General features: G+C 44.4%; 2 protein-coding genes across 6 annotated transcripts; both read right to left on the reverse strand.

Annotated features, from left to right (window-relative positions):
* Positions 1–1468: 1468 nt before the first annotated feature.
* On the reverse strand, positions 1469–84231 carry mdc1 (mediator of DNA damage checkpoint 1). 2 transcript variants are annotated; one of them, XM_072259284.1, is made up of 17 exons: positions 83973–84229; positions 75699–76223; positions 69995–70073; positions 65828–66411; positions 63168–63269; positions 58699–58773; positions 50806–50898; positions 46872–46970; positions 30194–30244; positions 19512–20416; positions 18245–18421; positions 15535–15711; positions 11642–11818; positions 9121–9303; positions 7038–7163; positions 2250–2360; positions 1469–1868 (listed from the first exon to the last, which is right to left on the reverse strand). In XM_072259284.1, exons 1-17 carry the CDS (start codon positions 84091–84093, stop codon positions 1572–1574), a joined length of 3882 nt encoding a protein of 1293 aa, XP_072115385.1. In that variant the 5' UTR covers positions 84094–84229; the 3' UTR covers positions 1469–1571. The 2 variants fall into 2 exon arrangements, with proteins under 2 accessions (XP_072115385.1, XP_072115386.1); XM_072259285.1 differs by lacking the exon at positions 46872–46970 and having other exon boundaries at positions 83973–84231.
* A 3338-nt stretch (positions 84232–87569) lies between these two features.
* LOC140198240 (serine protease FAM111A-like) lies at positions 87570–120858 on the reverse strand. Of its 4 annotated transcripts, XM_072259289.1 has the most exons (6): positions 120789–120807; positions 111738–111801; positions 109090–109261; positions 108124–108253; positions 96455–96504; positions 87570–90971 (listed from the first exon to the last, which is right to left on the reverse strand). In XM_072259289.1, exon 6 carries the CDS (start codon positions 90948–90950, stop codon positions 89094–89096), a length of 1857 nt encoding a protein of 618 aa, XP_072115390.1. In that variant the 5' UTR covers positions 90951–90971; positions 96455–96504; positions 108124–108253; positions 109090–109261; positions 111738–111801; positions 120789–120807; the 3' UTR covers positions 87570–89093. The 4 variants fall into 4 exon arrangements, with proteins under 4 accessions (XP_072115390.1, XP_072115387.1, XP_072115388.1 ...); XM_072259286.1 differs by lacking the exons at positions 108124–108253; positions 109090–109261 and adding an exon at positions 116316–116398 and having other exon boundaries at positions 120789–120858; XM_072259287.1 differs by lacking the exon at positions 108124–108253.
* Between the last annotated feature and the right edge of the window lie 23321 nt (positions 120859–144179).

Below are 144179 nucleotides of genomic sequence, written 5' to 3' on the forward strand. Positions count from 1 at the left end.
CCTTCAGATCGCTAGTCCAACGCCCTAACCACTTGGCCACACACCACACTATTTTTTTTCATAACTATTATTTTGAGTATTTTGTACAGTTTTGGTCACCTACCTACAGGAAAGATGTAAATAAGGTTGAAAGAGTGCAGAGAAAATTTACAGAGAAAATGTTGCTGGGTCTGTTGGACCTGAATTATATGGAAGGATTGAATAGGTTAGGAATTTATTGCTTGGAACGTGGAAGACTGAGAGGAGATTTGATAGAGGTAAACAAAATTATGAGGGGTATAGAAGGGTAAATGCAAACAGGTTTTTTCCACTGAAGTTGGGTGAGACTACAACTAGAGGTTATGGTTTAAGGGCAAAAGGTGAAATGTTTAAGGGGAACATGAGGGGAAACTTCTTCACTTGGGGTTGAGAGAATGTGGAATGAGTTACCAGCACAAGTGGTGCATGCTAGCACAATTTCAACAATGGATGGTAGGGAGTACAGAGGTCGATGGGAGTAAGCAGTTTAAATGATTTTGGCACAGACTAGATGGGTCAAAGGGCCTGTTTCTGTTCTGTGCTTTTCTATGGCTCTATGACTCTAAATTCTTTACTCTTCCTGCAAACGCTTGCAAGAAAATGAATCCCAAGGTATTCTGATAATAAATGTACTTTTTAATTTTTGAAATGAACACTGGTCCACCTTCAAGAGACCCAGAAAGCAGCTTTTCCTTGCTGTGGATTCTGCATAAAGAGAGTGTCATTTGACTTAAGATATTTTGTACAGACAATTGAAAATAAGAACACCTTATTTACATTTATCTATGCCTGCTCATGCATTTTCTATGCTTGATGCGAGAACCTACACACTGGATAGCAGCTTCCTTCACTGTGCTGTCAGAATTTGGAACAGCCTTCTAGATGCTGTAGTTGGAAACATCTGCGATGATGACGTCCAAGCCTTCAAGAGTCGAGTGCACAAACACCTATCATCTCTGGGGGGGAGGGGAGGGGAGTGCTTCTTCATAAGCTATCATGAAGAGGACCAGGATGGCAATGCTTGGTTGTTGGTAGGTAGGGTTAATACCTGACTTTCAAGAGCACTTGTGAGTTATGTTCCAGCTGGACTTAGTCCTTAAACTGCTGGAGAACAGTGCGGAAAGAACAGGTGCTGTTTTCTCCCAGTAGGGAGTAGTTTTTAGTTCCAAGTGCCCCCGCCACGTTTTGTAACCTGCAACCTTATCCTTCAATCTCTTTGAATTATAAATGTGTATAAATATCTCTCCCCAGCAGACTTCATCATGACTCCAGTATTTCTATTGTTTAATTGTACCTATGATTTCTTTGTGTTCTATCGCTGAGCAGCAGTGAACCATCTGATTGGCCTATCAGAGTTCTCTTTGGGAACTAGTTGACTCGATCAGCATTTCTGATCTGGCTATTGTTCACGATGGCACTTAATAATAATTAAAAAAACACTACGTTGCATTTCATTAATTTTTATTGGAAAAGTACATCAAATTTTGTCTTTTTTTAAATAATATCATGGATTTACAGTGTTATTGAAAGTCCGATACCTGGTTTTAAAACAGTCACCGCTTCTTTCTCTTCTTAGCTGAGGCTGGTTGTGTTGCTGCTGCCGTGGGAGAACCCGGTTTGCTCCCTCTCCCCTCCGGCTTGCTTTCGATGGGAGAACTCCGTTTCCTGCCTCTGCCCTCCGGCTTGCTGTCGAAGGCATCTTCCACATCTAGACGATACTTCGCCACGTCCACTGTCTGCTGGAGAATCCCCGTCAAGATGAACTCTGCATTGACCACGGGGATCCCAGCATCCCGGGCAGCTTTGCACTTGGCGAGGTCCGCGGGGCACGAGATCACCAGCATTTTCTCCTGTTCCGATTGTTGATGCAAGGAACAAATACAGGGGTTAGAATCTCAGCTTTATTGTCCTTGAGAAACCCCAGGAACACTCACTCCCTAAGGGACAGGTCACTGCAAAGTGCAGGACATTGGAGAATCGGGCACAGGTAAGGTGGACAGCCACAGTCATTTTCCCCAGGGTAAGGAAGTCTAAAACCATCTTATGTTTTATTTTGAGATGCTGCACAGTAACAGGTCCTTCTGGCCTAATGAGGTCACACCACCCAATTACACCTGTGACCACTACCCCGCAGGTCTTCGGAATATGGGATGAAACAGGAGCAAACCCACACAGTCCCAGGGAGGACTTGCACTGCAGAGGCTTCCCTCGCGGTGACCACCCAGGCTCACCTTATACGCTCTCGGCATCTTGGGCAGCACGGTCGCCCCGCTGCACTGCAGAATGGCCGCCATCTGGCTGGGATTGGGCTGCACCCCCGCTGTCACGTGGATCTGGTATTCCTAATGGGATCAGGAGAGAGACAACATCAGCTTAACCCTCAGCAGCTTCCCGTCTCGGTGTCCAGTGGCAGTGCCGACACAACCACCATTGTCTTCTCATTACTACCATCGGCGAGGAGGTACATAGACCACAGAACAGTACAGGTCCTTTGGCCTATGATGTTGTGCTGACCCTTTAACCTAGTCCAAGGTCAATCTGACCCTTCCATCCCACATAAGCCTCCATTTCTCCTTCACCCTGTGTACTTATCAGAGATACAACACGGAACATGGCCTTCTGCCCAGCAACTCACCTCTTGAACCCCTCGTTTAATCACAGGACAATTTACAATGACCAGTTAACATACAAACTCGTATGACTTTGGAATGTGGAAGTAATCAAAGCTCACGGAAAGGACGTACAAACTTCTTACAGACTGTGTTGAAATTGAACTCTGAACTCCGACGTCCCGAGCTGTAATAGTGTCACACTAACCGCCACGCTAAAATTCTTTACATATCTGCCCCTACCACCACTGGCACAGCACGTCCCACATGCACACACCACCCTCCGTGTAAAAACCCATCTCTGGCACCCCCCTTACCCCTGCTTTCCTATAAACACCTTAAAGTTATGCTCCATTACATGACATTTCCACCCTGAGAAGTCGTCGTTGGCTGTCCATTCAATCTATGCCTCTTATCATCTTGCACACCCCTGTCAGGTCACCTCTCATCCTCCTTCACCCCAAAGAGAAAAGGCTTTGTTTTTTATTCCCACACAGAGAATGGTGAGTGCATGGAACGTGCTACCAGAAACAGATTATTAGAGAGATTTAAGGGACTCTCAAACAGGCAGATGGATGAGGGAAAGATGGAGGGCGGTGCAGGAGGGAAGCGATAAATTGATTTTGAAGAGTATTAAACATAGAAACATAGAAAATAGGTGGAGTAGGCCATTCGGCCCTTCGAGCCTGCACCGCCATTTATTATGATCATGGCTGATCATCCAACTCAGAACCCTGCACCAGCCTTCCCTCCATACCCTCTGATCCCCCTAGCCACAAGGGCCATATCTAACTCCCTCTTAAATATAGCCAATGAACTGGCCTCAACTGTTTCCTGTGGCAGAGAATTCCACAGATTCACCACTCTCTGTGTGAAGAAGTTTTTCCTAATCTCAGTCCTAAAAGGCTTCCCCTCTATCCTCAAACTGTGACCCCTCGTTCTGGACTTCCCCAACATCGGGAACAATCTTCCTGCATCTAGCCTGTCCAATCCCTTTAGGATCTTATACGTTTCAATCAGATCCCCCCTCAATCTTCTAAATTCCAACGAGTACAAGCCTAGTTCATCCAGTCTTTCTTCATATGAAAATCCTGCCATCCCAGGAATCAATCTGGCGAACCTTCTTTGTACTTCCTCTATGGCAAGGATGTCTTTCCTCAGATTAGGGGACCAAAACTGCACACAATACTCCAGGTGTGGTCTCACCAAGGCCTTGTACAACTGCAGTAGTACCTCCCTGCTCCTGTACTCGAATCCTCTCGCTATAAATGCCAGCATACCATTCGCCTTTTTCACCGTCTGCTGTACCTGCATGCCCACTTTCAATGACTGGTGTATAATGACACCCAGGTCTCGTTGCACCTCCCCTTTTCCTAATCGGCCACCATTCAGATAATAATCTGTTTTCCTATTTTTGCCACCAAAGTGGATAACTTCACATTTATCCACATTAAATTGCATCTGCCATGAATTTGCCCACTCACCCAACCTATCCAAGTCACTCTGCATCCTCTTAGCATCCTCCTCACAGTTAACACTGCCGCCCAGCTTCGTGTCATCCGCAAACTTGGAGATGCTGCATTTAATTCCTCCATCTCACTGGACCCTCTGTCCCCTACTATTTCTGGAAGATTATTTATGTCTTCCTTAGTGAAGGCAGAACCAAAGTAATTATTAAATTGGTCTGCCATGTCCTTGCTCCCCATAATCAATTCACCTGTTTCTGTCTGTAGGGGACCTACATTTGTCTTTACCAGTCTTTTCCTTTTTACATATCTATAAAAGCTTTTACAGTCAGTATTGAAGAGATGGAACAACATTGTGGGCTGAAGAACCTCTACTGTTTTATGTTTTTTTGGCACTGGTAAGGCCGTAGTTGCAAACGGTTCTGTCTGCTACAAGGATGTCATCGAATGGGAAAGAGTGCAAAAACAATTTATGAAGATGTTACCAAGACTGGCAGGCTTGAGTGATAAGGTCAGGCTCTGTAGGGGAGGACTCTTTTCCCCGGTGCAAAGGAGGGTAAGCAGTATCTTTACTGAGGTTCATAAATCATGAGGGACAGAGATAAGGTGAATAGCCACAGTCCTTTCCCCAGGGTAAGGAGTTCAAAACCAGAAAGCATGGGTTTAAAGTGAGAGAGGAAAGATTTAAAAGGGACATGAAGGGCAAATACCTCACACAGAAGGTGGTGGGTGTATGGAAGTGGTAGAGGTGGATACAAATAAGACAAACATTTAGTCAAGGTGATTCTGGGAATGAAGGGGTTAACATATGAGGAGCGTTTGTCAGCTTCGTGCCTGTACACACTAGAATTTAGAAAAATGCGGGTGGGGTGGGGGAAATCACATTGAAACCTACCGAATGTTGAAAGGACGAGATAAGTGGATGTGGAGAGGATGTTTCCTATGGTGGGAATATCCAGGACTAGAGGGCAGAGCCTCAAAATTGAGGGTCGGCCTTTTAGAGCAGAGGTAAGGAGGATATTTTTTAGCCAGAGAGTAGTGAATCTGTGGAGTGCTCTGCCACAGACTGTGGTGGAGGCCAAGTCCGCGCATGTACTTAAGGCGGAAGTCGATCGTTTCCTGATCGGTCAGGGCAAGGGGACCGGTTGTATGGGGTTTAGTGGGATCCGGGATCAACCATGATGGAATGAGTGGCCTAATTCTGCTTCTATGTCTTATGGTCTTACATGGGTAGCAAGGGTTTTGAGCGATACGGGTAGTCACGAGGGACTAACTCATGAGGTAACTTGGTCAGCATGAGTTGGGGTGAAGGATATTGTTCCAGCTTCGGGCCACTCTATGACTGTGTAATGTTAATGCACAGTCCAGTTCCTCACTTTGGATCCAATTCACTTTATTTTCCGTGAAGAACTTCCTTTGTGCAGTGGCAAGGACAACATCACAGAGCTTCAGATACAGAACACCACACTACATACAGTTAAACACAATACAAAATACTCACAATAGATAACAAATACCAAAAAATAATGCATGCAATTTAAAATACACATAATAAATCTGAGTGTTTTTACTGTCCACGGTGCTATGCATACTATATATTCAAAACTGGGTGTTGAGGAGGTGAATGGAGGAAGGCACAAATCTGGATAAGGCTCTTCTGGTGCTGATGGGCAGGGAGCTGTAGCAGCGTCCAGATGGCATGACAGTGCCAAGTATGAAGTGTATGTGTAATGCCCTCTACCATTTGTTCAGCTTCTTTATTGTCCGTCTGTTATGGATGCTGCTGAGTGATTCTTGTACCTGGCCAATGGTTTTACTACTTATTCTGACAATTCTGGATTTAATTCTTCTGCTGTCTGTACGGAGTTTGTATGTTCTCCCTGTGACCATGTCAGTTTCCTCCGGGAGCTCTAGGGGACCATGCACAATTCTGATTTGATGGAGGCAGACGTGAGAGTACGGAGGAACATCTGGAGAAACTTCTGAAACGCCCGCTTCACTGTCGCTGTTACTGTGTGGTCCGGAATCTGCAGAGGAGAAGGCCCCGATTCCTTGGCTTTTTGCTTGTTTCAGCGGCCGGGGCGAGACTGAAGGCGCTCGGCAGAGGATGGCACTCAGGAGGCTGTATCGGAGGGGCTGGTCGGAGGCTCAAAGTTTTCGGACGGACGGACTAAGTGTCGGCTGTGGTTGGCTGCTTCCAATGCATCAACAGTTGTCGGTGCCTGGAGGTTTATGACAGGGAGTTTCTCCCTTTTGCCGCCTGCTATAGGGGACTCGGGAGTCGATCGACTCAGGACTTTGAGACTTTTTTTTTAACCGTGCCCATGGTCTGTTCTTCATCAAATTATGGTACTGTTTTGCACTGCTATAACTATATGTTATAATTATGTGGTTCTGTCAGTGTTAGTCTTTGGTTTGTCCTGTTTTTCTGTGATATCACTCTGGAGGAACATTGTATCATTTCTTAATGCATGCATGCATTTTTAAATGTCAATAAACGAGGACTGAGTGTTCTCATAATCTAATCTAAAAAGTTTCCTACCCACATTCCAAAAATGTAACGGTTGGTAGGTTAATGTCACCTGGGGACAATTGGGTGGCACTGGCTTGTTTGTGACCAGAAGGCTCTGATTTTACGTAGTGCGCACGCGCCGGTCATGCATGAAGCCTGTTACAGTTGCTCCGTCTAGTTTCTTACTTTTTAAACTTTTTTAACTTAGCTTATTTGTTGTTTTCCTCACGGTAACATGTTGAAGCTGCACCCTCTCTAACATGCTGGTGGAGAGAGTTTTATTTGGTTTTTTAGCGCTGGATATTTTAATCAATTTTCCCTGGGATCAATAAAGTATGACTATGACTACGACTGTTTCCCTGCTGTATCTCTAAATAAGCAAATGAAAACTCCAGTCCTGCTCTCGAACCACCAGGGGGCGCTGTCGCTCACCTGCAGCAGCGGCTGCTTCTTGGCTTTCTGAAGGGCGTCCTTGAGCTTGAAGTTGAAGTTCTGCTCCTGGTCACGGTCATCCAGCAGGAAGCTGCGATGCGACAGGAAGTAGCTGTTCACCCCACTCTGCTCCAAGATCACGGGCCGGCGGGTCAGTTTGGGAGAGAGCGGGCACCCAGCGGAAAATGAGAATACAGAATTTAATTTTAAAAACTCACAAGCCAAGCAAAACGAGGTAATCAAAGATTCAAAGAAAATTTATTATCAAAGTACATACTGTCATGTGTTTTGGAGTAACTGCCACCATCCTGTCAATGTGAACCAGTCTGACCACTCTCCTCTGATCTCTCTCATTAACAAGGCGGTTTTGCCCACAGAACACTGCTGCTCACTGAAATAAAGCTATTCCTATAACCGTTAATCTTCAAGGCCTCTTTACAACTGGTTTTCTCAGTTTTACTTACATTTGTACAGTTTGCATCCTGGTAAATCTCCTGCACCCTCTCTAAAGCTTCCACACCCTTCCTGAACTGAACACAAAACTCCTAAGTGTGGTCTAACCAGTTTTACAGAGCTGCACCATCACCTCACAGTTCTTGAACTGAATCCCCCAACTAATGATGCCAACACAAAATATGCCTTAACAACCAAATCAACTTGCGTGGCAACTTTGAGGGATCTATGCATGTGGATGCCCAGGATCCCTCAGTTCCTCCAAACTGCAAAGAATTCTGCCACTAATCATGTACTCTGCCTTCAAATCCAACCTTTCAAGGTGAATCATTTCACACTTCTCTGTGTTGAACTCCATCTGCCACTTCTTTGCATCCAGTCAATGTCTCGCTGTAACCTACGATAACCTTCTACACTACCCACAACTTCACTAACCTTTGTGTCATCTGCAAACTTACTAACCCACTCTTCCACTTCCACATCTGTCATTTATAAAAATCACAAAGAGCAGGCGTCCCAGAACAGATCCCTGCAGAATATCACTGGTCACTGATCTCCAGGCAAAATACAATCCATCTGCTACCACTGGAGTTCGAATCCAGTCGGGCCGGTCCCGGACATGCTTTCTGTCCGTGCTGGGTTGAGTGTCGAGCTCGCACTCGGCCTCGTAAAAAAAAAAACACACTGGGCTGAGAAGGACGTGGCGGACCACTCACAGAATCTTTCCTCCAAGACAACCACTTGAAAAAATAAGTGGTCGCTGAGGCTCTGGCAGAGTATGGCACACACAAAAAAAACAAACTACCACCCTAACTTCTGTGGGGCAAGCCAATTGCAAATAGGATACAAACCAGAGGCAACACATCTTGGGAAGGAATAAGGTCCAATTGGTGACTGACTTAGAACTAGTCTAAACCCTAGAAGTTAACTTACACGTTGAGTTGGTAATGAGGAAGACGAGTACAATGTTAGCAATCATTTCGAGAGGACTAGAATATAAAAGCAAGGATGTGATGCTGAGGGTCAGACCACACCTGGAGCATTGTGAACAGCTTTAGGTCCCTTATCTGAGAAAGGATGCGCTGACATTGGTGAGGGTCGAGGGTATGCTCACAAGAACGATCCCGGGAATGAAAGGGTTAAAGTACGAGGAGTGTTCCCGCTGGAGTTTAAAGAATTAGGGGAGAAATCTCATTGAAGCCTATTATATACTGAAAGCCCCACACTGAGTGGAGAGAGAGAGGATGATTCCTTTCGTGGGGAATGTCTCGAACTGGAGGGCAAAGAGTCAGAACAGAAGCAGGTCCCATTAGAACGGAGATGAGAAAGAATTTCTTCAGCCCGAGCGTGGCGAGTCTGTGGAATTCATTGCTACAAATGGCTGTGGAGGCCAAGTCATTGGGAATATTAAAAGTTCTTGATCGGCAAGGACATCATTGGTTACGGGGGAAAGGCAGGAGAATGGGGTTGAGATAGATAATAAAGCAGCCATGATCTAAAGGTAGAGCATACTGGATGGGCTGAATGGCCTAACCTTGCGGGGTCAGCTCGTTAAACAAGACAAAATGGTAGCGAAAGCAGCGCGAGTATGACATCACCGGCAGCCGCAATAGCGAAGGGAACCACTCACCTTCTTCAGCCAATCCGGCGTGACCACAGGGATGCCCCTGGCAACGGCACACATGAACTTGACCGTGCGGCGGATCCGGTCTGTGACCAGGTGAGTGCTACTGTGGACGCACTCCACAACCTTGCCCCCGAGCCGTGTGATCACCTTCATCCCATCCTCATCCACCAGTCCGGTGAACATGACCTGGCCAAGGAGAGATGAGAAGTCAGCAGGAGCGGGGCAGGGGGAACCAGTGGGAGAAGAGCGTTGAAAAGAAGGTTCAAACTAGAAAATGTACAGTGGGCTAACGGATGGGGGTTGGCTGGTCCAGGAGCCATTGCTCCTGGGCTTAATTCAGTTCCTACCACCACCAACAGTATCCCCACCCCCCCAGCTCCTCCCACCTCTCGGAACTGCACGGGTCGGTAGGTTAACTGGCTGATGGAGATTGTCCTCGTGACTGGTCGAATCTGTTGGGCGGAGGTGCAGGGAGGGTGGCGGAAATGCAGTGGAGAGAATAAGATGCGATTGGAGTGAATGGGTGCTTGCTGGACTCGAGTACGGATAACCAGCTACGTCACTTTACAAACAGTGGGAAGATGTTGATGGTGACCTACAACCTAGCAATATACAAAGCAGCAAGAATCAACCTGCGGGAAGTCTTCAGTGACACACACACACACAATGCTGGAGGAACTCAGGAGGTCAGGTAGCATCTATGGAGGGGAATAAACAGTTGAGGTATTGGGCTGAGAACTTCCATCAGGACTTAATCAGAAGGTATCGTGCATTGTTATTGGGTTTTTTTGTACTATCTCGATGGTATGTGTGTGTGGAATGCTCTGTTTGGATTGCACACAAACCTTTTCACTGTATTCGGTACATGTGACCTAAGATAAGGGAGCAGAATTAGGCCATTTGGCCCATCGAGTCTGCTCGGCCATTTTATCATGGCAGATCCAATTTTCCCCTCAGCCCCAGGCTTCTGCCTTCTCCCCGTATCTCTCCATGTCCTGACCAATCAAAAATTTAGCAACCTCTGCCTTAAATATACATAAAGACTTGGCCTCTGCAGCTGCCTGTGGCAACAAATTCTACAGATTTACCACTCTCTGGCGAATGAAATTCCTCCTCATCTCTATTCTAAAAGGATGCCTTTCTATTCTGAGCCTGTATCCTTTGGTCCTAGACTCAGCCACCATAGGAAACATCCTCTCCATGTCCACTCTATCAAGGCCTTTCACCATTCAATAGGTTTCAATTAGATCAATCCTCATTCTTCTGAAACCTCATGAATACAGGTCCAGAGCCATCAAACACTCTTCATATGACAAGCCGTTCAATCCTGGAATCATTTTTGTGAACCTCCTTTGAATCCTCTCCAGTGTCAGTACATCCTTTCTACTGCTCACAATACTCCAAAGAGGCCTCACCAGTGCCTTATAAAGCCTCAACATTACATCCTCGCTTTTATATTCTAGTCCTCTTGAAATGAATACTAACACGGCATTTGCCTTCCTCGCCACCGACTCAAACTGCAAATTAACCTTTAGGGAATCCTACGCAAGGCCTTCAAGGTCCCTTTGCTTCTCAGATTTCCGAATTTTATCTCCATTTAGAAAATAGTCTACCCTTTAATAACAAACCAATTATTCCCAATAGTTCTGTATCCACCATGCTCTGGGACTCCATTCCCAGAAATAGGACAGAATCTCCTGACTAGAGGGGAGAGTCCTGTTAAAGGGTCTCAGCCCAAACTGTCGAACTTTTACTCCCCTCCATACATGCTGCCTGAGTTCCTCCAGCATTGTGTGTGCGTTGTTCTGGATTTCCAGCATATGCAGAATGTCTTCTGTTCATTTTGCTGGTCAAGCAGAAAGTGTAGGAAGAAAGGAACCAGGAAAACAATCAAGATGTGTTTTCCTCCCGATCCCAGCTTCTTGCGTCTCGCGAGGTACAGAGGAGAATGCCGGGTCAACAACTGATGATAACTAACAATAACTGACTGTCCAACAACATAACGATTACTCCCCCATTCTGAAGCTCACTTCCCCTGACCAGGCTGTGACACTGTTCTGTACTTACAGTTCCATCACACACGTACCAAACCTGCTATATCTACTGTTTAGGAAGAGGCGCCACTGCACAGGATTGAAAAAAGCTGCAGAGCTTGTACACTCAGCCAGTCCCACCATGGGCACTACCTCCCCACCATCGAGGCCTCGGTAAGGCAGAACCCATCATTAGGGTCCTCTTCACATTACTACCATCGCAAAGGAGGTACAGGAGCCTGAAAACACACAGCTTCCTCCCCTCACCAATCAGATTTCTGAACAGACCATGAACACCTCATCATTACTTTGCACTATTTACTTACCTTTTATATTTATTATTGTAACTCAGGGTGCTGCTCCAAACTACAAATTTCATGACATATGTCAGTGACAATAAACCTGATCTGAGGCTTGGAGGTTTTCTCAGGGATTTTGACCACACTAATTTTAATGCCTGCAAGGGGCCACATCCCCCAGCTGATACTTACCTTAGGCAGAGCGACATTCTCCGCGACGGGGGCCAAGGATGATGAAGGGGAGGGCTGAGATTTCTGCCGGCGGGTTTTGATCTGCGGCGGTGTGTCAGCTTCTTTCTCACTGTTGACTTGACTCGCCGCCCTCGAGCGCCGTGAACGGCCTGAAGGCAACTCTGTCTGCTGTGTACTCTGCCAAAACACAAAGGACGCAACTGCTTTTATGGGTCTGTATGCTGGTGTGCTGCTGCAGTTGAGATAGCTTGTCTCAGCACCAGGGAGGCATCCTCTATCTTGTACGTTTTACGTTTGATTTGTTTATTCTGATGTCAAGATAGATGACAAAGATTCAGGCATCGAGGCCGAGGGTGGAGGACGAACCAGTGTTCTGCAATCAGTGAGGATTCCCCCCCCCCACCCCCCGAGCCCTTCCCATCTGTCTGCGCCCGGCTCGTCTCCCTCTCTGCTCGTTACTACCATCGGGTGTGAGGTGCAGGAGTCCTGACCAGCTGCGCTTGCCTTGGCTCCGTGCTGCCTCCGTGGCTGTGGTTTCACTTTCAGGGACACTGCCCTCGGGCTCTGTGCACGATTTGTTCACTTTTTTTGTTGTTTGCAGTGATCTCATGTTCTCGTTATTTATTGCTATTTATTTATATTTGCATTTGTGCACTTTGTCTTCTGCACTCTGTCTGATCTTTCGTCTATCTATATACTACTAAAACTCTCATGCTCTGTCTGCCTGTGACCTCCAATTAGCGCCAACGGTGCATTACAGCCGCACTTTTTTTGGCTAAATCGAATTAAAATGCACTAACTTACAGAATGCAGGCAAAATTCAGGGTTATGTATTCGAATAAAATTGCTCATTCGCAAAAATCAACAGGCTCCCTTTTAACCCAAGAGCCGATCCGCTATCATGGAAATCCAGACGCGACAGCCCGACACAAGCGCATGGCCAGCCTCAGCAGCAACACCTACCGGAGCAAAAGGGCAGGGCAGCTCTATTTCAAGCAGTCACATTCTGCTAATCACCATCAGCATGTGCAGGATTGGGACAAATCTAACTGAGACCCATCAATAAGAGATAATTAAATCTTATTGTAATGACGTACTTTGAGACACCCGTAAAACCCTTTGCTGCAGTCAAAGGAGAGCGGTGACTATATCACTTCCACTTGGAGAGCGCCAACCACATCATCAAGAATAATCCGCATCCTTTGGTGTTACTGCTTTGTATCTTCTATCCAGCATTAGGGTAAAAAAAAAGGTCAGCCTAATTATGCCGTGTGGAAAGGGGAGGGGGACATTATGATCAAGGGATGACGCCGAACATCATCCGGAAGCGGCAAGGAGAGGGAGAGAACAAGAATCGGATGAGGCCAGGGCAGCACAACTCCAGGATCAAAGAGTCAGGACAAAAAAGATGAGAGAAGAAGAGACAGGGGATGAAAGGGCTGCACGTCTCCAGAATGACAAAAACAGGCACAGGAGGAGAGAGGAAGAGACAAAAGAGCTGAGAAATGCACGTCTCCAGGATCAGAGACAAAGAACAGACAGCAGAAGAGATGAAGAGACAAGGGATGAATGAACTGCATGTCTCCAGAATGAGAACGAGAGGCACGAGGGTGGCAGGTAAACCAGAAATGATGCCATCAAAAGTGTCCTTTGTTAAATGAGGAAGAGCTATATTTGCTTTGCTACGCGTGTTCTTCTTTAATAAACTGAGGTTTCCACTTCAGTTTCCAAAGCAAAGCGACACCAATAGCATTCAGGAAAATTTAATGTTCATTCTGGTCACATCAGACTGCACTACCCTTCTCTCAAAGGGTGCCCCAACCGGTCACCCCATTGTCTAGTTGATCCTGTTATAGTTACTAGATTCTGGTTTAATTACTAGATTTGTTGAGTATGCCATTAGCAAAATTAATCTCAAGCGACTTATTCGGGCTGGAGGTCTGTAATCAGTGGAGTTCTGCGGCGATCTGTGCTGGGATTTCTGCTGTTTGTGGTTTATATCAGTGCCCTGGATGAAAACGTAGATGGGTGGGTTAGTAAATTTGTGGATGATACCTAGACTGGTGGAGCTGTGGACAGTGTAGAAGACTGGCAAAGAATACAGCACGATATAGATCAGTTGCAGAAATGGACTGAGGAAAGACATGGAGTTTAACCCAGATAACTGTGAGGTATTGCAAAACCTCCGTAGGGCAAATGCAAGGAGACAGAATACTGTTGAGTTCAAGATCCTTAACAATGTTGATGAGCAGAGAGATCTTGGGATCCAAGTTCACAGTTCCTTGGAAGTGGCCGCACAGGTCGATAAGGTGGTTAAGGAGGTTTATGAAATGCTTGCTTTTATTAATTGAGGCATTGAGTTCAAAAATCAGGAGGTTATTTTGCAACTTTATGAAAGTCTGGCTAGGCCACATCTGAAGTACTGCATACAGTTCAGGTTGCTCCACAACAGAAGGATGTTGAGGCTTTGGAGAGGCTGCAGAAGAGGTTTACCAGGATGCTGCCTGGTTTAGAGGGCATGTGCTATCACGAGAGGTTGGCTAAGCTTGGGGTGTATTCTCTGGTGCATCGGAGGCTGAGGGGAGATCTGATAGAGGTTTAAAAGATTAGGAGAGGCACAGATAGAGTGGACAGAGAGTATCTGTTTCCCAGGGTAGAAATGTCTAATACCAGAGGGCATGAATTGAAGATGATAGGGGGTAGGTTCAAGAGGGATTTGAGGGGTAAGTATTTTACTCAGGGGGTCATGGATGCCTGGAATGCACAGCCTGGTATGGTGGTAGAGGCAAATACATGAGAGGCTTTAAAGAAACGTTTGAATAGGCACATGATGTAAGGAAGATGGAGGGATATAGGCGGGATTAGTGTGTGGGTGTTTTTGACTTGCATTTTAGCTGGCCTGTTTCTAGGCTGCTGATGGACCCGAGCGGGCTTGTTGGACACAAGCATGTGATAACTAGCTACATCACTTTACAAAAGGTGGGAACAATAACACAGACACAAAATGTTCTCAGTAACACACAAAATGCTGGAGGAAATCAGCAGGTCAGGTAGCATCTCTGGAAGTGAATAAACAGTCGACATATTGGGCCCAGACCCTTCATCAGGATTAATTCAGAAGGTACTCTGCATTGTTATTTGTACCACCTCGATGTATTATGTGTGCAATGATCCGTTTGGATTGCAGGCAAACAAATGTTTTTCACTGTATTCGGTACATGTGACAATAACAAACCAGTTATTCCCAATAGTTCTGTATCCACCATGCTCCGGGAGTCCATTTCCAGAAATAGGATAGAACCTGCGGACTAGAGGGGAGAGTCCTGTTAAAGGGTCTCAGCTCAAACTGTTGGAACTTTTACTCCCCTCCATACATGCTGCCTGACCGGCTGAGTTCCTCCAGCATTGTGTGTGTGTGTGTATTGTTCTGGATTTCCAGCATCTGCAGAATGTCTTTTGTTCATTGTGCTGGTCAAGCAAGAAGTGTAGGAAGAAAGGAACCAGGAAAACAATCAGGACGTGTTCCTCTCGATTCCAGCTTCTTGCGTCTCACAAGGTACAAAGGAGAATGCTGGATCAACAACCGATGATAACTAACAATAACCAACTGTCCACGAAAACACACATTCAGTGTATTAGGAACAGCTTCCTCCCCTCACCAATCAGATTTCTGAACAGACCATGAACACCTCATCATTATTTTGCATTATTTACTTACCTTTTATATTTATTATTGTAACTCGCAGTACATTTGGGGTGCTGTTCCAAACACAAATTTCATGACATATGTCAGTGACAATAAACCTGATCTGAGGCTTGGAGGTTTTCTCAGGGATTTTGACCACACTAATTTTAATGCCTGCAAGGGGCCACATCCCCCAGCTGATACTTACCTTAGGCAGAGCGACATTCTCCGCGATGGGGACCAAGGACGATGACGGGGAGGGCTGAGATGTCTGCCGGCGGGCTTTGGTCTGCGGCGGTGTGTCAGCTTCTTTCTCACTGTCGACTTGACCTGCCGCTTTCGAGCGCCGCGAACGGCCTGAGGGCAACTCTGTCTGCTGCGTACTCTGCCAAAACACAAAGGACGCAACTGTAAGCTATAAGGGTCTGTAAGCTGCGTACTGCTGAAGCTGAGGTAGCTTGTCTTTGAGATATCTCCCCCTTTCCCCGATGGTGTTAACACACTTCACTCTCAGCACCAGGGAGGCATCAACTATCTTGTACGTTTTATATTTAATTTGTTTAATCTGATGTCAGGCCTGATTACAAAGATTCAGGCATCGAGGCCGAGGGTGGAGGATGAACCAGTGTTCTGCACACTACTCAGTGTCAGTGAGGGTTCCCCCAGCTGATCCAATTCTTCCAGTCATCCCCACTCTCCTGCCTTCTCCCCATACCCTTTGATGTCCTGGCTAAACAAGACCGTACCCATCTAAACAAGACCGTTAAATACACCCAATAACTTGGCCTCCAGAGCCACTCGTGGCAACAAATTCCACAGATTTACCACCCTCTGACTAAAGTAATTTCCCTGCACCTCTGTTCTAACTGGACGTCCTTCTTTCCTGAAGTCGTGCCCTCTTGTCCTGGACTCCCCTACCATGGGAAATAACTTTGCCATATCTAATCAGTTCAGGCTTTTTAACATCCGGAATATTTCTATGAGATCCCCCCTCATTCTCCTGAACTCCACGGAATACAACCCAAGAGCTGCCAGATGTTCCTCATACAGTAACCCTTTCAGTCCTGGAATAACCCTTTCAGTTCTCGTGAATCTTCTCTGAACCCTGTCCAATGTCACTATATCCTTTCTAAAATAAGGAGCCCAAAACTGCACATAATAGTCCAAGTGTGGTCTCACGAGTGCCTACTCCCTACGCTTATAATCTATACCTCTAGAAATGAATGCCAACATTGCATTTGCCTTCTTCACCACCGACTCAGCCTGGAGGTTAACCTTTAGGGTATCCTGCACAAGGGCTCCCAAGTCCCTTTGCGTCTCTGCGCTTAGAATTCTCTCTCCATCTAAATAATTATCTGCCCATTTATTTCTTCAACCAAAGTGCATGACCATACACTGTATTTCATTTGCCACCTCTTTGCCCATTTCCCTAAACTATTAAGTCTCTCTCTCTGCAGGCTCTCTGTTTCCTCAACACTACCCGCTCCACCACCTATCTTTGTATCATTGACAAATTTAGCCACAAATCCATTAATTCCATAGTCCAAATCATTGACATGTATCGTAAAAAGCAGTGGTCCCAACACCGACCCCTGGGGAACTCCACTGGTAACCAGCAGCCAGTCAGAAAAGGATAATTTCTATTAGATCACTCCTCATTCTTGTGAATACAGGTCCTGAGTCATGAAATGTTCTTCATATGACAAGCCGTTCAACCCTGGAATCATTTCTGTGAACCCCCTTCGAATCCTCTCCAAGATAAGGGACACAAAACTGGTCACAACACTAAAATGAGGCCTCACCAGTGCCTCAACATTACATCCTTGCTTTTATATTTTAGTCCACTTGAAATGAATACTAACATCACATTTGCCTTCCTCAGCACCGACACAACCTGCAAATTAACCTTTAGGGAATCCTGCACAAGGACTCCAAAGTCCCTTTGCTTCTCAGATTTCCGAATTTTATCTTCATTTAGAAAATAGTCTACCCTTTAATAACAAACCAATTACTCCCAATAGTTCAGTATCCACCATGCTCTGGGACTCCATTCCCAGAAATAGGATAGAATCTCCTGACTAGAGGGGAGAGTCCTGTTAAAGGGTCTCAGCCCAAACTGTCGAACTTTTACTCCCCTCCATACATGCTGCCTGACTGCCTGAGTTCCTCCAGCATTGTGTGTGCGTTGTTCTGGATTTCCAGCATCTGCAGAATGTCTTCTGTTCACTTTGCTGGTCAAGCAGAAAGTGTAGGAAGAAAGGAACCAGGAAAACAATCAGGACGTGTTCCTCCCGATCCCAGCTTCTTGCGTCTCGCGAGGTACAGAGGAGAATGCCGGGTCAACAACTGATGATAACTAATAATAACTGACTGTCCAACAACATAACGATTACTCCCCCATTCTGAAGCTCACTTCCCCTGACCAGGCTGTGACACTGTTCTGTACTTACAGTTCCATCACACACGTACCAAACCTGCTATATCTACTGTTTAGGAAGAGGCGCCACTGCACAGGATTGAAAAAAGCTGCAGAGCTTGTACACTCAGCCAGTCCCACCATGGGCACTACCTCCCCACCATCGAGGCCTCGGTAAGGCAGAACCCATCATTAGGGTCCTCTTCACATTACTACCATCGCAAAGGAGGTACAGGAGCCTGAAAACACACAGCTTCCTCCCCTCACCAATCAGATTTCTGAACAGACCATGAACACCTCATCATTACTTTGCACTATTTACTTACCTTTTATATTTATTATTATAACTTACAGTACATTTGGGGTGCTGCTCCAAACTACAAATTTCATGACATATGTCAGTGACAATAAACCTGATCTGAGGCTTGGAGGTTTTCTCAGGGATTTTGACCACACTAATTTTAACGCCTGCAAGGGGCCACATCCCCCAGCTGATACTTACCTTAGGCAGAGCGACATTCTCCGCGACGGGGGCCAAGGATGATGAAGGGGAGGGCTGAGATGTCTGCCGGCGGGCTTTGGTCTGCGGTGGTGTGTCAGCTTCTTTCTCACTGTCGACTTGACTCGCCGCCTTCGAGCGCCGCGAACGGCCTGAGGGCAACTCTGTCTGCTGCGTACTCTGCCAAAACACAAAGGATGCAACTGTAAGCTATAAGGGTCTGTAAGCTGGTGTACTGCTGAAGCTGAGGTAGCTTGTCTTTGAGATACCTCCCCCTTTCCCCAATGGTGTTAACACACTTCACTCTCAGCACCGGGGAGGCACCAACCATCTTGTACGTTTTATGTTTAATTTATTTAATCTGATGTCAGGCCTGATTACAAAGATTCAGGCGTCGAGGCCGAGGGTGGAGGATGAACCAGTGTTCTGCAATTAGCGTGGACTCCCCGCCCCCCGCACCCCCAAACCCTTCCCATCTGTCTGTGTCTGGCTCCTGGCTCGTCTCCCTCTCTTCTCATTACTACCATCGGGTAGGTGTGAGTGCAGCAGCACTTGCCTTGGCGCTGAACTGCCTCCATGGCTGCAGCTTCCCCTTCGGGGATGCTGCCCTCGGGTTCTGTGCATGATATTTTCACTTTTTTGTTGTTTGCAGTGATCTCTCTTGAAGGACACTATCTCATTAGTGATTGCTATCTATTTATATTTGCATTTGCACAGTTTGTCCCCTGCACTCTGGTTGATCTTTCACTGATCCTGTTATAGTTACTAGTCTCTAGATTTGCTGAGTATGCCCGTGTTTACTTGGACTTGTGCAGGTGACAATAACAAGAACCATAAGATATAAGAGCAGAATAGGGCCATTTGGCCCATCAAATCTACTCACGCTTTGATCATGGCTGATTTATTTTTCCTTAAACCCCATTTTCTGCCTTTTAATTGAGTACCTACCAACCTCCACTTTAAATATACCTGATGACTTGGAGTCCTCAGCTGTCTGTGGTAATGAATTCCACAGATTCACCACCCTTTGGATATAGAAATTCTTCCTCATCTCCATTCTATAGGGAAGTCCTTCTGTTCTGAAGGGATGTCCTTGTTTTCTGAGGCTGTGCCCTGTAGTTTATCCCACTACAGGAAACATCCTCTGCATGTCTACCTAGCCCTTTCAGTATTCAATGGAATACAATTGTCTTTGATGGCACGTAAGCTGAAAGCTTCCCACTGTGTTCCAGGGCATGGGATAACAATAAAGCAGATGGAAGCCACTCACCCGTGTCCTCTTGCCTCTGGTGGTGTGCCGTGGCTCTGGTGGGCTCTCAGCTGGCTGGGTGACTTCCCGCGGGGCAGCCACTGACCGCCGCCTGCCCTTACGCTGAGGGGGACTGCAGGAGCTCTCATCCGGGGGGCAAGGTTGCTCATCGGTGGCGGATTGAGAGGTGGTCTTCTGCCTGCCCCTGCCTCTCCTCGGCCTGGCTGGCGTCCCTTTGGCTAGTGGCGTTCCAGCCGCCTCCTCAGTGCTCGGTTGTGGGCCGTTCTCGATGGCTCCCTGACTTGTTTCCTTGTCGTTCTCCGAGCTCTGTTCACCGGGGATGGGCTGCTCCTTCCGACGCTTGCCACCGGCCTTGCGGTCTGCAGTTCTCGGCTTCGCCCTGCTGCGTCTCCCGCCGACCTGGCCCGCCGCTGGTGTGGCCTGGGTGCTTTCCTCAGGTTTGGCATTGGCTGCTTCCCCCTGGCCCCCGTGCTCTGGTGAGATCTGAGTCTCCTCTTCCTCTTGCCTGCCGTGCTCTGCCTCCCCACTACCCGCAAGCTCTGCTGCCGGTGGCTCTATGCTGCCCCCTGCCCCGGTTCCCGGTGGGCTGTCTGCTGGCCTGAGGGTTGGGCGATCCCCGGCACACAAGGCGGGAGGTCGCTCCTGCGGAGGTGTGAGGGTTTCTTCTGGCTCCTCCACTTGCTCCTTCTCCTCCTCCTCCTCCACAGCTCTCTCGTGGGTGAAAAACCGCTGGGTCTCCTCAATGGCCCAGCACTCCTCATCCTCGGGTCCCCTTCGCTCTTGCTCCTGGGGTCCCGCTGGACACTCCTGCGATGATGCACCAGTGTCAGCAGCCTCGGTCACCAGCAGCACCGTGTCACTCTCCTCCTGCACTTGCTGACTATCACTCGCTGCCCCTCGGCCACCTGAGACAGAAGACACAAGGGAGTGCAGACACTGGAAACCCAGAGCAACAAAACTTCCACCGGTGCACGGTAGCAAGTACCCCAGCTGGCTGCATTGTGGCCCAGTACTGCAATTCCGACAACTTGCAGGAATGCAATAGACTGCACAACCCCCTGCACCACTGACACCATTTGCCAGCGGACACCGGGTTGTCAAAGATCCCCACCATCTGGGTCAAGCCTGTTCCTGCTGCCACCACCTCACTAGAGGTGCAGAAGCTTGAAGTTCCACACCGCCAGGGTCAGCTTCTTCCTGCATCCCTCCCTCTCCCACCCACCCAGCTTCCCCTCATCTGGTTTCACCTGTCGCCTGCCAGCTTGTAATCTTTTCCTCCCCCACCTTCCTACTCCGGCTTCTGCTCCCTTCCTTCTCAGTTTGGCTTGAAACGTTGACCGTTTATTCCCTGCCACAGACAATGCCCGAGTTCCTACGGCATTTTGTGTGTGCTACTTTCCTGCAGGCATCAGGGTTCCTGCTGACCTGCACGAGCCTCACCCCACTTCAGCAATGCACAACCTCTGGCACTACCGCAGGCTTGTTGTCGCTGATTGTGTTTTGCAGTCACAGTCAGGGAACAGAAACAAGCCTTTTGACTCATCTAGTCCGTGCCGAGCCATCAGTCTGCCTACTCCCATCGACCTGCACCCGGACTACACCCTGCCCATCCATGTACCTATCCAAATTTACCGTAAACATTGAAATCGACCCTGCATCCAACATTTGCACTGGCAGCTCGTTCTACACTCCCACCATCTTGAGTGCAGACGGTCCCTATCATATTCCCCTTAAACATTTCATCTTTAACCCATGATCTCTAGTTCCAGTGGAAAAAGCCTTCATGCATTTAACCTATATAGACCTCTCATAATTTTGTATACTTCTATCAAATCTCCCATCAATACTCTACATTCTAGTGAATAAAATTCTAACCTATCCAACCTTTCCCTATAAATTAGGTCCTCAAGTCCCGGAAATATCCTCGTAAATTTTCTCTGCACACTTTCAATCTTATTTACGCATTTCCTGTAGTTAGGTGACAAAAACTGTACACAATATTCTAAATTAGGTCTCACCAACACCTCATAAAATTTCAACATAACATCCCATCTCCCGTACTTAGTACATTGATTTAAGGCGGTCAATGTGCCAAAAGCTTTTTTACAAGCCTTTCTACCTCTGACACGACTTTCAAGGAATTATGGATCTGTATTCCCAGATGTCTCTGTTCTATCACACTCCTCAGCACCCTATCACTCACCGTGTAAGACCAACCCTGGTTTGTCCTTCAAAAGTGCATTACTTCACATTGGTCTACCATTTTCCAGACCATTTCACCAGTTTGTCGCGCAGCAAGCTTTAATACTATTCCTCACTATCCACTACCCCCAATCCCAACCTCCCAATCTTGGTGTCATCCCCAAATTTGTTGCTCCAGTTAAGCACATTATCACCCAGATCATTGATAAGATGATGAACATGAAGGGACGCCGCACTGATCCCTGTGGCACTCCATTATTCACAGGCCTCCAATCAGACAGTTAACCATCTACTACCATTCTCTGGCTTCTCCGGCAAAGCCAGTATCTAATCCAATTGACTACCTCATGTTGAATGCAGAGCAACTGAACCTTCTTGACCAATCTTGTCAAATGCCTTGCTAAAGTCGATGTAGACAACATCCACTGCCTTGCCTTCATCAACGTCCTGGTAACTTCCCCAAAAAAATCTATAAAATTGGTTAGACACAACTTACCATGCACAAAGTCATGTTGACTATACCTAATCAGTCCCTGTCTGTCCAAATAATTATATATCTGGTCCCTTAGAACATATTCCAATAACTTTCCCACCAGTGACGTCAGGCTCACCAGCCTATAATTTCCTGGCTTTTTCTTACAGCCTTTCTTAAACAGTGGAACAACATTAGCTATCCTCCAATCCTCCAGCACCTCACCCATGGCCCAGAACAATTTAAATATCTCTGCTGTGGCCCCTGCAGTTTCTGTGATAGCCTCCCACAGGGTGTGAGGGAACCATCCGCCCTAATTTGCCTCAAGACCGCCAACACCTCCTCCTCTGTAATCTGTCCAGGGTCCATGACTTGCTGCTACATTGCCTCACATCTACAGACTCTGTTCCTATCTCCTGAATAAAATACAGATGCAAAAAAATCCATTTACGATTCCTCCACCACCCCGCCATCTCTTTTGGCTCCACGCGTAGATTACCATTCTGATCTTCCAGAGGACGAATTGCTATCCTTTGGCTCTTATTACATCTGTAGAAGCCCTTATGATTCTCCTTCACTTTATCTGCTAGGGCAACCTCATGTCTCCCTTCAGCCATCCTGATTTCCTTCTTAACTGTTCTCTTACATTTCGTATACTCATTTGTTCCTGCTTGTCTTTATGTGTTATGCACCTCATTCTTTTCCTTAACCAGGGCCTCAATATCTCTAGAAACCTGTTTCCCTGAACCTTTTATCTTTGTGTTTTATTCTGACATCATATACAAACCCTGTACTCTCAAATTTTCACTTCTGAAGGCCAAGTACACCTTACCAAGTACACTTTTGCCAGAAAAAAGCCTGTCCCAATCCACACTTGCCAGATCCTTTCTGATAATATCAAAATTACCTTTCTCCAATTTAGGATCTCAGCTTGAGGACCAGACCTTTTCCATAAATATGTTGAAACTAATAGCATTATGATCACTAGATGCAGAGTTTTCCCCTATACAAACTTCTGTCACCTGCCTGTCTCATTCCCTAATAGGAGATCTGCTAATGTATTCCCTCTAGTTGGGACTTCTATGTATTGACAGAGGAAACTTTTCCACCCAGCTCTTTTACAGAGTGGGAGTCCTCGTCAATTTGTGGAAAGTTAAAACCACCTACTGTAACAACCTTGTTTCTTGAAACAGTCTGTAATCTCTCTTCAAATTTGCTTCTCTGAACTCCCACAGACAGGTGGGTGGATAACAATATAAATGTTGTCATACCTTTCTAATTTCTTGGTTCCACCCATAACAGCTCACCAGATGAGTTCTCCAATCTATCCTGACAGAGCACTGCCGTGACATTTTCCCTATCTAGTAACACCACACCCCACCCTTTGATCCCTCGTGTTCTATCACATCTAAAACAACAGAACCTTAGAATCCTAACCCTCCTGCAACTAAGTCTGACTAATAGCTATAATGTCATAATTCCACGTGTTGATCCAAGCCCTAAGCTAAAATATATGCAGCTCAGAACATTAGTCCCATCATGTTCAACTTTTTGGTTCCTGACTTTCTATGTAGGCTTGACAACATCTTTCTCCACAACCTTGCCATTACCTGCCCTGGTACCCTGATTCCCATCCTCTCCTATAACTGCAGTTTAAACACCGCCCCCCCCCACACTCGATGCAGCACTAGCAAACCTTCCTGCAAGGATATTAGTCCCCCTGCAGTTCAGTTGCAAACGACCCTGTTTGAACAGGTCCCTGTTTCCCTGGAAGAGAGCCCAATGATCCAGATCTGAAGCCCTCCCTCCTGCACTGTCGCAGGAAAGCAGCATCCATCATCAGCAAACCACACAATCCAGGTCAATCTCTCTTCTCGCTGCTGCCATCAGGAAGAAAGTACAAGAGCCTCAGGACCCACATCACCAGGTTCAGGAACAGTTATTATCCCTCAGTTATCAGGCTCTTGAACCAAAAGGGATAACTTCACTTGCCCCATCACTGAACTGTTCCCTCAACTTATGGACTCCCTTTCAAGGACTCTACATCTCATGTTCTTGATATTTATTGCTTATTTATTTATTATTATTATTTCCTTCTTTTTGTACTTCACAGTTTGTAGTATTCTGCACATTGGTTCTACACTCAGATGGCGTCATCTTTCATTGATTCTAATATGATTATTGGATTTATTGGAAAATTAATCTCAGGGTTGTATACAAAGACATACAAGTACTTTGATAATAAAATTACTTTGAGCTTTCAAGTGCACCATCTCCTTAGCCACACGTTAAACTGTCGAATCTTCCTACTTCTGGCCTCATTAGCATGTGGCATGGGTAAAAATCCTGAGATCACAACCCTGTAGGTCCTGTCCATTAATTCCCTGAACTCAAGTTTGTAGGAACTCCTAACCCCTCGCCATTGGACCAACACGGACCACGACCTCTGGCTCTCACTCTCCCACTAAGAATGCTGTGGCCTCAATACGAGATGTCGATCAAGTTCACAGAACCTCCATTCTGTTCCCCTAACCAACGAATCCCCTGTCACTATACCTCACTTCCTCCCCCCACCTTTCCTTCTGAGCCATAAACCAGACTCAGTGCCAGAGAGATGACCGTGTGGCTTTCCTCTGCTAGGTTATTCCCAACAGTATCCAAAGTAGTATACCTGTTGTTAAGGGGAACAATAGGCTTCAGGGGTACTTTGCACTTTCCTTTTCCCCTCCTGACAGTCACCAAGTTACCTATGTCCTACACCTTGGGTGTAACTACCTCCATGTATATCATGTCTATCAACCCCTCAGCTTTCCAAATGTCCAGAGTTCACCCAGTTCCAAACCCAACTCCTTCACACGATCTGTTAGAAGCTGTAGCTGGATGCACTTCTTGCAGGTGTAGTCATCAGGGACACTGGAGGTTTCCCTACCTACTTACATCCTGCAAGAGGAGCATTCTAGTATCCTGCCTGGCATCTCCTTTGCTCTAAAGGTGCAATAAGAAACAACGAAAGAATAAATAACAACAAAAAAATCTATGTACAGTCTAATTTCTCCTCGCCAAAGTCTCGATAAACCAAAGCTTATCTTCCCATTCTAACACTGGCCCACTTACACAATTTTATTATTGCTCCTTGCCACGTGCAATTACGCACAATCCAATTTCTCCTTGACACTGTGGAGCACAAAATGTGCTGACCGCCCCGCTTGCTTCACTTAAACTCTCTCTCCCTCCCCGGGCAATCCAGTATCTCCTCAGTACCATGTCTTTTTTGCCCACTCATTATCTTATACAACTCATGCATAACTTAAGCTCATGTTCTGCGTGTTTTCCGAAGCCACGTGCCTGCGAAGCTGCTGCAAGTTCTGTCAGTGTAGCTGCACCTCACTACACTTGTGCACATGACAATAAACTCACTGGGTCAGGCAGCATTGATAGAGGGTACAGATCCTTCATCTGGACTGATTGTTTTCTTTACCAGATGCTGTCCAACTTGATGAGTTCCTCCAGCATTGTTTTGAAGACAGTATGTGACTGGGCTCTGTCCACTGTGAAAGTCAATGTGTTCCCTCTGAAAGGTGCACGTTTACCAGGCTACTCGCAGTCAGTGGATAAAGGTGACTACCATGCTATCCTTTGCGAGTTGCACCCCAGCCAGTACTCCCCCTGCACACTCGCAGCCGGCCCACTCTGTGCAACACTTAGAAGTGCCTGAGCTGCGGTTCAGAGACAGGTCACGGTGCTGGGAACTGTGCCACAACCAAGCCGGCAGAGAACCCACCCAGTGTAGGCCACAAGGCATAGGAGCAGAATTTGGCTAATCGACTCATAAGCTTGCTCTACCATTCCATCATGGCTGATTTATTACCCCTCTCAATCTCATTCTCCTGCCTTCTGCCCGTAACCATTGACATCCTGACTACTCAAGAACCTGTTAATTTCCTCTTTAATTATACTCAATGACTTGGCCTCCACAGCTGTCTGTGGCAATGAATTCCACAGATGAAACACCCACTGGCTAAAGAAATTCCTCCTCATCTCTTTTGTAAATGGACATCACTCTATTCTGAGGCAGTGCCCTCTGGTCCTAGACTCACCCAGCATAGGAAACATCCTCTCCACATCCATGCTATCCAGACCTTTCAATATTCGATAGGTTTCAATGAGATCCACCCTTCATTCTTCTAAACTCCAGAGAGTACAGTCCCAGAGCCATCAAACACTCCTCATAGAATCATCCTCACCCAATCCAAGAATCATTCTCATAAACCTCCTCAGGACCCTCTCCAATGCCAACACATCTTTTCTTAGATAAGGGGCCGAGAACTGCTCACAGTACTCCAAGTGTGGTCTGACCAATGCCTTATAAAGGCTGAGCATCACATCTTCTATCTTACATTCTAATCCTCTCAAAGTGAATGCCAACATTACATTTACCTTCCTTACCACAGACTCAAACTACAAATCCTTCTTTATGAAATCCTGCACGATGACTCCCAAGTCCCTTACACCTGATTTTTGAATTTTCTCCCCATTTAGAAAATAGTCTATGCCATTATTCCTTCTACCAAAGTGCATGGCCACAACTTCCCTACACTATGTTCCATCGGCCACTTCTTTGCCCACTCTCTCAATCTATCTAAGTTCTTCCAGACTCCTTGCTTCCTCAAAACTACCTGTCCCTCCAGCTATCTTTGTATCATCAGCAAACTTGGCCACAAAGCCATCAAATCCATCACTCAAATTATTAACATACAACATGACAAGCAGCAGTCCCAGCACCGACCCCTGCAGAGTAGCACTAGTCACTGGTGGCCAACCAGCAAAGACCCCCTCTATTTCTACTCTGCCTCTTGCCAGTCATCAGACTTTATTTTTATTAACTTATTTAGAGATCCAGTGCGGGAAAAGACACTTGGGTCCTTCGAGCCACACCATCTCACAGCCCCGAGTTAACCATAACCTAATGAGGGGACAATTTACAATGACCAGTTAACTTACCCACTACACCTTTGGAAAATGAAGCACCGCCCACAGTCCAAAGATGAACTGGAACAGGTAACCTCCATATAGAATCCCCGTATATTCTTCCTGTGAAATTTGTGGGTTTTCCCATGCATTTCACAGGAAGGGCATACGAGACTCCTTACAGAGGACGCCAGAACTGAACTCTGATGCTCCGAGTTGTCATATTGTCTTGTTAACTGCTATGTTACTGTGACACCCAATGAAGTTGCATGGATCTTCTAACCATGCCAGTATCTTTCCTGTAATACCATGGGTTCTTATCTTGTTATGAGCTTCATGTACATCACCTTGTCAAGGGTTTCTGAAAATTCAAGTGCACAATATCCATCAATTCTCCTTTATCTACTTTGCCCGCTGTTTCCTCAAAGGATTCCAATGTTTGTCAGGCAAGATTTTCCTTTAAGGAAACCATGCATACTATTTTATCAGGTGTCTCCAAGTACCCCAAAACATCATCCTTAATAACGGACTTCAACATCTTCCCAACCACTGAAGTCAGGCTAACTGGTATATAATTTCTTTTCTTCTGCCTTCCTCCCTTCTGAAAGAGTTGAGTGATATTTGCAATTTTCCACTCCTCTGGGAACATTCCAGATTCAGTGATTCTTGATAGATTAGAACTAATGCCTCCACAATCTCCTCAGTTACCCCTTCAGAAGGTGACAACACTTCAGCGCTGTAGTCATCTGATACACACGATTCAACGACCTTCAGACCTTTTATCAGATTCCCAAGCAACTTCTCCTTAGGAATAGCAACTACACTTCTGCCCCTGACACTCTCAAACTTCTGGCATACTGCTTGTGATTTCCACAGTGAATACCGACCCAAAGTAATTACTAAGTTCCACTGCCTTTGTTTCCCATTACTATTTCTCCAGTGCTACTTTACAGCAGTCCAACATACACTCTTGCCTCCCTTTAATTTTTCCCATATTTGGAAAAAAAACTTTTGGTACTCTCTTCTCTCCTTATGGCTTCTTTTTAGGTGCCTTCTATTGGTTTTTAAAATCCTCTAACTTCCCACTATTTTTCCCTATATTATATGCCCTCTTGTTTGCTTTTATACTGTCTTCAACTTCCCCGTCAGCCACGGCTGCTTCATCCTCCCTTTAGAATACTTCTTCATTTTTAATAAGTGTCTATCCTGCACCCCCTAAATTGCTCTGATTGCTGTTCTGCTATCATCCCTGCTAATTTCCTCTTCCAACCAGCTTTAGCCAGCTCTCTCATGCCTGTGTAATTCCCCTTACTCCATTGTAATACTGATACATCTGACTTTAGTTTCTCCTTCTCAAACTGCAGGGTGAATTCTAACATATCACGATCGTTGTCTCTTAAGGGTTCCTTTACCTTCAGCTTCTAATCAAATCTGGTTCATCACACAGCACCCAATTCAGAATTGCCTTTCCCCCAGTAAGATCAACCACAAGCTACTCTAAAAAACTATCTTGACTGCATTCTATAAATTCCCTCTCTTGGAATTCAACACCAACATGATTTTCCCAATCTATCTTCGTATTCAAATTGTCACTATTGTAACCTTGTCCTGTTCTACACACCTTTTCTATCTCACATTGTAATTTGTATCCCTGGCTACTGTTCAGAGGGCTATATATAACTCACATCAGGATCTTTTCACACTTACAGTTTCTTAACTCTAGCCATAAGGACACTACATCTTCCGATCCAGCCACCTCTTTCTAGGGATTTGATATCAGTTGTTACCCTGTCCTCTCCACCTACCTGCCTGTCCTTTCGATACAATGCACATCCTTGGATGCTAAGCGCCCAATTATGATTTTTCAGCCACGACTCAGCGATGCCCACAACATCATATCTGCCAATCTCTACTTACACTACAAGATGATCTACCTTATTCCATAAACTGCGCGCATTCAACAATAACACCTTCAGTCTGGTAATCATCACCCTTTTCGATCTTGCTCCCATGTTACACTTCAACTCATCTCACCAACTGCAATTCTGCCCTATCATCTGCCTGTCCTTCCTCACAGTCTCACTACACACAGCACCTGCTTGTATACCAATTGCCCCATCTACGGCCCTAACATTCCTGTTCCATCCCCATGGCTAGTTAGTTTATACCCTGCCCAACAGCTCTAGCAAACCTGCCCACAAGGCTATTGGTCCCCTTAGTTTCAGGTGTAATCTGTCCTTTTTGTGCAGGCCATACCTTCCCCAGAAAAGATCTCAACAATCGAGAAATCAGGTGAGGTGCCAACTTTTATCCCCGTAACCAGTTACACTTGAAACACAGGTCAACAGCAACTGCATTCTGTGGGATCCTGCTGTGCTCCAAGGCATCCAACGTCTACAAGTTCAGCACAAGAACAGGCCGTTCGGCCCATCCTATCTGTGCAGATCATCACATTGATTTGAACTAATCCCATTGCCTGCATTGATCTGAATCAAATTCAGGGGGGTGGTGCCTCAAAGAGGCAGCATCCACTAATAAGGACCCTCACCAACCAGGACCCGCCCTCTTCTCATCAGGGAGTAGGTACAGGAGCCTAAAGACTCACAAAGTTTTTAAAACAACCTCTTCCCTTCCGCTATCAGATTCCTGAACAGTCCATGAACACTACCTCACCTTTTTTGCGCTTTTTATATTCCATAAACCTATAGAAGCTTTTTATGTATTGTAGTATACTGCTGGCATGAAACTACAATTTCATGCCGTATGTCCGTTACAATAAACCTGACTCTGATTCATTCCCTGCTTGTTCAAGTGTCAAGTGCAAATACAAGCTGACTCTATCTTATTCATGCTCCTTGTAATTTCATATACTTTATCATTTTAATTTTGAGAGATCAGATCTCTCCTCAGCATCTAATGCTCCACAGAAAACTTTCCAGGTTTGTCCATCCTTTCCTGACCTAACAGCTAATACTCTCCAATATAGGCCACCATCCCTCCACTATGTCACTGTCCAGTCCCTTGCACCTCTCTAACTTACCTTCTCCCTGACTGAGTTCTTTCCCACGATCGGAAGCAGAAGTAGGGGAGCCTGGAGGAAAAGTAACAAACACACGATCATTAAATAAAGGAAAATAAATTAAGCCTCTATAGACACTGACCTAACAAACTTTACTGATTCGACATGCATGCATTAAAAGTAAACAGGAAAGAATGTGGTATTTTCCATCTTAGCCACTGGTTACTGGTCACCTTGAAACAAAGCTGTGTCAGTTGCCTTGGTATTGCCAAAACAAAACATAAGAGATTCTGCAGATGCTGAGAATCTTAAGCAACATCACAAAATACTTGAGGGTGCCGTCTGACTTGCTGAGTTCCTCAATGCCTCCCCCCCTCCTGCCCTCCACACCTTCCTTTCCAGTGCTGCTGAAGGATCTCTGTCCAAAACGTCAACTCTTTATTCCCATTCACAGATGTTGCCTGACTCGCTGAGTTCCTGCAGCTTTTTGTGTGTGTCGCCCATATAAAAGGATCTCTTGTTCCATTGCCTTTCCAGCACACAGACCTCATGAAAAATGGATAGGAGAGGTACAGATCACTCGTGTGACTGTATTAATTATACTCCAGCTGAATGGTGTGCATGTCACAGCAAAGCTAAAGGAAAATCTCAGCCACTTTTGAAAACAAAACTGAGTGCAGCTGAAAAAGGATCTAGTGCTTTCCCGGCGAGGATGATGAATAAACTCTTCTTGGGATTCCAGCTGGGTACAGGTATCAATTTTAATTGACATTTCAATGACAGACACCGCCGTGTTCATCGGGGTGATGCCTGGGCATGTCTAGTCCAGCGGTATTTCTACCCCTTCGTCCATCCCTCCTGATTGGTAAGTCCTCATCAGGTGGGACAGCAGAAACCTAACTGGATGCGGAATATCACTTGATCCACTTCATCCCAGAGTACCGCAAAATTGCAAATGTTTCTCCACTCTTTAAGAAGGAGAGAAGGCAAAAGAAAGGAAATTATAGACTAATCTCAGTGGTTGAGAAAGTGTTTGAGTCTATTATTAAGGATGAGGTTTCGGGGTACTTGAAGATGAATAATAAAATAAGTCAAAGTCAGCATGGTTTCTGCAAAGGGAAATCTTTCCTGACAGATCTGCTACAGTTCTTCGAGGAAGTAACAAGCAGGGTGGACAAAGAAGAGGTAGTGGATGTCATTTACTTGGATTTTCAGAAGGCATTTGATAAAGTGACACACGAGGCTGCTAAACAAGATAAAATTCTATGGCATTACAGGAAAGATACTGGCATGAATAGAGGAATGGCTGACAGGCAGGAGGCAGCAAGTGGGAATAAAAGGTGTCTTTTCTGGTTGGCTGCCAGTGACTAGTGGTGTTCCTCAGGGGTCAGTATTGGGACTGCTACTTTTCACATTCTTAGCCAATGATTTAGATAATGAAATTGATGGCTTTGGGGCAAAATTTGGATATCATATGAAGACAGGTAGAGGGGTAGGTAGTGTTGAGGAAGCAATGAAATTGCAGCAGGACCTAAACAAATTGGAAGAATGGGCAAAAAAATGGCAGATGGAATACAGTTTTGGGAAATGTATGACACTGCATTTTGGTAGAAGGAATAATAGTGCAGACTATTAACTAAATAGGGAGAAAATTCAAACATCAGAGGTGCAGAGGGACTTAGGAGTCCTCATGGAAGACTCCCAGAAGGTTAACTTACAGGTTGAGTCTGTGGTAAAGAAGGCAAATGCAATGTTGCCAATTATTTCAAGGGGAATAGAATATAAAAACAAGGCGATAATGCTGAAGCTTTATAATTAAGACACAAGTCAGGGTACATTTGAGTATTGCCAACAGTTTTGGGCCCTATGTCTCAGAAAAGATATGTTGTCATTGGAGAGAGTCCAGAGGAGGTTCATGAGGATGATTCTGGGAATGAAGCAGTTAACATATGAGAAGCAGGAAAGGAATGGAGGGTTATGGGCTGAGTGCAGGTCGGTGGGACTAGGTGAGAGTAAGAGTTCGGCATGGACTAGAAGGGCTGAGATGGCCTGTTTCCGTGCTGTAATTGTTATATGGTTAAGCGTTTGGCAGCTTTGGGCCTGTACCCAATAGAATTTAGAAGAATGGAGGGGGATGTCACTGAAACCTATCGAATGTTGAAAGGACTAGATAAGTTGCATATGGTGAGGATGTTTCCTATGGTGGAGGTATCCAAAATTAGAGGGCACAGCCTCAAAACTGAGGGCCAACCTTTTAGAATAGAGATAAGGAGGATTTTTTTCTTTAGCCAGATAGTAATGAATCTGTGGAATGCTCTGCCATAAATTGCGGTGGAGGCCAAGTTCATTGCAATTTTTAAAGCTGAAGTTGATAGGTTCCAGATCAGTCAGGGCATCAAGGGATATGGCGAGAAGGCAGGTGTATGGGGTTGAGTGGGATCCGGGATCAGCCATGATGGAATGGCAGAGAAGCCTCGATGGGCTGAATGGCCTAATCCTGCTCCGACGTTTTATGATCTTATCTGTATTAAACCCCACCCCGTGTCACCCTTCCATTATTTTACAGATAATAAATACAACACCTGTCCGCGTGGTTCATGAACCATATTGGATTGACTGGAAGGATGTGGTAAGTGTGCATGTGGCTGATCGATCACTTGGTAATCAATTGGGCCTCCTATGCATGGGGGCTCACTCTTTCCGTGTGGGCTTTCAATGGCGCATGTTTTGGTCTCGGTGGGCCCGGTTCATTTTTCCAGCACTACGACTTTCAAAGTACATTTATTATTACAGTATGTATACTACATACAACTTGAGATTTGTCTCCTTACAAGCACCACAAAACAAAGAAACCCAAAGAACCCACTAAAAAAAAACAACCAATGTACAGGAAAAAAAGACAAATTACGTAAACAATAAAGGTAAACAGACATTCAGAACTGAAGTTCCCAAAAGTAAGTTCACAGCCACGAAACCGGTCATTACTGCAGCCCATCCAGGAGCCTGTTAGTTCAGACCACAGTCTCAGTTCATCACAGAGACGGGTAAACCTTGTGGAGCAGTGAGCTGAGCACCATCCCGGCCCTCGCCTCTAACCCTGGCACACTGACCTTTTCAATCCGGCCCGGTGCTTAAATCCGTCAAACCATGGGTCATTCCTCACTGCCACTTTGATACAGTCTCAGGCCGCGCTCTTGCCACCTCAATTTGGACAATGCCCAACCTTTCCAATTCAGGTCCACGCTTAAATCGGTCAACCCTCAGACCAGCCGATTTAAGTGTGTACCGTACCCTGTCCCAGTATGTACAGTGGCTAACGTGACTTGGTAAAAATATTTAATCCTACCACTCCATTGTCATTCTTCCTCCACATGAACGTAATAGTTCAAAGTGATAAGTAGCAGTACACAAGACCATAAGACACAGGAACAGAATTAGGCCATTCAGCCCATCGAGTCTGCTCCACCATTTTCTCATGGCTGATCCCAGATCCCATTCAAACCCACACATTTGTCCTCTCACCATATCCCTTGATGCCCCAACCAGTCAGGAATTTTTCAACTTCCACTTTGAACATACCCACGGAGTTGGCCTCCACCACAGTCCATGGCAGAGTATTCCAGATTCACCACTCTGGCTAAAAAAATTCCTCCTTACCTCTGTTCTCAAAATTGAGCCCCTCATGCCCATCCTCTAGTTTCCCCCTGCCCTTTTCTTTCTCCCTGGGCCTCCTGTCCCATGATCCTCTTATATCCCTTTTGCCAATCAACTATCCAGCTCTTGGCTCCATCCCTCCCCCTCCTGTCTTCTCCTATCATTTCAGATCTCCCCCTCCCACTTTCAAATCTCTTACTAGCTCTTCCTTCAGTTAGTCCTGACGAAGGGTCTCGGCCCGAAACGTCGACTGTACCTCTTCCTAGAGATGCTGCCTGGCATGCTGTGTTCACCAGCAACTTTTATGTGTATCCCTCAATTTTGAGGCTGTGTCCTCCAGTTCCGGATACCCCCACCAGAGAAAACATTTTCTCTATACCCACCTTATCTAGTGCTTTCAATATTCTGTAGATTTCAATGAGCTCCTCCTGCATTCTTCTACATTCCAGTGAGTACAGGCCCAAAGCTACTAAACACTCCTCATATGTTAACCCCTTCATTCCTGGAATCGTTCTCACGAACCTCCTCTGAGCTCTCTCCATTGACAATATAGGCAGTCCCGGAGTTACGAACGAGTTCCATTCCTAAGTCCATCTTTAAGTCGGATTTGTACGCAAGTCAGAACAGGTACATCCAGTATTATTTAGCATCAGTTAGTGAAACGTTTGTCTTAGTATATAGTATACATTTTACCTTTCTATGCATATAAAACACATAGAAACATATGTATTTCAATAATTAAACCACTGCGGGGCAGGGCCTTTCACATGCTCCATTTTTCTCACTTTATCCTTTAAAATTGTTCCAATCGTTGACCGACTGTAGCCTAACGCTTTTCCAATCACCAATGGCATTTCACCTCTTTCCGATCGCCTTATTTTTTCCACTTTATTTTCAATCATGATCGTTTTCCGCCAATGGAACAGAAACACTACGGCTTCAGCAGCAGCCGCGGGCGGCAGGTCCTAAAGTCCACCTGCACAGAGACAGGTTAAATGGGACAAGTGGGGGCGGTGCTGACTGGAAAAGGGGGGGTCAGAGTGAATTTTGCTAAGAAAAATTTAAGCCAAATACAAAGTAACACACTCAACACAGTGTTAACAGTAATGTGATTGGACTTAAAATGGCGGACAGCGTTCTCCTTCCTCGAGCCAACGAATTTTTAATATAATAGGCTTTATGGCAGGCCGTACATAAGTCGGATGTTCATAACTCGGGGACTGCCTGCATATCCTTTCTGAGATAAGGGCCCTAAATTGTTGACAAGTGGACTCTAACACTTTCCCAACAACTGAGGGTAGGATAACTGACCTATAACCTCTTCTCTTTCATCTTCCTTCCTTCTTAAAGAGTGGAAGGACATTTCCATTTTTCCAGTCCTCCAGGACCATGCCAGAATCAAGTAATTCTTGCATCCGTTATCTCTTCAGCAACATCTTTCAGGACTTTGGAATGCAGCCTATCTGTTTCAGGTGACCTATCCACCTTAAGATTTTTCAGTTTGCCTAGCACTTTTTCAGTAGCAATGGCACTCGCTCCTGCTCCCTGACATTCACGGATCTCTAGCATACAGCCAGTGTCTTCCACAGTAAAGACTGAACAAAGTCTTCAGCAAAATTTGCCATTTCTTTGTCCTCCATTACTACCTCACCAGCATCATTTTCCAGTGGTCCAATATCAACTTTCACCTTCCTTTTATTCTTTATATAACAGAAAAAACTTTCCGTATCCTGCTTTATATTATCAGCTAGTTTGCCCTCATATTTCATCTTTTCCCTTCTTACAGTTTTTTAGTTGCCTTTTGTTAGATTTTAAAAACATCCCAATCATCCAACTTCCCACTCACTTTTGCAACCTGATATGCCCTTTCCTTGGCTTTTATGCAGTCCTTAACTTCCCTTGTCGGCCACGGTTGCCTAGCCCTGCAGTTTGAGAACAACTTCTTCTGTGGGACAGATGTATCCTGCATCTTGTGAACTATTCCCAGAAATTTCAGCCACCTCTGTTCTGCCAGCATCCCTGCCAGTATCCCCTCCAATCCACCTGGGCAAGCTCCTCTCTCATACCTCTGTAATTCCCTCTATTCCATTGTGATACTGATACGTCTGACTAATGCTCCTCTCTCTCAAACTGCAGCATGAATTCAATCATATTATGATCACTGCCTCCTAAGGGTGCCTTTATATTAAGCTAACTAATACAATCTGGGTTATTACACAACACCCAATCTAAGATAGCCTTTCCCCTAGTAGGCTTGAACACAAGCTGCTCTAAAAACCCATCTTGTAGGCATTCAACAAATTCCCCCTCTTGCAATCCTACGCCAATCCGATATTCCCAATCCCCTTACATACTGAAGTCCATTACAGTTGTGACATTACCCTTATTACATGCCCTTTCCAGCCCCCTTTGCAACCTCAACCCCACATTTTGGCTACTATATATATTATTCCCATAATGGTTTTTTTACCCTTGCAGTTTCTTAATTCCACCCACAAAGATTCAACATTCTCTGACCCTATGTCACCTCTTTCTAAAGATGTAATTCCATCTCTTCCCAACAGAGCCACACCACCGCCAATGCCTTCCTGCCTGCCCTTTCGATACAAAGTATATCCTTTGATGTTAAGCTCCCGACTATGGCCTCCCTTCAGCCACGACTCAGTGATGCCCGTAACGTCACACCGACCAATCTCTAATTGCACCACGCGTTCATCCACCTTATTCCGAATGCTACACGCATTTAAATACAACACCTTCAGTCTTCGCCCTCATGATTTTTTGCCTCTGTGGTTAGAGGGAGGTGTCAATCGAAGGAAAATGGAGAAGAGCAAAGAGTGAAGGGGCAAAGGGAATTACTCACCTACCACTTCACCGCGCCCCCCCCCCCGCCGTTACCTGGGTTGCAGCAGCATAAGCACAAGCCATCTTCTGCGTTTCAGTATTCATGCACCAGTCCACATGCCCCCTGCCAGCAGACTGTGTGGTTACAGTCACGCCCACATGCCTTCCTCATGCAGCATCTGCTGTCTCTGCAGTCAGCAATCACCATGTAATGCTCAGAAGCTACATTCCTTGGCCAATCCCTCACCCCAGGCAGCCTTGGCAGGCCAAAACCCGCTGGCAAGCTCTCTGCAGTGTCGGGAAGGAGGAAGCTGGCTGGCTCAGCTTAGACTTGCTTTTGGAGACTGCAGCTTTCCTGGCTTTAATGCAGCCAATTTTTCATATCGGCCACTGCGTTTGAAGAATCAACAGTGGTAATGGTTCTGTGACCTTTAACCCTTCCTGCCTTGCAAGCCGAGTGGCGTGTACATTCAAACAAAGAAGAAAATTTCAGCTTTTATAGACAATCGACCGAACAAGCTTTGCTGATTCTGCATGGACATATTAACTACAGGCAGGGAGGAATGTGGTATTCTCCAACCTAGGAATCTGTCCAGGAACAGAAAAGGTGACAGAAAGTGCACACAGCCCAGTCCGTCACAGGAAAAGACCTCCCCCCCTCCCACTGAGTACATTTACGTGGAGCACTGCCACAAGAAAGTAGCATCAATCTCCAATATGCCCAACTCCAGTATCCAGGCCGTGCTCTCTATTTGCCGCAAGAGTCAGGTAGGAGGTACAGAAGCCTTGGGTGTCACACCACACGTTCAGGAACAGATGTTACCCCCTGAACCTGAACCAGAGCAGCACTGTAGTGCAGTGGTTAGCACAACGCTTTACAGTGTGGACAAACTGGGTTCAATATTGCCACCGTCTCTCAGGAGTTTATACGATGGCCACAGGACCATTTGGGTTTCCTTCGGGTGCTCCACTTTCCTTCCACAGTCCAAAGATGGACCGGTTGGTAGATTATCGTAAATTGTCTCATGACTAAATCTGGAGAGTGGTGGGTAGTGCAGCTCAAAGGGCCAGAAGGGGCTGGTCTGCGAGGTATCTCAATAAAAATAAACAAATAAATAACGTTCTTCACCTCAACTCTGAAGTGATTCTACCACCTACAGACTCACTTTCAAAGACTCTACAACTCCTGTTTTTAGGAATAGCTTTTATCTGATCAGTTTGTCTTCTTTTGCACATTGAGTTTGTCTATATACAGTCTTTTGTCTCTATATACAGTATAGTTTTCTTCCTTCTTCACCCCTCCATCCTCAGCCAAGGCTTTTTGTTGTTTATAATTAACTCTCCACCATAGTCATTTCTGATCAAACAGATTCAATCTCTCTCTCACAGCACAGATACTCAACCGCACAGACTTTTCAAAGCAAGCAGCCTTTTAAAAAGGGAATCAAAAACTAATGGGCACAAGTTTAAGGTGAGAAAGGGAAAGATTTAAGAGACCTGAGGGAAACTTCTTCATACAGATTTGGTCGTGTATATAAGACCATAAGACACAGGAACAGAATTAGGCCATTTGTACCATCAAGTCTGCTCCACCATTCAATCATGGCTAATTCTTTCACTCCCTGCTCAGCCCCACTCACCATAACCTTTGATGCCGTGTCCAGTCAAGAACCTATCAATCTCTGCCTTAAATACACCCAACGACCTGGCTTCCACAGCCACCTGGGGAAACAAATTCCAATTGACCACCCTCTGGCTAAAGAACTTCCTCTGCATCTGTGTTAACTGTATGCCCCTCTATCCTGATGCTCTGCCCTCTTGCCCTAGACTCCTCCACCATGGGAAACATCCTTTCTACATCTACTCCGTCTAGGCGTTTCAATATTTGAAAGGTTTCAATGAGAACCCCCACCCCCCATCCTTCTAAATTCCAGTCAGTACAGACCAGAGCCATCAAACGTTCCTTGTAGGATAACCCTTTCATTCCTGGAATCATCATTGTGAACCTCCTCTGAAACCCCTCTGATGCCAGCACATCTTTTCTTATACAAGGAGCCCAAAACTGTTCACAATACTCAAGATGAGCCCTCACCAGTGCCTTATAAAGCCTCAGCATCACGTCCCTGCTCTTGTATTCAAGACCTCTTAAAATGAATGCAAACATTGCATTTGCGTTTTTCACCATCGACTCTACTTGCAAGTTAACCTTTAGGGCGTTCTGCACAAGGACTTTCAAGTTCCTTTACTTCTCAGATTTTTGGATTTTCTCCGTTTAGAAAATAGTCTGCACATTTATTTCGACTACCAACATGTATAACCATGCATTTTCCAACATTGTAATTCATTTACCACTTTCTTGCCCATTCTCCTAATCTGTCTAAGTCCTTCTACAGCCTTCCTGTTTCCTCAACCCTACCTGCCCCTCCACCAAACTTCGTATCATCGGCAAACTTGCCAACAAAGCCACTGATTTCATCATCTAAACAATTGCTATACAGCTATAATGTGTTGTAATGTTTCATGCTACTGTAATGATTTCTCTGTAGCGCAGTGCTTGGGATATGACTAGAGGTAATGGGACTTTGGAACGTGCGCTGGCCAATGAGGGAAGATGCTTTTCTTTTTTGTGCGCCCAAGTGAAGGTTTTGCGGTCTTTCATTCAGCGGAAGATGGAGACAGAAGATGCCTAACGGGGAAGTCGTAGTCTGCAGGATGGAGCGGACTCGGAATGGGGTTGGGAGTCAATGCCGAGGGGAAAATCAATGGAGAACTAAGAGACGGGAAAACATGGAGCTCCACCATTACGCATCAGACTGTTTCATGAGAATTCTTTCTGTTTCTTTTCTAACCTATAGTCAGATTAAGAATTATAAAGCTCAGTCGTTTAATTGCATATTGTGTACTGTTTGTTATTTCGGGGTACTGATTTGTAACGCAGCATCCACCCAAACAAGGTTTCTCAAGTTTGCTCCGGCTGGAGACTGTTTTCCCCTAGATTAAGCCGCTAGCTGAACCGAAGGGTTACACAGCATAAAAAGAAGTGGTCCCAACACCGATCCCTGAGGAACACCACAAATCACCGGCAGCCATCCAGAAGAGGGTCCTTTTATTCCCACTAGCTGCCTCCTACCAATCAGACAATGCTCCAACCATGGCAGTAGTAACTTTCCTGTAATAGCATGGGGTCTTAAATTCTTAAGCAGCTTTATGTGTGGCACCTTGTCAAACGCCTTCTGAAAGTCCAAATATACAACATCCACTGCATCCACTTTATCTGTCTGATTTGTAATCTCCTCAAAGGCTTTCAACAGCTTCATCAGGCAAGATTTTCCCTTGAGGAAACCATGCTGACTTTGTCCCATCTTATCCTGTGTCACTGAGTACTCTATCATCTCATCCTTAGCAACTGACTCCAACATCTTCCCAACCACTGAGGTCAGGCTAACTGGACTATAATTTCCCTTCTGCTGCCTTCCTCCTTTGTGACTACTTCCCTGTGGAGTGACATTTGCAAAATTTTCCAGTCCCCTGGTACCATGCCAGAGTCCAATGATATTTGAAAGGTCATAGAAACCCTACAGCCCAATACAGGCATCTCCTTCTTCCTCATTATTATTTCTCCAGCCTCATTTTCTAGCGGTCCTATATCCACTCTCATCTCTTTCATATTTCACCTTTTCCCTCCTAATGATTCTTTTAATCGCTCTCTGTAAGCTTTTAAAAGCTTCCCAATTCTCTACCTTCCTGCTAATTTTTGCTTTGTTGTATGCCCTCCCTTTTGCTTTTATGTTGGCTTTGACTTCCCGTTAGCCAGTTGTAGTATTTTGCCACTTGAACATTTCTTCATTTTTCAAATACATCTATCCTGCAGCTTCATCATTTTCCCAGAAACTCATGCCATTGATGCTCCGCTGTCATGCTTCTCAGCATCTCTTTGGCCAACTCCTCCCTCATACCACTGTAATTTCCTTTACTCCACTGAATTACTGCTTGTCAGATTTTACTTTCTCCCTATCAAATTTCAAGTTGAACTCAATCATATTGTGATCATTCGTCTCCTAAGGGTTCTCTTACCTTGAGCTCCTTAATCGCCTCCAGTTCATTACACAACACCCAATCCAGTGTAGCTGATCCACTGGTAAGCTCAACGACAAACTACCCTAAAAAGCCATCTCATAGGCATTGAACAAACTCACTCTTGAGATCCATTACCAACCTGATTTTCCCCAATCGACCTACATGTTGAAATCTCTCATGACTATCATAACATTGCCCTTTGACAGCCTTTTCTATTTCCTGTTGTAACCTGTGGTCCATATCCAAGCTATTATTGGGAGGCCTGTACATAACTGCCATCATGGTCCTTTTTAACCTTGCAATTTCTTAACTCACAAGGATTCAACATCTTCCCATCCTATATCACATCTTTCTACTGATTTGATGCCATTCTTTAGCAGCAGAGCCACAAAACCGCCCTCTGCCTAACTTCCTATCCCTCCGATATAATGGGTAACCTTGGACATTCAGCTCCCAACTACAACCATCCTTCAGCCACGATTCGGTGATGACCACAACATTGTACCCAACAACCTATGACAATGCAACAAGATCATCCACCTTATTTCTTATACTCCATGCACTGAGATACAACGCTTTGAGTTTTGTATTTGCTACCCCATTTGACTTGCATCCCCAATGCACTGATACTCACCCTGCTGGCTGCAATTTTGTCCTATCACCTGCCTGCCCTTCCTGACAGTCTGGCTGCATGCTATCTTTACTTTTTCATCATCTGTCATATCTTGAGTCCCTTCACTGCAGTTCCCAATCCCCCTGCCAAATTAGTTTAAACCCTCCCCAACAGCTCTAACAAATCTGCCTCGAGAATACTGGTTCCCCTCAAGGTCGGTGGAACTGGTCCCTTTTGTACTGATCATACCTCCCCCAGAAGAGATCCCAATGATACAAGAAACTGAAAGAATTGTCCCCTACACCAGCTTCTCAGCCACGCATTAAACTGCCAGGTCATCCTGTTTCTACCTTCACTGGCACGTGGCACAGGTAGCAATTTAGAAATTACTATCCTGGAGGTCCTACTTCTCAGCTTTCTGCATAGTTCTCTAAATATTCTTTTCAGGACCCCTTTGCTTTTCCTTCCTATGTCATTGGTATCAACATGTACCAAGACATCTGGCTGCTCTCCCCTCCCCCTCCAAAGTGCTGTGGATGTGAACAGAGACATCCCTGACCCTGGCATCTGGGAGGCAACATACCATTTGGGTATCTCGTTCATGTCCACAGAATCCCCTGTCTGTTCTCTTGACCATTGAGTCCCCTATCACTACTGCTCCCCTCTTCTCCCTCTTTCCCTTCTGCACCACAGACCCATGCTCAGTGCTAGTAACCCAGTCTCTGTGGCATTCCCCTGGGAGGTCATCCTCCACCACGTTATCCAAATGGTATACTTAATTTTGAGGGTAATGGGCATGGGGTGCTTTGCACTAACTGCCTATTCACATTTCCATTTTTCCTGACAGTCACCCAGCTACTCGTCTCCTGCAACTTCGGTGTGACTACTTCCCTGTAACTCTGATCAAACAAGCTGCTTGCGGGAGTGGTTGAGGGAGGAACAATAATATTTAGAAGACATGTGGACAGGTACACGGAGAGGAAAGAGTTAGAGTTAGAGTGGTATAGGTCATACGTGAGCAAATGGAACCAGCAACCTTGGTCTCGGACAAGTTGGGCATACTTGCTCAGGAGTCCGCAGAGATTCGGCATGTCATGAAAAACTTTGGCAAACTCCTATAGATGTGTGGTGGAAAGTGCGCTGACTGGTTGCATTACAGCCTGGTATGGGAACACCAATGCCTTCGAGTGGAAAATCCTACAAAAGGTAGTAGATTCACCCCAGTACATCACGGGTAAAGCCCTCCCAACCATTGAGCACAACTACATGAAACACTGCCATAGCAAAACTGCACCCATCATCGAGGCTCCTCACTACCCAGACTATGCTCTTTTCTTGCTGCTGGCATCAGGCAGAAGGCATAAGAACCTCAGAACCTGCATGAAAACAGTTACTACCCCTCAGCCATCAGGCTCTTGAACAAAAGAGGATATCTACATTCATTCGATTTCCAGTGTTGCCATAACCAATGAACTCACTTTAAAGACTCTTTACCTTGTTAATCTATGCTCTCATTATTTATCGCTATTTATTTATATTTGCACTTGCAGAGTTTGTTGTTCATTGATCCTGTTTACAGTTACTGTTCCACAGATTTGCTAAGTATGCCCACAGAAAAAGAATCCCAGGGTTGTGTACTCCAATAATAAATTTCACTTTGAACTTCAGAGGGTTTGTTTCCGTGCTGTGTCACTGAAGGACTTTGCCTTTGAGGATCGCAAGAGGCTGCAGAGTCAGCCAGCTCCAGTCCAGGCATGACCTCCCCACCATCGAGGATATGTTCAAAGGGCGATACCTCAAGACGGCAGCATCCATCACAAAAGTCTGTTAACATCCAGACAATGCTCTCTTCTTGTTACCACCTTCCGGGAGGAGGTACAGGAGCCTGAAGACCCAGAATGATATAGATGCCCTCTGCCATCAGATTTCTGAACAGCCCATGAACACTACCTCATTTTTTTGCAGCTTCTTTTTGAAAATTAGAGTAATTTTAATATCTTTGCACTCTACTGCTGCTGCAAAACAACTACTTTCATGTCATACAATTCGGTGATAATAAATTCAATTGTCGTCTAAATTTTTTAAAAGACAATTCTTCTCCCTGACATGTGGTGGAGCTGTTAAGTAATCTTTTTGATCACAGCTGTGATCAAAATCCATTCAGTCGCAGTATGAAGCACAGGAACTGATGCATTGCCCCTTTAAGATACTGATCTGTCCTCCCCCAGGCAAGAGCTGTTAAAAATGATTCATCAAAATCTTGGCTGGGTGGTCAGCTGTACAAATGAGAGGCCAGATTGCCAAGGCAACAGGAGAAAATGCAACCTCTCATTTCAGCTCTGGGGAACAACAAAGACACCTTGTTAGAAAACAGCCCCATCTTTTTCAGGCTGAACATCTCAACAGCAAACTAACTGTGTCTGAGAATCATAAGCAGCAGGTTTAATCGCTGATCTCACACAAACTATCTGTAGTGAGGGGTGGGGGTGGAATTTGTATATAAGAGAAACAGGTCCTTCCAGCTCATCAAGCCTACGCTACCCAATTACACCCAAACGTTAACCTACCAAACTGTACATCTTTGGGATGTGGGAGGAAACTTGAGCACCTGGGGGAAACCCGTGCGGTCACAGGAAAAGCAGATACAGACAGCTATAGGAATTGAACCCGGGCCACCAGCACTGAAATAGTGTGACGCTAAAATTTCCCTAGGCACAACTCCTTATTTGATAAGGGACCCCATGCAAGGCTTATTGAGAAAGTAAGGAGGTATGGGATCCAAGGGAACACTGCTTTGTGGATCCAGAACTGGCTTGCCCACAGAAGGCAAAGAGTGGTTACAGACGGGTCATATTCTGCATGGAGGTCAGCGACCAGTGGTGTGCCTCAGGGATCTGTTCTGGAACCCCTACTCTTTGTGATTTTTATAAATGACCTGGATGAGAAGTGGAGGGATGGGTTGTGACACAAAGGTTGGCGGTGTTGTGGATAGTGTGGAGGGCTGTCAAAGGTTATAGCGGGACATTGATAGGATGCAAAACTGGGCTGAGAAGCGGCAGATGTAGTTCAACCCAGATAAGTGTGAAGTGGCTCATTTTGGTAGGTCAAATATGATGGCAGAATATAGCATTAATGGTAAGACTCTCGGCAGTGTGGAGGATCAGAGGGTTCTCGGGGTCCGAGTCCATAGGACACTCAAAGTTGCTGCGCAGCTTGACTCTAATTAAGAAGGCATATGGTGTTTTGGCTTTCATCAATCATGACATTGAGTTTAAGAGCCAAGAGGTAATGTTACAGCTATATAGGACCCTGGTCAGACCCCACTTGGAGTACTGTGCTCAGTTCTGGTCGCCTCATTACAGGAAGGATGTGGAAGCCATAGAAAGGGTGCAGAGGAGATTTACAAGAATGTTGCCTGGATTGGGGAGCATGCCTTATGAGAATAGGTTGAGTGAACTCGGCCTTTTCTCCTTGGAGCGACGGAGGATGAGAGGTGACCTGATAGAGGTGTATAAGATGATGAGAGGCACTGATCCTGTGCATAGTCAGTGGCTTTTTTGCAGGACTGAAATGGCTAGCATGAGAGGGCACAGTTTTAAGGTGCTTGGAAGTAGGTACAGAGATGTCAGGAGCAAGTTGATGTTGTTGTTGTTTTCTTTTAAAACGCAGAGAGTGGTGAGTGCATGGAATGGGCTGCCAGCAACGGTGGTGGAGGCGGATACATAGAAACATAGAAAATAGGTGCAGGAGTAGGTCATTCGGCCCTTCGAGCCTGCACCGCCATTTATTATGATCATGGCTGATCATCCAACTCAGAACACCGCCCCAGCCTTCCCTCCATACCCCATGACCCCCGTAGCCACAAGGGCCATATCTAACTCCCTCTTAAATATAGCCAATGAACTGGCCTCAACTGTTTCCTGTGGCAGAGAATTCCACAGATTCACCACTCTCTGTGTGAAGAAGTTTTTCCTAATCTCGGTCCTAAAAGGCTTCCCCTCTATCCTCAAACTGTGACCCCTCGTTCTGGACTTCCCCAACATCGGGAACAATCTTCCTGCATCTAGCCTGTCCAATCCCTTTAGGATCTTATACGTTTCAATCAGATCCCCCCCTCAATCTTCTAAATTCCAACGAGTACAAGCCCAGTTCATCCAGTCTTTCTTCATATGAAAGTCCTGCCATCCCAGGAATCAATCTGGTGAACCTTCTCTGTACTCCCTCTATGGCAAGGATGTCTTTTCTCAGATTAGGGGACCAAAACTGCACACAATACTCCAGGTGCGGTCTCACCAAGGCCTTGTACAACTGCAGTAGTACCTCCCTGCTCCTGTACTTAAATCCTCTCGCTATAAATGCCAGCATACCATTCGCCTTTTTGACCGCCTGCTGTACCTGCATGCCCACTTTCAATGACTGGTGTATAATGACACCCAGGTCACGTCGCACCTCCCCTTTTCCTAATCGGCCACCATTTTTCCTATTTTTGCCACCAAAGTGGATAACTTCACATTTATCCACATTAAATTGCATCTGCCATGAATTTGCCCACTCACCCAACCTATCCAAGTCACCCTGCATCCTCCTCACAGCTAACACTGCCACCCAGCTTCGTGTCATCCGCAAACTTGGAGATGCTGCATTTAATTCCCTCATCCAAGTCATTAATATATATTGTAAACAACTGGGGTCCCAGCACTGAGCCTTGCGGTACCCCACTAGTCACCGCCTGCCATTCTGAAAAGGTCCCGTTTATTCCCACTCTTTGCTTCCTGTCTGCTAACCAACTCTCCACCCACACCAATACCTTGCCCCCAATACCGTGTGCTTTAAGTTTGCACACTAATCTCCTGTGTGGGACCTTGTCAAAAGCCTTCTGAAAATCCAAATATACCACATCCACTGGTTCTCCCCTATCCACTCTACTAGTTACATCCTCAAAAAATTCTATGAGATTCGTCAGACATGATTTTCCTTTCACAAATCCATGCTGACTCTGTCCGATCATTTCACCACTTTCCAAATGTGCTGTTATCACATCCTTGATAACTGACTCCAGCAGTTTCCCCACCACCGACGTTAGGCTAACCGGTCTATAATTCCCCGGTTTCTCTCTCCCTCCTTTTTTAAAAAGGGGAGTTACATTAGCCACCCTCCAATCCTCAGGAACTAGTCCAGAATCTAACGAGTTTTGAAAAATTATCACTAATGCATCCACTATTTCTTGGGCTACTTCCTTAAGCAACCTGGGATGCAGACCATCTGGCCCTGGGGATTTATCTGCCTTCAATCCCTTCAATTTACCTAACACCACTTCCTTACTAACATGTATTTGCTTGGTGAGTTTATAGTAATAAGCTACATTTTGTCCTACTAAAGGATCCCATCCTTTCATGGGCCAAACATTTGGTTTGAAGGACTAATGAGATAGACTTGAGTCCAAGGGCAGGTCTGGCCCCGAAAGCACCTGAAAGGCAGAAAATATGCAGTGGGCAAATGTTTGAATCTTACTTTGCAAAGGCTCTTTGCTGAAAACTGGAGGCTGAAGGCTGAATGGGGGCGAGTGGAGGGATGAGTCTTCCTCCAGGCTCTGCTCTGTCGCAGGGTCACCTGTGGGAAACATTAGTGGGTGTACTTGAACAAATCACGAATTGGCTGAACACAGTATAAATCAAAATCTACTTCCAATTTAAAAGGTACATGTTTTTTGAAATCTGGGCTGCTAAGTACAAGAACAACACTGATCCAATCCAAGCAACACACACAAAACGTTGGAGGAACTCAGCAGGCCCGGCAGCTTCCATGGATAAAAAGTAAACAGTCGACATTTCGTGCCGAGACCCTTCAGCAGGACTGGAGAAAAATATGCAGAGTCAGAGTAAAAAAGTGATCCAGCGCAAACGGTGTTCGTCCCACTGTATCTTGCACAGGGAGGGTCCAATGTACATGGGACAAATACCCAAAAATACACAGCTGGAGAAAGTAGTTTTAGTTGTGCTTGGACACAGGATCAATATGGAACGGTATCTCCTTGTCATCCAGTCCTGATGAAGAGTCTTGGCCCAAAACATTGACTGTTTATTCCTCTCAATAGATGGTGCCTGACTTGCTGAGTTGCTTCAGCATTTTGTGTGTGTGACACAAGCTTTCCAGCACCTGCAGAATCTGCTCTGGGCGTATGCCTGCACAAGCACATCCATCAGCTGCATTCTGTGACAGAGACAGAGAGAAAGTGAGTGAGTACGTACACGTGAGAGCGGGAAAGCGAAAGAGCAAGAGAGTGAGAAACAGTGTTTGTCTGTCTCTGAGTGTGAGTGAGAGTATGAATTGAGCCAAATCTCATGCTTCCATGCTGTATGACTACGACTCTCGTGCTCTGTACATGAATGAGAGCTCTAATGTAATCGACACTGAACGTGGTCATTACGGCTTTACTAATACAGTTACTAGATCAGGAATCTGGCACAAACCCAGCAAAGAATCACCCCAGGGCTCTAGTGTGGACAGACTGCCCACAAGGACTGCAGTTGGACAGACTGGGTGGGGGGAGAGAGAGAGAGATGTGGGTCCGAGTACCCAGGCTGGCACAATGAGCATGGTCGACGCTGGGGTCCTGCAGGTCCTGATTGTGGGGAGAGGGGGAGGGAGCTCTCTCTCTCTGCCCCCTCCCCTCCTCCTCTCGCTCTCCCCCCCCAACACCCTTCACAGCTCTCCCCAACCCAGTCATAGAGCACTTCTGCACAGGACCAGGCTATTCGGCCCATCTAGTCTGAGCCAACCTGATTTTATGCTTGGTCCCATCGACCTGCACCTAGACCATAACCCGCCACACTTCGTTCATCCACGTACTCGTCCATGTTCAGTTATAACATCTTCAATGTTATAAGTGAACCCACATCCACCACATCCACTGGCAGTTCATTCCACACTTACATCAGCCTCTGAGGTGGAGAAGTTCTCCCTCAGGTTCCCATTGAATATTTCACCTTTCATCCTTAACCTATGACCTCTAGTTCAGGCCTCACCGGACCTGATGGGAAAATCCTGCATGCATTCACCTTATCTATACACCACATTATTTTTCCAAGTGAAAACAAATTTCTACAAATTGGTCTAAATTTATACAAATATAAAACACAAAATAATGGATTGCATAAATACTCAAGTCAGTATTTAATAGATGCACGTTTCGCAGCAATTACAACCTTGAGTCTGTGTGGATAGGTCTCTATTGGCTTAGCACATCTGGACACTACAATTTTTCGTCATTCTTCTTCACAAAACCGTTCAATCTCTGTCAGATTGTATGGGCTTCATGAGTGAACAGCCCTTTTCGAGCCCAGCCACAAATTCTCAATGGATTGAGAATTACGCCAAACATAGCATTTAGTCTGATGGCAAAAAAGCTCAATTTTGGTTTCATCAGACCATAGAACTTTCTTCCTGTTGACTTCAGAGTCTCCCACAATGCCTTCAGGGAACTCTAGCCCAGATTTCATGTGAGTTTTATTTTTCCCTCAACATTGGCTTTCACTTTGCCACTCTCCCATAAAGCTGTGACTGGTAAAGCACCTGGGCAACAGTTGTATGCACTCTCTCTCCCATCTCAGCCACTGAAGCTTGTAACTCCTCCAGAGTTGTCACAGGTCCCTTGGTGGCCTCCCTCACTTGTCCCCTTCTTGCACAGTCACTCCATTTTTGAGGACTGCCTGCTCTTGGCAGATTTACAGCTGTGCCATATTCTTTCCATTTCTTGATGATTGACTTAACAAGGGATATTCAGTGACTGGAAACTTTCTTGTATCCAACTCCTGACACGTGCTCTTCAACAACATTTGCGCGGAGTTGCTTGGATTGTTCTTTTGCATTCATGGTGCAGTTTTTACCAGGAAGTTGACTCACCAGCAGTTGGACACTCCAGATACACGTGTATTTTTACTACAATCAGTGGAAACACCTTGACTGTACACAGGTCTCCAAAAACAGATTTCCATTTAACTAATTATGTGACTTCTAAAACCAATTGGCAGCGACAGTGATGATTTGGTGTGTCATATTAAGGGGGGGGTGTGAATACATATGCAATTATTTTGTGTTTTATATTTATAATTAATTTAGATCACTTTGTAGAGTTCTGTTTTTACATTGGCTCAAGAGTCTTTTTCTGTTGATCAGTGTCAAAAAAAAGCCAAATTAAATCCACTATGATTCAATGTTGTAAAAAATACAAAACATGAAAACTTTGAAGGGGGGGAGGGGATGAATACTTTTTATAGGCACTGTATTTTATCAAGTATGATAATTTGCCTTTGAATCCTGTGGGAGTTCTAGGACATGACCTCTTCTCATCAATACCATCAGGGAGGAAGTACAGGAGACTGAAGACCCACACTCAATGTTTTAGGAACAGGTTATTTCCCCTCCGCTCTCAGATTTCTGAACCCTTGAACACTACCTCGCGAATTTGCTCTTTTTGTACTTATTTATTTACTTTTTATATATTTCTCATTGTAACGTTTTTATGTACTGCACTGTACAGCTGCTTCAAAACAATAAATTTCATAGTATGGAAGTCGTGACAAGGCAATGGTTAAGATAATGTATTTGTGAGGATAGGTTAGAGATAGATAGTGTGCAATTAACTCAGGCAAGGAAGGTCTTGGAAGAGCATAGCTCCCCCTTTGTACAGCACAGGACGAGAGTCAGAGTCAAGATAATCAAAGGATCCTTGGGTGATAATGACTATTGAGCAGTTCCTTTACCACTTCTAAAGTATCACTGGCCTTCACCATGTAGATTCTACTGTCCATCAATACTTGTAATATTGCAGTGTTATTGGTGACTGATTATACAAATAAGAAATTTAAACAAGCACAAAGTTACCAACTGGTCAATATCTGTAACCAGCTTAACACCAGGCAGCATCTCTAGAAAGAGGTACAGTCGATGTTTTGGGCCCAGACCCTTTGTCATCGGCCCGAAACGTTGACTGTACCTCTTCCTAGAGATGATGCCTGGCCTGCTGCGTTCACCAGCAACTTTTATGTGTGTTGCTTGAAATTCCAGCATCTGCAGATTTCCTCGTGTTTGCATCTGTAACCAGCTGGTCCATTTCCGTATAAAAATGACAAGCTTTAGAACAGTTTGACAACAAGGGCTGTGCTGTTGTTCTTGTGCACAACTAAATAAAGAATGATTGAGGAACAAGGGCAAGTTTTCAGAGTCCAGTTAATAACTGACAACAACAATGTATGTCAGTGATGTTAAACCTGTTTCTGAGTTGCTACCCAGTGAAAAACTAAATTTTGCTCCAACACCATTTCATGCCATCCCTACACACATCATTGTCCACAGATACCACATTCACATCTAGATCAGTATCCACATGTGGCCTAACCAAAGTTCTGGATCCCTCCACTCTGGGTGTGTTTACCCCAGAACTTACTTTTGGCATGGCCCTTGCTGAAAGTCGGAGACCGGAAAGTAAATAACTGCGTGCCCTCTTCCTCTGTGTTGTCTGCCGCTGTCGCAGGGTTACCTGTGGAAGAGCAAAGGAAGCTTCGCATCAAGACTCGGCCCAAGTGTGTCAAATCAGATCCTTCTGATAGGTGGGGGCTGGAAAGGCAATGCCTCAAAAAGGCATCGTCCATCATTAAGGACCCCATCACCCAGGACATGCCCTTTTCTTAATACAGGTATCCCCCACTTTTCAAAAGTTCGCTTCACCCACTTTGCTTTTACGAAAGATCTACATTAGTACCTGTTTTCACGAACCGAAAGAAATCCGAAGAAGATTTTCGCTTTTACAAAAAAAGGCGAAAAGCAAAAACAGTGTTCAGCGTCTGTTTTGCAGCGAGCCATTATAGAGGCAGCGCGCACCCCGAGCAGCGAGAGTCGCGCCGCCAAGCTCCTTCCCTGGGAACTACATTCAGCATCAAGCTGCCATAGCTTTGAACTGCGTGAGATTTTCGCTACAACTGACAGTGCTGCAATGACTGTAGAAAGTAAGACTTTAATTTTGAAAGGGCACATAGGTTTAGGGCAGGTTTGCAGGGTGTTTTGAGTGCTTACAAAGAACTATAGATAGAAAAATACGTGAACCTTCCAGTGTGCTCGCTGTCTTCCCGATTCTGTTAAGTGAAACTACACTGTACATACATTATTTCTACTTTATATAGGCTGTGTATTTATCATATCATTCCTGCTTGTACTATATGTTAGTGTTATTTTAGGTTTGATGTGTTACTTGGTATGATTTGGTAGGTTATCTTTTGGGTCTGGGAATGTTCAAAATTTTTTCCCATATAAATTAATGGTAATTGGTTTTTCGCATTACGCCACTTTGGCTTATGAAAGGTTTCATAGGAATGCTCTACTTTCGGACAGCGGGGGAAACCTGTACTGACATCAGAGAGGAGGTAAAGGAGTCTGAAGACACACTCAATGATTTAGGAACAGCTTCTTCCCCTCTGAATGGACAATGAACCCATTAACACTACCTCACCACCTTCCCTCTCTTTTAAAACAACTTTATTTTTGTTTTTATATACACCTCTTATTGAAATTTAGAGACCTTATTATGTATTTCACTGTACTGCTGCCCCAAAACAACAAATTTCACGACATATGCCGGTGATATTAAACCTGATCTCGTTATCACTTCCACCACTCGATGTACAAACGTTTGTACTTTCAGAACGGTACCTTTCATTGTAGCTCAAGACACAATAACTGGTGTTGGTTTTGGTTTATGTTTGTCATATTTTCCAAGACTGTGAAAAGCTTGTTTTGCCAACTGTTCATACAGATCAGTGCATTCAGCTAGGATAAGCTAAAACAATAACAATGCGTAATATTTTTGCACTCGTTTTCTACAGATTTTTTTTTTTATGTTCCTTGTATAGATGTTTTAAAATATATTTTCTGTACTGCTGCCACAAATCAACAGATTTCACAACATTTATCAGTGATACAAAACCTGATTCTGATTCAGAATCTGGACCAACACAGAATCTGTTGTAGGAACTCAGCGAGTCAAGCAGCATCTGTGGGGGAAAGCAACTGTCGACATTTCGGGACTGGTGCAGGGCTTTGACTGGAAATATTAACAGTTCCTTCCCCCACTCCATCACCCACAGATGCTGCTTGACCTGCCAAAATCTACCCAGCAAATTGTGTGCTAGTCCTTTTAAAAAGCATGCTTTTTTAAAATTTCCTGTTACAGTGGGGGTAGAAGGGTAGGTTGGCAAGTTTGCAGACGACACAAAGGTTGGTGGTGTTGTAGATAGTGTAGAGGATTGTCAAAGTTTGCAGAGAGACATTGATCGGATGCAGAAGTGGGCTGAGAAGTGGCAGATGGAGTTCAACCCGGAGAAGTGTGAGGTGGTACACTTTGGAAGGACAACTCCAAGGCAGAGTACAAAGTAAATGGTAGGATACTTGGTAGTGTGGAGGAGCAGAGGGATCTGGGGGTACATGTCCACAGATCCCCGAAAGTTGCCTCACAGGTAGATAGGGTAGTTAAGAAAGCTTGTGGGGTGTTAGCTTTCATAAGTCTAGGGATAGAGTTTAAGAGTCACGAGGTAATGATGCATCTCTATAAAACTCTGGTTAGGCCACATTTGGAGTACTGTGTCCAGTTCTGGTCGCCTCACTATAGGAAGGATGTGGAAGCATTGGAAAGGGTACAGAGGAGATTTACCAGGATGCTGCCTGGTTTAGAGAGTATGGATTAGAATCAGAGATTAAAGGAGCTAGGGCTTTACTCTTTGGAGAGAAGGAGGATGAGAGGAGATATGATAGAGGTATACAAAATATTAAGAGGAATAGACAGAGTGGACAGCCAGCACCTCTTCCCCAGGGCACCACTGCTCAATACAAGAGGACATGGCTTTAAGGTAAGGGGTGGGAAGTTCAAGGGGAATATTAGAGGAAGGTTTTTTACTCAGAGAGTGGTTGGTGCGTGGAATGCACTGCCTGAGTCAGTGGTGGAGGCAGATACACTAGTGAAATTTAAGAGAGTACTGGACAGGTATACAGAGGAATTTAAGGTGGGGGGGGTTATATGGGAGGCAGGGTTTAAGGGTCGGCACAACATTGTGGGCCGAAAGGCCTGTACTGTGCTGTACTATTCTCTGTTCAGTTGCTGAAGACTTGATTCTAGGCTCAGTTCCCACAATGCTGGGTACCTGCCTCAGAAAGTAGATGGAAAGTATTGAACGTGTTAAGAACAAGCATGGGGACAGAGCTGTGCATCAGAAGATGGTTCAGCCTCTCAGGGGATGGGGTGGGAACTACAGCAAATATTGGAAGTGGTGGTAGTTACAATTTTGTGAGGTGACCGGCCTTGCCAATATTTATTTAATGAAACTCAAAGATGGTCCATGAGTTGAACACATGATTTACAAGAGCTATGTGTCAAGAGCATCCAGTGAGAACATGAGCAAGTGCCTGTAGATAAGGATGCTTAAACAGAACAGAAATTAAAAGGAATACATAGGCAGAGACTGGTCAGAATTTGGATCTGGCCCAATAAAACATAGGAGCAGAATTAGGTCATTTGGAGAATTGAGTCTGCTCTGTCATTTGATCAAGGCTGATTTATTTTAATGCTAGGAGTATTGCGGGGAAGGTGGATGAGTTGAGGGCGTGTATTGACACGTGGAATTATGATGTTATAGCAATTAGTGAAACTTGGCTACAGGAGGTGCAGGACTGGCAGCTTAATATTCCAGGGTTCCAATGTTTCAGATGTGATCGAGGCAGAGGAATGAAAGGTGGGGGAGTAGCATTGCTTGTTAGGGAAAATATTACAGCAGTGCTCAGGCAGGACAGATTAGAGGGCTTGTCTACTGAGTTCTTATGGGTGGAGCTGAGAAACAGGAAAGGCATGGCCACATTAGTGAGATTGTATTACAGACCACCCAATAGTCAACGAGACTTGGAAGAGCAAATCTGCAGAGAGATAGCAGGCAACTGCAGGAAAGATAAAGTTGTGGTGGTAGGGGATTTTAATTTTCCATACATTGATTGGGACTCCCATACTGTTAGGGGTCTAGATGGTTTAGAGTTTGTAAAATGTGTTCAGAAAAGTTTTCTAAATCAATATATAGGGGGACCAACTAGAGGGGATGCAATATTGGATCTCCTGTTAGGAAACGAGTTAGGGCAAGTGATGGAAGTCTGTGTAGGGGAGCACTTTGGTTCCAGTGACCATAACACCATTAGTTTCAATTTGATCATGGACAAGGATAGATCTAGTCCTAGGGTTGAGGTTCTGAACTGGAAGAAGGCCAAATTTGAAGAAATGAGAAAAGATCTAAAAAGCGTGGATTGGGACAGTTTGTTCTCTGGCAAAGATGTGATTGGTAGGTGGGAAGCCTTCAAAGGGGAAATTTTGAGAGTGCAGAGTTTGTATGTTCCTGTCAGGATTAAATGCAAATTGAATAGGAATAAGGAACCTTGGTTCTCAAGGGATATTGCAACTCTGATAAAGAAGAATAGGGAGTTATATGAAATGTATAGGAAACAGGGAGTAAATCAGGTTCTTGAGGAGTATAAGAAGTGCAAGAAAATACTTAAGAAAGTAATCAGGAGGGCTAAAAGAAGACATGAGGTTGCCTTGGCAGTCAAAGTGAAGGATAATCCAAAGAGCTTTAACAAGTATATTAAGAGCAAAAGGATTATAAGGGATAAAATTGGTCCTCTTGAAGATCAGAGTGGTCGGCTATGTGCAGAACCAAAGGAAATGGGGGAGATCTTAAATAGGTTTTTTGCGTATGTATTTACTAAGGAAACTGGCATGAAGTCTATGGAATTGAGGGAATCAAGTAGTGAGATCATGGAAACTGTACAGATTGAAAAGGAGGAGGTGCTTGCTGTCTTGAGGAAAATTAAAGTGGATAAATCCCCGGGACCTGACAGAGTGTTCCCTCGGACCTTGAAGGAGACTAGTGTTGAAATTGCGGGGGCCCTGGCAGAAATATTTTAAATGTCGGTGTCTACGGGTGAGGTGCCGGAGGATTGGAGAGTGGCTCATGTTGTTCCGTTGTTTAAAAAAGGATCGAAAAGTAATCCGGGAAATTATAGGCCAGTGAGTTTAACGTCGGTAGTAGCTAAATTATTGGAGGGAGTACTAAGAGACAGAATCTACAAGCATTTGGATAGACAGGGACTTATTAGGGAGAGTCAACATGGTTTTGTGCGTGGTAGGTCATGTTTGACCAATCTATTGGAGTTTTTCGAGGAGGTTACCAGGAAAGTGGATGAAGGGAAGGCAGTGGATATTGTCTACATGGATTTCAGTAAGGCCTTTGACAAGGTCCCGCATGGGAGGTTAGTTAGGAAAATTCAGTCACTAGGTATACATGGAGAGGTGGTAAATTGGATTAGACATTGGTTCAATGGAAGAAGCCAAAGAGTGGTGGTAGAGAATTGCTTCTCTGAGTAGAGGTCTGTGACTAGTGGTGTGCCACAGGGATCAGGGCTGGGTCCATTGTTATTTGTCATCTATATCAATGATCTGGATGATAATGTGGTAAATTGGATCAGCAAATTTGCTGATTATACAAAGACTGGAGGTGTAGTAGACAGTGAGGAAGGTTTTCAGAGCCTGCAGAGGGACTTGGACCAGCTGGGAAAATGGGCTGAAAAATGGCAAATGGAGTTTAATACTGACAAGTGTGAGGTATTGCACGTTGGAAGGACAAACCAAGGTTGAACATACAGGGTTAATGGTAAGGCACTGAGGAGTGCAGTAGAACAGAGGGATCTGGGAATACAGATACAAAATTCCCTAAAAGTGGCGTCACAAGTAGATAGGGTCGTAAAGAGAGATTTTGGTACACTGGCCTTTATTAATCAAAGTACTGAGTATAAGAGCTGGAATGTTATGATGAGGTTGTATAAGGCATTGGTGAGGCCGAATCTGGAGTATTGTGTTCAGTTTTGGTCACCAAATTACAGGAAGGATATCAATAAGGTTGAAAGAGTGCAGAGAAGGTTTACAAGGATGTTGCCAGGACTTGAGAAACTCAGTTACAGAGAAAGGTTGAATAGGTTAGGACTTTATTTCCTGGAGCGTAGAAGAATGAGGGGTGATTTGATAGGGGTATATAAAATTATGATGGGTATAGATAGAGTGAATGCAAGCAGGCTTTTTCCACTGAGGCAAGGGGAGAAAAAAACCAGAGGACATGGGTTAAGGGTGAGGGGGGAAAAGTTTAAAGGGAACATTAGCGGGGGGGCTTCTTCACACAGAGAGTGGTGGGAGTATGGAATGAGCTGCCAGGTGAGGTGGTAAATGCGGGTTCTTTTTTAACATTTAAGAATAAATTGGACAGATACATGGATGGGACGTGTATGGAGGGATATGGTCCGTGTGCAGGTCGGTGGGACTAGGCAGAAAATGGTTCGGCACAGCCAAGGAGGGCCAAAAGGCCTGTTTCTGTGCTGTAGTTTCTATGGTTTCTATTATCCCTCTAAACCCCTTCTCTCCTTTCTCCCCGTAACCACTAGTACTAATCAAGAACCCATCAACTTTCACTTTAAATATTCCCAATGACTTGGCCTCCATGGCTTTCTGTGGCAACGAATTCCACAGGTTCCCCACCCTTTGGCAAAAGTCATTCTTCCTCATCCCTCTTCTAAAGGGCTGTCCTTTTATCTTGATGTTGTGCCCTCTGGCCCTAGACTCTCCATATTCACTCTAGCTGGGCCCTTCAATATTCGATGGGTTTCAATGAGACCCCCTCCCTCCACAAGCCCAGAGCCATCGAGCCCTCCCCATACTTTAACCCTTTCATTCCTCAATTATTCTTATAAACCTCCTTAGGACCTTCCCCAATGCCAGCACATCCTTTCTTAGACATGGGACCCAAAACTGCTCCCAGTATTCCAAATGCCTTACAAAGCCTCAGAATTAAAGCCTTGCTCATATACTCTAGTCCAGCGGTCCCCAACCACCGGGCCGCGAGGAAACGATATGATTTGGCGATATGAGTCAGCTGCACCTTTCTTCATTCCCTGTCACGCACTGTTGAGCTTGAATGCACGCGAGGTCATTACCCGCGCGTCATCCATGTCAGCGCGGGAAGGAGATCAACTGCTCGAGCTTGCAAGTGATGGTGGGCTGAAAAGTATGTTTGACATAACATCTCTGCCGGCATTCTGGATCAAAGTCAAGGCTAAATATCCTGAGATAGTCAGGAAAGCACTGAAAACGTTGCTTCCATTTCCAATATCATATCCCTGAATGAATGCAATGAAAACTAGATTGCAGAATAAACTGAACATAAGGAACCCCCTTCGAGTATCACTGTCTCCCGTCACCTTTCGATGGGACCGTCTTGCTGCAGGAAAATAAGGTCAGGGCTCCCACTGATTTAGCGATATTGGTGTGTTGCAATGATTTTATATGTTCATACGGGAAAATATGTGCTGTGTGTTTAATATCCAAACATTACTTAAAATGTTATGATGCTATTGACTTATAAAACCATCTAACAATTACAGCACAGAAACAGGCCATCTCTGCCCTTCTAGTCCCTGCCGAACGCTACTCTCACCTAGTCCCACCGACCTGCACTCAGCCCATAATCCTCCATTCCTTTCCTGTCCATATACCTATCCAATTTTTCTTTAAATGATAATATTCAACCTGCCTCTACCACTTCTACTGGAAGTTCGTTCAACACTTACTTCAAGTTCCCCTGTCCTCCCCTGATAATTGACTTATCACTATATTCATGCGAGGAAAATATGCACTGTGTGCTTAATATTAAATTCGTTAGGTAAACCCTTTTAGAAACGAAATTGAGTGTATTAGCCATTTATCACCTATATTCCAGTTGAGATTAACCCCCCCCCCACCGAACAGAATCGCCAAAAACGATTTGTAGAAAAAAATCGGCACGTATACACATGCGCACTGGTGCCCGCGCAAGGCTTCATGGTCATTGTAGTCTTCTTTGGGTAAACCCAACGTATTTGACTGCTACTTTTGTCCGTTGGCAACCCTACCACCACCACCACCACCACCCCCCCACCCCCGGTCAGCCGGTCCGCAAGAATATTGTCAATATTAAACCGGTCCGCAGTGCCAAAAGGGTTGGGGACCCCTGCTCTAGTCCTCTTAGAATGAATGCTGACGTTGCATTTGCCTTCCTCACTATCGATTCAACCTGCAAGTTAACCTCCAGGGAATTCTGCCCGAGAACTCCCAAATAAATGGACTCTTTCTGTGCGATAGTAAACCCATGACTGAACAACACATACAGAGCTACTGGTGCAGGTCACGGAGAGCCTTTGAACAGCAAAAGCTTTGCACTGCCTCACTTACCACCTTGAGGTTCTTGGTTGAAGCTTGGACAGTCACTGGTGTACACCTGAGTGGCCTCTTCCTCCGTGTTGGCAGCTACAGAAAGGAGAAAGACCAGTGAGCGCTATTGATCATTCAGCAGAGCAGCTACAGCCGGGACACTGAGGAACTTGGCAGAGCTTGGGGTGATGATCACTCTGCCCGAGGCCACAAGAGTTGTGAACACAGCCCGAGTCTATCTTGGAAACCAACCTCCTTCTGCTGACTCCATCTACACTACCAGCTGCCTCGGGAACGCAGACAGCACCATCAAAAACTTTTCCCACCCCTTATCCACACTTCCATTGGGCAGAAGATACAAAAGCTTGACAGAATGCACCACCAGGCACAGGGACAACTCCATATTTTAAATTACTCTTCAATGGGCCTTTTGTACAATAAAGAGCTGCTGATCAGTCAGTCTACATCGTCATGGCTTTTGCACCGTATTTGACGACCTGCACTGTTGCTGTAACTGAATCAATATATTTAAGTCAATTGCTTCTCCTCTTGTACTACCTTCATGTACTTACATGTGGAACGACCTGGCTGAGTGGTTCACAGAGCTTCTCACTGTACAATATTAAACCAATTGCCAGAGGAGAGAGCCCTTGAATTTACAATATCAAATTCATCATCATTATGTGCTGTACGGTACGGCATAAGTGATCATGGTCTCATGACCATGATTGCTCTTGACAAATTTTTCTACAGAAATGGTTTGCCATTGCCTTCTTCTGGGCAGTGTCTTTACACAACGGGTGACTCCAGCCATTATCAGTACTCTTCAGAGATTGCCTGACCGGCGTCAGTGGCCACATAACCGGGACTCTGATATGCACCACCTGCTCTCATGGCTTTATGTGACCCTAAATGGAGGAAGTGGTGGGAGAGAGGGGGCGGTAGTGGTAAGCAGGTGCCACACCTTGCCCAAGGGTGAGCTGCAGGCTAGCGCCTTACACCTCCTTTGGTTGAGACGCATCTCCACCCTACCACTCACCAAAATCATAATGATCTATCAATAACAGTTACTCAACTATTCCACAATTTACGGAATAGTTCGATATCTTGTCTTTCTGAATTTGAAGCGCACACCAGCAGTGGCAAGTGCTTCAATTCCTTGTGGCAGATGATTCTGGGATCAACTTTGTTCTCCATATACACTCACGTGTATTAGGCGAGCTGGCACGATAGGCAACAAAAAAACAACTTTCAACAATTATCAATAAAGATTTATATTAAAATAAAGTTAGAAGTACAGATGTGGAATAAATGTGGAATGCACAAATACCAGCATATATTTACAAAATAAACAGTATTATAAAAAGTGGCAGTGACATTCAGTAAGATCATAGCTCCACTTATCAGATTTCCATCCCACCATAAGCCCGAGGTAACAAAATTATCAAGATTTAAAATTAATTACTATCAAAGCACTCTGCTACAGTTTGCGAAGGAGAGCCATCACCTTTGCATCAGTGAGACTTAAATCAGGGAATGTGGATATTACATTACCACTGGATCAGTGAGACAAACTCCAGACACTTCCCAATAAGCTGTAATAGATTTACAATAGCACTAAGTTTTTCCTTTTAGGCATTATTTCCTGTCACGAGGCCTTAGTGAGTCCAGCAAGGGCCAGACTTGCCCACATTAGTTAACACTTCCACAGCCAAGTAACCAGAGGCTGCATGCCTAACTGAGGTAATAAGTTAGAAGCAAAAGCCTTGTTAATGGTTCTTCATCCCATCCAATAAAACCTCAAGACATAGAAGAAGAATTTGTCCATAAAGATTTACCTTCCTTCTCAACCCCACGCTCCAGCCTTCTCCCTGTACCCTTCGATGCCCTTACTATTCAAGAACCTATCAACCTCCGCTTCAAATTTACCCAATGACTTGACCTGCACAGCTTTTGTGGCAGTGAATTCCAGATACACCACCCTCTGGTTGAAGAAATTCCTCCTCATCTCCATTCTAAAGGGACGTCCTTCTATTCTGAGGTAACACTCTCTTGTTGTAGACTCAACCAATATTGGAATCATGCTTTCCATGTCCACACTATTTAGATCTTTCATTTATGTGATAGGTTTCATTGAGATGCCATTCCATGCGCCCCCCCCCCCCCATTCTTCTAAACTAAAGGAAGTACAGGCCCAGAGCCGTCAAATGTTCCTCAAATATTAACCCTTTCATTCCTGGGATAATTCTTGTGAACCTCCTCTGGACCCTCTCCAATGTCAACACATCTTTTCTTAGATAGGTGGACTAAAATTGCTCACAATATTCCCAAGTTTGGTCTGAACAATGCCTTATAAAGACTCAGCATCAAATCCTTGCTCTTATATTCTAGTTCTCTCAAAATGAATGCTAACATCACATTTGCCTTCCTTACCACCGACTCAACCTACAAGTTAATCTTTAGAGAATCCTACACAAGAACTCCCAAGTCCCTTTGCACCTCGGACTTCTGAATTTCCTCCCAGTCAGAAATTGTCTACACCTTTATTCCTTCTACCAAAGTGTATGACCATACACTTCCCTACACTATATTCCATCTACCACACCTTTGCCCATTTTCCCAATCTATCAAGATCTCTGCAGACCCCCTGCTTTCTAAACACTACCTGCCCCTCAACCTATCGTCTGCATGCTTAGCCATGAAGCCATCAATTCTGTCATCTAAATCACTGACAAAAAAATGTGAAGAGGTTCCAACACTCACTCCAGTGGAACACCACTGATCACTGGCAATGTGGTCAGACCAATGCCTTATAAAGCCGCAGCATTGTATACTTGCTCTGGAAATGAATGCTCTGGGAAAAGCAATTCCTCCTCATCAACTACCATGGGATGAATTCTGGGAGCCTTTGCTCTGCTGAAAATGACTAATTTGGCAATGGCTGGGAACTGAGTGCCTCTGCTTCATGCAGCTTAGTTACGTATCAGCAGCGTGCTCATCAATGGGCCAGAGTAAAGACCAGCCGGCAAGTGACAGCTCTGAGAGAACGCTACACTGCCAGAGGAGATGTTGCCGGGATGAGGTTTGAAAAGGGGGTCTCTGGAGTGGATGTAAAGCATGTCCTGATGTATGGCTTTGAATGGCAAGGTAGGAAAGCAGCTGATTTTCTGCTGGGGTTTCTAGGACTGGAGTGCAGAAATGTCTTTGAGCACAGCATAGCTGTGGGTGCTATGTTGGCATAGAAGTGTGACCGTACTCACAGGCTGACCCCAGCCTCAGGCACTCCATTGGTCTAGGTCGACCTAGAATATTGTGTCCTCGCCATCTACCTGACACGCAAGCCTGGGCAGTACGGCATGGGGAGCGAGCTGCTGCCCGTGTAGCCGGTTCCCTTCTACACGCAGCCGATGAATCAAAAGGAATGGCAGAGACCAATATACCTTGGCACCAGTGGTATCACAGGAGTTGCCAGTCAGCATTGAACTTAATGTTGGACTGTCTGAGGGATTCCAGTTCCGGATTTTTCCCTTGTGGCTTACTCCCGAAGACTTCCCCATGAGTGGGTACCGCCACAAGGCAGTGCAGGTTTCAGATCAGAGTTTTCCTTCTCCTAAATGAGCGCCAACCACAGCTGACAAGCTCCATCTACCCAAAGCAACTGATTTTAAGGTGTCAGTAGCCCACTTTTCCCCCATTCAGTAAAAACAGTTCCACGTGTGAAGGACAGGAGCTGGACTTGATTGTCAGAAACTGTTTGAGGTGCACGCCACTGGGAACATTTAATAGGTAGTGGGAGCTTATCTCCACATTCCTCCGGCAACGACAACGTTAAGGAACCCCCAGCACTATCCTGGGACTGTGTCAGTCATTGATGCAAATGGCACATTTTACTGTATGTTTCAATATTTTACAGAACACTACAGCACAGTACAGGCTCTTTGGCCGACAATGCTGTGCCACCCTTTTAACCGACTCTAAACTCAATCTAACCCGTCCCTGCCACATCTTCCTCCATTTCTCTCATCATCCATATGCCTATCTAAGAGTCTCTTAAATGTCTGTAATGTATCTGCCTCTATCACCCTCAGCAGGGCATTCCAGGAAACCAGCACGCTCTATGTTAAAACTGACTTCTGGCTCTCCCCTATATTTTCCTCAATCACCTTACAATTATGCTCCCCTTTCACTGACCAGTTCCACCTCAGGAAATAGTCTCTGGGTGCCTACTCAATCACCTTGCACACCTCTACCAGGTCACCTCTCAGCCTCTGAGGTTTTGAAGTACACGTGACAAATAAAGTAAACCTAATCTACACGATTCAAGGAACATCCTTGAATAGCTCACCAGTTCTAGGCTTTTCCCTGGCCCTCTGCTTTCTCTTTATAAACATCTGCCTCCGAAGGCAATTGCAGTGTGAGGGGTTTTTTTCCACTCCAGAGTTGCACAAACACAGAATACGTGGAAAACAGAATGATAAGAAAGAACTAACCATCAGTCACAGGGTTCTCTTTTTCTGGTGTTTCATCCTGCGTGTTTGGAACCGTCAGGAAAAAACACTGAGTTGGTTGCACAGCATAAAACTCGCTTGTATCTGGAGAAAGATATAAAGCATCACTCATGAAAATAAGAACATAAGAAATAGGAGCGGGAGTAGACCACCTGGCCTGCTCTTCATCCAAGTCACAATAATAGACAAACATAATCTGCCTAAACTAATAACACAGATACAATTGTACTTCTTCTTGTTAATAGTGAGTACACCATTTAAACAATCACAGCCTAGGTTCAAAAAAGTACATGAAGCTCTGGAATAATGTCTTCTACAAAAGCTATTTGGAGTCAGGTGTTCAAATCAATGAGATGAATGTGGGTTGTCGAAGTGCCCTGCCCTATAAAAAAGACGAAGTCAGGTTACTGACAGAGACTGGTCTTCTTAAAAAAGATCTATTTATGTGCACCATGCCCCAATCTAAACAGCTTTTGGAGGACCTTAGAAGAAGAATTGTAGAGATGCATGAAGCTGGAAATATGGTTATATGGAAAAGGCTGCAAAAGCATTTCTAAAGACCTGAGTGTTCATCAGTCCACAGTAAGAGAAATTGTCTACAAATGCAGGAAATTCAGTACTGTTGCTACTCTCCCTAGGAGTGGGTGTCCTGCAAAAATCACACCAACAGCACAATGTGCAATGCTGAAAAAGGTGAAAAAGAACCCAAGAGTAACAGCAAAAGACCTGCAGAAATCTCTAGAACTTGCTAAAGTCTCTGTTTATGTGTCCACTGTAAGGAAGACCCTGAACAAGAGTGGTGTTCATGGAAGGTCACCACTGATCTCCAAAATAAATAAATAACTGCATCTCTCAAGTTTGCAGAAATCCACCTGGATGTTCCACAACACTTCTGGGACAATGTTCTGTGGACAGATGAGACAAAGGTTGAACATTTTCTCAAAATGCACACTGCTATGTTCAGCGGAAAAGGGGCACTGCACACCAACACCTCATCCCAATTGTGAAGCATGGTGGAAGGAGCATCATGGTTTGGGGCTGCAGTGCTGCCTCTGGGCCTGGACAGCCTGTAATCATTAAGGGAACAATAACTTCAAAATAGTATCAGACACTTTATAGGAGAACGTCAGGGTAGCAGTCCATCACTTGAAGCTTCATAGAAGTTGGATGATGCAACAAGACAATAATCTGAAACACAACAGTAAATCAACAACAGAATGGTTTAAGAAGAAGAAAAATTGTGTTCTGGAATGGCTGTCATAATTCAGACCTTAAACCAACTGAATCCTGTGGCATGACCTGAAGAGGGCTGTTCATGTGAGGTATCCAGAAATATTGATTTTGTATGGAGGAATAATTTAAAATTCCTCCTCACTGTTGTACAAGTCTGATCAGCAGATACAGAAAACATTTAGTGGAGGTTATTGCTGCTAAAGGGGTTATTAAATACAAGGGTTCACATATTTTTTCCAGCCCGGACTGTGAATGATTAAACAGTGTGTTCAATAAAGACATGAAAAGTACAATTGTTGGTGTGTTAATAGTTTCGGCAGATGGTGTTTGTTATAGTGACTTAGATGAAGATCAGACCATATTTTATGACTAATTAAAGCTGAAAACCAAGTAACTGCAAACTATTCATAAACTTTTTCTTGCAACAGTATGTACTTTAATAAAAAATTTACTTTGAACCTTACCACCTGCCTTTTTCCCCATAGCCCTAATGGGAAATAGATTTAGATAGAGATGAGGATAAACTGCTTTTCCCACAGTGAAAAGCAGAAGATTTGTGGAATTCTCTGCCCAGGGAAGCAGCAGAGCCTACCTCGTTAAATATATTTAAGACATATTTAGATAGATTTTTGCATAGCCTGTTAAATATATTTAAGGAGGTAGCCTTTACTGCTTCACTGAATTCACAATTCCCTACTTTTCACTGTGAAAAAAGCAGTTTATCTGCATGTCTATCCGAAATCTTTTCCCATTAATCTTGAGGCCACGTCCCCAGTTCCAGTGGAATCCATCAACCCATTTCACTGTATGCTTCGATGTTCGCATGACAAAAATATCTGAACCTGAATATAAGAGAAAGTAATCAAAATCAGGAATCCAGACAGCCTTTCCTACTCTCAAGAATGATCCCAGGAATTAAAGGCTTGATGTAAGAAGAGCATTTGATGTCTCTGGGCCTACACTCAGTGGAGTTCAGGAGGATGAGGGTTGTTGAGAGACGTGGACAGCATGGACAAGGAGAGGATACTTCCATTAACAGAACAATCTGAGATTGGAGGGCACAAGCTCAGTATAAAGGGACATCCCTTTAAAACTGAGATGAGGAGAAATTTCTTCAGCCAGAAGCTGGTGAATCTGTGGAATTTGTTGCCTCAGAGGGCTGTGGAGGCCAAGCCATTAAAGGAGAGATTGGGTAAGGGAGTAAGGCAGGAGAATAGGACTGAAAATCAAAAGCCGTAATAGAACAGCGGACCAGATTCGACTGGCCGAGTGGCCTAATTCTACTCATATATCTTATGGTCGGTCAAAGGTAAAATTCAGTTCTCAATTCAGAGAACAACATTTTCTGTACAGAGGAAAATGTTACTGTCACATCCTGCAGCAGTAATTGAAACTCTCTGCATACTCACCATCATCAACGCCTGCTTCCACACCATCCACCTCCTCCACGTCACCCACTGTCTCTTTGGTTTCTTCCCGTGCACGTGGACTGCTGCTTGAACAGTAATCCGCTTCACGTCTTTCCACCTGCTCCTCTGGTTTGATGGAGCTGTTGGCGACCTCTCGGGTGTCAGGACCATTGAGAAGGCTGGAATGCTTTTTGGTGGACCCTCTGGAGAAGACATTGTCAACTACAATGTCCTCCTTCAGCTCCTCCTTGCTGGCGTTCAAACAAGGTTGGATGTCCGCAGAGGGGGAGGTGATGAGGCCCTGGGAAGAGACCACCCCTACATCTTGGTCAGCTGCTTTGCCCGGTTCGTTCCCGGCCATTTCATTGGAGGCACTTAAGTTATTGAGCATGGAATCACTGGTCACTGGCACTGAGTCCTGCCCTGCCACAGATCGTGGGTTGTTCTCATTAGCCAGTTGCTTGGAGCTGTGCTCTGCCTGTTCTTCACCAGATCGCTGGTCGTCGTCCAAGTCGGTATCACTGTCATAATGCAGCTGCGAAGGCTGAACGTTGGAATGGGGTGTGCTTTCTGCTTCGCCGTCGCTGGAAGAAAGTTATCATTTGAAACTGTTCTCAACGATAAAGCAGCGAATTTTACAGATTGGATGAGGCGTTGGGTACCTTGGAAAGTTCTGAATAACTTAACTCTGCCCATATTACACAGCAAAGTGCAATCGCTTTACAGCGGCAACGTTCACTGTTCGAGGGTTCAATTCCCACCACTGTCCTGTAAGGAGTTTGCACATTCTCATCGTAACCGTGTGGGCTTCCTCCGGGTGCTCTGGTTTCCTCCCACATTCTGAAGTACAGATTAGGGTTGTTAAGTTGTGGGCATGCTATGTTAGTGAGGGAAGGGTGGCAAACCTTGCAGGCTGCCCCCAACACATCGCAAACGATGATGCAAAATTATGCATTTCACTCTATGTTTCAATACACATGTGACAAGCAAAGCTAATCTTTAAAATCTTTTGGGTGAATGGGTCACCTATTTGTTCAGTTCTTTTCACCAGCAAAAATAAACTACAGGAGGATCTCAGTAGGTCAGGCTGCATCTGTCAAAGAAAATGGGATAGTCAACACTTCTGGATGAAGGGTCTTGACTGTTCATTTCTCTCCACAGATACTGGCAGAGAAGATGTCCTGATAAGAGGTAGATAAGACCATGAGGGGCATCATCAGGGTGAAAGAACATTGTCCTTTTTCCCAGAAAAGGGCTACTAAAAGCAAGAGGACATAGAGTACTGCGTAAAAGTCTTAAGCAGACACATATATATAGCTCGGGTGCCTAAGACTTTTGCACGGTATTATATTTGTCAACACAGACAGCCAGTTTGTAAATCTGGCGGGAACGAAGGACAGAGGGTGGAGCGTGGAGCACCACAGGAGGGATATGAGACAGGTGGCGGAGAACGAGTACCAGTGGCAGGTGGTGTGGGTGCAGCCACCAGGCAAAGTTATTTGATTCCGAACAACTGGTTTATTGATCATTACAGAATGTCTCTCTGGTGCTTCCCGCTCACTCCCCTCTTCCTTCTCCTAAACATCATTCCCCTCTCACTGCCTCCTTCCCACTCTTAGTCCTCAATAGAGACCCATATCAGAATCAGGCATATCGTCACTCAGGTTATGAAATCTGTTTTTTTTTTGTGGCATAAGTACAGTGCAATACCTAAAATTACTGCAGTACTGTGCAAAGTCTCAGGCACCCAGCTATATATATATGAAACATAGAAATAGAAAACCTACAACACAATACAGGCCTTTCGGCCCACAAAGCTGTACCGAACATGTCCTCACCTTAGAAATTACTTAAGTTTACCCATAGCCCTCCATTTTTCTGAGCTCCATGTACCTGTCCAGGAGTCTCTTAAAAGACCCTATCATATCAGCCTCCACCACCGTCGCCAGCAGCCCATTCCACGCACTCACCACTCCCGCAACAAAATACTTACCCCTGATATTTACCCCAGCCCAGTTTTGCATCCTATCAATGTCCCGCTGCAACCTCTGACAGCCCTCCACACTACCCACAATACCCCCAACCTTTGTGTCATCAGCAAATTTATTAACCCATTCCTCCATTTCCTCATCCAAGTCATTTATAAAAATCATGAAGAGTAGGGGTCCCAGAACAGATCCCTGAGGCACACCACTGGTCACTGACCTCCATGCAGAATATGACCCACCTACAACCACTCTTGTTCTGAATCCTCAAAGCAATGTCCCCTTGGATCCCATGCCTCCTTACTTTCTCAATAAACCTTGCATGGGGTACCTCGTCAAATGACTAAGACTTCTGGACAGTACTGTATTTAATCAACTATATGTTTAATATGACTGCTGAATCTCTTCTCACAACCCTTTCAGGCATTTATTCCTGATCACAAGAATCCCTCGCATTAAAACTCTTCCTTTCCCCTGACTGGAGAGTCTAAGACCAGAGGGCACAGCCTCAGAATAGAAGGACAACACTTTAAGAACAGAGATAAGGAGGAATTTCCACCAGAGGGTAGTGAATCTGTTGAATTAATTGCCACAGAAAGCCTGGAGGCCAAGTCATTGGGTATATTTAACATGGAGGTTGATGGGTTCTTGATTAGTTAGGGCATCAAACAGCACAGAGAGAAGGCAGGAGAATGAGGCTGAAAGGGGCAATAAACCAGCCATGATGGGATGGCAGAGCAAACCTGATGGGCTGAATGGTCTAATTCTGCTCCTACGTCTTGTGGTCTTAAGGACTTCTGCCTTAGTACCTCCTGGTCACCGGCCATCAGCCATTGGAAAGGCTCCTTTTAGAATACTCAATCCTGGTGCATCTGGTGGAGTTGATGCTTCAAAGTTTCAAAACAACCCGGATTCAGACATGATCACCAGTGTCTCTGCACGTTCTCCCTGTGCTCAGTTTCCTCCTACATTACTGAGACATGCAGGTTGGTAGGTTAACCGGCCACAGTACACAAATGCTGAAATCATTCAGGGGATGTCAGGAGAATAAAATGAAATTGGTATAAATGTGTGTTTGATGGTCAGCAGGGATTTGCTAGTGAAGGGCCCATTTCCATGTTGTGATTCCCCTCCACTGCCCCTCACCTCTTCAAATTATCCCCATTTCTGTATAAGAACATAAGAAATAGGAGCTGGGGTCACACATTGAACCAGTTCCATTCAATAAGGTGTCGGCTGTGGACTCAGCTCCACCTACCAGCCTTTTCCCCATAACCTTTATCCCCTGCTATGCAAAGATCTTTCTAAACTGTGTCTTAAATACATTTAATGAGGGGCCTCCACTGCTTCCCTGGGCAGAGAATTTCACAGATTTACTGCTATGAGAAAAGCAACTTCTCCTCATCTCCGTACTAAACCTATTTTCCCAAATACTGAATCTATGTCCCCTAATTCTAGACTCATCTACCAGTGGAAACACTGTCTCTATCTTATCTATCCTATTCTTATTTTTGTGTTTCTATAAAATCCCTGGCGACCCCATCTCTCATCCTAGGCTAATCCCCCGCCTTCAGAACCAACCTGTTGAACCTACTCTGCAGTGCCTCCAAAACCAGTCTATCTTTCCTCAAGTAAGGAACTAAAGCTCTAGGTGTGGGCTCACCAGTGCCCTGTACAGTTGCAGCAAAACATCCATGCTCTTAAGTTTAATCTCTCTAGCAATGAAGGCCAACATTCCACTTGGCTTCCTGATAACCTGTTGCACTTCGAAATCAAGCTTTTGCAATTCATGCAAACACTCTCAAGTCTCTCTGCACAACAGCAGGCTGCAAGCTTTCACCATTTAAACAATAACTTGATTTTCTATTTATCCTTCCAAAGTGGATGACCTCACATTTACCAACATTGTACTCCATCTGCCAGACCATTGCCCACTGGCTTAACATCCATATCCCTCTGCAGACTCTATGCATCCTTTGCATCATTTGCTTTTGTACTCAGCAAGTAGTGCTATCTGCAAACATTGATACGCTGCACTTGCTCCACTCTTCCAAATTGTTAATGTACCTCGTGAACACAATGCATTTCCTCCTCATGTACTAATGCCACACAATCTTGCAATATTTCCTTTTTCGATTCCCACTCCCCTGAATATCCCATCCATGAAATCAATGAAACATACCTTTCAGGAACAACGTCAGACGAAGGAGCTTGATGTACAGAAATGTTTGGTTCTTGGGCAGTTCTGGAAGAGAAAGATCCTAGAAATAAGGAAAGGAAGCCAATTCTTACTAGCTTGTTTGAACAGCAGGTAAACAAGTCCTCAAGCAGCCATAACAAAAGTACACAGATATTTAAGGTTACAGTGGGAGTCTAGATATAAAGGAATCAATGAAAAATTTTATCAACACTGTCTGCTGAGAAAGGAGGTAAGTGGCTGGCCAATCCAATCTGTAATGATGCTGAGTAAAGAAAAACCATCAGTAGGGAGATCTTTGAGCAAGAGTGGCTACTTCACACCCAACTGAGCGGGAAGACAGAACATTAGGACATAGAACCGTACAGCACAGGAATAGGACCTTCAGCTCTCGATCTATAAATTTACCGATAATACAACCGTTGTTCTCAAATGGTGATGAGCAGGCTTATGGGAATGAGATTTAGATGGCTGGTTGTGTCACATTAATAACCTTGCACTCAACATCAGTAAGACCAGGAATTAATTGTGGACTTCAGGCAGGGTAAGTCAGGAGAACATACACTAGCCCTCATCAGGGTGTGAAAAGCTGTGAAAAGGGTGAGTAGCTTTCAGTTTCTGGTATCAACATCACTAAAGATCGATCCTGGGCCCAACATATTAATGACATTACAAAGAAGGCATACCAATGGCCATATTTTATATGGAGTGTAAGGAGATTTCACCTGTCACGAAAGACTCCAGCAAATCTGTACAGATGTACCATTTGACTGGTTGCATCACGGTCTGGTTTGGAGGGGCCAATGCAGAGGTTCGGAAAAAGCTGCAGAAGGTTGTAGACTCAGCCAGCTCCACCATGGGTTCGAGCTTCCCCGTCATCGAGGTGGTGCCTAATGCAGATGGCCTCCATCACCAAGAAACTTCACCATCCAGGACATACCCTCTACCATCACTACACTCAGGGAGGAGATACAGGAGCCTGAGGATTCACACTCAATGTTTTAGGAACAGCTACTTCCTGCCCATCAGATTCCTGAACAGTCCATGAGCACTTACCTCACCGATTTGCTCTCTTTTTGCACTACTATTTTTTCTTATTGTAACTTAGAGTAACTTTTTATGTATTGCACACTACAGCTACCACAAAACAACAAACTTCATGACAAACATCACAATAATAAACCTGATTCTGACTCTAATCCCTTCTGCCTGCACATGATCCATATCCTCCTATTTCCTGCATGCAACACTGGTTTAATATCTTCAAAGGGCAGCAGTGCCAACATGCTGGCCCTCCCACAGTACTACACAGGTACAGGTGTCCCTCACTTTTCGAACGTTCGCTTTACGAAACCTCACTGTTACGAAAGACCTACATTAGTACCCTACTTTCGCTTTCAGAAGGTGTTTTCACTGTTACGGAAAAAAAATTCAGCGTGCGATAAAAAATCAGCGCACGAAAAAATCAGTGCGCAATAAAAGGCAGCGCACCCCAAGCAGCCGCTCTCCCCCAGATTGTCGCCAGCATTGCTTAAACACGAGCCTGTGAGCAGCCGTTTACAAGAAGAGTTCTATGGTGTCGGAAAAGCCTGAAAGAGCTCGTAAGGGTGTTACACTTACAGTAAAACTAGACATAATTAAGCATTTTGATCATGGTGAACGAAGGACAACGTGAGTTTGGCTTGTGGAAGCTGACGAACATGATGTTGACAAGGTTTTGGCATCCCATCACCAAGAACTGACAGATGAAGAGCTGATGCAATTGGAAGAAAAAAGGATAACAATCGAAACCGAATGAGTAATGATAAAGTACAACTTTAATTTTGAAAGGGTACGTCGGTTTAGGGGATATTTGCAGGATGGTTTGAGTCCTTATTAAAGAACTGTGTGATAGAAAAATGCGCGAGGCTCAGCAGTCAAGCAAGCCTTCCACATCAGCCACAGCAGACGACGAACCTCGACCTTCGACATCGAGGCGGGTAGTCATAGGAGAAAATGAGCTGCCTGCTCTAATGGAAACAGGCGACGAGATGACACCCTAGTGTCCCACCACCCCAACCCCCAGGCCACAGACAGATACTGATTCGCGGAGAATGCAAAGGTAGCTGGGAGGCACACAGCACACCTTTAAGAAAAAAGCTGAAATAAACATGCTAATTAATTAGGTGCCGCCGACACGTAATTGTCGGCCCAGATCAGAGACGACGCAATCGGAAATCGGCACTGATCTGGGCCAACAATTACGTGCTGGACGGCACCCAATTAATTAGCATGGTTGTTTCGGCTTTTTTCTTAAAGATATGCTGTGTACCTCCCGGCTACCGCTGGACCCCTGCGTGCTTCGCGGCAATGTATTGCTAAGCGGCCTAGAGGGTGGGGGGGCCACTGCACCACCCAAACTCCGACGACTCAGTCTAACACACCACCATCAGTGTGCTCGGCGCTGAACCAATTCCAGTAAGTGATACTACACTGTACATACATTATTTCTACTTTATATCGGCTGTGTATTTTTATGTGTTATTTAGTATGATTTGGCAGCTTCATAGTTTAAAGATTATTGGACAGCGCTTGCGCGAGTTTTTGCCAACAGCAATTGTGTGAGATTTTCTCCCGACGGCACTTGCGTGAGATTTTCACTCCGGAGAACAGTTCAGTAATGATTGTGAAAAAGTATTTCTACTTTATATAGGCTGTGTATTTATCATATTATTCCTGCTTTTACTATATGTTACCGTTATTTTAGGTTTTATGTGTTATTTGGCATGATTTGGTAGGTTATTTTTGGGTCTGCGAACGCTCACAAAATTTTCCCATATAAATAAATGGTAATTGCTTCTTCGCTTTATGACATTTCGGCTTACGAGCCGTTTCATAGGAACGCTCTACCTTCGGATGGCAGGGGAAACCTGTACTGAACTTGGGTCTAGGAGAGGAACGTGAATTTTTAACTCAGAGGTTAAAAGGTTACTGCCGGAACGACCACTCAAAAAGCCTGTCTTAATGATGGACTGAAAATACTCAAAACCTAAAGGCGCTTCTTCAATGAGAAGCGTAGTTCTTATCCTGGCAATAATCGTCTTTCATATAACAACATGAAAAAGATAATCTGGCTATTTGTCCCTTCCCTCTTAATGTGAACAGATTTTCTTTCATGCAACAACACACCACTCGATTTCAACAGGTACTTTGTTAGTTGCAACACGGTTTGGAAGTCTCTGGGGATGGTATGGGCACCATACATATGAAACTATTTGCTTCTTTAAGAAAGATGCCAGGAAGGAATAGATTTGCCTCCTTTCTCGTTCTAGTTGATGTCTATCTTGTGAAAAGTGAGCATTGTTTATGTTTTTCTTGTGAATGCTGTCTATCTGTAAAACTCTAATTAGGCCACATCAGGAGCATTACGTACAGTTCTGTTGGCCATGACGGATTTGAAATATGGAAGAAAATGTCGCACTCGAATGGGTCAACTAAAGTGGAAGCAGACAGATCAATTGTCTCTATTCCTGCCATGTGCTTGGAGATGGAGGCTGCCATTTTGTGGAACTGTTTTATGTCCTCCATTTTGTGAAATAAAGTTGCCTTGCTTTCAGTGTTTTAAAGACACAATGATGCTTCAGGTAATCTGCGGACTAGAGATCATTTCCAAATATGAAGTTATTTGTGAGATGTGTTTTGGTTGGATATAACATGCAGGCTTTTGACTGCTGGAGTCAGTATCTGTTTTGCTTGAATCAAACTCGCTGTTGATTGAGAACAAACAGCCATGATTTTCCAATTGTCACTTGCTGGTAAGAGGGCTTTAATGGATGCTGGCCTGGAGCAGAGCCAATAAAAAAAGTGTTAAGGGTCAGACACATGACCTACAGCCAATGACAATGGAATGCTAAATTTGAATTGATAATAACGGATATAAATGTGGTCACTTTGATTGCGCTATCAGCGATAACTCTGGAGAATCACCATCACAAGAAAGAACCCTCACGCCAGGAGCTGGGAGAAGGAAGGATCAATCATCTGGCCAACAAGATCCCTTATTAAAAGTTGGACAAGTGGTTTCAGTATGGTTCAGAGGGAAACAGTAGTAGTTGTTGGCCTGGGGTCAACAAACATCCCACCTCTCCCGGAAGTTCCAGGAGTCTCCCGCATATTAATAGTGGCTCCCTGATGCCCGCAAGTTATATACAATATCCCAGAAGTCAATTTTTTTGAGAGCGAGTGAGCAAGAGAGCGCAAGAGGAGAGGGGGAGAGCAAGAGAGTGAGCACGACAGCGACGAGAGAATGTGAGAGAGACGAGAGCGAGAGAGAGCGCGAGAGCGCAAGAGCGAGAATGAGAGAGAGAGAGAGAGAGAGCGAGCGCGAGCGCACGCACCATGGGAGAGTGTTCCAAAAAAAGAAAATGTACGTCACCCCAGACTACTCTAAAGTGTACCCCTGCCTAATAGGGGCTCAAAAATAATGACAGTGTTGCTCGCTGCACTGTTTGCAACAGTGACTTTTCTATTGCCCATGGTGGGTTTAGACTGTAAAAGACATGTTGAGGTGAGTTTAACAGGTGTCATTCTTTCATTAGCATAGCTAACATTATTTAAACTAGCTGGCTTGCTACTAAGGAGGTACTCTATTGCAGACATCCCACCTCTCCCGGAAGTTCCGGGAGTCTCCCGCAAATTGATGGTGCTACCTCCCTGAAATGAGTTTTTGCGGGGTGGGATGTCTGGGTCATCATAGTTCCATTGTTGTTTGTGCTGAGACAATAAAGTGTGAGCTTCAATTAATTACGAGTTACGTAGTGAATTTCCTAATCTGGTTCCAGAAGTGTCAACAGTTCTCGTCACCCCGCTATAGGGAGGAGGTTTTGGTTTTGGAGAGGGCGCAGAAGAGGTTTACCAGGATGCTGCCAGGTTTTAAAGGCATGTGCTGTCACGAGAGGCTGCATAAACTTGGGTTGTGTTCTGTGGAGCGCCCGAGGCTGAGGGGAGATCTGATAGAGATTTACAAGATTATGAGAGGCATAGGTAGAGTGGACTGGGATTATCTGCTTCCCAAGGTTGAATTGTCTAATACCAGAGGGCATGCACTGAAGGTGAGAGGGGGTAGGTTCAAGAGAGTTAAAGTTTTTTTACTCAGAGTTGTGGATGCCTGGATTGTGCAGCCTGGTATGGTGGTAGAGGCAAAACATTAGGGGCTTTTCAGAGATGGTAGAATAGGCACATGAATGTAAGGAAGATGGAGGGATATGGACATGGTGTAGGTAGGAGGGATTAGTGCGTGGGTGTGTTTGCTTTGCTCTGCTTTTCAGCTGGTTCGGCATAACACTGTGGCCCAAATGACCTGTTCCAGTGCTGTATTCTTTCCTGTTCTACGTACATACCTGTGATGCTGCTGCAAGTAGCTTCTTTATTGCACCTGTGCACAGATTATTGGTGAAGACAATAAATCCAACATTCAAAAATTAAAAGACACTTAGACATGCACATACTGTAGATAGGAAAGATCCAGAGAGATATGGGTCAAATAAGCAAACGTGCCTAATTTAGATGCACATCTTGTCGGCACGGACCAGATGAGCCGTGCTTTATGACTAACTGCTGACTACAAGGTGATCTCTCACAGAGCCGCTTAGATGAATCATTTTAGAATTAGTGAAGAGAGTGAGGGAAACAGAATACCAAGTCAGCTTACCAGCCTCCTTCCACGGTGTGTCGTCATCCTCAGAATCCTTCACGTAGACGTCAGACTGCACCACCCGCATCGGCAATTTGTGCCCGTACGACTGGGTGGGTGACAGCACGAGCGAATCGTCCGCCGATTCCTGACCGCTGCTGGCTGCCTCAGGGACTGGGTCGCTCTCCGACAGCTCTCCCCACCGGTCATCTCTTGCACACGCCCTCGCCTGGGGCAGCATGGATTCCGAGTCCGTCTCAGAGTCAGAGTCTAGAACTTGGGCAGCAGGAGGCAGCATCACATACTGGCAGGCAACATCCCCGAACAGGAAGAGGTCCCCGTCGTTGATCTGGTAGCGGATGAAGGGTTTCAGAATGGTGCTCTTACGCCGGGTGCTGTTCAGGCTTTTGCAGTCATGAATCAGGTGGGAATCCCCTTCAACCTCAATCACGGCGTGCTTCTTGGAAACAGACTGCACCGGGATGCAGATGTGGCAGCTTTCATGTCGGCCGATCACATTCGTACCCGAGTAAACCATAAAATCTGGAAAAGCAAGAGGAGAACAAACTGAAACAATCACCAACAATCTGTTGTAGGAACTGAATGTGCTGAGTACTGCTTACGTGAAGAAAGCAAATCTAGAGTCGATATCCTGCATCAGTTCTGATTACAACAATTCCTTTTCTCACACAGATGCTGTTCCACCTGGATTACCTACGGCAGAAAGTTTATTGCTAAAGATTACAGTATCTGCAGTCTCTGGTGTTTCAATTGAAGCAATGGTTTATTTTGTGCACATACTTTACTGAGTGCAACAAACATCAACAATCTCTTCTGCCCCCAGCATAGAAACATAGAAAACATACAGCACAATACAGGCCCTGCAGCCCACAAAGCTGTGCCGAATATGTCCCTACCTTAGAGCAACCTAGGCTTTACCCATAATGGCTACTTTGCTAATTACTTGTCCCATGTCTATTCTTTCCTCCATCCTGGAATCAGTTTGGAGAACAGCTATTTCAAACCACATCAAACCAAGTTTAATCATCATTAAACCAAACATGGATACAGCCAAACAAAACAGTGTTCCTCTGGGGCCAAGTTGCAAAACGTACACAGCACATTCAAAACAGCGACCAACAAAACAACCATAGGCATGCAAAAAAAAAAACCCACTTATATAACCCAATACCCTGAGCGACATGTCCCGCAAATCAATGGTACACTTCCCATCAATCTAAACTGTTATTCCACCGACCGAACACTGAGGGCAGCATTGACAGGGGAGGTCAATCTCCGGCATCTCTACTCCTGGACTGTAGCAGCAGGCAAGCCTGTGGCTTGAGGCCTAGTTGTCCCTACACTGAGGTTATGCAGCTCCCACCAAGCGAGGGAAACAGGTCTGCGGCACCTTACATTAACAGTGTCCAAGCATTTGGATCTTGGATGAACTAGCACAACATAATCATCAGACTGTAGCAACACTATGACCATTTTGGATGCATGGCACAGCAGTGTAGCGTTTAGCATAACGTTTTACAGCTTTAAGATCAGAGTTCAACTCCCGCCATGTCTGTAAGGGATTCGTATGTTCTCCCTGTGACTGGCGTCGAATATGATTGTCACATGTAGTACATCAAAGCATACAGTGAGATGTGTTGCTTGTGTAAAATCAGCAAGGAGTATGCTGGGGACGGGCTGCAAATGTTGTCAGCATAGCAAGCCCATACCTAACCACACATCTTTGGAATGTGTGAGGAAACCAGAGAACCTGGGGGAAACCCACACAGTCACAGGGAGAATGTACAAACTCCTTACAGGCACCGATGATGGGAACTGAACCCCAGCTGGTGCTGTCTGCACTAACTGCTATGCTACCATGTCTAACCCAGTCCTGATGTTCCACACAGAGCGAGCACTTAAGAGATCAGGAATCAAAATATATGTTTTTTTTAACTATTTTAAAGTGGTAGGGCTGCTGGCCAATTTCCCAAGTTTCCCCCTCCCCTACCTTGGCCAATCAGCTCAATCAGTTTTATTGCCTGTCTGATAAGGGCAATCAACATTGCTTCTCACTTCCTCAGATACTGATATGCTGAGTCCTACGCCCACTCCAATGTCACCCAGCCAGCCCAGTGCCATTCACCTTCTTCAGTCTCCTCCCCACCGGCCCAATCCCACTCTATATTTCCTGTAAAAGAAGACAACGTTCGCAAACTATTTGGAAAACAGAACATTAGGAAAGTTGCAGGCACTGATGGTGTCTCAGCTAATGCTCTAAGGCACTGTGCGGATCAGCACCTGTCTTCACTGAAATATTTAACACCCCCCACAATTATGCAAGATTCTGAACTGCTTTAAAGTTGCCACAATCATTCCAGTTCCCAAGAAAGACAAGATAACCAGGCTTAATGATTTTAGGGCAGTCGCTCTGACTTCAGTAGTTATGAAAACCTTTGAACGTTTGATGTTGGCCTACCTTACTGATCCTCTTCTTAACCCGCTAGTTTGCTCATTTGAGGATTCAGTTAACTACATTCTTCAACATCTGAACTTCCCCATTATCTATGTGAGGATCTTGTTTGTGGATTTGAGCTCCATCTTCAACATTATTGTTCAGGAGTTCCTCCACAACAAGCTAACCCAGCTAACTGTACCCTACAGTATTTTTCAGTGGATTAAGAATTCCCCGACTGGAAGGAAGCAGTATGTAAAGCTGAGCTCCTACTTGTCTGATCTACTTGCCTGTTAGCACAGGCTCTCCCCAGGGCTGTGTTCTTTCACTCCCCCAGTTCTCACTTTATATAAATGACTGCACCTCCACAGAAAAATCCTAAATTTCTAAAGTTTGCTGATGACATGACTGCAGTTGGTCTCATCTCTAATAATGATGTGATCTGCTATCAAAGAGAGGTAGATTGTCTTGCATCAAGGTGCACTCGTAACAACTTGGAGCTTAATGCAACTTGCAAATGAGGACTAACTTCCACTGACAATCCCCTACCTGCCCCCACCACTTGGAAATTAATGGTCAGGATGTGTCTGTGGTTGAGTCATTCAATTCCTGGGTACCACCATTACAAATGCCTTGAAGTGGGACAAGCATGCTACGCTCATCACTACAAAAGTCTAGCAGAGATTGTTCTTCCTACACCAGCTACGTAAACTTAAGATCTCAGGATGTGTCCTGATGAATTTTGCTCAACCATCGAGAGTGTTCTGACCACTTCTATCACCGTTTGGCTTCCCGCTGCTCCTTCCTCTCCAAGTCCAGATTGCAGTGAGTGGTTCACTTAGTGGAGAAGATCACTGGCTGTCAGCTACGGACATTAAAAGACCAGTTCATCGCCAGAGCAAAGAAAAGAGCTGGAAAATTTACTACTACCCTACCAGTCACCTATTCACCAAATCGTCAACTGGGAGGTGCTGCAGGTCCATCACACCAGGACTACATGTCATCTCCAAAGCTTCTTTCCTGTAGCTATCCAGCTACTCAACAAAACTCACTCAGGTGTACAACCATAACTGTCCCTGCACATCTTCCGTTAAACAGTCTTTCCTGCTTTCCTTGATAGGTTGAAAATTGAGTCTGATCATATGTTCACATTTATTTAAGTTTGATTTTTGATGTTTAAACATGTGACCATCCTGCTAATTGTTGATTGCTCATGACTGTTTGCAGTACTGTCTTGGAAACTGATGGTTGCTGTTGTGTTGCCTGGTATTGTCCCGTGTTTTATGCTTGCCACCAAACCATGATCAGTGCTGGTATGTTTCACACGCTGAGGCATTATGATTCTGATTCTGAATTTCAGCTTGCTGCAAGGGGCCAGCTGGGGTGGGGTAGAAAATTAAATACTACCAGAAAAGCAGAAAGAGTCCGTCAGCAATATAGCAGCCCCACCATCATTTTTCTCTCAGTATGACTGATCTTAGAATAAACTTGGCAGATTCCTTCAAGCAGATCTGTCCCACCTGTCCAAGCAGCTGGGTGAAACTAAAAATAATTGCTCTCTGACAGCTTGATGGTATTTCATGTGAACCCCAGATCCCAACAGCCAAGTGTCAGGACCACATAATTCTAACATAGTGTACGACTTCAGGCCCACTGATCTACATAAATAGCTCCATGCATACCAGTGACAGATCAAAACCGATTAGCTTTATCTGTCACGGATAGATTGAAACATACTGCGCCGTTTCCGTCAATGACCAACACAGAGGATGTGCTAGGGACAGCCCACAAGAGTCGCCACACTTTTGGCACCAATCAGCATGCCCACAACTTACAAACTCTAACTGGGAGGAAACCGGAGAACCAGGCGGAACCCCGCGCAGTTACGGTGAGAATGTACAAACTCCTTACGGGTAACGATGGGAACTGAACTCGGTGGCTGGTGCTGGAATCGTGTTACACTCACCACTACACTAGTGTGCGTGTGTATAGTCAATGGGGAAAGGACAGCCTCAACATGGATGCACTAAGTGAATAACAAAATAATTTGCTCCTAGAAAATTAGAGTCAATTAAAATGCAGATGGTGGAAGTCTGAAGTACAAGACGAATACCAGAATCACTAAGGCATAGAAGGCTAGAGGGATAATGTGGAGAAATGACATTGGTGAAGGTAGATACAATGGGCCCATTTCTGTGTTGAACACCACCTTGTATTCTGTCTGGGTAGTCTCCAACTTGATGGCATGAATATTGATTTCTTCTTCCGGTACGAAAAAATTCCCTTCCTCTTTCCTCTTCTATCCCCCACTCCTCCCCTTTCTCCTATAGTCCATTCTCCTCTCCTATCAAATTTATTCCTCTTCAGCCCTTATTCTTTCCTACCCTCCTGACTTCACCTATCACCTTCTAGCCATCTTCCTTTTCAGTACTGTTGAAGGGTCTCTGCCCAAAATGTAAACTGTCTATGTAAAACTATGCTGCCCGACCTGCTAAGTTCCCCCAGCATTTTGTGGGTTACTGCTTTGGATTTTCAGCATCTTCAGACTTTCCTCATGTGCATCCTTGGACATTAAGCTCCAAATCAGGGATTCACAATCTTCTATATGCCATGGACCCCTGCCATTCACTGAGAGGTCTGCTGACCCCAGGCATGGAATCTCTACTCCAAATAATATTCTTTCAGCTACGACTCAGTGATGCCCATAACGTCATACCTGACCATCTCTAACTGCACTACAAGATCATCTACCTTATGCCATATATTGTGTACATTCAAATATATCACCTTCAATCCTGTATTCATCATCTTTTACAATTCTGTCCCCGTGTTACACCTCAACTAATCCCACTGACTACAATTTTACCTTATCACCTGCTTGTCCATCCTCACAGTCCCACTACACGTAGCATTGACTTGTATATCATCTGCCACATCCTCAGCCCTATCAATCTGGTTCCCATTCCAATGCTAAATTAGTTTAAACCCTTCCCAGCAGTTCTAGCATAAAGGATATTGGTTCCCCCTTGTGTTCAGGTATAATCCATCCCTTTTCTATAGGTTATACCTTCCCCAGAAGAGATCCCAATTTTCGGTTTTTGATTTCAGATTTCCAGACCTGCATTATTTTACTCTTGGACCACTTTATTAGACACAACTGTTCATTAATGCAAATACATAATCACCAATCATGTGCCAGCACCTTAATGCATAAAAGCATGCAGACATGGTCAAGAGGTTCAGTTGCTGTTCAGACCAAACATCAGAATGGGGAAGAAATGTGATCAAAGAGACTTTGATTGAGGAATGACTGTTGGTGCCAGATGGGGTGGTGGAAGCATCTCAGAAACTGCTGATCTCCTGGGATTTTCACACACAAATCTCTAGCGAGAATGGTGCAAAAACAAGCAAAAAAAAAAATCCCAGTGAGCAGCGGTTCTGTGGGCGAAAATACCTTATGCATGAGAGCGGGCAGCAGAGATTGGCCACACTGGTTCTAGCTGACAAGAAGGTGGCAGTAATTCACATTACAAGTGTCATAATTTGAGGTGTGTATAGACAAGTACAGCACAGAAACAGGCCCTTCAGCCCTTCTAGTCCGTGGCAAAACAATTTACACTGCCTACACTCAATTACCTGCAGCTGGATAATAGCCCTCCATTCCTGTACAATCAATGTACCTATCTAAACTACCCTTGAACGTTGAAATTGAGGTCACATGCACCATTTGTGCTGCCCATTCTCATGACCCTCCAAGTGAAAAAGATTCTGCTTATGTTCCCCTTAAAGTTTTCACCTTTTACCCTTAACCCATGATCTCTGGCTGTCCTACCCAACCTCAGTGGAAAAAGCCTGCTTGCATTTACCCTATCTATACCCCTCACTATTTTGTATACCTCTATCAAGTCGCCTCCCAGCCCTCTAAAGAATACAGTCCTAACCAATGAATCTTTCCTTAAGCCTCAGGTCCTCCGGCAAAACACTTGTAACTTTCCTCTGCACTTTCAACTTTGTTTACATCTTTCCTGTAGGTAGGTGACCAAAACTATAACAGTGCTCTAAATTAGGCATCACCCATGTCTTACAGAACGTCAACATAACATCCCATCCTCTATACTGAATATATTGATTTATGAAGGCCAATGCGCCAAAAGCTTTCTTTGGCCATTTTCAATGAATTATTAATCAGCTGCCACATTTCCAAAGTATAATGAGTTTTGTTTTAATTAAATTATGCGATGCAGTAATCATTGGCATGGCTGGAGTAACATTGGACAGGCTAGACGCAGGAAGATTGTTCCCGATGTTGGGGAAGTCCAGAATGAGGGTTCACAGTCTGAGGATAAAGGGGAAGCCTTTTAGGACCGAGATGAGGAAAAACTTCTTCACACAGAGAGTGGTGAATCTGTGGAATTCTCTGCCACAGTAAACAGTTGAGGCCAGTTCATTGACTATACTTAAGAGGGAGTTAGATGTGACCCTTGTGGCTAAAGGGATCAGGGGGTATGGAGAGAAGGCTGGTACAGGGTTCTGAGTTGGATGATCAGCCATGATCATACTGAATGGCGGTGCAGGCTCGAAGGGCTGAATGGCCTACTCCTGCACCTATTTTCTATGTTTCTATGAGTCTACTGCCCAAACCTAATTGTTCTCAAGACATTGCTGACATTCCACCTTCTTGATCCCACACTGCCGGATAAGAAGATCCTGGATTTGGGCTGAGCACAAATGAGCTAATGCAAAATAAACGGTTGGAAGAACTGCAGGCCATTCAGCATCTGTGGAGGCAAAGAGGCAGGTAGCATTTTGGGTCAAGACTTCGCCTAAGGTTTAAGTGAAGGTAGTTAGTTTGTAGAAGTGAGAAGGAGGACAAAAACGAGGTTGGTAAGTGACAGGTGAAACTAGATGGGACAAGGGTTAAGTCATAAAATTCAGATGGAGTCAGATGGAAAAATTACAGGTTGATACAGACACTGGTAGGTGATAGGTGAAAATTAGGCAGACAGAACCCAGGCATGCAGAGCGGAGACAAAGGATGGCAAGTAATAGATGGAACCAAATAACGGTGGGTGGAATAGGGGGCAAGTGGAACCCTGTGAGGTGGGTGAGGCAGAAGGGATAAGAAAGAAGCTGGAAGGTGATGATAAGGGCTGAAAAAGAAGGAATCTGACAGGAAAGGACAGTGAACCGTAGAATAACAGGAGGGGTAGCAGAGTGAGGTAATGGGCAGATGAAAAGAGGGTAACTAGAATGGGAAATTGAAAAGAGAAGGGGGCGAATAGCGGAAGTTAAATCGATGTTCATGCAAACAGAGTGGAGGCTACCCAAACGGAATACGAGTTGTTTCTCCTCCAACCTGATTTTGGCCTCATTGTGGCAGCGGGGAAACCAATGGACAGACACACCAGAATGGGAATGTCAGTCGAATTGAAATGACTGGACCCAGGGAAATCCCGCCGTTTGCGATGGACAAAGCAGGCCCCCTGGAACCGGGTCTCAGCGATGAAGAGGACGCCGAATAGGGAAAACCGGATACAACAGATGACTCCGACACACTCGCAGGTGAAGTGTCCCCTCACCTGGAAGGATTATTCAGGGCCTTGAATCTTAAAAACACAATCATAACTTGGCCTTGAATGGCTGACAGATTCACCACCCTACAGGCTGCAGTAATCCCTCCTCATTAGTTCTAAAGGGAGGTCTGTGCCCTCTCCTAATAACGGACGCATCCTCCACTTTATCCAGGCCGCCAGTCCTCCCTCCCTCTGATCTCGGGCACAGCGTGCACAGTAAGGAATTGCACACCCATCCCGGGTGGCTCCGTCGCCTCCACTCACCAGTCTCAGCTCGCTGGCTGCCTGCAAATATCCTCAGCCGGCCCCGGGGCTCACGATCGGAGCTACTCTGCTCTTCATCCTGTTCCTCCGGGACCCAGATCAATTGTTGTGTGGCGTCCATGGTCTTCGGGAACCAAACATCGGAGATTTCCCTCTGAACCACCCGGCTGCCAAACGTTAGTCTTTAAAAGTTTTTTCTCCCCCCGCCCCCAAACAGCTCTTCTCCGCGCAACCGTAGGACGATCGACGCTTGCGAATGGTCAACTTGCACGTCCATCTAACCGCCACTTTGGTCCGATTGGCCAGAATTTTCGAGAGTTTCACTCTGATTCCGCCTTCTCATGTTCTTTCCAGCTATCATGCGCACAGCCCGATACAACATACTGATTGGATACGAAATCCGTCCATCATAGCGTCGCACCAGTTCCAGAGGCTGATGTAAAAGATTCGGCGGGCCACGCGGTCGATTGTTAAGTGCGCTGCAATTGGACAGTTCAAATAGGCAACGTATTCATCTTCTTTTCTTCATTTATGTTAAAATGTTGCCCCCCCCACACCCCCGACACCACACAGTTTCATCGCACTTCATGTCTTTATGTCTTGGTTTCTTGCTTCCGGCTGTCATTGCAAGCCCTCGTCGTTCCCGCAACCAACTGTCAATTGCGACTTTGCCCGCGCATACCGCGGGAAGCCGGTCATGTGATCAAATCACGTGCTTCTGCCAAAGTACAGTGGGAGATACGGAGGTGTCTGCGGTACGCTGTTGTTTGCGACCTTCTTGCGCCAAGACCTCTACCCTGCAATAACCATCCCTCAGTGCAGTCATTCACACACTCAGTGCTTGAAAACTGCAGTGGATGCAAATTATCTAATTGTAATTGCCCTATTCTGATTAGATCCTGCTACATTATAATTGCTCGAGTTCAACCTCCCAATATTAAACCCTTCATCCATTAAGGCCTTTGGCTTATAAAAAGATCTGCCAATTACTTAACAAATTTCATGTCATATGCCACTGATAATAAACCTGGTTCTGAAATTAAACTTTAGTTCAGGCCAATGTTTTCCATTGCTTTTTGTGGGACTTTGGGCCACAGCCTCCCTCTGCCTTTAGTGATAAATGGGGGCAATATTTAACCGTGCCGACCCTTGGAGCTGTTCCCTCATTAATTCAATTATAGGTCCTGTTCTCCATTTCATGGGTCTATAAGACATAGGAGCAGAATTAATGCCATTAAATCTGCACCACCATTCAATCATGGCTGATTTCTCATCTTAGCTCCATTCTCTTGTTGCCTTGAAACATTTTACAGCATTTTGTACCTTTTATTCTGAGGTTGTGACCTCAGGTCTAAACTTTCCCTCTGTTTGAAACACCTTATCCACTTCCACTATATCCAGGCCTTTCAATATTCAATGACATCCCCTACATCTTTGTAATCTCCAGTAAGTGCAGACCCAGAGTCATCAAATACTCCTCATATGTTCACCTGTAGAATCATTCTCTTAAATCTCCGTCAACACATCCTACTTCCATTATTTCCACTTAATCCTCATAGCTTTGGTGTCATCAATGTATAAAAAAAACAATCAAGTTCAGCCTCGAATATGCTCATTGTCTGTGTATAGCTACGATAGAACATTTCAGAAAATATTTTCTCCTGCACTCAGTCGTACACAACCAACTTTTAACTTGGGACTATGAGTCTTGTAAACTAGAGTGAATAGCTTCAACATTTGGCCTTGAAAAACCATGTGGGCCAATACTCAAGTACTCATTGGATAAGCTACTGTCCAATTCTAAATTTATACACACAAATACTTTTCAAAGCTTTAAAAACTTTGCATTGGTACAACTACAAATATTGTGACTGACAATATTTTATTTTAAAGATAAAACCAAGTTAACCAGGATTTTTAAAAATGTGAAACTAACATGAATGATAAAGACAATTTTGAAACAATTTCAATGCTAACACTAAAATAAATCCCAATACAAACATGTAACATGAACAGTTCATTATCCAAGTGTTAGTTATTTTTCTTTTTAGAAAGAAAATACATACTTTTGTCCTGACTAAATTTTCATCTGAATACTTTAAAAACTTTGCCATCTGGCTCAGAAATTAATACTTGATTCTTTGAGTTCCAGACTAGTTTCATTACCACACCTGTTAAATTGCAATCCAGCAAAATTATACCATTGGTCATAGCACTCCTGGATTTAGGCAAAAACAGCAACCAGATTTCATGCATCTTATTACATAACACACATTAGTAACAGTTTTATTTTCCTTATTCAATACCCCTTATGGCCTCTGTTTTGTGGTTCCACTGTGTTCTTTACCAGTTACACTAACCTGCTGCTGTTTGCAGGGGGAAATGTTTTGTTACATCTAATGGAACTATTTGCTAGCTTGCTACATAAGAGAACCTTTTTTGCCAGAACAGAACAGTAAAAGTTGGGGAAATTTTTCAAAAGAGAGCAGAGAGATAACGTAAATATTTTTCATTTGATCTGAGGAGAAATTATTGGAACAGTCTAGAAAAAGTGGGCAGGAAAGACCAAAACAAATTTGTAAAGCATTATATCTTACTATTTTTAATAAAAAGATCAATAAGCAGCTATTTTGGAGGAATAAAAAGGATATTAAACAATCCTATTATAATAATGTGTAGAATTTATGTTCTTTGAATTACTAAGATTGTATCGCAATGAATACATGTGCATACCTTGGACATGTTCAGTTCCTTACATATGGGAAAATTAGAAAAGAAATAATTCTAAATATGGCCAGGAGCACGAATTAGAAAATGGGAAGCCACAGGTTAAATGAGATAAATTCGATGCAAGTGGTGGCTCAGTGACAAATGCTAGACTTGATCAATCTGTTTCAACTGAACAGAAAGCCTGTCTGAATAACTTCACGCTTCATTCAATTAAAGCTTTGTATTCAGAATTATTACTTCAGCAATTCCAACCACCCAGCCACAACGCTACCAAAAAAATGCACTCCTGTGGAAGCCAATACAGTATAGGGCTGGGCCTTCAGTTAACTTTATAAGCACCATCAAATCTTTCACTCACAGGTGATGGGCATTTGGGAGAAAGCTGAGCAAGTGGAGTTACAGTGATTAATTTGGCCTCTGGTACTTGGTATCTCACATGCGAGCATTCCAGTTTTGGGAAATAACTTGGTGATTCTACTATGAACAAGTGATCGAGAATTAAACACAGATAAAACCGACCAGTTGATCATCAGGCCTGTGGCTTAATGGCTTGCACAAGTTTGGTGAATTGACTGGAGCTAAAATCCAGAATAAGTGCTACATGGTGGGGGCTGGTGCAGAAAGATCTGAAGTTGCTAGCTGGTTCCCACTCTAAACAGTTTTCCTATCAACCATCAGCAACAGCTGAATGTAGCAAGGTCCTTGAGGATGACACTGGATAGCGACAACAGCCTGGCATTTAGGATCTTGAGGTGGAGCCATTTCTTTCAATTTTAAAAAAATGCTTATTTAGTGATAACAGAAACATTTGGGGTGATGAAATGAATGAAAGAACAGAGCATTGGACATAAAATTGCAAAGGCCACATTAATAAAAAGTGAAAATAACTTTATTCAACAGTTGCTCATTGTAGTATTGCCAAACAGTGCATGATAGAATATTCTCAAGCCTAAAAAGACAAAAGAGAGGACCATCTTCCCTTTAAATAGCTTTGCAGAACTTTATCCTAACACTTGAAAGTGAAACACAAATTAATGTAGTCAGTGCACTAATGGCATAAAGCTAACTTTATTTTTTTTTAAGACATACTAGTGTCATTGTAAAGTACATCAAATGCAACACAAACATACAACACCCCCCATAAATGAAGGCATTTGAAAGAGAAACAAGACCTTGTAACAACTTTCACAAGACGGAGGAATAAATGTACACTCCTGGACCTTTAGGCACACTACAGCAGCATTTGAAAACCTGCCAAACTTGATCCAATTTCTAAATTAGCTAGATTTGCATCCAGTTGTTTGTACTTGTATATTTAAGATGCTCTTAATTTCCTGAAAACTTCGAGATTGGGATGAGGGTAAGTAGTTGTGGAATGCCAAATATTTAATGAATTATTGAAACAGCTTTGAACTTCACTACAATCATGTTTTGTTTTACTCAAACTTATTAACACAGGATCTCATCTGAACTTAAAAGAAAAAAAATTTACAACTTATATGCAAACAGGTCAATTTAGTGTTTTCAAATTGGGCAAACACTTTGACCAACTTATGCAGAGACCATACAGTACCACAAAATCCAGCCCAGGACTGGTCAAACACCAACAGTAACTTCGTTTACATATAAACCAGAGGCCACAGACAGATCCCTGGAGCTGATCCTATTACACCTGCCTCATGGGCTCGGAGGAGGGAAGAATGAGCACAGCAATAGCTGAGCTGGGTAGGGAAGTAACCGTACCAATATCCTTGTCCTATCAAGCAATGTAAAATGTATAAAGGCTGATAATGAGCTCAACCCGAGACCAGCATGTTCCTGAACTTGGCTCACAAATGTGCATTCCTCCAGAAGAATTTAGGAGGGGGACAGGGAGGGGGAAAAAGGACGGTGGGAGGGCAGGGGCACGAGGGAGTGGATACAGAGGAAAAAGTGAACAAAAAATAACTACAGAGAATAATTCAATTTATTTCATCTAAATTATGGCAGATACTGGTAGGATGTGGTCTGAAAGATTCGTTTTTTAACCATATCCCCTTCTCTAGCCTGCACTTAGGAACCGTGAAGGTTTCTTTAATTTCTCATCTTCTTTATTTCCCAAACATAGAGCTGTGTAGACAATGAATATAAATGTACTTTGTACACCACACAAAAAGATCCCCAATATATTTCCTCAGTGGCCTGGGTATTTAAAATACATGCAAGGTAAAGGGCATTGGCATAACCACTATTCAAGTATAATACAGGGGTCTGTGTTCTTCAATAGATAGGTTTCCACCTGAAGAATGAACCTTCAAAACAAACTTTAGATCACACCTTTTCCAAACACATAACTTCCATATCTAGCAAACAGTACTCCTGCACAATGTCACACCTCTGAGTACACCCATTTTATTTTAAATAACTTTGTAATGCCGCAATGATTTGCTTTGATTTCTCGGTTGTGACAGTGTCACTTTTGCTAACTATATTCTGGATGATGAGTGTGATGGACCTCCCGAATTCAATGTAGAACTTCTCGGGGTCTTTGTTCCTCTTGTGGGTCTCACCCCCGCAGTGCAATCCAACCACACATCCCTCTGAGTTCAATATTGCAGAGCCTGAGGCACCATGGTGATAATCTGCTCGGAAGGGACTGGTGTTGGGGTGTCTCACCCTGTTGAAAGCATGGCTTGCGACTAAGACCATATCCGGCAGATAACTTTCAGCAGCTTCTCCGGGGATCACAGACCGCAGGTTCTCCAGGTATTGTGTGGCGTCACCAGTCCCCGGCTGTTCACTGCTCATGACTGAGCAAGGACAGACCTTCTTCACTTCCCCATCTGGGTGGCCGACGATATAAAGGTTGCCGGCCTGGGGTGGGGTGACTGAAGACTCCATCAGGCCTGGAACACCAGCCGGGGTCGCCAACTCCAGTACGGCGTAGTCGAGGGCCTGATCGTAGAGCTCCAGCCAGCCAGTCAGCCTCAGTGGGGGGCTCCCCTGCCCATCCTCCTCAAAGCTAAAGGTAACATACGCATAGTCTTGGATGGCAGTGGGCCAGCGGACTGGCTCCATGCCCTGTGCCAGCATCTCCACTGCATGGCAGCTGGTCAGCACGTAGGAGTCCTGCAGGAGGAAGCAGGTGCCATTGCCCTGGGCGTTGAGCGATCTCCAGGTCAGGCAACCCACAGCGGAGAGGCACTCGCCAACACGGCGGATGGTGCGGGCAGGGATGGGCGACCGGGCCTCGTGGTAGAGTCGGTTCAGGCACTGCCTCTCTGACATGTTTGCCAGCTCAGCGCTCCGGCTGATGGCCTGCTTGAAGCGCAGCAGGGCTGCACGCCTTGCCTCCACGTGCCACCTAGGCAGGGGGTAACGGCTATTCTCTGACGCCCTGCCATCTGCCTCCCGCTTGGGTGTCATCAGTGTTGGCGGCGTCTCGGCAGGCCTGTTGCCTTTGGGTCTGGCGCTCCTGTCATCGGAGGAAGCGGCAGTGGAGGAGCAGGGAGGGGGGTGTGGCTTCTTCTTGGCGATGCTCAGCTCCACTTGGAAGCTGCGGCCATGCAGCGCGTCCACAGGGTGGTTGAACTGGATCTTGCACAGAGGCTCCACCTTCTCCAACAGTTTGTGTGTGTCATCCTCGAGACGTACGTCGAAGCGGCCGTCTTTGGCCAGTGCCTCCCGGACAGTCTCGCCCACAAAGCCCAGCACACAGAGCTTGGTCTGGCCCTGCGCGATGCGGTCAGATACCACAATCCGCTGGGTGGTGTTCCCCACCGTTCGGCCGCTGGGCTCGATGTAAAAGAGGACGTGGCACCGGTTGCCGGGAGGCGCCGGCGGCGTCTGCGTTGGCTGATCACCGGCTCCACCCTCCCGGCCAGCAGAGCGCAGGAACACCAAGCGGAAGTGGGTGTGCTGCGGCAGATAGCGGCAGAGGATGTTGAAGTTCACCAGTCCTTTCAGAGGCCCTTCCCCGTATGCGAGGATGGTGCTGTCACTCCTCACCTTCTCCTCAAAGTCGCAGGAGGAATTGAGCGCAGACAGCAGGGTGTCGCCTGGGTCGCCAGCGAAGGCGTAATGGATGTTATCAGGGTCTCCGCACACGCTAAAGGTGAACTCCTTCTTCAGGGAGATCGGTGTGCCCCAGTCACCTGCCTCAAAATGGTTGTCGTTTTTCAGGATCTTCCCGTTCTTCGGGACAAACTCCTCCGCATACCTGCTGGTCTGCAGCTTCCGCTTATCCCTTGGGATAACGTCACTCGTCATTTTGCTCCTGGCGATTCTGAGCTGGAGAGGGACAGACAGAGACACACAGAACTTTTGTCAGTATTGAAATGGACTGTCATTTTTCTTTCTTTCTTGAACCCGCACTCTCCTCTTCCACCCAATTCTACACTGGTGCCTGGCAATCACTACTAATTCAAAAGGTGATAATGTGGGCAGGGTATGTTCAGCAAACGACTGCTCAACTCTTGCGTAAACTCTCTCACTTCCCACTGGTTATTAACCGTGAGTGGGTTCTACTCCTACCCCATAATCTTGCCCCATCTTTCCTCCCACCCCCACAACCTTGCCCCTGCCACTAGGGTCAAAAGTTCTTCTTGCTCCTCAGGCACAGATTAAGTGACTGAATATTTCTTCTGAAGTGCTTAGCTTTGCAAATGTGTGGCAAGCTCCTAAATTGCAACCTATCCTGACTCACCCTTCCTCAATGTCCAACATTAATCCCTTTAATGCCAACCTCCCAACCTAACCCAGTCAGGATGGAGCTTGCACACAATGCTCCACGGCTGACATCTTCTGGATACACCACAAAGCTATTTCTTTCACTTGTTTTACCTCTTTTGCGTCTGTTTTTTGTCTTGAGTATGTTTCTGGAACTGTTGAAGCCTATGATTTGCAGTTTGGAGATGGGAGGCAGCAAGTGCAAGCCTCCTGGCGAGGAGACTGTGGGATGGGGCGCGAGCCCACGTCAACTCCTTGTCGCCAATTAAAGCGACAAGGGTGATTGAAACATCGAGGCAAATACAAAAGGTGAGCGCCGGCTGCCTGCCTTCTGATCGCTAGTGGGATTGCTGACAGCGGCGCCTATGTGGCCCTCTGCTGTTCCCAGAAGACGTTAGAGGTTTTCTGTGTTTTGGATACGGATTTGAACTGTGGACTTTTTTTTTTCCTCCGCAGTCTTATAGTTCTATTAAGTTCTGTGCTTTTGCCTGTTCTCTCTCATTTTTTTGTGCAGGGGAGGGGGATTTGGGGGTCAATGTTTTTGTTAACATTCATTTTTTTCTTGGTTTCATGGCTATCTGGAGAAGAATAATCTCAGAGTTATGTACTTTGATAATAAATTAACCTTTAAATGAACCTGCTTTCTAACAATCTTCAGTCCATGCCAACATATTATTCCCCAACAACACTGCCTCCAATGTTCATAGCATCATAGAGCATTGTTGCACAGAAACAGTCCCCATTTCTCATCTATTCCACACTGGACTTGTAATCTGCCTAGTCCTATCGACCTGACCACAGCCCTCCATACCCCTCTCATCCACGTGCATCCAAATGTTAAAACCCATATCCATCTCACTCCAAGGCAGACTGAAATGCAGAGGGATGAGGCCCCCTGTACTCAGCATCTTGTTAGCAAACGTGTAGTGACTGGAGAACAAAATTGAGAACCTGAGGGCAAGGTTGCTGTATCAAAGGGAAATTAAAAATAGTTATTTTCTGTGTTTTACCGAGATGTGGCTTACTCAGAGCATGCCAGATACCGCGATCAGATCCAAAGGCTCCTCAATACACAGAATGGACCAAACTGCTGATTTGGAGAAGACAAAAGGTGGAGGTGTGCATTTCATGATAAACTCTCTGCGGTGCTCCATAGTGTTGGCCTTGTCACACTCACGATCTCCCGACCTTAAATGCCTAACAATCAAACCCAATTGTTCTATTTATCACGAGATTACTCCATCATCCTGACCACAGTTTCAATACCATCACAGCCAACTATAATTAAGCAACTGAGATAGAAACATAGAAAACCCTACAGAATACAGGCCCTTTGGCCCACAATGCTGCGCTGAATATGTACATACTTTAGAAATTACCTGAGGTTACCCATAGCCCTCTTTTTTTAAGCTCCATGTACCTATTCTGGAGTCTCTTAAAAGACCCTATTGTATCCGCCTCAGCCAATTCCATGCACTCACCACTCTCTGCATAAAAAAACTTACCCCTGACATCTCCTCTGTACCTATTTCCAAGCACCTTAAAACTGTGTCCTCCTGTTAGTCATTTCAGCCCTGGGAGAAATCCTCTGACTATCCACACAATTAATACCTTTCATCATCTTATACACCTCTAACAGGTCACCCCTCATCCTCTGTCATTCCAAGGAGAAAGGGCCAAGTTCACTCAACCTACTCTCATAAGGCACGCTCGCCAATCCAGGCAACATCCTCGTATATCTCCTCTGCACCCTATGGTTTCCACATCCTTCCTGTAGTGAGGTGACCAAAATCGAGCACAGTATCTCAAGTGGAGTCTGACCAGGGTCCTATATAGCTGCATGATCCTGTCAGCACACAAGAAATAGTCCACCCAGATGTATTTCATATCGTAGCCGGGGATTTCAATCAGGCTTGTTTGAAGAAGTCTCTGCTCAATTACAAACAGCATATAACCTGTAGCACTAGAGGTCCCAACACAGTAGATCACTGCTATACTAAGACAAGGAATGCCTACAATTCCATGCCCACATGACAATTCAGGAAATCTTATCACTAGGCTGTCCTTCTCATACCTGCATACGGCTGAGGCTGAAGAGAAAGGCTTCAGAGATTAGCACAATAAAGAGGCGGTCATGGGAGGTAGAAGAGGGGCTACGAGATTGCTTCGAGTTAATGGACTGTGCCGTGTTCAAGAACTCATCTGTGGATCTGAATGAATACACTACGATGGTCACAGACTTCACGAAAACAGTCACAGACCAAGGCGCCCCACAAGATAATTCAGAGCCTTCCCCAACTAGAAGCCCTGGCTGAACCAAGAAATTTGCGATCTGCTGAGGGCCAGAACAGAGGCATTCAAGTCTGGCAACGAAGAAAATTACGAGAAAGCCATCTCACAGGCGAAGTAGCAATTCTGGACCAAACTTGAATCAAAGGATGCTTGACAGGTGTGGCCGGGCTTGAAAGTTATCACATCTTACAAAGTGAAATCAAGTAACATAGGAGACAACAGGGCTTCGCTTCCAGATGAGCTCAATGACCATCAAAACATGGAGGAACCATTACAAACTCCCTCAGCCCCCAATGATCCTGTGATTTTAGTCTCTGAGGCTGACGTGAGAGCATCCTTTAGGAGGGTGAACCCACTTGAAAGCAACTGGCCCAGATGAGGTCCCTGGCTGAGTACTTAAGACCTGTGCTGATCAGCTGGCTGGAGCTTTCATCGAGATCATTAATCTCTCGCTTCAGCAGTATGAGCTACCCATCTGCTTCAAGTAGGCTTCAAGTACTGGTGCCCAAGAAGAACCTATCGCCCAGTAGCACTTACATCCACAGTGATGAACTGTTTTGAGAGATTGGTGACGAATCAGAGAAGTGACTTGGATCCGCTCCAGTTTGTCTGCCAGCACAACAGATCCACAGCAGATGCCATTTCATTGGCTCTTCACTCAACCCTGGAACATCTGGACAGCAAAGGTGCACACATCAGAATGCTCTTTATTGACGACAGTTCGGCATTCAATGCTATCATTCTCTCAAAGCTAATCAATAAGCTTCAAGACCTCGGCCTCAATACCTCCTTGTGCAATTGGATCCTTGATTTTCACACTTGCAGACCCCAGTCAGTTCAGATTAGCAACATTTCCTCCACAGTCTCCATCAGCACAGGTACACAAGGCTGTATGCTTAACCCCCAGCTTTACTCTCTTTACACCCATAACTGTGAGGGGCAAGCACAGCTCCAATGCCATTTTAAAATTAGATGACAACACCACTATTGTTGGCCAAATCAAAGGTGGTGATGAATCAACATATCAGAGGGAGAGTAAAAATCTGGCTAAATGGTACCCCAACAACCACCTCTCACTCAATGTAAGCAAGACGAAGGAGCTGATTATCAACTTCAGGAGGAGGAAATCAGAGTCCATGAGCCAGTCCTCATGGGGGTGGAGGTAGAGTCAGTCAGCAACTTTAAAATCCTCGGTGTTATCGTTTCAGAGGACCTATCCTGGGCCCAGCACACAAGTGCAATTATGAAGAAAGCACAGCATCACCACTACTTCCATAAAAGCTTATGAAGAACCACCATGATATCTAAATATATGATAAACTTCTACAGATGGTAGTGGAAGAGTATATTGACTAGCTGCATCACAGACTGGTATGGAAACACCAATACCTTTGAACGGAAAATCCTTCCTATGGTGGACACAGCCTAACCCATCATGGGTAAAGCACTCCCCACAATTGAGCACATCTACAATGGAGTGTTGTTGCAGGAAAGCAGCAAGCAATATCAGGTCATGCTCTCTTCTCATTGCTGCCATCAGGAAAGTGGTAGAGGAGTGTCAGGACCCACACCACCAGGTTCTGGAGAAGTTATTATTCCTCAACTATCAGGCTCCTGAACAGTGGGGTAATTTCACTTGTCCCGTTACTGAACTATTCGCACAACCTATGGACTTACTTTCAAGGATATTCGTCTCACGTTCTCCATATTTTTGCTTATTTATTAATATTTCTTTTCTTTCTTTTTGTATTTACAGTTTGCCGTCTTTTGCATTGATTCTATGGGGTTTACAGAAAATGAGTCTCAGGTTTGTATATGGTGACATACATGTACTTTAGTAATAAAATAACATCTCCACCTCACTGACAATCAACACTGACGCTCAGGGGTGTGTGCTTAGCCCACTCTCTCTACACCCATGTCTGTGTGGCTAGGCACAGCCCAAATGCCTTCTATAGATGTGCTGATAATAAAACCATTCTCGGCAGAATCTCAGATGGTGATGAGGGGGCATACAGGAATGAGATATACCAGCTAGTTCAATGGTGTCGCAGCAACAACCTTTCACCCAGTGTCAATAAGACCCAAGAGCTGATTGTGGACTTCAGAAAGGGCAAGACAAGAAAACACACCAATCCTTATAGAGGGATCAGAAGTGAGCAATTTCAAGTTCCTGGGTTTGAGGACCTAACCTGGTCCCAGCAAGTTGAAGCAGCTACAAGGCAAGACAGCAGCTATATTTCATTAGGAGTTTGAAGAGATTTGGAATATCACCAGAAAATATTCAAAAATTCCTACAGATGTAACATGGAGAGTATTCTGACTGGCTGCATCACTGTGGGGAGCTACTGCTCAGGATCGAAGTAAGCTGCAGAGTTGTAAAATTAATCAGCTCCATCATGAGTACTAGCCTCCGTAGTATCCAAAACATCTTCAAGGAGCAGTGCTTCGAAAAGGTAGCATCTATCAATAAGGACCCCCACCACCCAGTTCATGCCCTCTTCTCACTGCTACCACCAGGAAGGAGGCACAGAAGTCTGAAGGCCCACACACAGCGATTCAGGCACAGCTTCTTTTCCATTGCCATCCAATTTCTGAACGGCAAATGCTAGTGAAATTAAACTTGATTCTGATTCGAAATTTATTTTGAACTTTATTGCATGGGAATGTAACTTCAATTATTTTCAGTGCAATCCCTGATAATTTGATGCAAGAACACCAATTTTCTACAACAGACACACGATCAGCTATACCTGAGAATCCTGGTAATGTTCTTCAGCAGTTCGGATTAGGCAATTCGAATCTGAAAGAAAAATGTAAGATAGTTAAACCTAAATTGAAATAGCCAAATTGAAATGATGGAAATAACCAAAAATATGAATAATCTGTGGGAAAGTGATTAGAATTGTTTTTCACTGAGCCACTTAAGTTGAGTAATTTGTTCCAGAAGTTAAACACAATTATCTGTTAATGAGACCAAAACACTTTGTGTGACTTCAAGAAACCAAATGACAGGATGAAGCATTTGCCCTGTTGATTCTCTGCCTGCATCTGAAAATATTTCAACTGCTAGTATTACTTTCACGTACACCATGTTGCAAGACAACTGAAGTGATCAGTATGCAAGAGTCTAAACATGCAGTCCCCATCCACGTTGCTACTTGATGTTCACACTTTTCAGCAGAAGACAGTAAAAATCTTAAGGCTTTCTCTTTCCTAAACATGTACAGAATTTCTTTTCTCTCTTCTCATAATCCACTCAGTTTCTTCTGTCAGAGTTATGGTCAAAGTAAAATTTATTATCAAAGTTCATATGTTACCTCATGTTTACCTTGAAATTCATTTACTTCTGGTATTTACAGAAGAATAAAGAAATACAAACAAACTTACCAAAAAAAACTATGCATAAACCAATACTGATAAATAACCAATATGCAGAAGATGACAAACTGTGCATATAAAATAAGACTGACAACATGAGTTGTAAAGGCCTTGAAAGTTGAGTCTGTAGAGAATCAGTTCAGAGTAGTGCTGAGTGAAATTAGCCACTCCAGTTTAGGAGCCAGATGGCTGGAGGGTAACAACTGTTCCTAAACCTGGCAATGTGGGACCCAAGGCTTCTGTACATCCTGTGATAGTAGTGGCATGGCCTGTATGGTGAGGATCTTTGATGAAAGATGCTTTTTTGTGGCAGCATTCCTTGTAGATGTGCTCAGTGATGGGGAGGACTTTGCCTGTGACGGACTGTGCTGTATCCACCACTTTTTCTGTTAAACTTCTCAGTTCCTGGGCATTGATGTTTCCATTTCAGGAAAGCAAATGCTATATTGGCATTTCATTTCAAGAAGAATAGTGTATTTATGGAATTCGTTGCCACATACAGCTGTGGATGCCCGATCATTGACGGTGTTTAAGGAGATTGATAGGTATCTAATTAGTCAGGGTATCAAGGGATATGGGGATAAAACTGGAAATTGGAACTAGATGGGAGAATAGATTAGCTCATGGGGGAGTGGCGGAGCAGACTCAATGGGCCGAATGGCCTACTTCTGCTCTTTTGTCTTGTGATCTTGTGAAAAGAGTGTCTAAATCAAATCTAGACCCTGCCTTGGACAAAATTCCACACGTGTGCATTTCCAGCAAGGTCAATAACATGGGTAAAATTTGAATTCCCACCAGCACTCTGCCCCCAGCCCCACAGACACAACACCCAAACAGCAACAGAAATGCACTGAGGCCAATTATAGAATTTAAGAGATGGAGGAAACTAAAAAACTAATACTGTAAATGAAATACTGGAATGGCTAGTTATCTGAAAACTCTTGATATCACCATCAAGTGTAAAAGGCTGTGACTTGCCAGTGTTTTATTAGGATATAAAATTGTTATTTTTATTGTAGCTTAATCTTTCCTATCCTTGCATTTTTATATAATCATCTATACACACACACAATTGTTCAGTTATTTTTCCAGTAGTTGTACAGCTGATTCTGTAGTTTTCTAGAAAGTTCTTAGTTTTTCTATAGCACTTGAAAACTTGAATCTCGCTATTTTTATAGGGTAATTGTTATCACTTTAGTGTGAGTTGTTTTTTCTGTATGAGACAACCATTGCTTCTTTGTTCTTGCTCTTGTAACCCTTAATATGACAGCTATAAGCAACAAATGTTATGCCTCATTCCAGAATTCCAAACCTCTGGATCTCAAATGTATCAGAATCCAACAGCTGGGAAGAGAAGGTGCTGTTCTCCCACTTATTTGAAGCTTCACTGGAACACTCATCGTCAGCATTGTGGGTTGCGTCATATGATGCAGGCGATCACGGTCTGCCATCTGTCCTTAATCTGAAAAATTCTAATAAGCTATTCAGAACTTTAGCCTGTCCATGCGCCGTCAACCGCAACTTCTTCTTCTATCAATCTTTCCCGTCACTGCAAAATGTTTGAGCTTCTCTTTCCTCAGTACATGTCCCAGAAATTCCAACTGCCATTTCCTGCTTGATGATGTAACTTTCCTTATTCCAGCTTCATTTGTTACTCCGTCCTTCATTATTCTTCTCAAAAATGACATTTCTGCAGCTTCATTTTGCTTTGATACTTACTGTCTGACGTTTGCTTCCGTGCGTTAGTGTGGAATGAACGTAGCACAACACTTGTGTTTTGTACCCATAGAAATTGCGTTATTCCTTAGTTTCTTGTTTAAATGCCCCAATGTGGATTTAGCAATCTCCATTCTCCTCCTCATTTCAACATCAGCCCTGTCAGACGTTATCATGCTCCCTACGTAATGGATTGAACGTGCTCCCTGTTCAATTGTTTCGTTGCTCACCTTCAGTTCACATTTCCGCACTTCCTGGAACACGACAGGAAGCTAAACACACAGCTCTGAGGGAGGGGGATCTCATCTATCCTTACAACATAAAAGGCAGCCATTTGTCTCATCAAATCAATGGCAGCTCTCAGAGCCATGTCATCAATCAAATTCCCCCACATTTCCCTGTAACCTATGGAGCAGCACACACAAAATACTGGAAGTAGGTCAGGCTGCATCGATTAGAGGAATAAACAGTCGATGTTTCAGGCCGAGACCCTTCATCAGGGCTGGACCTATTCTGCCTCACATGCCCATGAACTCCCCCATGGTTCCCCTACCGCCCATCTACACTAGGGGCAATTTACTCTCATTAATTGACCACCGACCAGTACATCTTTGGAAGGTGGGAGTATGAGAGACTGGCACATTGCAAATATAGTTGCACTATACTAAACAAGTTAATCACTGCTTCATTGTGTTCAGTTCTGGCTGCCTCATTATAGGAACGATGTAGAAGCTTTAGAGCGGGTGCAGAGCAGATTTACCAGATGCTGCCTGGATTAGAGAGCATGCCTTATGAGGAAAGGCTGAGTAAGCTTTACCTTTTCTCTTTGAAACTAAGGAGGATGAGAAGTGATTTGAGAGGTGTACGACATAAGATGCATAGATCTAGTGGACAACCAGAGACCTTTTCTCAGGACAGAAGTGGCTAGTACAAGAAGGCATAATTGCATAATTTAAAAGTGACTGGAAGGAAGAATGGGGGGGGGGGGAAATATTGCAGGTAGTCTTTTTTTCCCTTTTACACAGAGATGGGTGGGTGCATGGAACACACAGATGAGGTGATGGTAGAGGCAGATACATTAGGGACATTTAACAGACTCTTAGGCACAGAAAAGAAAGAAAAATGGAGGGCTATGTGGGAAGGAAGCATTAGATTGATCTTGAAGTAGGTTAGAAGGTTGGCACAACATCATGGGCCGAAGGGGCTGTATTGTGCTGTATATTTTATGTAAACCTGGAAAGAATATTTCGAACACCAGATGCAGGAAGGTAGAAGGTTAAAGGTAATTTAATCTTATTCTACACAAGAATAATTTCTGCCTGCTGTCCATTTCCCTCTTCCTCTCTGTGGTATACTCTGGCTTGCTGGATATATCCCAAAAACTATATCAGCAACAAAGTACACAGCCACAGCGGCTTAACTTAGTGCCACCTGTAATTAATCCTCACTCTGTCGGAGAAATTCCCTTAGCTACATCATTTTGCTGTTACCTGGACTAACTTGTTTCATTCTTTCCCATGTCTGACAAAGGCTCCTTCAGCTATAAAGCCAACCCTTTCTCCAATCCTGCTTAGCCTTTCCAGCATTTACCATTTCCTATGTTAAATATGTCTGCTCTTTATCAAATTACGGTATTGCTTTGCACTGTTGTAACTATATGTTATAATTATGTGATTTTGTCAGTTTTAGTCTTGGTTTATCCTGTGTTTCTGTGTTATCTTTCTGGAGGAACACTATCATTTTTTAATGCATGCATTTCTAAATGACAATAAACAAGGACTGAGTGTCCTCATAATCTAAAAAAGATATCATGTGGACTCAGTTTTTCTTTTCTTGTTGTCCTCATTACATCTAGACTGCAAGGCAGGCTGCTCCAACCTACGAGTAACTACATACACTACACCACATATACCAAGGAGCTTAATGCACTGATAATTTTGCCATCAAGCTATTTCAAATCATCTTCAAGGCAGTAAAATCTATATTTAACATCCCCACCGTGCGGTTAATGTTATCTTCTCGCAGCTCCCATTAGGCAAGAGGTACAGAAGCCTGAAGTCCCATATCACCAGGATCAAGAACAGCTATTTCCCTTCAACCATTTGTGTTTTTTTTATTATTTAGAGATATGACATGTTAACAATTTTGGCCCAACATGTCCAAGCTGCCCCATTAACCTATTAACACATGCAGTACATCCTTGAAATGCAGGAGGAAACTCACACAGTCACACGGAAAATGCACACCCCCCTTACAGATAGTGTCACAAATGGATCCAGGTTGTTGGCGCTGTAATACTGTTATACTGAGTGCTACTCTACCCTAATGCCCCATGAGCAGGTTGTTGCCTCACCACTCCCATGGTTTGTATTTGCTCCAAATTGCTGGTTGAAGCTTGCACATTCTCTTTGAGACTGCATGGGTTTCCTTAGAACGTTGATTTCTTAAAACAACCGTAACAACCCTCAATAGAACAACACTATGACCACTTTACCCTACAAAGGACTTTTTGGTTCAAATTGTGTACTTTTTCGTATAATTTGTGTTCTTTTCTGTGCAGGTTGTGCTGCAAACAGTTTTTCACAGATTTCACAGCGTATTTCGGTGGCGATAAACTGGATTCTGAATCATTGCACTCATGTAGAGAAGCGCTTGTGCCTACAGCAATAAACACAATTTTAACTATCAAATTAGTTCTATAAATTATCCTTACCCCACCTTCTCTCCTTGCGAAGGATAGCTTGCATCTCTCTCTCCCACACTTAACAAAGGCTCACAGACTGAAATATTGACTGTTCCTCCACAAATACTGCCTGATCTGCTGAGTTTTTCTGCCATTTCATTCAAAGGGACAAGTTTAATTGATGTCTCATTAAATTACACATAATTGCACATCAAATTTCCATAATAATTCAGCAGCTTAATATACTAGACTAGATCATGTTAAACAAGCTCAGGACTTGGGTAAAAAGAGTCATCGCTCAGAGTATGGGTAAGAGCTCTGGGTGTCAAGATCTCTGAGGATCTAACCTGGTCCCAATATATCGACGTAGTTATAAAGAAGGCAAGACAGTGGCTATACTTCATTAGGAGTTTGAAGAGATTTAGTATGTTAACAAAAACTTCTATAGTTGCACCCTGGAGAGCATTCTGACAGGCTGCATCACTGTCTGGTACGGAGGGGTGACTGCATAGGACCGAAAGAAGCTGCAGAAGGTTGTAAATCTAGTCAGCTCCATCTTGGGTACTAGCCTACAAAGTACCCAGGACCTCTTTCGGGAGCGGTGTCTCAGAAAGGCAGTGTCCATTATTAAGGGCCTCAGTGTTACCATCAGGTAGGAGGTACAGAAGCCTGAAGACACACACTCAGCGATTCAGGAACAGCTTCTGCCCCTCTGCCATCCGATTCCTAAATAGACATTGAATCTTTGGACAGTATCTCACATTTTTTTTAGAAAATATACAGTATTTCAGTTTTCGCATTTTTTAAAAATTTATTCTGGGGTGTCAAACTACCCGCCTGCAGGATGATTTAGGGAAAAAAAAAGTATATTCACGACCATTTATTATGTATCTGTATGGCAGCCGCTCTCTCTCCCACCGCTGTCTGTGCCGCCTGCTGTGCCGGCAGCTTGTTGTGTGTACTCGGAAAACAATAGGCAGCAGTTAACACCCGCTGTGCATAAGCCCCTACCACCCTGTACTGTAGACCACTGGGGCCCCACTTACAACGTCAGACACAGTATAAACACACAGAGTACTCAGGTAACTAACACCTGTAGCAAGGCTGCGACTGTTTGCTGCTGTGGTTCAAAATGCTTTCCAAGAAAAGAAAAGTTGACATCAAAGGTTGGATATTCAATGATAATTGGAAAGATCATTTTTTCTTCTGTGGGGTCAACGGCAAACCTGTGTGTCTGATATGCCCGCAACAAGTGGCTGTGGCGAAAGAGTACAATATCAAACAACACTACGAGACGTCACACAGAGAAAAATATGACATGTACGCAGGACAACTCAGAACACAAAGGGTAAATGAGCTTAAAGCAGCTCTGAAAAAACAGCAATCAGTGTTCACCAAAAGTCAAGAGACTCATGATGGAGCTGTCAAGGTCAGCTATATTATTGCCAACAAAATAGCTGCTGCGTCGAAGCCATACTCAGAGGGGGAATTCATCAAAGCACGCATGCTGACAGTGGCTGAGCTGGTGTGCCCTGAGAAGAGACAGGCTTTTGGTAATATCAGCTTATCAAGAAATACTGTGGCAGCAAGAATCGGGGACCTTGCAGGAGATTTGAACAGTCAACTAAAAGACAAAGTGAAGTCACTTATTACCTTCTCTATTGCAATTGATGAGAGCACCGACGTGACTGATGTAGCTCAATTGGGAATATTTATTCGTGGTGTTGATGCATCTTTGACCGTCACCGAGGAGCTTGTGGAGATGGTGCCCATGACAAACACCGCAATGGCAAACGATGTTTTCTCCAGCCCGTCGAGGCCTTGGACAGACTGGGGGCTGTCTGGAGTCACGCTGTCAGCGTGGCAACAGATGGCACACCGTCCATGGTCGGGAAAAAGGCAGCTGTTGTTGCGAAACTCAGAGAGAAAGTTCAGACAGAGAATCCAGAGCAGGAATTCTGGAATTTTCCTTGTATTATACACCAAGAGGTGGTATGTAGCAGAAGTCTGAAAATGGACAATGTCATGGATGTAATAATCAAAACGGTTAATTTTATTAGAGCCAAGGGACTCAACCATCGGCAATTTGACACTCTTTTGTCCGAAAGTAATAATGGACACGGCCTACCCTACCACACTGAAGTCCGCTGGTTGAGCAGAGGGGTTGTGCTCAAATGTTTTTTCAATTACGTGCAGAAATAGGACTATTCGTGAACGAGAAAGAGAAGCCAGTGGCAGAGTTGGATGACCCAGACTGGCTTCATGATCTTGCATTTTTGGTGGATATAACAGAGCACTTAAATGTGCTTAATGTTAACATGCAAGGCCGCAACAAACTTGTTACGGAATACCACGACAGCATTCGCGCCTTTCAAATTAAATTAGGCCTGTGGGAGGTGCAACTATTCCGGAGCAACCCAGTTCATTTCCCCTCTTTGCAGTCTGTGCGTGTCGCTCATGGGAATAATGACAACATGGGCAGGTACAAGGACAAAATATCACGGCTGAAAAGTGAGTTTCAGAATTGTTTCCAAGTCTTCACTCAGCTCGAGAAGGAATTCTCACTATTTTGCTCACCATTTGCCGTTAATGCAGCATCAGATGTGCCAGAGGAACTCCAAAAGGAACTAATTGAAATTCAGTGTAACTCGGCTTTGAAATATAAATTTGAGACTGTGGGTCTGGACTCATTCTATAAATACCTGGGACCAATGTACCTCAAGATGACAGACTTTGCCTCAAAGATCCTTTGCATGTTCGGGACAACATACCTCTGAGCAGGCGTTCTCCATAATGAACATTAACAAATCAAAACTGCGCTCGCAGCTGACACACAGACATCTAAGTGACATTATAAAAATCACAACTGCCCAGAAACTGGTCCCTGATGGTGACAGGCTGGTTAAAGACAAGAGATGTCAGGTGTCTGGAAGAAGCAAGTGAAAAATGAGTGACACTGTTCGATGCACTGCGACATGTAAGCAAAATGCATTATGAAATACTGAATGTCATAATATTGTGATTCATTCATTTTCTGACTATTCTATTATTGTAAATAAGATCACTTCAATAAAAATTAGAGGCTAACTGTGTGCATTGTCTGAGTTTGATTGCTGAAGCAGGCTAATAAAAATTAGGTGCAGTTGTGTAGCCTACATTTACAATTTGTTTCGTTAGGTCTACATTTGTGTCTGCTAATGTTCAATTTCAAATGGTTTATTAATAGGAAGGATGTGGCTCCCAAAACAATCTTAGCCAAAATGGCATCATTTTTTCCTCTCTCTCTCATATCACAACTTTCTTGTGGCCTACAACTGTAAGTTAATACCAATCATAAAAATAATGCTTGATAGGCAATCTTCTTCATAAGAAACGAAATTCGTAAAGTGAAACACTTTGTAGTTATAGCAGAGACTGAGACACGAGAGCAGGTTGAAAAAACGAAGGCAACGAAAGCTGTGGGAGCGCGTGTGCACAACTGATCCGGACCACACAAAGTCACATTTTGCCCAATCCGGCCCGTGACCTAAAATGAGTTTGACACCCCTGATCTATTCAATATATGTAATTGATTTACTTGTTTATTTATTTATCTCTCTGTTAGATTATGTATTGCATTGAACTGCTGCTGCTAAGTTGACAAATTTCACATCACATGCCAGTGATAATAAACCTGATCCTGATTCGAAAGTCCATTTAAAAAGACCACAAACATTTGCAACAGAGCTGATACCCTTCTGCCTTTATCAAGTCTTTAAATAAAGGTTATTCCCACTTTTCAGAGCTCAATCAGCCAAGATTGCAGATGATACAGAGATAGATGGAGGGACGGTTAGTGTTGAGGAAGCAGGGAGTCTGCACAAGGACTTAGACATATTGGGAGAATGAGTAAAGAAGTGATAGATGGAATACAGTGTAGGAAAGTACATGGTCATGTACTTTGGTAAAAGGAATAAAGGCGTAGATAGACCACGTTCTAAATGGGGAGCAAACTTAGTATCAGAGGAACAAGGAACTTGGGAGTCCTAGTGCAGTATTCCCAAAAAGATGAGTGGGTAGTTAGGAAGGCAGATAAAATGTTAGCATTAATTTCAAGAGAACTAGAATATAAAAGCAATGAAGTAATGTTAAGGCTTGAAAGGCATTGGGCAGATCATATTTAGCATATTGCAGGCAGTTTCTGGGTCCATATCTAAGAAATGAAGTGCCATCGAGACAGTCCAGAGGAGATTTACAAGAATGATCCTGGGAATATGAGGAATGTTTGATGGCTCCAGGCCTCTACTCATTGAAACCTTCCAAATATTGAAAGGTCGAGAGAGGATGGATGTGGAAAGAATGTTTCCAATAGTGGGAGACTCTGGTACCAGAGGGCACAGCCTCAAAGTGCAAGGATGACCAATTAGAACAGAGATGAGGAGTATCTTCTTTCGTTGGGAGTGTGGTGAATCCGTGAAATTCTTTCGCTGGTGGGGGTGGGGGTGGGATTGTGCTTGCTGCCACTGACACATGGGAGGGAGGGAAGCTGGGGGGTACTTTGGGGGGGGGGAAAGAGGGGAGTGGGGGGAGGGGGGGAGACAGCTTGCTTTGCTTTTGATTTCACTGTTGTTGCTTGTATGTTCTACAAGCATCATGGGTACACTATGTTGATGCTGGAATGTGTGGTGACACATGCGGACAGCACACCCTTAGGTTGTGTTGCCTGTTAGCACAAACAATGCATTTCCCTGTATGTTTCAATGTACATGTGATAAGCAAATGAATCTGTATCTGAGACGAAATTTAAAAGGGAAATCAGGGGCTGGGCTGCTTCTTCACGCAGAGGGTGGTGTGCATTTGGAATGAGCTGCCAGTAGTGGTTGAGTTGGGCATGTTAGCAAGCACTTGGGTAGAAGAGGTTTATAGGGCTCTGGGACAAGCATGGACAGATGGGAACAGCTCACTGGGCAACAGTGTCGACATGGAAAAGTTCAGCCCAAAGGGCTTAGTTCCATGCTGTATGACTCTATAACTGTCAATTAACTTTAGCTGGTAGTCTCCAGTCACTGGTGATGTCACTCAGATAAATTGGTCCTTTGCTTACCCAAACTGAATAAAAACTAAAAAGACAAAGATCTCATTTGTGAAAATGGGAAGTACAGTTTCACCTCTTCTGCAACATGCACAACAGAGAGAACACAGTTGTTAAAATAAAACTGTAAAAGAATGTGAAGGGATCTCATTGAAGCTTACAGAACTCTTAACAGGGATAGACAAGGGAGGGAACAGACGGGATAGACAAGGGAGGGAACAGACGGGAGTGAATACAGGTTTCCCCCGCCATCCGAAGGTAGAGCGTTCCTATGAAACGGTTTGTAAGCCGAAATGTCGTAAAGCGAAGAAGCAATTACCATTTATTTATATGGGAAAATTTTGTGAGCGTTCACAGACCCAAAAATAACCACCAAATCATGCCAAATAACACATAAAACCTAAAATAACAGTAACATATAGTAAAAGCAGGAATGATATGATAAATACACAGCCTATATAAAGTAGAAATACTTTTCCACAGTCATTACTGAACTGTTTGCTGCAGCGAAAATCTCATGCAAGCGCCGTCGGCAGAAAATCTCACGCAAGCGCTGTTGGCAAAAACACTCTCTCCAGTAACCTTTAAGCTATGAAGCTGCCAAATCATACCAAATAACACATAAAAATACACAGCCGATATAAAGTAGAAATAATGTATGTACAGTGTAGTATCACTTACCGGAATCGGGAAGACAGCGCCGAGCACACTGATGATGATGTGTTAGGCTGAGTCGGAGTTTGGGTGGTGCAGTGGCCCCCACCCTCCAGGCTGCCGAGTGATACATTGCCGCGAAGCATGCAGGGATGCAGCGGTAGCAAGGAGGCACACAACACATCTTTAAGAAAAAAGCCGAAACAAACATGCTAATTAATTAGGTGGCGCCCCCACGTAATTGTCGGCCCAGATCAGTGGCGACTTCCGATTGCGTCGTCTCTGATCTGGGCCGACAATTACGTGTCGGCGGCACCTAATTAATTAGCATGTTTATTTCGGCTTTTTTCTTAAAGATGTGCTGTGTGCCTCCCGGTTACCGTTGAATTCTCCGCGAATCGGTATCTGTCCATGGCCTGGGGGTTGGGGTGGTGGGACACTGGGGTGTCATCTCGACATCGTCTGTTTCCATTAGGGCAGGCAGCTCATCTTCTATCTCTGCCCGCCTCGATGTCGAAGGTCGAGGTTCGTCATCTGCTGTGGCTGATGTGGAAGGCTTGCTTGACTGCTGAGCCTCGCGTATTTTTCTATCACACAGTTCTTTGTAAGGACTCAAACCATCCTGCAAATATCCCCTAAACCGACATACCTTTTCAAAATTAAAGTTGTACTTTATCATTACTCATTGGTTTCAATTGTTATCCTTTTTCTTCCAATTGCATCAGCTCTTCATCTGTCAGTTCTTGGTCATGGGATGCCAAAACCTCTTCAACATCGTGTTCGTCAGTTCCACAAGCCAAACTCACTTTGTCCTTACTTCGTTCACCACGATCGAAACGCTTAATTATGTCTAGTTTTACGCTAAGTGTAACACCCTTACGAGCTCTTTCAGGCTTTTCCGACACCATAGAACTCACCTTGCAAACAGCTGCTCACAGGCACGTGTTAAAGCAATACTGTTCCGAATCCGGGGGAGAGCGGCTGCTCGGGGCAGGCGCTGCCTTTAATCGCGCGCTGAATTTTTTTTCGTAACAGTGAAAACACCTTCTGAAAGCGAAAACAGGGTACTAATGTAGGTCTTTCATAACAGTGAGCTTTCGTAAAGCGAATCTTCGAAAAACGGGGGACACCTGTACTGGAAGTTAGAGAAATCATTCCCCTCTATCTCCCCCCCCCCCCCACACCCTCTTACTGTTTCTCCATTCTGTGGCCCTCACCTACCACCCCCATCACCTTCCCATCACTGCCCTCGTTTCCCCCGTCCCTACCTTTCTTCTATAGTCCACTATCAGATTCTTTCTTCAAGTTTTTCCCTCTTACACCTATCATACCCCCTCCCCCACCTACATCTTCCCTCACCTGGTCTCACCTATCACCCCTCCCGCTCCCCACCCTTCTTATTCTAGCTTCTTCTCCTTTCCTTTACAGCCCTGATAAAGGGCCTCAGCCTGAAACAGCAACTATTTATTCCCCTCCATAGATGCTGCCTGACCTGCTGAGTTCCTCCAGCATTTTGTGCACTTCATTCTGATGTTCTTTTAAAAACAGATTCATGGCAGAAAATGCGCATTTTGGAAGGTTAACTTCTGTGTGGAGAATAGTGTACAATAAGGGAATAGTCTCGTTTACAACCATCAAACACCACAACAGCACTCAGTACACAGTCCAGTGCGGTAATCACTGTACATATAGGAGAGATTGGTCACGAGTAGTAGCAGGTTTTCAGAATACTCAAGATTACTCAGCGCACCCTTCTCATTGTGGAAAATTTCAAGCAGTCTAACTTGAAGAAGTCTCTGAAGAACTACGACCAACATATTACCCGTGGAACCAGAGGAGCCAACACACTTGACTATTGTCAGAGCACTATCAAGAATGCTTACCATAGCATCCCATGCCCACATATTGTGAAGTCCAATCACCTGGTTGTACTTCTTCCGCATAGAGGCAGAGCCTGGAGACAGCAGCACCAGTGATGAGGACCAAGAAGGGAGTCGGAGCAGCACTCACGGGACTGCTTTGAGTTGGTAGACTGGATAATATTCATCTTAGAATCTGAATGAATATGACACAGTTCTCACTGACTTTATCAAGAATTGTGCGGATAACAGATTGCCTTCAATCACATACCAGACATACGCAAACTAAAAGCAATGGATGAAACAGGAGATTTGTAATCTGCTGAGGGCTAGATACGTGCCTTTCAAGACCAGGGATCCAGACTTACACAAGACCAGGTATGACCTTCAGGAGGCTATTTTAAAGAGCAAATAAACAATTCCGATTGAAGCTGGAGATGCAGTCAGATGTATGTCAACTCTGACAGTGTGTTGGAGTCTATTCTTACAAGGCAAAACCTAATATCATAAATGGCTGTGATGTTTCACTTTTATGCAGTTTGAAAGGGAGAATAAAAGTACACTTATGCAAATTCCTGCAGCATCTGGTAACCCTATGATCTCTGTCTCAGACGCTAATGTCTCAAACATCTTTCAAGAGAGTGAATCCTCACAAGGTGTCAGGCCTTGATGGTGTACCTGGCAGGGCACTGAAAACCTGTGCCAATCAACTGGAGGGAATGTTCAATAACATCTTCAAACTCTCTCTGGTGCATTCAAAGATTCCCACATCCTTCCAAAGGGCAACAAGAAGGGCAAGATATGTTGCCTCAACAACTATCTACTGTGATGAAGTGCTTTGGGAGGTTGATCATGCCTAGAATCAACTTCTGCTGAAGTATATGGAACGACTGCAATTTGCAAATTGCCACGATAGATCTACAGTGGATACAATTTCACCAGCTCTCCACTTGTCTTGCATCACCTGGACAATAGCATTCCCTACGTCAGACTGCTTTTTACTGACTACAGCTCAGTGTTCAACAGCATCATACCCTCAGTTCTAATCAACAAGAGCCAAAAACCTGGGTCTCTGTACCTCTCTCTGAAACTGGATCCTTGAATTCCTCACTGGAAGACCACAGTCAGCATCAAGGACACCTTCAAAAGGTGGTGCCTCAATGTCCATCATTAAAGACCCTCATCACCCAAGACATGCCCTCTTATCATTGCTACCATCAGGAAGGAGGTACAGAAGCCTGAAGACAGACAGACAGACACACACATTTCAAATACAGCTTCTTCCTCTCCACCATCAGATTTCTGAATGGACAATAAACCCATGTACACTATATTTTTTTTTCTTTTTTCCACTACTTTTACTATTTCTTATCCTAATTCATAGTTTATTATGATGTATTGCAATGTACGGTTGCTGCAAAACAATGAATTTCATGACATGTGCCAGTGATATTAAACCTGATTCTGAGATACAAATGTTCAAAAATGGAGACAATGCCGTTGTCACTGAATATGTTAAAGATCGTATCTAGGTAGGCAACTTTATCAGCATGAATGAACATGGCCAAATAATCTGCTTCCATAAGACACAGAAGCAGAATTAGGCACTTCGGCCCATCAACTCTGCTCTCCCATTCAATCATGGCTGAATAATTTTCCCCATCAACCCTATTCTTCTGCCATCTCTTTGACACCTTTATTAACCAAGAACCTATCCAACTCTCCAATGACTTGAGCTCCACAGCTGTCTGTGACAATTAATTCAAGATTCACCACTGTCTGTCTAAAGAAATTTCTCTTTACCTCTGTTCTAAAGGAACATCACTTTATTCTGAGGCAATGTTCTCTGGTCCTAGACTTGGACTTTCCATGTGGGAATACTCTATGGCTCTATTTACAGACACAAATTTCGAATTAAATTTATTATGAAGGTACAGATATGTCACCATATACAACCCTGAGATTCATTTGCTTGTGGGCATACTCAATAAATCCATATAATAATAACCATATCAGAATCAATGACAGACCGCCCAACTTGGGCGTTCAACCAGACTGAAGACAAAAATCTGCAAATGCAAAAGGAAATTACTAATAATAAATAAATAAATATCAAGACATGAGATGAAGAGCCCTTGAAAGTGAGTCTATTGGTTGTGGGGCAAATGAACTTATCCCCTTTGGTTCAAGAGCCCAATTGATGATGGGAAATAACTGTTTCTGATCCTGATAGTGAGAGTCCTGAGGCTCTTGTATCGTCTTCCTGATGGCAGCAGCAAGAGAGCATGTTGTCCAGGGTGGTGGGGGTCCCTGATGATGGATGCTGCTTTCCTGCAACAGTGGTGAGGGCTTTACCTGTGATGAACTGGGTCATATCCACTACCTTTTGTAGGATTTTCCATTTAAGGGCATTGGGTATTTCATAACAGGCTATGATACAGGCAGTCAATATACTCTCCACTACATATCTACAGAGGTTTGTCACAATTTTAGACGTCATTGCCAAAGCTCCACAAACTCCTAAGGAAGTAGTGGCCTGCTGTGCTTCCTTCGTAATTTCACTTATGAGATGTGATCAATAGTGGCCGGGTAGTGTTGTTCAGCCCATTATTCAAGTTATCAATATCCCTGCCATGATACCCTTCCCAATTCCCATCACAAAAACATCTTACCTTCTTTGGCACCACTTTGTGGAGGCCTCCCATCATTTCTGAGGCAACTTGCATCATCTTGAGGCTGTACAAGACAAGAGTTCAGTTTATTGACAGCATTGCTCAATTGAATTTAGGTGCAAACTCAATGACTTTACGTGTGTACTCAGTGACTAAGGCAAACACGTCAAATGCCTTCTTCACCACTCTCTACAGGTGTCTCCATTTTCAGGGAACTATTGTCCTGGGTGGTGGGGGTCCCTGATGATGGATGCTGCTTTCCTGTGACAGCGTTTAGATCTTTCTGTTCCATTTTATTTTCACCACCACCTCATATGTGTACCTCCCACCATCCTCCACCAAGCCCCCTTAACACCCTTAATATCTCTTATTCATGATAAAATCAAGAGTAGGGTCTGAGCAGCAGGCCTGAATACAGTGGACATGGAGAGGATGTTTTCAGTAGTAGCAGACTCTAGGATCAGAAGGCACAGTGTCAGAATACAAGGATGTCTTTTTGAAGAGAGAGGAGAAGGAATTTCTTTAGCCAAAGGGTGGAGAATCTGAGGAATTCGTTGTCATGGACGGCTGTAGAGGCCAGGTCACTGGGCGTATTTAAAGCGGAGGTTGATAGGTTCTTGATTAGTAGGTGAGGCAAAGGTTACTGACAGAAAGCAAAATGGAGTTGAGAAGGAATAATAAATCAGCCACGATCGAACGTTGGTGCAGACTCAATGGGAAGAATGACCCATTTCTGCTCCTGTATCTTGTGCTCTTAGAGGATCACACAAACACTGCAGGTATACAAACAACAGAAAATCTGCAGATGCTGGAAATCTGAGCAACGCACACAAAATGCTGGAGGAACTCAGTAGGCCAGGCAGCATCTATGGAAAAAACACACATTTACCATTGCAGGCCGAAACCCTTCTGCAGGACTGGAGGAGAAAAGCTGAGGAGTAGATTTAAAAGGTGGGGTGAGGGAAGAGAGAAAGACCAGGCAATAAGTGAAACTTGGAGGGGAAGGGATGAAGTTAAGAGCTGGGAAGTTGATTGGTGAAAGGGACAGAAGGCCATGGAAGAAAGAAAAAAGAAAAGATGGCGGGGGGGGGGTGGGAGAGATTAGCTACACCAGAGGGAGGCGATGGCTGGGCAAAGAGATAACATGTGAGAGGGAAAAGGGGATGGGAAATGGTGAAGGAGGGGGGAGAGAAGCAATAACTGGAAGTTTGAGAAATCGATGTTCATGCCATCAGGTCGGAGGCTACCCTAACAGAATACAAGGCGTAGTTCCTCCAAACTAAGTGGCCTTATCCAGACAGGCCATACATTGTATTCCAGTTCTTACTTAGAGCACAATCTTTGTCTTTGCTGAAATTCTCATTCTCTAGTCTTACTTTAAACAAGGCGGGCCAGCAGAAACCTGATTGGTTGAGGACTAACCAATCAGGAGAGCCGAACAATGGGGGTGTGTATCTATCTATCTATCTATCTCTGGGCTAGACATACCTAGGCATCATCCCTGATGAGCATAATGAGTTTGTCTTTGAAATGTCCGTTAAAATTGACACCTGGACCCGGATAGAAGCCCAAGAGAAATTTATGTCATATACACCGGGAAACCAACAAATCCTTTTAACAAATAAACCAATTTTACAGGTTAATTGATCACATTAAGTTATCCTGAGTTTAGGAGAATCTGGGGAGTTGTGGGGAATTGAAAATAACTTGGAAAATGTGTAGCTCGGGAGGTTGATGGTTGGGTTGAGTCGTTCTCCGATCTTGGCAATCCATTTGCAAAAGTTTTATGACCATACGAGGAGGCTCTTCACTTGTGGTGTGTCCTCTGAATGTTTGGTATTTATATACTTATCAATAAGTTGATTGGTCGTCATTATAGAAAATCAATTGTGATGTAGGGAGGGGATGTCATTGCTGATTAGTTGCGTGGCAAACTCAGGATCAGGTTTATTATCACCAGCATGTGACGTGAAATTTGTTAACTTAGCAACAGCAGTTCAATGCAATACATAATATAGAAGAGAAAAATAAACAAGTAAATTATGTACATTGAATAGATTTAAAAAAATGCAAAAACAGAAATACTGTATATTAAAAAAGTGAGGCAGTGTCCAAAAGTTCAATGTCCATTTAGGAATCGGATGGCAGAGGGGAAGAAGCTGTTCCTGAATTGCTGAGTGTGTGCCTTCAGGCTTCTGTACCTCTTACTTGATGGTAACAGTGAGAAAAGGGCATGCCCTGGGTGCTGGAGGTCCTTAATAATGGACGCTGCCTTTCTGAGACACCTCTCCCTAAAGATGTCCTGGGTACTTTGTAGGCTAGTACCCAAGATGGAGCTGACTAGAATCACAACCCTCTGCAGCTTCTTTCAGTCCTGTGCAGTAGCCCCACCATACCAGACAGCAATACATCCTGTCAGAATGCTCTCCACTGTACAACTATAGAAGTTTTTGAGTGTATTTGTTGACATACAAAATCTCTTCAAACTCCTAATAAAGCCGCTGTCTTGCCTTCTTTATAGCGACGTCGATATGTTGGGACCAGGTTAGATTCTCAGAGATCTTGACACCAAGGAACTTGAAGCTGCTCACTCTCTCCACTTCTGATCCCTCTATGAGGATTGGTATGAGTTCCTTCATCTTACCCTCCCTGAAGTCCACAATCAGCTCTTTCGTCTTACTGACGTTGAGTGCCAGGTTGTTGCTGCGGCACCACTCCACTTGTTGGCATATCTCACTCCTGTATGTCTTCGTGTCACCATCTGAGATTCTACCAACAATAGTTGATCATCAGCAAATTTATAGATGGTATTTAAGCTATGCCTAGCCACACAGTCATGTGTATATAGACAGTAGAGCAGTGGGCTAAGCACACACCCCTGGGGTGCGCCAGTGTTGATCGTCGGCAAGGAGGATATGTTATCACCAATCCACACAGATTCTTTCTTTATCAATCTTTTTATTGATTTAAAAGGAGCATAAATACAAACAAGAAGAGAATTATCTCAAATATAATCTGCACAGATTGTGGTCTTCCGGTTAGGAAGTCAAGGATCCAATTGCAGAGGGAGGTACAGAGGCCCAGGTTCAAGTTCTCAATCAGGATTGTGGGAATGATGGTATTAAATGCTGAGCAATAGTCAATGAACAGCATCTTGACATAGTTGTTTGTGTTGTCCAGATGGAGAGCCATTGAGATTGTGTCTGCCATTCACCTATTGTGGCGATAGGCAAATTACAATGTGTCCAGGTCCTTGCTGAGGCAGTTCAGTCTAGTCATGACCAACCTCTCAAAGCATTTCATCACTGTCAATGTGAGTGCTACTAGGCAACAGTCATTAAGGCAGCCCACATTATTCTTCTTAGGCACTGGTATAATTGTTGCCTTTTTGAAGCAAGTGGAAACTTCCGCCCGTAGCAGTGAGAGGTTGAAAATGCCCTTGAATACTCCCTCCAGTTGGTTTTCAGAGCCTTACCAGGTACTCCATCGGGACCTTCCGCCTCGCGAGGGAATTTTGCTGTCTGGAATTTTACCCGCATTGGCTTATAAATGCGTTCGAGGTCTATGTATCTGTTTATAGAATTATTTGTGGAAAACCATTCTTCTTGGAATTCTCTTGCATGCCGCATGTATGCTTGTAGCGAATGTGTGGTGGGAAGAAGATTGCTAACTGAGACAGCAGAGGAGACGACAATTTGGTCCACCAAGTCCACATTGTAAAAGAATATGAAAAATACAAGAACACCTCTGCTTGACTCTCAGATTTCAGAGTTTCTCTACCATCTTCACTAATCACTGTTAAAACTCGATCACCTTCACAAGACATAGCCACAACAATATAAAACCCTGGTTAGACCACACATCATCCTTAGTTCTGGTCACTTCATTATAGAAAAGGTGTGGAAGCTTTACAGAGGAGGAGAGGAGATTTACCAGGATGCTGCCTGAACTATAGGTGTATCTTATGAAGATAAACTGAGCAAGCTAAGGCTTTTGTCTTTGGAGCGAGTAAGGATAGGAGGGGACTTGATGTGGTGTACAAGATGATAAGAGGTATCAAGTGGACTGCCAGAGACTTCTACCCCAAGTCAGAAGTGGTTAATAGAAGGGAGCATAATTTTAGGGTGATTGGAGGAAAGGATAGGAGAAATGTCAGAGGGAGTGGTAGGTACCTGCTAGAGATGGTGGTAGAGGCAGACAAATTAGGGAGATTTAATAAACTTTTAGATAGGCAGAGAATGATAGGAAAAAGGAAGGTAATGGAAGAGGAAATGGTTTGGTTAGATTGATTCTACAATAGGTTAAAAGTTCAGCAGAACCTCATGGGCTGAAGGGCCTTTATGGTGCTGAAACATTCTATGTCAGTGCTGGTGGGTCTGCTGGGAGTGACAGTTACTTCGAGGAAAACAGGAAAGTGGGAAAGAGGAGTGCAGATAATCAAGGAATGAATTAACCTTGGGTGCTTAGTGCGAAGAGATTAGTGGAGGGCCACTCACTAAGAATCATGAACTGCATCAGGTCGGCTGACACAGCAAGGGGCCCACCAGCAAATTCCTAACAAAAAATAAGATCAGTTACCGTCGGTGTCCTGCTGCCTTCATCACTCGAGTTCATGCTGCAGCTTTTGGCACTCAGCACTGGAGGGGTGGTTCGGGAGGGGTCTGGGAGAGGGTGGTGGAGAGAAGTAGGAACATTACATTAGAGCAGTCATCAAACAACTCCTCGGTGTACAAATACACCAGAGGACATACTTTTAAGGTTAGAGGGGAGAATTTGAACGGTGATGTCAGGGGGCAATTTTTTTTTATTATTATGCAGAGTGTGGTAGATACCTTGGAAAGCAGTGGCAGTAGATAGTTTGGCAGGTAAATTTATAAACATTTAAGTCATTTGGACAGGTAGACAGATAGGAAAGATTGAGGAATATGAGCCAAACGCAAATTGGATTAGCTCAGGAAGCCATATGGTTGGCAAGGAGGGACCATCAAAGTTCCGCTTTCCATGCTTTGCAACTGAAGTCTAATAGTTTGGCACTGTAGTCTAGTGGTTTCCAAACTGACTTTGGCTTTCCAATCTGCTCTGAGGGGGAAGAGGTCACAGGAGACCCACTAGACTTTCATGATATTGCAGCTACTTAGAATATTCACCAAAAAAAATTCAGGATTTTACTTGTCCCAGCAATAAGGCTGCTTAGCCCCTGCCTGTGATACCATCAGGTGCCAATGGGCAGCAGGAGGCAGGAATACAATGGATATTTTACCAGAGGAGTTTAATTCAAAAAAATCTGCAAACTACTGATTCACAGTTTGCTGAATTTTCCTTTCCCTGAATAGCGTTGACTTCTTGGCTCTCCTCTGAAGGAAAAGAGGTGAAGGTGGGGGTGAAGAGCTTTGATTCTGTTGATAAGGTCTCCTGACTATGTGGGGTAGTTGGATGGACCGGTTTTTCACCCCATACTGTCCACAAGCATCGGTTCCACTCCATTAATGTACAGGACATGTAAGTAAAATATATCATGACATCCTCCTATTCTTCTCATATGTGTAGGGTTTTCAGAAGTAATTAATATTTTATTGTTATAATCGAGATACAGTGCAGAATAGGACCTGATCGAGGGGTTAAGCGGGTGCTATCTCTTGCCCAAGAGTGACCTGCAGGCTAGTGGAGGAAACAAGCACCTTACACCTCCTTTGGTAGAGATGCATTTCCACCCTGCCACCCCAACCTCCAGCGCTTCAGAGAAAACGAGCTTGTCCAGCCTCTCCTCATAGCACATACCCTCGCATCCAGTCAGTGTCCCGGTAAACCTCTTCCTCACCCTCTCCAAACCCTTGATATCCTTCTGTAAGAGATTGGGCCTTTTGTATTTGGAGTAAAGGAGAATAAGAGGCAACTTGTTAAAGATGTAAAATTTTTAAATTATGAGGGGGATAGATAGAGTTGACGTGGATAGGCTTTTTACATTGAGAGTGGGGGAGATTCAAACAAGAGGACATGAGTTGACAGTTAAAGGGCAAAAGTTTAGGGGTAACATGGGGGGGAACTTCTTTACTCAGAGAGTGGTAGCTGTGCAGAACGAGCTTCCAGCAGAAGTGGTTGAGGCAGGTTCGATTTTGTCATTCAAAGTTAAATTGGATAGCTATATGGACAGGAAAGGAATGGAGGGTTATGGGCTGAGTGCAGGTCGGTGGGACTAGGTGAGAGTAAGAGTTCAGCATGGACTAGAAGGGCCGAGATGGCCTGTTTCTGTGCTGTAATTGTTATATGGTTATGTATGATTATGAGCAACATAGATGGAGTGGTTGTTATAGGCAAGGGTAGTACTGGGGACAAGCTCCTACTACCCATGAAATACTCCCGATGGCATGTGCTTCAAACAGCCTCTGACAACCGAGTCCAGCTCCCGGCTTTCGCGTGTAGCTCAGCTACTAAGCCTGGCAGAACCGTGTCTACTGACAGAAGGGGCAAAGGCGGGTTACTGGCATCTTAAAACTCGTCGCTTTAGGCAGGTGGGGCTCATCTGACGTGGTTGACAGCTCACCTGGAAGAAAAACTCTGATCTCCAACCTCCATTGCAGCTATTCCACTCACGGGGAAGGCTTCTGGAGTAAACTCGTGGGGACAATCCAGAGCTGGAGTCCCTAAGGTAGCCCTACACCCAGCTCAACACAGACTGGCATCTCCTACAACGCTGCTGGTACCATACTGCACAGGCCTCTGCCGCTCCGTGGGTTCATCCGATGCATGGAGAGAGGGAGCCTACTGCGTGGGCAACAGCTTGCGCTCCATATCGTACTGTCCGTGCTTGCGTATCTAGACAGCTCGGACACAACATCCATGGTTGACCCCGGCTGATTGAGGCCTCACTCACTCAGGTAGGGTGGACAGCCAGAGCCCTTCCACCCAGGGGCACAATGGCCAATACCAGAAGACACCCTTAAAAGTTTAGGAAGATGTCAGAGATAGGTTGTACTTTTTTTTTTCTGTGCACAGAGAATGGCAAGAGCCTAGAATGTACTGCTGGGGATGGTGGCAGCAGATGATGCAATAGTGATCATTTAAAAGTATCTTAGATAGGCACACAGATGCAATAAAAGGGTTAGGGGCTGTTTAGGGAAAAAAAGTTAGACTGATTCTGGATATGTTTATATAGGGTATTTATATAGCACGTGGCCAAGTGGTTAAGGCATTGGACTAGCGACCTGAAGGTCGTGAGTTCGAGACCCAGCCGAGGCAGCATGTTGTGTCCTTGAGCAAGGCACTTAACCACACATTGCTCTGCGACGACACTGGTCCCAAGCTGTATGAGTCCTAATGCCCTTCCCTTGGACAACATCGGTGTCGTGGAGAAGGGAGACTTGCAGCATGGGCAACTGCTGGTTTTCCATACAACTTTGCCCAGGCCTGCGCCCTGGAGAGTGAAGTCTTTCCAGGCGCAGATCCATGGTCTCGCAAGACTAACGGATACCTTTACTTTATAGCAACAATGTGGGTCAAAAGGGCCCATACTCTTTTATAGTGGTGCAACCAAACCTGAATGCAATAACTCCAGATGCAGCCTAACCCGACTGAACCTGTTAAATTTTTATTCCAGATCAATGCATGCAAAATGCTGGAGGAACTCAGCATATCAGGCAGAGGAGGAATAAAGAGTCAATGTTTCGTGCCAAGACCCTTCACTAGGAGTTGATGAAATCCTATGAGTCCTGATGAAGGGTCTCAGCTAGCATGCAGATTAGCCCCCCGATCTAGGTCTCGTGAAGCCATAGGAGTAGATGGTGGATGGTCATAAGAGCAGCTGGTGTATATCACAAGTCCTGGTTATGTGAGCACTGACACCAAGCAAAGAATTCAACAGCTACATTTTCTGAAGGGAATCAGATTCCTACGTGGGTGAGAGGGCACTGGGAGAAAAGGAGCTCAGGCAGTGAGTAGGCACTGATGTAATGCTAATTGACTGGGATTCCAACAGTGGGATCACAAACTAAAGAATATGAAAATACAAAATTCCTTGGAATAGAGAATTGCAGTGAAAACTGGAAAGCAGTCCTGATGACACTATCCTGACATTGTATTCCACCTGTATATTTTCTCTGTAGCTGAATGCATTTCCCCCAGTAGTTCTGTTTTCTCCCACATCAAAGACTGCACAGGTTGACTGACTACCATAAATTCCTTTGGCAGGGGTATGTTAGAAGATTCAGGGGAGGAGAATGATTTGCCAAAAGCCTGATCTCCTGTACCACAATTGCCTGATCTAACAAAAAAAATTGTCTACTCTTCTTTGAACATATCCAGTGATATAATGTATATCAGCCTGAGGAGCTGAGATTTCTTTAAACGACTCCACGGTTCCAGTTCATTCCAGAGTTTCAACTGCCTGAGTGTCTCGAATAGGGCCAGATCCACGAGCATCCGGCACTTCATACACTGGCTGGAAGAATGGGACATCCAGCCAGCGAATGCAAACCAGATGGTGCCAAGGTGCCAGCCAATCTCCCGAAACAAAATTAAAATGAGAGTGAGAGAGAGAGAGATCCCAGCCACCCTTTTCCCACTCTCCTGCCCCAAACAAGAGGAAACATCGATAATGTCCCCTCCCACAGCAGATTAAGAAATGTCCCCACACATCCCCAAGGATGGAAAACCGTCACCCCCACATCCCGAAGGGCAAGCGGGTTGGGGGGGGGGGCTAGAGCAAGTTGTATTTACCTTGTGGGTGGGGTAAGGGTCCGAGTTCAAGGGGCGGGGAAGTAACAGCCAGGAGGAAAAGGCGGCGGGGAGTGTGTGCATTGAGCCGATAAATTTTGTTCCTCATCTACAAGAGACCGTCACCGGGAGCCTTCAGTCCCCCCTTCCCGCCACCATCGGGCCCTGCAGCCACACCACCTCTGCGGCCACCCCACCCCCACCAGCCCGAAGCACCTTCTCCCGGCTCCCAGCCCTGACACCCCCACTCCACTGCCAAAATCCCTCTGCCGGAGCCCCGGCCGGACTCGCAGACCCCACTCCAGCTACCCCGGCCGGATCATACCTCCAAATCCCACTCACCTCCTGTAACTCCGGCAACCGAGGGAAGCAGGCCCGGGAAGTGACGTCATGCGAGCCCAGGACGCCTCTGATTGGCCGAGAGCGATCGGTGGTCAAATTCGCGCAACTCCAGCTGCCTCTGAATTTTATCGCCGCCGAGTTCCCCTGAGCTCGTCGGCCAGAGCGAATCAGCACAGGCTAAATAACTCAAGTTGATCCTCCCCATGCGTAGAGCAGCCGAGAGGTCGGGTAACCCAGAGCAAATGACTCACCTACCACCCCAAACGCAAACAGTGTGCTGGTACGCTTGCCATTTACCTGGATGAGTGTGGCGCCTATCAAACTCACCAAGTTGACAGCAAAGCGGCTCTCTTGCTAGCCCACCTCCCTCCTGCCCCACCCACAGAGGCGGTAGCGTGTGCCATCTACAAAACGCACTGCAGTTAATTTTTCCTAAAACTTCCATAGCTGCACAGTGGGGTATGGTGACATATAACACCAAGGCCCGGTATGGAATCGGCAATGCTCAGGAATGAAAAAGTTTACAGAAAGTTTAAGGAAAATGACCCAGACCATCGCAGGTAGAGCCCTCGCTGCCATTGAGCAACTCTACAAGGAATGCTGTCACAAGAAAGCTGCATAGCATCATAGAAGAGTACAGCACAGAAACAGGCCCTTCAGCCCATCTAGTCCATGCGGAACCATTTAAACAGCCTACTCCCATCGACCTGTACTGGGACCATAGCCCTCCATACCCTTACTATCCATGTGTACCTATCCAAACTTCTCTTAGACGTTGAAATCGAGCTTGCGTGCACCACTTGTGCTGGCAGTTTGTTCCACACTCTCTGGTTGAAGAAGTTTCCATCTCATGTTCCCCTTAAAATTTTCACCTTTCACCCTTAACCCATGACCTCTGGTTGTAGTCCCACCCAACCTTGGTGGAAAAAGTCTGCTTGCATTTACACTATCCATACTTATAATAATTTTGTATACCACTATCAATTATCCCCTCAACCTTTTATATTCCAAGGAATAAAGTCCAATCAATGAGCAAAGGCCCCATCCAGGCCATGTTCTCTTCTCACTGCTGCCTTAGGTTCCACACCACCAGTTTCCGGAACTGTTATTACCCTTCAACCAAAAGACTGGTAACCCAGTCACAAACAAGAGAAAATCTGCAGATGCTAGAAATTCAAAATGCTGGAGGAAATCAGCAAGCCAAGCAGCATCTAACCAGTGTAGATAACTTCACTCACTTTCAAGGACTCTATAACAGCGTTAATTTTTATTAATTTGTGATTGCACAAATTGTCCTCTGACACATCCGATGTTTGTCAGCCCTTGTTTGGTATAGAAATAAATTCTACTGTATTTCTTTATTTTCTTTCAAATGTCCGCACGAAAATGAATCTCAAATTAGTATATGGTGATATGTACGTACATTGATAATGAATTTGCTTTGTATTTTGATAACACCTCCCATTTTACAGAAAGGTAGCCAAGAGGACATCACCACCTGTGGGGTTCCTCTACGTGGTGCACACCAACTCACTATGAAATTAAACCTTCGTTTCCTCATCATTCCAGGGTCTAAATTCTGCATCTTTCTGCCCCTCAGCATTACAGGAAGACCTTCTGAAGGGCTTCAGAGGTTGAAGAATGTGGCACACCGTGGTCTACTCAAAAGGGATAATTAGTCAGAATCAGGTTTAATATCACTGGCATATGTCATGAAACTTGTTGTTATACAACAACAGTACATTTTAATACATTAAAAAACTACAAACTGGAATGAAATATATATAATTAAATTAAATAAGAATAGTGCAAAAAGAGAGCAAAATAAAAGAAAAATAGTGAGGTTATGGGTTAATTGTCCATTCAGAAATTTAGAAGCTTTTCCTGAAACCTTGAATGTGTCTTCAGGCTCCTGTACCTCCTCCTTGATGGTAGCAATGAGAAGAGTGTTCGTCCTGGGTGATGGGGGTCCTCAATGATTGATGCTACCTTGGGCATCAACTTTTGAGGATGTCCTCAGTACTGGGGAGGCTGGTGCCCATGGTGGAGCTGGCTGGCTGTGTTTGCAACTTCCTGCAGTTTTTCCCTCTCCTGTGCAGAGCCCCCTCCATACCAGATGGTGATGCAACCAGTTAAATTCTAGCCTTGTGGGTCACACCTGCATCCTGAAAAAATGAATGATCAAAAACATGCGTCAACCACAGCCACATCTACGTGGTCCCACGTATTGTTACAGAAGTACCCAGGAAAAGGCCGAGGCAGAAAAATGTAGAGGTCCTACGCAATAAGTTGAGGGAGTTAGAAAGGAGGCTGAAGAGCTGGACCTTCAAGGTGGTAATCTCCAGGTTACTCCCAGAGCCATGAGCTAGTGAAGGTCAGAACAGAAAGATAGCACAGATGACTGATTGGCTGAGGAGATGGTGCAGGGGGCAGGGTTTCAGGTTCTTCAATCATTGGAACCTTTTCTGGGAAAGGGGTGACCTGTACAAGTGAGACGGGTTACACCTGAACTGGAGGGGAACCAATATCCTGGGAGGGTGGTTTGCTAATGGTATTGGGGAGGGTTTAAACTAGATTTGCAGGGCGGTGGGAACCAAAGTGAAGAACCAGAGGTTGGTGCACAAGTAGTGACAGCTTGTAGGGAGTTTATGAGGAAGGATAGACAGATGATAGAGCAAAAAAGCACTCCGCCAGATGGTTTGAGGTGTGTCTATTTTAATGCAAAGACTATCATAAGGAAGGCAGATGATCTTAGAGCATGGACGTGGAACTATGATGTTGTGGTCATTACAGAGACTTGGGTGACTCAGGGGCAGGAATGACTGCTGAGTGTGCCCAGTTTCAGATGTTTCGAAATGGACAGGGAGGGAGGCAAAAGAGGTGGGGGAGTAGCACTGCTAATCAGGGATAGATCACGGCTGCAGAAAAGGAGGAAGTCATGGAGGAATTGTCTACTGAGTCATTGTGGGTGGAAGTCAGAAACAGGAAAGGGGCAATAAGTCTACTGTGTGTTTTTTATAGACCACCCAAAAGTAACAGAGACATCGAGGAGCAGATGGGGAGGCAGATTCTGGAACGGTGCAATAATCATCGAGTTGTTGTGATGGGTGATTTTAACTTTACTGATATTGACTGGCATCTCATTAGAGGAACGGGTTTAGATGGGGTGGAGCTCGTTAAGTGTGTCAGGAAGGTTTCCTGGCGCAATATGTAGATAAACCAACTAGAGGAGAGGCTGTACTTGATTTGGTATTGGGAAATGAAACTGGTCAGGTGTTAGATCTCTCAGTGAGGGAGCATTTTTGAGGTAGTGATCGTAACTCTTATCTCCTTTACCATAGTGCTAGAGAGGGAAAGGAGCAGACAATTTGAGAAAACATTTAATTTGGGTAGGGGGAAATATAATGCTATTAGGCAGGAAATTGGGAGCAGTTGTTCTCAGGGAAATGAACGGCAGAAATGTGGCATATGTTCAGGGAACGTTTGCGAGGAGTTCTGCATAGGTATGTTCCATTCAGGCAGGGAAAATGGTAGAGTAAAAGAACCATGGTGGACACGTATGTAGAAAATCTAGTTAAGATGAAAGGAAAAGCTTATGAAAGGTTCAAGAAACTAGGTACTGCTGGAGCTCTAGAAAATTTCAGTACAAGGGTGCCAGGAAGGAGCTCAAGAATGAAATTAGGAGAGCTAGAAGGGGCCATGAGAAGGCCTTGGCAAGCAGGATTAAGGAAAACCCCAAGGCATTCTACATGTGAAGAGCAAGAGGATGAGCCATGTGAGAATAGGACCAATCAGGAGTGAGAGTGGAAACATGTGCATGGAGCCAGAGGAGGTAGCGGAGGTACTTAATGAATACTTTGCTTCAGTATTCACCAGAGAAAAAGACCTTGGTAATCGGTGATGGCTTACAGTGGACTGAAACACTTGAGTGTATAGACATTAAGAAAGAGGATTGCTGGAGCTTTTGAAAGGTATCAAGTTAGATAAGTTGCCGGCACCAAATGAGATATACCCCAGGCTACTGTGGGAATTGAGGGAGGAGATGGCAGGGCCTCTGGCGATAATATTTGTATCATCAATAGGGACTGGAGAAGTACCAGAGGATTGTAAGGTTGCAAATGTTGTTCCCTTGTTCAAGAAAGGGAGTAGAGATAACTCAGGAAATTATAAACCAGTGAGTCTTACTTCAGTGGTAGGTAAGTTGTTGGAGAAGTTCCTGAGAGGCAGGATTTATGAGTATTTGGAGAGACATAATCTGATTAGGGATAGTAAATATGGCTTTATCAAGGGCAGGTCATGCATTATGAACCTGACTGAACTCTTTAGGATGTGACAAAACACTGATGAGGGTAGAGCAGTGGATGTAGTGTATATGGATTTCAGTAAGGCATTTGATAAGGTTCCCCATGCGAGGCTCGTACAGAAAATAATGTGGCATGGGATCCAAGGAGATCTTGCTTTGTGGATCCAGAATTGGCTTGACTACATAAGGCAAAGGGTGGTTGTAGATGGATCATATTCTGCCTGGAGGTCGGTGACCAGTGGTGTTCTGCAGGGATCTGTTCTGGGACCCCTCCTCTTTGTCATTTTTATAAATGACCTGGATGAGGAAGTAGAAGGGTGGGTTAGTAAGTTTGCTGATGATACAAAGGTAGAGGGTGCTGTGGATAGTTTGGAAGGTTGTCAGAGGTTACAGCGGGACATCGAAAGGATGCAGAACTGGGCTGAGAAGTGTGAAAAGGTTTATTTCAGTAGGTCAAATTTGAAGACAGAATATAACATTAGTGGTAAGACTCTTGGCAGTGTGGCGTATCAGCAAGGTCTTGGGGCCCATGTCCATAGGACGCTCAAAGCTGCTGTGCAGGTTGACAGTGTTGTTAAGAAGGCATATGGTGTATTGGCTTTACAATACCAGTCACCTGGTTTTAATTCTTACCAATGGCTGTAAGGAGTTTGTATGTTCTAGACATGACTGCGTGGGTTTCCTCCGGGTGCTCCAGTTTCCTCCCACAGTCCAAAGATGTAATATTTGGTGATTGTAAATTGTCCCACGGTTAGGCGAGGGTTAATTTGTGGATTTTTGGGTGACATGGCTCAAACAGCAGGAAGGGCCTCCTCTGCTTTCTGTTTCAATAAGTAATTTAAAAAAACACAGAGTTGAGGGGGAATTTCTTTAGCCTGATGATGATGAATCTGTGGAATTCATTGTCACAAATAGCAATACAGACCAGATCATTTGGTATACTTAAAGTAGAGGTTGATAGGTTCTTGATTAGTACAGGTGTCAAAGGTTATGAGGAGAAGGCAGGAAAATGGGATGGGAGGAAAAATAAATTAGCTATGATTAAATGACTGAGCAAACTTAATGGGCTGAATGGCCTAATTCTGCTCCTATGTCTTCTGGTCTAATGTGGTAGAAAGTGATGCTGGTAAACTGAGATGGGGTAAAATTCGTGGTGGTTTTTCTGGGAAATAGGCACTGGCATGGATCTGGTGAGACTAGTGGATTGTGTATATTGTGAATCAATGCCAAGTTCCCACCAACTACTCTGCCTTTGGATGTTACTCGTGCTTCTTTTATGTAAATGAGGAAACGCTGACTAAGGCTCCACTATTGTTTGTCACTCAACAGATCTGAAGTCCGGCTCTAGGCCCCCAGGATTCCCGGCTGGGAATGGAGGACTAGCAGCAAAAACTGAAATATCTTGTGGATCAAAGGATTATTCGGATCTTCTCAGCGATCTTAATGTAGGTAGGAACAAGTTCAATACTCCACCAATTTAGTGTTTCCAGTCTGTCATCTGGATGAAAACGAAGTGCGTGAGCAGTCTCTGCTGACTGGGAGGTAGGGCATAAGAACAGGATACTGAGCCCCCCACCCCGCAAAAAAGACTCTTCCTCCATTCAATGGGATCACCACCAACCTGAAACCAAACTCCTCACTTCCTCCCACCTCCATAGGTTCAATTAATAACTCAGCATTCAATTTTTGTTCCCTCATTATAGGAGTGGAAGCTTTAGAGAAGGGCCAGAGGAGATTTGCCAGGATGCTGTCTGGATTAGAGAGCATGTCTTACGAGGAAAGAATGAGCATGTTGGGGATTTTCTCTTCAGAGTGACGAAGAATGTGGTGATTTGATAGAGGTGTACAAGATGATAAGAGACATAGACTGAATGGACAGCCAACACCCCTTCTCCAGATCATCAATGGCTAACACTAGAGGACATCCTTTTAAGCTGAGTGGAGGAAAGTTTACAGGCGATGTCAGAGTAGGTATTTTACACAGTGAGTGCTGAGTGTACGGAATGTACTGCCAGGGGAGATGGTGGAGGTTGTTATAATAACAACATTTAAAAGACTTTCCAATAGGCATGTGGATGTAAGAAAAATGGAAGGCTAAGGGCTGTGTAAGGGGGAACAGTTGGGTTAGACTGATTGTGGTGTAGATTTATATTGGTCAATACAACATTATTAGTCGAAGGGTCTACAATGTGCTGAACTGTTCGATGATCAGTGTTCTAATTATTGAGAAATGGCTTCAGGTTCAAGTTTATTGCTGGCGTAGGCATACATACAGTACTGTGCAAAAGTTTGTGAAAGCCTGTCTGCATTCCCTTAATGTTCAGCAGAAGAACAACGACAGCAAAACAAGCCTCCTTCCTTCTTCAAATCCACCCACCCTCCCACCCACACACACAGACAGTCCGCCAAACAAAGGCCTTCAGCCCCCATTGAATTTGCAATGAATTCACAGACCCAGGGCCTCCATCTCTGGACTTCCAATCGATTTTCGGTATCGACACCAGGATTCACCAATCCCCATCCCCAGGCCTCGAACTTCAGACTCGCTGATGATTGGACTCCGTGATCAGTGGTATTTGTCACACCTGTGTAATAATTTCAATTCAGGTATGATCTATAATATAAACAGTACTCAAAATGTAGAGTCATAGAAAAATACAATGCAGAATCAGGCCCTTTGGCCCATCTAGTCCATGCTGAACGCATTGACCTGCACTGGGACCAGAGCCCTTCATACCCCTACCATCTATGTACCTATCCCAACTTTGCTTAAACATTGAAATTGAGCTTGCATGCACCACTGCATTGGCCGCTCATTCCACACTCTCACGACCCTCTGATTGAAGAAGTTTCCCCTCATCTTCCCTTAAATTTTTCACCTTTCACCCTTAATCCATGACCTCTGGTTGTAGTCCCAGCCAACCTCAGTGGAAAACGCTTGCTTGTGTTAACCCTGTCTATACCCCTCAGAATTTGGTATACCTCTATCAAATCTCTCAATCTTTGATGTTCCAAGGAATAAAGTCCTAACCTATTCAATTTCTCCTTATAACTCAACTCCTCCAGACTTGACAACATAGAAACATAGAATATAGGTACAGGAGTAGGCCTCAACTGTTTCCTGTGGCAGAGAATTCCACAGATTCACCACTCTCTGTGTGAAGAAGTTTTTCTGTATCTCGGTCCTAAAAGGCTTCCCCTTTATCCTCAAACTGTGACCCCCCCGTTCTGAACTTCCCCAACATTGGGAACAATCTTCCTACATCTAGCCTATCCAATCCATTTGGAATTTTATACGTTTCAATAAGATCCCCCCTCAATCTTCCAAATTCCAGAGAGTATAAGCCTAGTCGATCCAATCTTTCATTATATGAAAGTCCTGCCATCTCAGGAATCAATCTGGTGAACCTTCTTTGTACTCCCTCTATGGCAAGGATGTCTCTCCTCAGATTAGGGGACCAAAACTGCACACAATACTCCAGGTGTGGCCTCACCAAGGCCTTGTACAACTGTAGTAGTACCTCCCTGCTCCTGTACTCGAATCCTCTTGCTATGAATGCCAGCATGTCATTCGCCTTTTTCACCGCCTGCTGTACCTGCATGCCCACTTTCAATGACTGGTGTACAATGACACCCAGGTCTTGTTGTGCCTCCCCTTTTCCTAATCGGCCACCATTCAGATAATATTCTATTTTCCTGTTCTTACCACCAAAGTGGATAACCTCACATTTATCCACATTAAGTTGCATCTGCCATGAATTTGCCCACGCACCTAACCTATCCAAGTCACCCTGCATCCTCTTAGCATCCTCCTCACAGCTAACACTGCCGCCCAGCTTCGTGTCATCCGCAAACTTGGAGATGCTGCATGTAATTCCCTCATCTAAGTCAGTAATATATATTGTAAACAACTGGGGTCCCAGCACTGAGCCTTGCAGTACCCCACTAATCACTGCCTGCCATTCTGAAAAGGTCCCGTTTGTTCCCACTCTTTGCTTTCTGTCTGCCGACCAATTCTCTATCCACATCAATACCATACCCCCAATACCGTGTGCTTTAAGTTTGCACACTAATCTCCTGTGTGGGACCTTGTCAAAAGCCTTTTGAAAATCCAAATATACCACATCCACTGGTTCTCCCCTATCCACTCTACTAGTTACATCCTCAAAAAATTCTATGAGATTCGTCAGATATGATTTTCCTTTCACAAATCCATGCTGACTTTGTCCGATGATTTCACCGCTTTCCAAATGTGCTGTTATCACGTCTTTGATAACTGACTCTAGCATTTTCCCCACCACCGATGTCAGGCTAACCGGTTTATAATTCCCCGGTTTCTCTCTCCCTCCTTTTTTAAAAAGCGTTTCAACATGCTTGTAATTTTCTCTGTACTCTTTCAACCTTATTTACAGTTATAAAGAAGGCAAGACAGTGTCTATACTTCATTAGGAGTTTGAAGAGACTTGGTGTGTCAACAAATACACTCAAAAACTTCTACAGATGGACCTTGGCGAGCATTCTGACAGGCTGCATCACTGTCTAGTATGGGGGAGTGGGGTTACTGCATAAGACTGGGAGAAGCTGCAGAGAGTTGTAAATTCAGTCGGCTCCATCTTGGGTACTTGCCTACAAAGTACCCAGGATATCTTCAAGGAGCGATGTCTCAGAAAGGCAGCGTCCGTTATTAAGGAACTCCAGCACCCAGGGCATGCCCTTTTCTCACTGTTACCATCAGGCAGGAGGTACAGAAGCCTGAAGGCACACACAGCAAATCAGGAAAACTTCTTCCCCTCTGCCATCTGATTCCTAAATGGACATTGAACCCATGAACACTACCTCACTTTTTAAATATATATTATTTTTGCTTTTTGTATGGTTTTTAATCCATTCAATATACATATACTGAAATTTATTTATTTATTATTATTATTTTTCGTCTGCTAGATTATGTATTGCACTGAACTGCTGCTGCTAAGTTAACAAATTTCACGTCACATGCCGGTGATAAAAAACCAGATTCTGATTCTGATCTTTCCTGTAGGTAGGTGACCAAAACTGCACACAATACTCCAAATTAGGCCTCACCAATGTCTTCTACAACTTCAACATAACATCCAGTGCTCAATACTTTGATTTATGAAGACCAATGTGCCAAAAGCATTCTTTATGACCCTTATCTACCTGTAACATTACATTAAATGAATTATGGACCTGTATTCACAGAGCTGTTTGTTCTACTTCTACCACACTCTTCAGTGCCCTACCTTTCACTGTGTAAATCCTACCTGGGTGGTCCTACCAAAGTGCAACACCTCACATTTGTCTGCATTATATTACATCTGTCATTTTTTAGAGTATTTTTCCAGCTGATCCAGATCCCTCATTGTCCACTATTCATTCTCTCTCTCCCTCTTCCTTTCTCCCTGTCTTTCTCTCTCTCCCCCTCTCCCCCTCCCCCTCTCTCTGTCTTTCTTCCTATCTCTCTCACTTTCTGTCTCTGTCTTTCTGTCCCTCTTAAAAACAAGTAAGAGAATTTTAAGGTCAATTCTAAAAGATACAGGAAGCTAATGCAGAGTAGTTTGGATGGAAGTGATACGTTCCCTCATTATTAGAGATAAGAAGGGGATTATCAGTTAGCTGGGTATGTATTATAGGGCCCACAATAGTTTTGAGTAATCAGAGGAAGAAATACATACTGCAGGTGCTGAGAACATTGTTGTTTGTCATTTATGTTAATGATCTGGCTGAAAATGTTGTCGAATGGTCTGTAAGTTTGTAAGTGACAGTAAAATTGGTGATAAAGTGGACAATGAAAAGGGTTTTCTAGGATTGCAATAGAATCAAGATCAACTGCTGATGTGGGCTAAGGAATGACAGAATTAAACCTGGATAGGTGCTAGGTTTGCCACTTTGATAAGTTAAACCAGGACAGGGCTTACACAGTAAATGATAACACAATGGACAGTGTTATAGAACAGAAAGACCGGAGGGTACAGGTACACATTTCAGTGTCACATGTTGATAAAGTGGTGAAGAAGGCGTTTGGCGGGCATGCACAGTAAATACAATGAGACACAACAGGATCAGTGAAAAGCCACACACAAGAAGCACATGCACAGTAAATACAATGAAACACAACAAGATCTGTGAAAAGCCACACACAAGAAGCACATTCACAGTAAATACAATGAGACAGAACAGGATCAGTGAAAAGCCACACAAGAAGCACATTCACAGTAAATACAATGAGACACAACAGGATCAGTGAAAAGCCACACAAGAAGCACATTCACAGTAAATACAATGAGACAGAACAGGATCAGTGAAAAGCCACACAAGAAGCACATTCACAGTAAATACAATGAGACACAACAGGATCAGTGAAAAGCCACACACAAGAAGAGCAAACAACCAATGTGCAAAAAAACTAAAATTGTGCAAATACAAATAAGAGACAAAAATAAATAAATAAATATATTTGTGAACATAAGGTGAAGACTCCTTGATTTGGTTAAATTGGATTATTAAGCTAAAAATTAAATTGACAGTAAACAACTATCCTTACAGATAACTTCATTACAACAGTACATTGAGGTCGTACAGGGGGAAACCACAACAGATTGCAGAAAAAGTGTTACCGTTATAGAGAAAGTAGAGTGTAGGCAGACAATAAGGCCAGGGGTCCATCTTGTCATAGTTGAAGAGGGCAGAGGGCATGTCCTGGGTGACAGGAGTCTTTAATGATGGATGTCACTTTTTGAGGCATTGCCCTTTGAAGATGTCCCCAACGTTGGGAAGGCTAGCGTCCACAGTGCAGCTGGCCAAGTTTAAAAGTTTCTGCAGGTTCCTCCGATCCTGTGCAGTGCCCCCACCCCGACCCATACCAGATGGCGATGCAACCAGTTAGAATGGTCTCCACAGTACAACTGTAAAACTTTGCAAGTGTGTTTGGTGACATATCAAGTCTCCTCACACTCCTAACGATATATAGCTGCTGTCATCCTGGGCCCAGGGTAGATCTTCAGAGATACATCTTTCAGAACTTGAAACTGATCATCTTCTCCACTGCTGATCCCTCAATGAGGATGGGTGTATGTTCCGTCGGCTTCCCCTTTCTGAAGTCTTCAGTCAATTCCTTGATCTTACTGACTTTGAGTACAAAGTTGTTGTTGTGACCTCACTCAATCAGCTGATCTATCTGAATCCTGTACACCTCCTCATACCCATCTGAAATTCTGCCAATTGTGGGCAGAATAGTGGGCTAAACACGCATTCTTGAGTTGCAACAGTGCTGATGTCAGCTTAAAACAGCAGGATAGAAGCTGTCCTTACAGTCACAGAATTATAGAACACTACAACTGTTACATACCTCAAGGAGATCTTGTGACTTTCTTGTGAGAATGATGTAATGGTCTTTTGGAGGTCACCTGATATAGTTTTCCCGCCGATATGCGGTCATGTGATGACATGTTCACCACGGGTATAAAAGGGAAGACCTCTGATGACGCAGTTTTAGTTTTTTAGTTTTCCAGCTAGAACATTCGTCTGTGTCTCCGTTTCTGTTGTGTATTTGCAGTATGACGCAGTTTTGATTTTAAACGGAGTTTTATGTTCTAATGTATGATATAGAAGTCTGAGCCAGCAGTTTGACAATCGCTGCTGGGTTTGTTAATGTATCTTTTCAGTAACATTGGAGAATGAAGACTTCATCGAAGTACAGGATATGAAGGATTAAGAGAAGTCGGGAATGTTCGGCAGTTTAATAAAGGATCGACCTCATTGAGTCTTCGTTGAAGAAGTAGCAACCTGCATCGAAGATAACTCTTGCCAAAAGAACAAGGAAGTTCATGCAAGGTGCTTTCTAGAAATTAGGGTCAGTTGTTTTAAGCCATTTATTTCCTTCATTGTGAATCCTTTCGATAGAACCAGCAGGAAAGTCGCGTCTATGAAGAAATCCTTCTCCAGAGAAGTCTCTCCCAATTGAATGTATAAACCTGTTGGACTTTCGAATTTACCCTTTTAAGAACTGTATTTGACTTTACCGCTTTAAGAACTGTTTTCGCATTTATCACATTAAGAATCAGTACCGAGTGACGATTTGTTGAACAGCCACATAGCGGTTAACTTCTGGTCAAGGTTTTCATTTGTTTCTTATTGTTTATCCGTGTTTAATAAATGTTTGTTTGTTTTTATATAACCTGACTCGATTGATATTCATTTTTCCAGTTTCGTAACACAGCACAGAAACAGGCTCTTCTGCCCATTAAGTCCATGCTAACCTGCTTAGTACCATCAACCAGCTCTTGGACCATTGCTCTAAATACCCGACCCTTAGTGGTACCTATTCAAATTTCTCTTAAATGTTGATATTGAACCCTCATCTACCACTTCTGCTGGAAACATGATCCACACTCTCACCACCCTCTGAGTGAAGAAGTTTCCTCTTATGTTCCCCTTAAACATTTCACCTTTCATACTTAACCCATGATGTCTGGTTGTAACCCCATTCAACATCAGTGGGAAAAGCCTACTTGTATTTACCCTATCTATACCCCTCATAATGATGTATACCTCCATCAAATCTCCTCTCGGTCTTCTACGTTCTAAGGAATAAAATCCTGACCTATTCAATCTTTCCTTATAACTCAGGTCCTCAAGTCCTGGCAACATCCCTGTAAATTTTCTCTGTACTCTTTCAATCTCATTGACATTATTAACTATTTTCCTATAGGTAGGTGACCGAAACTGCACACAATACTGAAAATTAAACCTCACTAATATCTTACACAACTTTAACATACTCTGTACTCAATACTTCGATTTATGAAAGCCAATGGCCAAAAGTTTTCTTTACAATCCTATCTACCTGTGCCACCAAGGAATTATGGATCCTTCTGTTCTACCACACTCTTCAGTACCCTATCGTTCACTGTGTAAGTCCTACGCTTGTTTGTCTTCCCAAAGACCTAACCTGGTTGGTCCTACCAAAGTGCAACACCTCACACTTGTCTGCAATAAATTCCATCTGACATTTTTCAGCCAATTTTCCAGCTGGTCCAGGCACTGTTGAAAGCTTTAATAGTCTTCCTCACTGTCCACTACGGTCCCAATCTTGGTGTCATCCACAAATTTGTTGATCCATTTTACCACATTATCATCCAGTTCATTGATATAGATGACAAACCACAATGGAAGCAGCACCATTCTCCACAGTCACAGGCCTCAGGGAAGCAAACATCTACAACCACTCTCTGGCTTCTCCCGCAAAGCAAATGTCTAATCCGTTTAACCACCTTATCGTCCATGTCAGGTAACTGAACCTTATTGGCTAACCTCCCACGTGGAATCTCGTCAAAGTCCATGTAGACAACAACCACTGCCTTGCCTTCATCAACTTTCCAGGTAACTTTCTTGAAAACTCTATAATGAAGCCATGCTGACTATCCCAAATCAGTCCCTGCCTAGGCAGATAGTAATCCAGTCCCTTAGAATACCTTCTAAAACTGACCCAGTACTGATTTCAGGCTCATCGGCCTATAATTTCCTGGTTTATTTTTATAGCCTTTCTTAAACAGTGGAACTACTTTAGCTATCTTCGACTCCTCCAGCACTCATCCATGGCTAAGGGAATTTTAAATATCTCTGCTAGGTCTTACAACTTCCGTACGTACCTCTAACAGGACCCGAGGGGGACAGGGATTTATTCTCAGTATCTCATTTTCTCCTGCCATGTCTATGTCTATACCTGCCATGCCTCCTTCTTTTTAAACCAGGGCATCAATAGCTCTTGAAAACTAAGGTTCGCTAAACCTGTTATCCTGACCTTCTATTTTGACAGGAACATACAAACTCTGTACTCCCAAGATTACACTTTTGAAGGCCTCCCACTTACCAAGTACATCTTTGCCAGAGAAAAATTATTGCAATCCACACTTGCCAGATTGTTTCTGATACCATCATATTTGGCCTTTTCCCAATTTTAATCTCAACTTGAGGACCAGATCACAAACAAGAGAAAATCTGCAGATGCTGGAAATCTGAACAACACACATGAAGTGCTGGAGAAACTCTGCAGGTTAGGCAGCATCTATGGTAAAGAGTACAGTCGATGTCTCAGCCTGAAACGTTGACTGTACTCTTTTCCGTAGATGTTGCCTGGCCTGCTGAGTTCCTCCAGCATTTTGTGTGTGTTGAGGACCAGCTCTATCTTTTTGCATAATTACCTTGAAACTAAAGGCATTATGATCACTAGATGCAAAGTATTCCTCTATGTAAACTTCTGCCCTGTCTCATTCCCTATTAGCGGATCAAGTATCACACTTTCTAGTTGGGACCTCTGTGTATTGATTAAGGAAACTTTCCTGAAGACATTTGACAAACTCTATCCCATCCAGCCCTTTTATAGTATGGGAGTCCCTATCAATATATGAAAAGTTAAAATCACCTATTATCACAAACTTATGATTCTTGCAATAGTCTGTGACCTTTGTACAAATTTGCTCCTCTAAATCCCGCGGACTGTTGGGTGATCTATAATATAATTCCATTAACCTGGTCATCCCTTTCTTTTTCCATGGTTCCACCCAGATAACCTCAGTAGATGAGCCTTCAGTCTGTCCTATCTGAGTACTGCTGTGACATTCTCCCTGACTATCACTCCCCATTTAATCCCTCCTGCATTATCATGCCTAAAACAATGGGATCATGGAACTCTAAGCTGCCAGTCCTGCCCCTCCTACAACCAAGTCTCACTAATGGCTACAATATCATAATTCTGAGTTCTGATCCATGCCCTAAGCCACAGCAGAGGCCTTCTGGCTTTCTTCCCTCTCCTACTGCCCCACAGGATGCATATCTGGAGTTAATTGTAGTCAGGAGTGGTGTTAACTCTGAAATTACATATAACATTTAGGGAGGGAGGGAGGGGCTGGTGGAGAGAGAGACAGAGAGAGAAAGAAAACATGGGAGGACACAAGCGGGAAGGACAGCAGAGCAGCAGTGGCTGGAGTTTATGCGAGAAGTGAGGAAGGTGCAAGACAGATATATTCCAAAAAAGAAGAAATTTTCGAATGGAAAAAGGATGCAACCTTGGCTGACAGGAGAAGTCAAAGCCAAAGCTAAAGCAAAGGAGAGGGTATACAAGGAAGCAAAAATTAGTGGGAAGACAGAGGATTGGGAAATTTTTAAAAGCTTACAAAAGGAAACTAAGAAGGTCATTGAGAGGGAAAAGATGAACTATAAAAGGAAGCTAGCAAATAATATCAAAGAGGATACTAAAAGTTTTTTCAAGTATATAAAGGGTAAAAGACAGGTGAGCGTTCACTCTCCATAGGTGGCTGCATGACCTTGGCTTCACTAGAAGAGAGATCAAGTCAACCAGCAGGGCTGCAGCTGAGGCAGCAGAGACAGGATCAGCATGGGTATGTTCAGAGGCGTAGATGGTCAGACAGTGTATATATATCTTGCAAACCCTTCAGTAGTTGCATAGACACCTGAAGAGTAGACTATCTGTTGGATGGAAGTGACCAACAACTCTGGTAGAGGCAGATGCCAAGTTTTTAAGCTCACCAGTGGGAAGTGATGCTTTAGCACTGCTGGTCCACCACCTCGAGGGAGTCTTGATCATAAGCAGGCCGAAACTCCTGAAGACAGGTGGCAGATCAACTGATGATCTCACTGGTGATAGCACAGGACAGTTAACATCTTAGTCCACGTGTTTTTTAACTCTCTCTAAGAGTAAAAGACAGGTGAGAGTAGATATAGGACTGATAGAAAATGATGCTGGAGAAATTATAACGGGAGATAAGGAGATGGCGGAGGAACTGAACGAGTATTTTGCATCAGTCTTCACTGAGGAAGACATCAGCAGTATACCGGACACTCAAGGGTGGCAGGGAAGAGAAGGGTGCGCAGTCACAATTACGACAGAGAAAGTACTCAGGAAGCTGAATAGTCTAGGGAGGGGGAGGGGGGAGGGAAAGTCGACTCAGACTATGAGAGGCCTGCGTCGGGCATTTTCATGCCTTACAAGGCGCAGATTGGAAGTCTGTGTGGGGCGCCACTCTTCGCACAGACTAGAGCAATGTGTGATTAAGTGCCTTGCTCAAGGGTACAAACACACTGCCACAACTGAGGCTTGAACTATTGATCTTGAGATCACTAGACGAACGCCTTAACCACTTGGCCACATACTCAACACGTGAATAGTCTAAGGGTAGATAAGTCTCCCGGACCAAATGGAATGCACCCTCGTGTTCTGAAGGAAGTAGCTGTGGAGAATGTGGAGGCATGAGCAATGATCTTTCAAAAGTCAATAGATTCTGGTATGGTTCTGGAAGACTGGAAGATTGCAAATGTCACTCCGCTATTTAAGAAGGGGGCAAGGAAGCAAAAAGGAAATTATAACCTGTTAGCTTGACATCGGTGGTTGGGAAGTTGTTGGAGTCAATTGTCAAGAATGAGGTTATGGAGTACCTGGAGGCATATGACAAGATAGGCAGAACTCAGCATGGTTTCCTTAAGGGAAAATCCTGCCTGACAAACCTATTGGAATTTTTTGAGGAAATTACAAGTAGGCGAGTCAAGGGAGATGCAGTGGATGTTGTGTACTTAGATTTTCAGAAGGCCTTTGACAAGGTCCCGCACATGAGGCTGCTAAACAAGAAAAGAGCCCATGGAATTATGGGAAAGTTACATACGTGGATAGAGCGTTGGCTGATTGGCAGGAAACAGAGAGTGGGAATAAAGGGATCCTATTCTGGTTGGCTGCCCATTACCAGTGGTGTTACACAGGGGTCCGTGTTGGGGCTGCTTCTTTTAACATTGTACATCAATGATTTGGATTATGGAATATATGGCTTTGTGGCTAAGTCTGCTGATGATACAAAGATGGGTGGAGGAAACAGAGAGTCTGCAGAGAGACTTGGATAGATTGGAAGAATGGGCAAAGAAGTGACAAATGTATTCAATGTTGCAAAGTGTATGGTTATGCACTTTGGTAGAAGAAATAAACGGGCAGACTATTATTTAAATGGGGAGAGAATTCAAAGTTCTGAGATGCAACGGGACTTGGGAGTCCTCGTGCAGGATACCCTTGAGGTTAACCTCCAAGCTGAGTCAGTGGTGAAGAAGGCGAATGCAATGTTGGCATTCATTTCTTGAGGAATGGAGTATAGGAGCAGGGATGTGATGTTGAGACTCTATAAGGCACTGGTAAGACCTCACTTATCAAAGGATGTGCTGACGTTGGAGAGGGTTCAGAGAAGATTCACTAGAATGATTCTGGGAACGAGAGGGTTAACGTATGAGGAACTTTTGTCTGCTCTTGGACTGTATTCCTTGGAGTTTAGAAGAATGAGGGGGGACCTCACAGAAACATTTCGAATGTTGAAAGGCATGGACAGAGTGAATGTGGCAAAGTTGTTTCCCATGGTGGGGGAGTCTAGTACAAGAGGGCATGACTTAAGGATTGAAGGGCGCCCATTCAGAACAGAAATGTGAAGAAATTTTTTTAGCCAGAGGGTGGTGAATCTATGGAATTTGTTTCCACGGGCAGCAGTGGAGGGCAAGTCATTGGGTGTATTTGAGGCAGAGATTGATAGGTATCTGAGTAGCCAGGGCATCAAAGGTTATGGTGCAAAGGCAGGGGAGTGGGACTAAATGGGAGAATGGATCAGCGTGTGATAAAATGGCGGGGCAGACTCGATGGGCCGAATGGCCGACTTCTGCTCCTTTGTCTTATGGTCTTATGGTCTCACTTTCAAGGACTTCTTCAGGGTTGATGGCAGAGCAGCAATGGCTGGAATTTCTGGAAACAATTCGGAAGGCATAGGATATATACATCCCAGAGAGGAAGAAGTATTCTAAAGGAAAGATGGCATATTGTGGCTAACAAGACAAGTCAAATCCAACTGAGACAGAGAGAGGGCATAAAATAGAGCAAAAGTTAGTGGGAAATTAGAGGACCAAGAAGTTTTTAAAAACCAACATAAGGCAACTAAAATAGTTATTAAGAGGTAAAGAGGGAATACTAAAGTAAGCTAGCCAATAATATTAGGATCCCAAGAGTTTCTTCATATACATAAAGTGTAAAAGAGAGGAGAGAGTGGAGATTGGACTATTGGAAAACGAAACTGGAGAGGTAGTAATAGGAAACAAAGAAATGTCAGTTGAACTGATTAAGTATTTTGCATCAGTCTTCAATGTTGAAGACACTAGCAATATTAGGGAAGTTCCAGGTGTCAGAGGACATGAAGTGTGTGAAGTTACCATAACTGGGGAGAAGGTTCTTGAGAAACCGAAAGGCCTGAAGGTAAATAAATCACCTGGGCCAGATGGTGTACACACCAGGGTTCTGAAAGAGGTGGCTAAAGAGATCATGGAGGCATTAGTAATGATCTTTCAGGAATCACTAGGCTCTGGAAGACTGAAATATTGTAAATGTCACTCCAGTCTTCAAGAAGGGAGAGAGGCCGAAGAAAGGAAACAAAAGGCCAGTTAGTCTGACCTCAGTGGTTGGAGTTGATTACTAAGGATGAGCTCTCAGGTTACTTGGAGGCAAATGATAAAATAGACCATAGTCAACATGGTTTCCTCAAAGGAAGATATTGCCTGACAAATCTGTTGGAATTCTTTGAAGAACTAACAAGCAGGATAGACAAGGGAGAATTAATTGATATTGTGTACTTGGATTTTCAGAAGGCCTTTGACAGGGTGCCGCACATGAAGCTGCTTAACAAACCATGAGCCCATGATATTACAGGAAAGATTCCAGCATGGCTAAAGCAGCAGCTGATTGGCAGATGGCAAAGAGTGGGAATAAAGGTGGTCTTCTCTGGTTGGCTGTCAGTGACCCAGTTGTGTTCCACAGGGGTCTGTGTTGGGACCAATTCTTTTTACATTATATATCAATGATTTGGATGATGGAGTTGGTGGCTTTGTTGCAAAATTTGGAGATGATATGAAGATAGGTGGAAGGACAGGTAGTTTTGAGGAAGTAGAGAGGCTACAGAAGGACTTAGACAGATTAGGAGAATGGGCAAAAAAATGGCCAATGGAATGCAGCGTCGGGAAGTGTGTAGTCATGCACTTTAGTAGAAGAAATGAAAGGGTTGATCATTTTCCAAATGGAGAGAAGATACAAAAAAACTGAGTCACAAGGGACTTGGGAGTCCTTGTGCAGGATTCCGTAAAGTTTCAATTTGCAGATTGAGTGCGTGGTGAGGAAGGCAAACGCAATGTTAGCATTCATTTCAAGAGGACTAGAATATAAAAGCAAGGATGTAATGTTGAGACTTTATAAAGCACAGGCAAGGCCTCACATGGAGTACTGTGAGCAGTTTTGGTTAAATGGTTTAGCTTATTATCAGAGATTGTATGAATTATACAACCTGAAATACCTGTCTTCGCAGACATCCACAAAAACAGAAGAGCCCCAAGAGAATGAATGACAGAAAAACTTTAAAAACACAAAGCCCCCTGTCCCCCCTCCCCTGAAAACATGAAAGTGGTAGCAAGCATCAAAGCATCAATATCCCACCACTCCCACCCCTTATTGTAGAAAGGATATGCTGAAGCTGGAGAGGGTTCAAAGAAGGTTTACAGAAATGATTCCAGGAATAAATGGCTTGTCGTATGAAGAGTGTCTGATGGCTCTGGGCTTATATTCACTAGAATTCAGAAGAGTGAGGGGGTGACCTCATTGAGACCTATTGATTGATGAAAGGCCTGATAGAGTGGCTGTGGAGAGGATGTTTCCTATGGTGGAAGAGCCTTAGACCATAGGACACAGCCTCAGAATAGATGGGTGTCCTTTTAGAATGGAGATTAGTCAGAGAATGGTGAATCTGTGGAATTCTTTACCACAGGCTGCTGTGGAAGCCAAGCCTTTATGTATATTTAAGGCCGAGGTCGATATATTCTTGATTGGCCAGGGCATGAAGGGATACAGGGAGAAGGCTGGACAGGGGCTGAGAGGATAATTGGATCAGCCAAGATGAAATGGCCGAGCAGACTTGATGGGCCAAACGGCCTAACTCTGCTCGTGTATCTTAGTCTTATGGATTCTAGTCTTATGGATTCTATTAATTAATTAATTAATTAATTAGTTTGTTTGTTTGTTTCTTTGTTTTTTTTTCTCAGCTCAAGCTGGTAAAACCTGAGGCACAGGCATAGCCAAGCACATTCATTTTCAGTTGCTAGAAACCTACAAACTATTCTAGTGATGTTTAGTTTTGTCATTTTCTGAAGATTTACATAGTGTAAGTATTGCCGTGTAGCCCTAATTATTTAATGCTATTGTGCACTGATGATACCAGCTGTTGGTATTACGCTCGGAACAGTGTATACCCTTTTCATGTTCCATGATCTTTCTATTTCCTCTTTTAATTCAGCATATTTCTGGTGTTTTTGACTTATTGATATCTGTACATTATGTGTTTATGGAATGGGTACTTTTGTTCATTTATCCTGTATTAATCTTTCCAAACGGTTATTACAGATTGTCCTATCTGTAATAATGGGTCAGTCGTAATATAATTTGTGGGGCTCTAAAGCTGAATCAGGCTTGTAGTTAGAGTTAGGTATGAATTCTTTTATGAGCTTGTGTTTTAATGCAAGATTTTGGTGAATGATGTTTGCCTGTGTAAGTAATCAGATTGGGTTAAACTGCTGCAGGATCCTGTAAGGTGTTGGATTGTGTCTGTTTTCTGTTTTCCCTCGGCATTTTCTGCATTTATCATCTTAAATTTGCTGATCTTTTATTATTATCATTATTATTTGTTTTTTCTGTATTTGCACAGTTTGAGTTAATTTGTGCATTAGTTATTTGTCGGTCTCTGTCTGTAGTTTTTCATTGATTCTATCATACTTCTTCATTTGATGTGAATACCAGGAAGAGAATGAATCTCAGGGTAGTTTATGGTGACATATATGTACTTTGATAATAAATTTCCTTTGAACTATCAACCTACACATCATTGGCTGAGATGGCAACACCCCTGCTGTCCATCTTTTACGTGTCATGTACAAAATTGGGAAGGATCTAGGTAGGTATATCTAAAGGGAGTAAAAACAAAGCAACATAATTTTAAAATAGTTTATAAAATGACTGTGGGAGATGAGCACATTTTTTATTGACCCATGGAGGAGAGGTGAGGTTGTAATCTGGAATTTACTTCTGAAAGGGCAGTGGAGGGATAGCCAGAGACCCGTGTTCAATGCCGACCTATGGTGCTGCTGGTGAATTAAATTTGTACATTCTCCCTGTGCTCCAGTTTCCTCTCAAATCCCAAAGAAATGTGGGTTGGCAGGTTAATTGGTTGCTGTAAATTGCAAGCAGATGAATGGCTAAATCTGGAGGGAGTTATTAGGGTAAAAGAGAAAGTTATTAGAGAAATGGGATTGCTTTGGGATGTAGCACAGAACTGAAATGGCTTCCCTCTATGTCATAGGGAAATATTGAAATCTGAAAGCTGCAAGGACATTGATATTAACAATTCCTTTCCCCCACAGATATTCTTGACCAACTGAGCTTTAAATATATTGCATTTTTCTTTCGGATTCATTAAAGTTACACTCCCATCCAGTAAAGTTCAAAGTCAATTTGTTATCAAAGAAGATATATGCTACCACATAGATCCCCAAGATTCATTTTCTTTTGGGCATATTCAATACATCCATAATAGAATAATACCCATAACAGAATCAATGAAAGACCACAATGAACAATGAAGTTCCTTCAGTAATTTACGTTTTGTTCCAGATTCCAGGATCTTCAGACTCTTGTGTCCCTATAGACCGAGTGCGCTAAAATGGGATTAGGTCAGAGAATGCTTTTCAATTAGCCAGACACAATGAGAAAGTAACAGAAGAGATTATTGCATTACGTGTGCTGAATCTGGATAATAAGCTCTGGAGGCAAGTGTCCCGATCTGTACCACATGTTCATGTCTCTGTATTGGGAGTAAAAGCTGAAACCCTTTGCTTCAGAAGTGAGGTTTCCACCCACTGAGTCACAGGCAGCACTGAGGTCCCAAGCTGAAGTATAAAAATAAGAAGAGAATGTGACATTTTTAAAGCAGGAACAATGTCAGCTCAGTATGTCTGAATCGCCATGTAATTTTAATAGAAATTGTGTTAATGAACCAAACATAAAATGGCTGATACAGACACAACTGTGAGAAAGTGGAAGTTGCTTAAATTAGAACCACAGGCAGACATTTCAAAGCAGGTTGTCAAGGCAACAAGGATGTGGAATTCCTGGCAGCCAACCAGATGGAACGCAGTGAGAAATGGGAAGAAATGTCTGCCGTGGACTGCATGCAGAGTGACGGGAAAGAACAGAAGAGATCCTAATCTTACAGAAGGGTTGCTTATAACTCTGGCTGTAAAACTGTAAAGAAGAATAACATAAAACAGGGATCATGAGAGAAAAAAATGATAGAAAGCTGGTGAAGAGGATCTTACACCTTTTGAGAAATCCAGAACTTGGTTATAGTGTCAGGATAATGAATTGATAATTTAAGCAGCTTATAATGAGAGATTGCTTCTCTTGGGGAGCACTATATCTTTAATTCCAATCAAGAGAACCAGAGAGATTAAAAGGCCCAAACCAAGAGAGGCAGACTTTGAACATGAGTTCTGCTCTGGTGTAAAATTAAAGGCACAGCCAGTCTGAATCTGGACTGAACTTTGCCAATCCAAACCCAGTCCAGGCAGGTCAACCCCAACCGGGCCTGACCTCTGGCAATCCAAACCTGGCCTAACTACATCAAAACTATACCCAGCAAATCTGCAGTCAATCAAAACCTGGATAAAATAGACCTGGAGGTGATGCTTCCATTGTGGGAGTCTGGGACCTGTGGGCACAGCCTCAGAATAAAGAGATGTCCCTTTAGAACTGAGATGCGGATAAATTTCTACAGCCAGAGGGTGGTGAATCTGTGGAATTCATTGCCACAGAGGGCTGCAAAGGCCAAGGCATTGGGTGTATGCAAGACAGGGTTTTATTGGTTCAAGATTGGTCAGGGGATACAGGGAGAATGGAGTTGAAAAGGAATCAGCCATAACTGAATGGTGAAGCACACTCC

The sequence above is a fragment of the Mobula birostris genome, chromosome 5 (assembly GCF_030028105.1).
Source record: "Mobula birostris isolate sMobBir1 chromosome 5, sMobBir1.hap1, whole genome shotgun sequence".
NCBI lineage: Eukaryota > Metazoa > Chordata > Chondrichthyes > Myliobatiformes > Myliobatidae > Mobula > Mobula birostris.

Bases quoted from the DNA above. Each gene is read 5' to 3' on its own strand.
- mdc1 (XM_072259284.1), bottom strand. From the start codon at position 84,093: ATGGACGCCACACAACAATTGATCTGGGTCCCGGAGGAACAGGATGAA. The intron at 18,422-19,511 runs GTGAGTGGCTTC...GTGTTTTGGCAG, and splicing joins CCAGAGGCAAGAGGACACGG to AGTACGCAGCAGACAGAGTT. The intron at 9,304-11,641 runs GTAAGTATCAGC...CTCCTTGGCCAG, and splicing joins AGAATGTCGCTCTGCCTAAG to GTCATGTTCACCGGACTGGT.
- LOC140198240 (XM_072259286.1), bottom strand. From the start codon at position 116,351: ATGAACTCGAGTGATGAAGGCAGCAGGACACCGACG. The intron at 96,505-111,737 runs GTAAGATGTTTT...TTTTTCTTTCAG, and splicing joins ACAAAGTGGTGCCAAAGAAG to ATTCGAATTGCCTAATCCGA. The intron at 90,972-96,454 runs GTATAGCTGATC...GTCCCTCTCCAG, and splicing joins AACATTACCAGGATTCTCAG to CTCAGAATCGCCAGGAGCAA.